The sequence below is a fragment of the Pituophis catenifer genome, unplaced genomic scaffold (genome assembly GCF_029215685.1).
Source record: "Pituophis catenifer annectens isolate HBS135680 unplaced genomic scaffold, rPitCat1.0.hap2 SCAF_2, whole genome shotgun sequence".
Classification (NCBI taxonomy): Eukaryota; Metazoa; Chordata; class Lepidosauria; order Squamata; family Colubridae; genus Pituophis; species Pituophis catenifer.
The window spans coordinates 244,866,790-245,010,968 of NW_027256882.1; the positions used below are offsets into that span (position 1 = coordinate 244,866,790).

Below are 144,179 nucleotides of genomic sequence, written 5' to 3' on the forward strand. Positions count from 1 at the left end.
CTTCACTGCTTCTTATATTCTCTCTGGTTAGATTCATTGAACCATTTTGGAGAAATGATCAATTTGGAATCACAAATTTTACACTGGAATTTGGAAAGCGATTTTAGAGATTTGGATCCAAAGGAATGTCATGATGACAATAGAAATTTATTATAAGGAGCAGAATAAAGTATATACTGCAGAAGTTACAAGTTAGAAATTAATAGCTTTCAGATCCCATCTTTCCTTTTTGGTAGGAACTACAATCACTATTTGAGAAGTGAAGCAGAAATATTAAAATAAATGCAGTTCACAGATCTGCAGCTGACAGCAGCACTTGGAAATACTTGGCATATGGTTATTTATTTATTCAGCATTTCTGGTTCTGTATACTAAATAATGAAGGCTAAAAACAGCAGGATAAGAAAACTCAAAAAGTTGCTGTTGCTGTTTCCATATATTTCACAAAGAGTAAGGCCTTATACTGTGATTAAGATCAATTTCTGGCTCTAAGAGAAGATATGTCAGTTGAACAATTTCAGACAATAATTTCATAGTTAAGTTCTGATCCATTTAATTTAGCTCTGCAATTCCACTTATTATGGTAAAATGCCCTCTAGGGCTATGAAATCATAATAGTGATGTGATTGGTCATATATTTTAAATTCAGTTGCCCGTTTATCTCCAATAAGGCAGAAGAAATATAGCTAAGAATCCTATATTCTTAGAATCCTATAGTCTAGTAAAATTGCTAAAATAGGCCAAGGTTCCATAGTAAAGAAAGAAACTTCTCCTGTGATCTCTTGTGACACTAGTTGGGAATTTGAGGCAGTACAGGAAAAACATTGCCATCATACATAGATTGTTGTGAAGATGCAACAGGTCGTGGCATTCTACTATTTAACAACCCATCATGTACATGAAGAAAACTTTCCTACTCTGTTTCAGACAACTTTTCCTCAAAACTTAATATATAATAACCTTCATTGTTTTGGATGATACTGTAATTTTTTAATATTATTTATCTGAAGTTTTGTTGTTGCTGTTATTTGCCCCGGATAAAGTGGATTATCTAGTCTGGTAGTCTGGATATAGGACTCGGTTAGTGTTTATAAATGGCCTATGGTGGGTATGGGTAGAGGTATGGATAGAAGGAAATGGGACTGTTCTGCTAACCCTCTTAGCAGCTTACTGTACCATCCATCATAGCATCCTTTGGATTGTATCAAGGATTAGAATTGGAGATTGTGCATTGTGCACTGTGTGCTGTGGTGGGGTTTCTCCTTTCTGAGAGGCAGATTAAGCCTTTCGATGCTTCCACGTAATTTGTTCAAGCGCACAGCATTGTCCCCATTTGCATGAAACTATGGGGAAAGTCATCCATCAGCATAGGGTGCGATACAGTCAGTATACTGATAAAACTGAACTTTATATGTCCAGTTTTGGCCAGACAAGAGTGGGAACTCTTGTGCTGGGAGTCTATTAAAACTGAGCAGCAGAAAATTGGCAATCCAGTTTCAGGACATTTCGTGAGAATAGATAGGTAGTTAAAGGGAAATACAGAACTGCTTTTGTTTTGCAGAAGTTTCTCATTCCCATTTATACCCTTGTTATTTTGCTGCTGTTTTTCAGTGGTACAACAACAACAGTGCTGATGGATAGCATATAGTCCTTGGCTTGCATTAACTGACTAAAATTAAACCAAGCCTAGTCCCATCATATCAATCTTAGTAAGCTAGTAAACTATTTTTTTTTAAGAGGATAGAGTTAGGTCATATGATTCTGTAAAGTCATGGACATCAATGGAACACAATAATTATAGCTGAACATGAATGCCCACTCTGAAATAAAGCAATACATTTTTAGGATGAATGAAGATGCAATCCAAAATATTAACTTGCATATCTCTAGATAATATACAAATTACTTTCTAGATTAACTGGAGCATCAGTTTTTTAAGAATTGTGAGAGTATTGAACAACAGTGCTGTTTTTCTTTCTGATTCTGGCCTTTATTCTGTTTCCACTGTATGTTTGTATAGGCAAGGTATATCCAGTGATTATATGTGCTATATATACATATACATACATAAAACATACATACATATGCAATAAATGATAATAAAATAAAGAAATTAGCATTGAATTATGTTAAGAATCTTCTACTACCATTTTCATTGAATGCAGCATTGTTTACTGTTCTCACTGTTGCTATGAATTGCTCCTAAAGATACCAGTTGATCCTTAGGGAAAATATTGTGCTAGGCTGAATTTTGCTTTATTTAGAAAATGTACCTTTTTAATATGGAAGCAGCATAAGGGACACATTAGCTATTCTATTTTCAGGAAAAAAATAATTCAAGTTCTTCACAAAGTGGAGTCTAAAAACAGCCTGGGATTTACTAGTAGTGCAATATGTTTATAGCTGCATAAATGTGCCTTCAGTAATTATAAAAATATTCCAGCTTCTAATATTTAATTACTTTAACTCAGAAACTAAACCTTAGCGGTGCCTGCATGGTTAATAGATATTCAGAAGAAATTGTCAAAACTGGAACAGATGTCATATTTTCAAGAATAGAGATAGCACTCCAAATAATCATTATAGGAATATGACACAGCATTAAAAGCTATAGCATCGTTTCTATAATATCAAATTGCTTATTGCTGACAGCTACCTAACAAATAAAACCAAGGTCACTAAGGTTTTAGGACTATTGATTTTACTACAGAGAAGGACCTGATTCTGGCTTTAGAGAAAGGACCTTTTCTGCTTCTCACTATAACGCCAATGAATCATCAACGCTAATGGAGAAATGGTATCAGTGACATGGACTAGCTATTTTAAAATAAAATAATACGCAGGCTTTTTTAATCTATCTGAATTTCTCTTGTTGCAATGTTGATCGGATAAGTTGTTCCACAATATTTTACTGTCTTAAATTTCAGTTTAAGATGTTTTTGTTAACAGCCATAGACCTATTATCCTTTAAATTCGCTTAACAATAGTTTGGATGTGTAGGATGAGGGTGGAGATTCGTTCTCCGAGCTTGTGAGTGGGTTTCCGAATGTTTCATTACCAGGTTAGGTAACATCTTCAGCAGAATTTAAGGGATGTCAGTGTCAGTGTTCTTACACTGAGACTTATATACCGCTCCATAGTACTTTACAGCACTCTCTGAACAGTTTACACCAGAGGTCTTCAAACTTGGCAGCTTTTAAGACTTGTGAACTTCAACTCCAAGAATTTTCCAGCCGGCATAGCCAGCATATCATAGCTGGCTGGAGAATTCTGGCAGCTGAAGTCCACAAGTCTTAAGCCTTCATGGGTCTTCGTAGAGGGGCGGCATATAAATTGAATAAATAATAAATAAATAAATAAATAATAAAAAATAAATAAATAAATAAATAAATAAATAAATAAATAAATAATAATAAATAAATAAATAAATAAGAAAGACCTCTGATTTACAGAGTCAGCATATTGCTCCCAACAATCTGGGTCCTCATTTTACTAACCTCGAAAGGATGGAAGGCTGTCAACTCCAGACATACTTTGTGTTAAGTCATAAACCATGTTTTACAAACCTCATTGATTAAATTTATGTAGCATGCTAAATAAACACTGTAAACCAAACAGGCAATGCCAGCATTTAGATATGAAGAAAAATTATGGATTATTCAGATGCCAAAACATTATCTAAAGGAACATTCGTTTTAAAGAAAATGCATGTTCATATTCAGCAAAAGTATGAAACCAGCTCTGTAAACGCTACTAGTAAGATCCAGTTTTCAAATAAAGCGGTAATGTTTTTTATCAAGAAATTAGAAACAACAATGATGAACACTGTCATTATCTAAACTCACTGGCAATATTTAAACAAATCAGGCCTGAATTATGCCAAGAAGCCATTACAAGTAGCCCTCAGTTTACAATCATTCATTTAGTGACCGTTCGAAGTTACAGCGGTACTGAAAAAAGTGACATGACCATTTTTCAAACTTAGAATCGCTGCGGTATCCCCATGATCATGAGTCCAAAATTTGGATGCTTGGCAGCTGGTTCATATTTATTGAGCCAGTTGCAATTTCTCAGGGTCATGTGATCAGTTCTTGTAACCTTATGACCAATGGGGAAGCCAGAGTCACTTAACCGTGTTACTAATTTAATGACTGCAGTGATTCACTGTGGCAAGAAAGGTTGTAAAATGGAGCAAAACTCACTTAACAACTTTCTTGTTTAGCAACAGAAATTTTGGGCTCAGTTGTGGTCGTAAATCGAAGACTATAAATGTTGTGGATCTGGTTAGCCTTTTGGAATCTACTATATACCATTCTATCTCATCATGCAAAGGAACATCCTGGAAGTCATCCCTGCATCTGTCTAAATATTCATTTTGCAAAGATTATTACTGAAATGCAAATTTATCCAGAAGGATATGGTTGTTTATGATCTATCTCCAAAAGCTGGTTATTTTTTTAACAATCTCCCTTGCCAACCTATCTAATGAAATTATTTATAGAAGAAAATGACCTGTGTTTTAAAATGTTAAATCTAGAATAGCTTAGACTACAGCAAATGATACTCTCTCAAAGCATTAGAACTTGACTATATCCAGGGAAATTGTTCGGGAATGGATTTAGAACAAATAAGTTCTTTTTTCATGAAAAATTTAAATTACCATGCACACTCTACAGTACTGTTATGGATAATAACAGTAAAAGAAGATAACCTAGCAATTGATAGTAATTGTGATAAAAAGTGAATATTTATTTATTTATTTATTTTTACACCTCTTATGAACATACATCCACATTTTGTTCATTTCAAGAGGAAGATATAGATTAGAACCTTCAATTCATGTTTATTTATTCACAAATATTTTATGCATGTTTGTTTTAGCCTTTTGATTTATGCTAAGTGTCCAAAAACAACAGGTGTGGGTGTGTACACACATATATTGGAAACTACTAAAAGAAGGTTCATCCCGATAGTTAAAAAAATAGAAAATGCCATCCTAAACATACATGCTTAGGCAAAAATAAATCCCAAGGGGGCTATTATAAGATAATATGCTTTTAGGACTGCTATCTTTCCCCAAAAGTCTATGTATATTGATTCAGAAATAAGGTTTATTTAAAACACTACATGTTTTGTAAATAAATGTGTATAAGATTGTAATGCATATTTATTAAAAGGCTTAAATGTGTATACACAGTTGTACAACCTATCAGCACATATTTGCAAAGTAATTATTTAATAACACTTGAAAATTACTGTTTGACCTTAGCTGAGTTTTCTGCCAGGTGCTTTGCATGGGAGAACAATTAATTGAAAACAAGTTTTGTCATAGGTTCAACTAAGATGAGGATTTTTTTTTCAAAAAAAACTTTTTTTCCTTAAAAATAAAAATGTGTAAATGTCAATAAAAGACTTGCTCAGCATCTTCAAAATTTAATGTTACTTTTTTGTCTGTCTGAAACATCTGTTAGTTCTCTGTGCATTTATATTATGTCTGTCACTAGTTTTTTTATTATTTAAGCATTTAAAATAATATTAAAAATGAGAGAGTCACAATGATGGACTTGTAATAGAAGCATCAAATTGTCTTGATTTTCAAAACACAATATATTTAAACAATGCAGTAAAAGACCAAATAGCTCATCCAAAGCCTTCAGCACTTATCCGATTTTATAGCGCTGGCTTTTAGAATAATAACAAAATGTCTTGTTAATCGTTTTGTGGAAAACACTTGTGCTTATAGGAACTGGAAATTTCCACCAAAACTATTTCCAAAAGAATTCATAGGAAAGATCTAGTATATTTATATATGTGTATTCTATATATGCATATTCTAATGTCACCGAACTCAGAAAAGTAACCAATCAATTGCTGACTAAGTTGGTTTAGGATTCATAGACTGGAACTATGTCAGCTATGGATTTGTGAAAATAATAGAATAGAGACATATGGAGAATCGAAGTAGATTCTTGCAGCCTTCTATGGACCACTGATTTTATTTCCAAATTCATAATTTTAAACCAAAGTATTAGCAATAGCAGTAGCCAAGTGCTTTACAGCACTCTCAAAGCAGTTTATGGAGTCAGCATATTGTCCCCAACAATTTGGGTCCTCATTTTACCAACCTCAAAAGGATGGAAGGCTGAGTCAACCTTGAGCCAGTCAGGATCAAACTCCTGGCAATGTGCAGAGTTAGCCTGCAATACTACATTCTAACCACTGCACTACCAAAATAAAATATATATTTTAGAAAGGGCTATTTTATATATATATATGCTGTGCAAAATGTCTATCAAGCCCTGGGAATACAGGGGAGGAAACAAGGGCATTGTAAAAGATAGATCTCATCCCAGGAGAGAGAAAAGCAGAGAAAGAGACTCTGCTAGGTATAAATTGAGCTGGGAAATTGGTTTGAGACGCTTTCAGCTAGCAATAGCAATCTCTTCAAAAGTTCTTGTTTCTTTGCGTTTGTCTGTCTTAAAGGGATTGCTTCACACACACATGTTTTAAGCATGAATACTAGTAAAAGGAAAGGCAGAGGTACATATAAATATTGAAAGTAAATAAGGTTGACATAATAACAATAGAGGTGGTCTTTGTTTAATGACTACTTTTGGGACCGGAGACTTAGTTGATAAGCAAAGTGGTCACTAAGTGAAACTTTGACTGGGAAGTGATCTGACCTCAGCTTTCCTTTGCATGAAGGTCATAATTGTGAGGATTGGTCACAAAGTTACTGTTTCATCACTGCAAATCAGTGGTGGGTTCCTCTCGGTTCAGCCCGGTTCTGCCGAGCTGGTAGCGGTGACGATATGATGTCACCGAACTGGTTCCAGGCCCCTGCCCCGCCCCCCACGTTATTCTTACCTTTTATTTGGCCCCACCCCCAATCTATTGCCTCCTGAGTCCCTTCTAGCTGATCGGCTAGAAGGAAAAAACTGTTTAAAGTATTGCTGCGGGGCTTCAAAGGGCCACCCTACAGCTGATCAGTGTTAAAAGGCAGTGTGGTGGTAGATCGGTGCTTCCAAAAACAAATGAGTAGACCTGTGCCTGCAAAAATGAATGGGTAGTCCAGTGCCTCCAAAAACAAATGAGTAGACCGGTGCCTGCAAAAATAAATGGATAGACCAGTGCCTCCAAAAACAAATGAGTAGACCGGTGCCTGCAAAAATAAATGAGTAGACCGGTACAGCTCTGCAAGCAATTAAAAGCCTGGTAGACCAGTATCCCTACTAAATCCTAAAGAATTGTCACATGACCATCAAGCCACACCCACAAAATAAGCTACGCCCACAGAATCGGTAGTAAAAAATTTTAGAACCCACCTCTGCTGCAAATGGTTGTAAAAGAAGGCCGTCACTTAAATGGAAATTATATGTAGTACAAATTGCATAATGTTTGAAACAGTTTAACTTAAATGGTTCCATTTAAATTAAGGTTCCAAATAAATTAAGCAATGATGATGACGATGACAATTTCTATACAAGGTATGTTTGCCATGTTTATCTAGGAGAAGGAAGTTTCTGCAAGGGGAAAAAAGGTAGTTTGCACCACATACCAATATTTTTTCCCCCAGTGCAACAGGACATTGGAAATATATTAGAATTCTCTGGAAATTGAACAGAATGGAATCAAATTTGATATGACAAAAGAAAACAGCTAAAAAAAGGCTGAGCCATTTTAAGGGTATGGAAAAATCTAGATCTGCTCTGCATCATTTTCCTAACTTGTTATTTTTTACCAACCCAACTAAATGCTTGGAATAACGTACATAAAGGAGTTTAGGATTTTGTCTGACCATCTATCTGTAAGCAGGATAACTCTCCAAAATCAAAATGGTATGGGATCAGGTTTGGTGTAGGAAGAGAAGCCAGGAAAAACAAAAGATCAAGTCAGAAAATGGGACTAAAATTGAAGGCTGCTCAGAAAATACTGTAATTCCCTCAATGCATTGCTATGGTTCTTGGTCAACGATTTGGAATGCTTCCAACAATTCCACTGTTAACCCCTCATCCCCCCCTTATAATTTGTCTCAGAGTCAAACTGCTATTAACGGATTCAAAAGAATTCTAGAAATCATGTTCTGCCTGCTTGCTCTACTTTATTTTTTAAGACTTAAAAGATTAAATTCTACCTTCAAATTCTCCTAGCCATATAGTTATATAGCTCATGGAATGACAGAATCAACATAAAATCTCTCTCTGGAGATTCCTTATATTCCCTGTTAATAGGAATTAATATTCATTAATAGATTAATCTTGTGGGTGAAAATGTTTATAATTAAAACATAGACTTGATCATTTTTCTTGGATAAACATCCTTTTTCCAATTTGATTCCCAGAAGAGCATTATAATTGTCCAAAGACAAACATTATTTTAAAAAATAATGCTACCCTAAAATGTGTTTGCAAGGTCACCCCAAAAAGGTTTATAGTAGTGTGACATTTCATATTTGCTTTTATTTCTTCTTAAATGAACTTTTTATTTCTTAAAAATAAATTTATTATTTCTTAGGACATAAAGAATTCAAATAAATAAAATGGACCCTGTGCCTATAGCAAGGATAGATGGACATTATTAGAACAATTGTCACTCATTCTATAGAACAGTGGTTCTCAACCTTCCTAATGCCGCGACCCTTTAATACAGTTCCTCATGTTGTGGTGACCCCCAACCAAGGGTGGGTTCTAAATTTTTTTACTACCGGTTCTGTGGGCGTGGCTTATTTTGTGGGTGTGGCTTGGAGGTCATGTGACTGGGTGGGCGTGGCTAGCTGGTCATGTGACCAGGTGGCCATGGCTATATGTATAGGGACTACTCGGAGGGCTGCAAAAAGTCATTTCTGACAGGTCCTCGCACTTTTGACTGGTCCTCACACTTATGACCATCCTCACATTTATGCCTGTGCAGCATTCTTAACAACCATGTCACTTGTTTCACAACTGCTTCTCTTCAACATGGTATAAGATAGGGCAAAAAACGTAAAATGTGAGGACAGTCGTAAATTCGAAGACTGGTCAAAAGTGCGAGGACCAGTCAAAAATAACTTTTTCAGCCCTCTGAGTAGTCCATATGCATAAAAGGATACAGCAATAGAGAGGGATGAAGGAAGGGAAGGGAAATTAGAGTAGGAGGGGAGAGTAAGAGAGGGAGGAAGAGAGGAGGAGAAAGAGAAAGAAAGAGGAAGTAGGGAGAAGAAGAAGAGGGGGGGAAGAGAAAGAAAGAAAGAAAGAAAAGACAGAGGTGGTAGGTTTGAGGAGAAAGATTGCTGTACAATAAAAAAGATGAAAGGGAAGAAAGCCAACCCCAAACAAATATTAAGATATTAAAATAAAGAATGAATTATTAAACTTTAAAGAATAAAAGAGAACAAATAGCAATAAATAACAATAATTAGAAACACACATACAAACATACAGCGTATTTTCTTTGAACAGAGTATTTGGCCGGTTCACAAATTTAAACAGTTGTAGGAAGTTAGCACCCACCCCTTTCCTAGAAGAATGAAATATTTTGGGAAATATTAAAAAGGCAGAATATTATATTTCCCTACCTGGATGAGAAATGGAGAAGCATATTTTACAGACAAAGCAGCTCCCACCTTCCTGCCCCCCATCCTTTGTTAATGGGCCAGAGGCAGAAAGTCAATCCTTTGTCAAAGGACATTTGCAACACAATAGCAACAGAAACTAACACAATGGGTCCCATCAAGCCATGTGATCCTGTCCACCATTAAACCATCTTTCCAAGCAGTCTCTATGTTTCCAGTGTCTTTTTCCCCACTTGGAGCAGAACCCAGAAGGGTATTTCTTCCAACACAGTATTTAGTCATTTCAATTAAATTTACAATTTCTATATTTGCTTTTTACCATATTTATTCCTCATCTATTTTTTTAAAAAAGCAATATTACCCTTCATCCTCATCTCTAATTCAATTTTTCCCTTCTATTCTATATTATACCCCTTCGCATTGTCATCTATTTTTATATCCATCCTCACATTGGTTAATTATGTAATGCAGTTGTTTAATACAAATTCAACATTTTAATATAAATCAATTAGTTATATAACTATCTTTTTTGTATATTAATCAATATGAACATGAATATTCCAATTATTTCCATGCAATCCAATTTCTTACAAATCAATTAATTATATTTACCAATAATAATAAACCAAATAATTTCCCCCATATATTCCTCCAAACCACAACTTAACCGTTTCTGCTTTCAACACAATATACAATTAATAGTATCTCAATTATTACAATTCCCTAGTTAAATAGAGCTTTTTTTCTTTTGTGTTTTAAAATCTTGAACCTCCTCTTTTGCCCTAAATTTCCCACTGTTTGTAGTTTGCAGTTTTGTACCTACCTTTTTTGGTGAGGAAAAAGAAAAAGAAATCTCTCTGCCTCATTTTGTCACGTTGCAGCTAAGACCCTGCTTTCGCTTCCTCTTTCCAGCATAGCTAGGGGGAAAAAAACTTGCTCCAGGAATTTACCTCTTTGCAGCTAGCTCCGCGGCAAGAATTTAAAGTTTTTTTTCCCTCTAGCCATCAGCTGGGACTCCGGAGGCAGCAATAGATTGGGAGTGGGCGGGGTAAGCAAACGGCGACTGGGCGATCCAACAGAGGCAGAGGGTGAGGGTGAGTGAAGGCGTGGGGGGGGCGAGAGAGGGCTTTGGCGACCCCTGTGAAATGGCCGTTCGATCCCCAAAGGGGTCACGACCCCCAGGTTGAGAACCGCTGCTATAGAGTCTATAGCCGTGATGGGGGACCCTCCCCAGGGTCCTAGAAAGGCTCTGGCCTGGGGAGAGCGAAAAACGGGCCTACCAGGCCCACCGTGCCACTGCATGCCAAAAGTGGGGGGAGCACGGCGGGACCACACACACATGTATTTATTTATTTATTATTTATTTATTTATTATATTTCTATACCGCCTTTCTCCTGTAGGACTCAAGGCGGTGTACAGTCAAGAAAAATATAGACACACAAACATCATAAAATTGCTAATTAAAATTATTACTTAGTTTGGTCAATCAAATAAAACCCAGAATTAGATAACATTTAAAAAATCATCACATGTTCATATGTTTAGCCCCGCCTGTTGGAACATCAGGGTCTTGAGGGCACGGCGGAAAGCATGGAGATCAGGGATATTCCGTATCTCCGGGGGCAATTCATTCCAAAGGGTTGGAGCCCCCACAGAGAAGGCCCTCCCCCTGGGAGTCGCCAGTCGACATAATTTGACTGACAGTACCCTGAGTAGTCCCTCCCTGTGAGAACGAACTGGTCGGTGGGAGGCTATTGGTGGCAAAAGACGGTCTCGTAGGTACCCAGGTCCTAAGCCATGGAGTGCTTTAAAGGTGATAACTAACACCTTGAATCGCACCCGGAAGACCACCGGGAGCCAGTGCAGCTCGCGTAGGAGAGGTGTTACATGGGCGTAACGAGCTGCGCCCATAATCACCCGCGCGGCTACGTTCTGGACCAGTTGGAGCCTCCGGGTGCTTTTCAAGGGGAGCCCCATGTAGAGAGCATTACAGTAGTCCATACGGGAGGTAACTAGGGCATGAGTGACCGTGCGCAAGGCATCCCGATCCAGACAGGGACGCAACTGGCGGATCAGGCGAACCTGATAAAAGGCACCCCTGGCCACGGCCGTCAAATGATCTTCTAAAGATAACCGTGAATCCAGGAGGACACCCAAGTTGCGGGCCCTCTCTGTGGGGAGCAAGATCTCATCCCCTATTGTCAATGATGGTACTAGCTGACTATACCGGGACGCCGGAAGCCATAGCCACTCGGTCTTGGAGGGATTGAGTCTGAGCTTGTTTCTCCCCATCCAGATCCGCACGGCCTCCAGGCAACGGGACATCACAGCAAGGGCATCATTGGGGTGGTCTGGGGTGGAGATGTATAGCTGTGTGTCATCAGCATACTGATGAACACTCACCCCAAAACCACGGATGATCTCGCCTAGCGGTTTTACATAAATGTTGAACAGAAGGGATGAGAGGACTGACCCTTGCGGCACCCCACAAATAAGGTGCCTCGAGGTTGACTTCTGCCCCCCTGCCAACACAAACTGCGAAAGGTCAGAGAGGAAGGAGGAGAACCACCGAAGCATGGTGCCCCCTATTCCTAACCCCTCCAGCCGGTGCAGTAAGATACCATGGTCGATGGTATCAAAAGCCGCTGAGAGATCTAATAGGACCAGGATAGAGGAGCAACCTCTGTCCCGAACCCTCCAGAGATCATCCACCAATGCAACCAATGCTGTTTCCGTGCTGTATCGTGACCTGAAGCCCGACTGGAACGGATCCAGATAGACAACTTCATCCAGGTATCGGGGTAGTTGTCGCGCCACCACACTCTCAACAACCTTCGCAACAAAGCGAAGATTGGAGACTGGACGATAATTTGATAATATAGCCGGGTCCAGGGAAGGCTTCTTGTGCACAGGCAGGCCACATTGAATTAGGTGTGGGCACGTGCGTGACCCCCCGTGCTCCCCCCGATTTTGGCACGCAACGGCAAAAAGGTTAGCCATCACTAGTCTATAGAGTCCATCTATCCTTGCTATACTTCTATGATTATGAACACTTTTATTATCTATTATTCTAAAACTATTATTTTTGTACAGGAGTGAAATAGTTTGGTAAATGAGTGAAAGCATACGGTACATGAACGGCAGTGAGAAATCAAGCATAATCTAACTTCAGTGGGGCGAAATTACCACTGGCAGTATTTTTCAGATACTTAAATAAACAGTGTAAAATCTATTTTGGATTGCAGCCAGATTCGAAGGTCTGTTCCTTCTTAGAATGTCTGAAGAGGGATTTGGAGGGTACTATTTATGCAACTGCCAACTAATGTATACTATATATATATATATATATATATATATATATATATATATATATATATATATATGCCAACTAATATATACTATATACCGTGTGTGTGTGTGTGTGTGTGTGTGTGTGTGTGTGTGTGTGTGTGTGTAAACATATAGTAAAGATGTCTTTCTACTCACATTGATAGACATCTTTCTTCTCCAACCTGAAACTTCTAGACATGACTTTAATCAATTTGGGACATTAGCTTGGGAAAGTTGAAAATGCATGCTGATATAATATCAAAACTGAAAACTTGCTTATGAGTTAGTCCTGATTTACATAGAGTTACAAATTTGAGCTGCAGAAATCAAGACCATTTCTAGTTGGCAGCAAAGAAAATCCAGAAGGCTATAGCTTCCTGCTGCCATCTTGTGGTTATCTGGATTTTTGCAGCTCAGATTTTGCAGTCTTAAGTATAAAGAAATTTTATTTTAATTACATGCAAAGAATAGGTGACTCTTGTATATACTTACATTGTTTAAATTCAGTACTTATGCAGCTGCTTCCCACTGATGTGAACATAAATGACTCTAGAAATGTAATTCCCTTTGACATGTCTTTTACATGTGTTCCTAGATTAGTAATTTTAAAATTATGTATACAGTTAAATACAAGCAATTAAAGTAATATAATTTCATTTGCATAATTTAAGATTCTTCATAGCATATTGAGTAATACTCAACTCTCTTTCTTGACTACATTAGGTGTTTTAATTTAAAAGCATATAAGATGAACCACAGAATTAATCACTGTTTATAACTGGACAAATTAGCCAGTATTGGCTGTGAAATTTCATTTTGAAATGAAGCAGAACTTATTAATGCATGTTTTGACATGAAAAAAGTATGAATATTAGATAGAATTTCAAAAGGACACACTGGCAATTTATTTATTAAATTATTGTGCTGTTCAATTCACTGTTGAAGTGACTTGGCAACTTACAAATTGATAAAAAAGGAACATAAAACAATTAAAATTAATATAGATATGATAGAAAATAAAAACCAAGAGAATTGGCAGCATGGGGTAGGATCTTGTTTCTACCCTGTTAATTATCCCTGGCATAGAGCAACTGTCTTAGTTACGAATCTTTCATTTCCTTTACATAAATCAAAATTTGAAATTTTGTAAAATAATGAGCACGGAACAGAATAGAATTAAAAACCCTCCTATACTGATTTATCCTATGGGTTCCGCATTCCCATGAACCTCTCTATTGGAATCACTTTACATATGAGAATTTGTGTAACAAAGTTCTTATTTTTTTTAATTAAGCAAATTATTTCAAAGTAATACATTACATAATTCAATAACTAGATCTAACTTGGCTTTTGAAACTAACTACAGGAGCTAACCCTCAGTGGGCTATCGATTTCTTATGGCTAGTAAAACACCCATGGGGGTTAGAAAACGTTCAGCTTTTAGGAGCAAAGAAGATGCCATTGCTGCTCTGTGTTAATGGCTTATTGACCGACCACTCTTTTTCTTTTAAAATGAATATATGTAACATTTTATTGTGTAGAACCAAAAGGCAGGAGAAGCTCCCCTTTATTACTCAGTGGTTTTGGCAACTTTAATATATGAGGACCTCAACCCCCAGAATTCCCCTGCCAGTATGGGTTACCACAGAGCCATGGTGGCACAGTGCTTAGAATGCAGGCTAATTCTGCTGACTGCCAACTGCCAGCAATTTGGCGTCTCGAGTCTCACCGGCTCAAGGTTGACTCAGCCCTCCATCTTTCCTAGGTCGGTAAAATGAGGACCCAGACAGTTGGGGGCAATATCCTGACTCTGTAAACTGCTTAGAGAGGGCTCTCAAGCACTGTGAAGTGGTATATAAGTCTTAAGATATTGCTATTGCTACGAATGCTAGTAAAAGTTACCAATGTTAAAGTTATTGATGTTGACCGGTTTATAGTGTCTAAGTACCAGTTGATCTTAAAGGCTTTCATTATTTTGTTTGTCTTTCACAGGGTGAAGTGAAGGATTAGTTTCCCAGTTGAACTACTATGAGGTCAGAAGCCTTGCTGCTATATTTCACACTGCTACACTTTGCTGGGGCCGATTTCCCAGAAGATCCTGAGCCAATCAGTATTTCGCATGGCAACTGTAAGTATGAAAGGCGAGAATATTTTTTTTCTCCGTCCATTCCCAATATCGGGTCATAGATTATCGCCAAGCAAGATTAAGGACTGCAAGCTTTAGTAGGGCAAAAACATCCTTTCCTTTGCACCCTCTCCGGGCATCTACAGTAGATTTTTTTCATATTTACTATCACTATTTGTTGATGCAAAACAGTTCACAAAACCACTGTGTTCTGGGCCAATCTATGAATGCAGAAGAACTCTTAGTTATCATTTCTTTCTCTAAATCTTATTCTTCTCCAGACTCATGTGATTCTCATGTTAAACTTTCCAGTCACATCTTTTTCTGGAAAAAATATTAAGCAATATTTCTTTCATGACCAAAATGAGATGGCCAAAACAAAAGCAGTTCATTCCCTGAAACATAAAGAATAAAGCTTTGCTATTGATCCAAACCAGCACAATTCTGAACGTAATGTTCAGAACTAAAAGATTATACATTTAACTAACTTGCTATCTAGCTATTTACTTATTCACACATATGTAGCAATAAATGTACCACTTCTTTAGCCTTTGCAATTCTAATGTAAAACAGAACTAAAGAAAGCAAAATAGTTTCCATTTGAGCCAATATAAAAGTGGCAACTTGCCTGGAAGAAGACAGTTAGCATCTTACTCTATTCTCCATTGGGATGCAAATGCATCAGAGAGAGAGCATTTGCAATGTTTAGCTTTAAAAAGGTAGGTTATAAAAGGCTTAAATGTAGAACTTCACTGTCACAAGTGCTACAAATTGAGAGCCTACTCCTTAAATATTATAAATTAAGTATGAGAACCCCACTGGAATGCACTGAAGAGTTTCTAACTATTTCATAGTTCATAGTATTTAATGGGGATGTTCTGTAGTTAAACAAAATAATAAATGAAGGATCCAAAATGTTTTTTTTTACTTAGATAAATATACAGGAGAAGTTGCAGTTAGGCAGCAGAGATCTCCCAAGATTCTGTTTCATCATGGTTACCCACTTATAAATCTCTTTTTGAAGAAACAATTTTAATCGACCTTTAAACACACAGTAGACCAAATGTGTCTGGCCGACAGGCAGCAAATGACTCTGAACAGCCAGTAATGTGGCCCCACAAGATCATAATCTTTTAACATTATTATGTGATTTATATAGATTGCAGTAACTATATTATATATTTTCTATGCAGCTCAAGACAATACCTCTTCACCCAGTGTGGCCAAGGCAAACCAAAAGGTTGAGCACCTATGCAGTAGACCAACTAAAATAAATATAAATTGACATTATCCTGGGCTTTCTTGAGTTTAAAGATTGAAGGGTTCCCCATAAGAATGTATTTGGTGCAAGCTTTAAAAGTGACCACTGAATTTGATTTGAGAGCAGGGTGCAAACTCAACTCATTTGACATAGACAATCCACATGGAAGTCTTTATTATTATTATTATTATTATTATTATTATTATTATTATTATTATTATTTTATCTGTTTGCATTTTGGATTATTAACAGTCATTCAAATGTTTTTCTTTTGTTTGTTTTGGTTTGTTTAGTAGCCAAAAAGGCTCTATTTTTGTCATACTGTACTTAAGCTTTAAGAAGTATGTGAACACAAACCTATTGAATTGGACAGTGTATCTATTGCTTCTAAAAGTTTACAAGGTTTGCCTCCATTTGAGGGCACTTGAGACATTTTGTAATTTAATAAAGTAAAACAGAATTTAATTTACTTCCAATGAAATCCTTACAAGACAGTCTGCAGAGGAAATAAAAATAAATTCTCTTCACTAGTACAAAACTGAAATTATTGAAAAGTTCGTTGTCTGTCTCATCCTTCCCAGAAATATGATTAGTGTGTTGCCCTTGTAAGCAGCCTGTAGTCCTGTCCATTTCTTCTAATCACAAGACAGTGTGGCTATTGGACAAATTGATAGGTTCCAGGAGAGCATTTTATCCTGACAGATCAACTTCACAAAGCTAAATTCTAACTGTTTGTTGCAAAGATTGACAAGAAAGCTACTTCAAAGTGTTAAATATTGAAATCCCCAAAGGAAATTGTCTTAACATAGGCAGTCTAGATATGTTAAACTACAAATATTACCACCCCTATGAACGATAGGTAATTGTCAAGGATGATGGGAGATGTATGTAGCATTTCTGAAGGGCATCATGTTCTGAAGAAAGGAGCAGCACAGTGGCCTAGAGGAGAAGACACTCGCCTCCTACTTGGAAAGTTAAAAGTTCAATCCTAGGCAGCGGCAGATGTTTCTCTGTCAGGGTGCAAAGAGAAAATATCTGCTGCAAACTCCGCATAGGCGTCAGGAAGGCATCTGGCCAGTAAATGCTCAGTTCCATTCAAGTGCCCCCCAACTCCACCCTAAATAAAAGGATTAAAGGGTCATTAAAAAAATCATGTTCTGAAGGAAAAAAATGATGATGATGATGATTGATGATAACGATGAATATAACAGCATATTTTCTTACAAATCAGAGGATTGTGATCAATTAGATTGTTGTGTGCAATTTAACTACAATCAGAACCATGTTAATTATAGCAACTAGGGATCTGTCTCTCACTGTCCTTATTTTTTTATTCTTTCAATCTTAATTGCTTTTCATAGATACAAAACAGTATCCAGTGTTCGTGGGTCACAAACCGGGACACAACACTCCACAAAGGCACAGACTTGACATTCAGTTGCTCATGATAATGGACAGAACCCTCTACGTTGCTGCTAGGTTAGTATTGTTCAATAAGTGCCTTGGTTTTAGCATATATACCCTGTTTCCCCAAAAATAAGACATCCCCTGATAATAAGCCCAATCGGACTTTTGAATGCATGGCAATAAGGCCAAGCGCTTATTTCAGGGTTCAAAAAAACCCTGGGTCTTATTTTTGGGGAAACACGGTACAAGCAGAATTGTGGGGATTGGCTTCATTAATGTTTTCTTTGTGTGATATCTGGCATCTTAGCAAAATTTGGATGAAGTTTTATGTTTATTTCTTCCTCAAGCTGCTCACATGCTCTCAAGTGGCATAGTTGCCTGTTCAATTTCTCCAAATTTCTATCCTAAATTCTCTTCAACTGTCCAATAAAAGAATACAAAAATGGCAGATCAGTTGGTGTCTCACTCTTGGTCTTCCTTTCCTTTATTGCATTTGCTTTTCACATGGAAGGTGGGATGGCAGTTGGTTTCTTTAGGAAGCAAGAAGATGCAAGTTCTGGCCACTGAAAGAAACACTGCAAAAATGGCTCCGCTCCGCTTCCCAAACTGTGCACAAGCCCCATGGCATTGTGCAGGCAACACTTACATAAGTTCAATATTCACCTATGGGGCAACATTGTTTTCATAAACTTAAGAATTCTGTGGTGTATAGTTTGAGAACATGGTGGCCTTAGGAGGGAAAGAAAATTGCACCAGTCCATTCTGTCAATGGTGGAATTGTGTTACACAATGTTCAATTAGATTTATTTCTAATTCAAAACAAGAATAGTACACATTACAGACATTATAAAGTGCCCTGTGAATTTGGGACCATCACTTAATCACTATCATAAATCAACCTCATACTGTATTTTCAAGCTCACCTCCAGATTCAAACCTGATCTATGTATTAGCTGACATTGCCACTATTTTTTTTGTTGTCTGTTAGTTTTGATATAATATATCAAGTTCTTCACATTGATATTCTTCAAAAGAAGTTATTGGGATTTGTAGTTTAAGAAGTACTCTGCATATTACAATGGAAAATGGGGCCCCTATCTCTTCATAGTAGCATAATAGTGCATCATGCCCATTCACTACAGGGCACATAAATTTACATGCTGGAAAATTATTCCTACAGAGCTAAACCATTGATTTATGATAATCTTCCCTAACCTGACATTTTCCAGATGGTTTAGATTACATCTTCCATCATTTTCAGCTGGGGATGGGATGGGAATTGCAGTCCAGCACATCTGGAGAACTCAGGTGGGCTGATCAAAATAGAAACAACTTATTTCTAGGACTAATTGGTAGGATCAAGATAACTAGTGAATGCTTCCTGGACCATATTGGAAGAGTTTTGTTTTGAAAGTGGGGCCAGGTTGCTTTAAGTAGCTGAAAGAAGGCCATTGAAAGCTTAACTCATCAATTTATTCCTTTGAATGGAAGATTGCATTACAGTTATTTAGCAGATTGCTTCTATAGCTTAGTCTTGGGTCTTTCATGGGCTATGAAAAGGATGTTTCAGGTTGCCCATTCCTATTTTTATCTGTATCTGAAGTGAACAGATCTGACTCTGGCTAGAAATCTTAGAAAAAATAGCAATAATTTTATGATCGCAGAGGCCTTCCAGATGTTTTTAATGAAAGTTTTTACAGTTCCTTCACATTAGCGATGCTGGCTGAGATTGATGGAAACTGAGGTCCCAAAAAATCTGCAGACTACCAGGTTGCTTAATCCTGCACAAGAAGAACGTTCCCTCAGAATTGAAAAATAGGAACAATTGGCAGTTGTTCTATAGACTGTGAAAAATCAAGCTCTCCCCATCAACTTACACATTTGGTATGCTAGTCAGAATACATTTATATGCCTTCACTTGCATTGCCTTAGTAATACTGCTGATCAGAAGGCACTAGCTGATAGCTTCAGCTGTTACCAAACCAATTTACATATTTATCTAGTATATAAGAACTTAAAAAGAGTCTCACTGGGCCAATCTAGGCCAGTATTCTGTATTGGACAATGGCCAATTATAGGAATTCAGGAAGCATAGCAACTTGAGCATGAAGCAATAGCCCTCTGTCACAGTTGCTCCCTTGCAGCTGGTATGTACCATGTGGTAGAGCAGTAAATAGGCATAGTAGTTACTCATTCATTTGGAATATTGGCATCATTCTCCTGTGTTTATAAAAACAACTAACTGCCTGTTTTGGAAAATAAGCAACAATGTTGTACATTCCGCAAAGTTATAAAATTAAATTTTAACGATGGTAGTTCAACCATTTATTTTTTAAATTATAGCAAAGAAAGAGCCAGACAGAAAAGAATGGAAAAATATGTGTATTTTTATATTTGGCACATTTGAAATTTATCTGTATCACAATGTGCAAATTATAAGCAAACTTTTTTTGTTTTATATTCAAAATCTCATACTGTGTGGGGTTACATCTTGGCCAGTCTCTAGCAAATAACTTTCAGGGATTTTATAAAAAAAAAACAAAAAACAAGTCACAATTAGGAGCAAATCTTTTTCAGTAATGTGAAATAAAATATGGACTGTGAAAAGGATGGATGTCTCCTAAAACCAGTGGCATATCTAACACATTTGATATCCAGAGGGGACCATTTTTAAAATATCCACACCAGTTCAGTACTAAGAGACTGTTTTGCTATAATGGTTAAGGCAAAGGTCTTCAAACAAGCATAGCTGGCTGGAGAATTCTGGAAGTTGAAGTCCACAAGTCTTAAAGCTGCCAGGTTTGAAGACCTCTGGGTTAAGGCCTCAGACTAGAAACAGGAAGTTCACACTTCTTGTTCCACTGTAGTGATCCATGGGAAACTAATATGCAGTAAACATCTCACTGCACATTTTGTTACTCACCTGGGGTGATTTCAGCTTGCATGCAAATAGTTCGTCTCTAGTGATGCCTTCCTGTGACCAGTTATTGTGGATAAGTAGGGGAATTATTGCAAAAGGATTTCTAGTAGCAACCTCTTTCAGAACTGAATGTGAGCATATGTTAATCTGTATTCTATTGCAGAAGATTTAACTTGGTTTTCCATTAAAAATTAGGCCAACTTAAGATAGTTATATGAAATGGCAACTGAAAATGGAATTAGTAAAAATTATTACAAAACAGTATTATTCAAAACCAGAGGCATTAAATTAAATAAACTGCTTAAAAGATGGTCTCAATAACTTGAACATGTGAAGATGTTAGTTGGTGGTTTGAAAGTTATCCTGAGTTCTTGCCGTCTGCTGGACTTGGGCATCCTTCAGCAGAATAAGTTTCTTTTAAAGAAACCTAACGAATATTTTCAAACGCTAATAAACCAATCATGCATCAAGTATTTAATTAAGCTGAAAATGCAAACATCATATTAACTGAAAAATCGGCATTGGACCATGTCTAAATTGTGTCTAGGCTAAATGTATTTTTATAGAATTGGAAAGGTCCTTTTAGGTCAAAACTCCAACAGCTGCTCAGAGGACATTCTTGACAGATGGCTGTCTAACCCTTGCTTTTATGGTTAATTTTTTTTTTTCTGGCACTACGTTTGGAATCTGTCTTATTGTGACTTAGATTCCATGTCTTGCACTCTAAAATGACAGAGAACAATTTTTGACCTTTTGTCTTACAGGAAAGGCAACTTTGACCAAACTGATCATTTCCTAAAGAGGTCCACTAATGATCAATGGAGGGCCCTGTTCTTGCTCTTCTTTGCTATTACTGCTTCTTTCTGTTCTCTTTCTGAATATAAGAACGCTACTCCACTAGCTTTGGAAGAGCCTTCTGCACATCGTCACTTCTATTCCTCTGAGCACTTCTGAGGCTTGAGTCAGTTCAGGATTATCAAAATTATCACCTGTAAAGATGCCAAAGTGAAGGTTTTTAGACCATTCGACATTCATCAGTACAAAAACACATTTTTTTCTGCACTGAAATTACACAAAAATGTCTCTATTCCAAAAATTATTCTTGAACAAGGATAAAATGGAGCAAAAGTCCCTTTCATCTTTAGGTAATAAACTTTAAAAAGTGAATCACATTTTGATAACTATTAAGAATGAAAATTAATAACTGCTTCTGCTTTGGCAGTGTGACAAATAGGAATTCCAACGAAGTAATTTAATAAGCAACTTTGTATGTATTGCATTTTTTTTACCCAAAATAAACAGTATATTTTAATCTACATATATAAAAGCGAAAACAACTCACTCCGTAATCACGAAATCTCCAGAACAATAAAGCCTACAAACTTGAAATTTGCCACGTATGTTGTTCTTGGCTTCTAGGTGCTCACTAAAAAGGATTTTTTGAAATGACCATCAGAGCATTAGTATTTCCTATATTATTATTAACACACTCTGATGCTAAGGAGTTCTACTCCCCCTCCCCATCTGAAAAGAAATCTGTTCTAAATGCAAAACACTCTACCTCTCCTTCTTGCTCACACATCAAATACTGTTTCACTTTCCAAATAGCCCTCTGATGCTAAGTAGTTCTACTCCCCTCCCCACCTCAAAAGAAATCTGTTCCAAATGCAAAACACAGAGGAGAGGAGTTTCACTTTCAGTTTTACTTTCACAGCAGCAAGCAGCTTTACTACAGAACAGTTGAGCTAAGCCACGCCCAGCCTCTTTACTGTCTCTTTCTTGCTCACACAGCAAATACAGTTTGAGTTTCCAAACACCCCTCAACTCTCTCACACACTGACAGGATGCTAGCTAGATGAATACCGATGGATACTGCGGACTGGGACATTCTACTCCCCCTCCCCCTCTGTTCCAACTGCCAGTTGCATTATATTAACACACTCTGATGCTACAGAGTTACACATTCTACATTATGTTTCAGGCTGTGACAATTTATCAAGCCCAAGCACATAGTTTCATAGCGAAGCATGGGCATCCAGCTAGTATTACATAGTTATAGCATGAAAAGTTACCTCCATTCCAAGTTTGCATGGCTACTTGTTAGGTGTCTACCCATCATCCTGCCATTATTTAAAGAGGTAGTTAATAGCCACATATCTTATTTCTCATCCTTTATTGTCTGTTCCAGAAAAGTTTTTTTCACTTTTTCTTTTTGGCAGAAATTGTACTAGGTGCTGTGCCTGATGGTGTCAGCATTTCAGTTAATGCACAAGCCCTAAGAAAAGCCAAATGTGCTCCAGATTATTTGAATGTTTTGAGAATCTATTTTGTTTTCTGATAGCAAAAGGAGGCGTTTTAAAATAGGGATTCGTAGAGTGATAAATATATACCCATTTATTGGACTAGTGATTCAGATGCTTTCCTCTACTGCACTGCTCCCATTGCAAGAAAGGATTTCTTCTTGCTGGAAAGGATTAATGTACCGTATTTACATGAAAATGCAGGCTTTGTGTCTCCACATGTATTTGAATATTGTGTAGAACATAACTGCCTGGGCATTTTGCAGGTATATTTTGCATAAAACCTAATGACAAACACACTGAGCCCTGATTACAATGTGTTAACTTAAGAGTTTAAACATTCCCTGCTAGACCAAGGAAGAAGTAATCTAATACAGTAGGTTTTGTTTGTTTGCATTTCATAACAAATTCTGAGGCTGCTTAACTGCTTATTGGGAGTTGCAGAATGGAAGGATCATCTACTGAGGATAAATATGTTAAATATTATTTTTTACCATGTGCACTTATGGAAAGTTATGTACTCATTGTTAATTAGCACTCTACTCCAACTTGAGGTGAAAGGCATAAGGGATCAGCCAATTTCATGAATGAACTTAATTTCCTTCTTAAAATAAATGACAAAATTGGCAGCAGTGTGCGGGAGCAGATGGATGATAATCAAGACTACATAATATGGAAAGTGTTTCTTGGACAAAATATATGAAAGTCATTGTTTCATCCTATACTAGATCAGGAATGGGAACCCCCATTGCTGACCTGTTGATACCAATAACTATTGATGTAAGTTGCAATTCAACAGCATCAGAATAGTCGCTGATTCACCATCAAGACATAAGGTGCTTTGCATAACTCAATTATTGTCCATAAAAGAGCCGAGGTGGTGCAGTGGTTAGAGTGCAGTATTGCATGGTACTCCTTCTGACTGCCACTTGCCTGTAATTTCGCAGTTCAAATCTCACCAGGCTCAAGGTTGACTCGGCCTTACATCTTTCCAAGGTTGGTAAAATGAGGGTCCAGATTGTTGGGAGCAATATGCTGACTCTGTATACCACTTAGAGAGGGCTGTAAAGCTCTTTGAAGCAGTATATAAATCTAAGTGCTATTGCTATTGCTACAAAAGCTCTATTCACTGATTGTAGCTATTCCCGTAATCTTACACAAATTTTCCCTTCTCCGTTTTTTAATTTGACAGAGAAGCTGATGAGTTTTCATCTTATCTGGATAACCAAGCATCCCCAAAGTTCCAGTTTTCCCTTGTCAGTCCTTTGCTAATGTATACCCAATTTGTTTTGAACAAAGATAAACATCACTGTATTTCCTTGTTCATTATTTTTGAAGGCAATGCATTATTTCTCAGCTTTGGGGTTTGCAACAGAACCCTACCTATATCCCAGACACAATTACCCCCTACAGTCCTTTCAACTAGGATGCTTGATAGGGTTGCAATCTGTCTTAAAGCAAGAACACAGTTAATTCTGTAAGTATAACATTTGGAGAAACTCTAACTAGCTTAAAGAAATTCCAATAAACATGTCTTTCTCCAAGCTGGTAACATATACTAATAGTTCCCACATGAAATCCTCTAAAGTGGTAGTGAATCCTTGGAGCACTTATGTCATTAAGTATAAACTGCAAAGGCCCCTGGATGGTTAGCTTTACTAAAGTATTGCAATCTGAACTCTTAAGGGCCAGGAAGCAATCTCTTTATATTCTTTAGATTCTTATTGCCAAAAAAAATTGTCATAAGAAGGTTAGATCATTTTGCTGGTATGAGGCAAGTGTTGAAGAGAATAGTACATGAAAGACAAGCAGAATTTGAATAATTAAATAATGTTTCCTATAATAGCTACATGAGAAGACTGATTTTTCTTCTTGCCATCTTCACAAAATCACTTAATTTTTCAGGTGTTCATTTTGCCTTTCTCTCTCCCACTACATCTTTTGGTAATTTATCATACCTCCCTGGTGCACACCAGAATCATAACATGCATTTAATGCCCATAGCTGTGGCCACAGGTCAGAAAGAGGCATTATTTACATTTTCTTCCTTGCACAAGTGTGGCATCATATCGTCTGCGGCACTGTTAACTGGAGGTGGGAAAAACAGAAGTGCTAGAATTGGTTTATTTGTGTAAAAAACCGAATTAGCAAGATCAGGATACGGAGAACATCAACATAAAACAAAACAGCACAGATTTATATCTTTAGTTTAGCAGACTCTTTTAGTACTTGGCAGGTCTTGTATGGAAGCAACTGTGGCAGGTCTTGTATGGAAGCAACTGTGGATCAAATATTTGGATCAAATATTTTTTGTTTTTACTTATCTGGAAATCAGAGTTCATATAGGTCCATAATTCTGGCTTTTCCTTTTTCTGACAATTGACTGACAAATTTGTCATAAGTCCTTATAGTGTTCCTCGGTTAGAAGGAAGTTAAATACAATGCTGTGCTGAATCTTAATAGGTTTTTTTCTGGCATTCAGTATATACAAAACTTCTATCTGAGGGTAAATAGAACATATTTTTAGATATTGCCAGGGATAATCACTTATTAATTTGCCATTCTAATGCATGTTTTTGTTTTTAACTTACTGATCTATTTTGCCAGAGCTTTACTACAGTGAAAATCTGCAGAAAGAGGACATACTGTTTTCATCTGTAAAATAAAAACCAAACAAAAGAGTAGCTCTGTATTAACTTTGAATCAAAGTTCTGCCAATGGAGTCAAGAAAATAATAAGCATTAAACTTGTCATAAAAGTAAATGGTAGTTTGCCCAGAAGATTAAGCAATATAAAAATAAATACAGACACACCTTTCTCAGCGTGGCATCTTATAAAGAAAGCTGCTTTCAAAGGGGAGGAAATTCATGAAAAACTTATGAAAAGCTGGTGTTGTTAATAAACAAACACTTTTCTGTATGTGGGGAAAATGTTGCTTATATTTTTGCTTGCTGCAAATGTTTTGAATCTGCTAATCTTGCTTCCTCCAAATATATTTTTAAAAGCTAGTATCAATAGAAGTGATTTTCTTATATACACTGCACTATTTTAAAATAGCACATACTTCCTTACAGGTCGTAGGCAGAGAGTTAATGTTATTTGAAAGAACAGTGAGTAATTGAAAGTTCTTTATTATCAGTTTTTTATCAGTGTCATCCACCTATTCTTTGCTCTGAATTCAGTCAATCCTACAAGATTTTATTATACTGATGCTGTTTCCCGTTTTATAAAATGATATTTCCTTTATATTTCACATTGTTTAAGAGCATGTAGGAGCATATCTATATTCTTTGACCTTAATTTGTCTCTAAGGAGAAAGTAGCAGCTAATTTTAATTATTTATTAATTTATAAACTCTCAAAAAAAGAAAGAAAAAGGGAACACAAACAGCTTACATTAAAAGAAGTCTTACCTTCCCAGGATAAATTTTCAAACATAATTCATTTGACAAAACAAGAAATAAAACAAGAAAGATGTTGTGAGCTTTTATCCCTGTTTATATTATAAATCAAACAACACTTCTATTGAATTTGGAGAAAGAACTTTTAAAAACAAAGCCACGTTATCATTGCATACACTGTTGGGCACCTCAAACTCACTGAATGCCACCCAAAAGTCCTGAGAATAGATCTTCAAGCATTTGAAGAAAAATAAATACCTATGAGACCTATGTGATTTATTGGGACAGGAGGTAGCAATAGCACTTAAGAGTTATATATGGCTTCTCAGTGCTTTACAGCCTTCTCTAAGCGGTTTACAGTGTCAGCATATTGCCCCCAACAATTAGGGTTCTAATTTTACTTCAGAGTTCTACATTATCAGAATGTTTCAGTATATGTTTTTTGCTTGTGAAAAAAGAAAAGATGTCCTTCAACACATGCCATTTATAGTGTTAACTATCTTCTCTTTCTCCCATATGTTTCTTCTGGTACTGATCAATTTCTGCTGTTGGTGGCTATCTTGTTACTCTATTGTTGCCCTGCAATTGGGAATGGTTCTTTGGAGAACAGGGCATGTATCTTCTTGGCCTCTGTTTCTATAGTGCGTCTCCTTATCCTGTTAGCCAGGACTGTGAGCCTTTGTTTAGAAGTCTCTAGGGCAGTGTGTCTCAACCTTCCTAATGCCGCGACCCTTTAATATAGTTCATGTTGTGGTGACCCCCAACTATAAAATTATTCCTAAAACCATTCAAAATATGTGTTTTCCAATGGTCTTAGGCAACCCCTGTGAAAGGTTTGTTCGACCCCCAAAGGGGTCCCAACCCACAGGTTGAGAACCACTGGTCTAGGGCTTCAGATGGAGGCAGGCCCTTACTTTTTTTTTTTCAGTAGCCAGCTCTTTTTCTTAATCTCCACACACCCTTTTGTGGTTCCACAACTAACTAACTTCTTTCCAAGTTGTCTTGATCTTAGTTCCCAATCTCATTACCTGGGACCGGGCTGGGGGGTGGGCAGGGAAAGGACTGGTATGTACTGCTCTTCTTTTTTATCATATAACAAAGCATCTCTAGAATTATAGCTGCTATAGCATATACAAATTGAATGGTTGTATTATGGTGGATTGTTGGGAAGGCTCTATTGGTATCTTTTAGCATACTGTCTGATGGTACTTCTCCAAAGAGTCTTGATAATTGGTTTCAAGGGTCAACTGCAGTTTCATTATCCATGATCTTATTTATTTTATTACTTTCAATTTTAGCTGATATATCCAGAATTCAATATTCTTCTTCCATCCAAATTCTAACCAGTCCTGAACTTGCTTGCTTGCATCTGCCACCTGCTAAAATCTTACTAGACTATAATATAAAATAATAGGTCAAGGAATGGAGTATCCAAGTTAAAGAACATAATGTCCATAATGTTCAGTCCAGGTATGTGTTTTCATATTAGGAGCCATAATTTGTAATAGGAATATCTATCCCAGGTTTTTTTTTAAATAATGATAAGATTGTTGAAGGATTTTAGGAGTCAAATATTTTGCCAAATTATGCAAACTTTACAGATATCTTGCAATATATCCCAATCTTGCACTATATCCTATTCGCAGAACAAGGCTGACTTGTTCTATACTTGCATAATCATAATCTGCACCAAAATGATTTTAGGGCACCTCTGTCTTCTCAGTTAATTTCTTTTTAAACCTTTTGTTCATTCATAGCTCATAGAATGACAGTATTGTTCATGCTGAATTTGTATTGACCGTTTATCTTCTGTTACACAAAGAAAGCATAAGATATGTTGCCTGGTATTCTTTGATATTATCCTTAGTAAGGGACAATGACTAAGGGACAATGATTTATTTGAACATAAAGCACTCTTCCTGTAAAATATGAACCATCTGAGTTTATCTTGGCATTCTTTTTTCCCCTTTGTTTACAGGGACCATATTTATACTGTTGATATGGATTCATCACACACAGAAGAAATTTATTTTAGCAAAGTAAGTAGTTTCTGCTATTCACAAGTCAAGGACAGTAAAAATAAAAAAAGTAGAAAATAAATAAGAAAAAATACCCTATTCCTCAGGTTTTCCAGACCTGCTTTTAAAATTGCAGTGATTATACAAGCAAAGTGCATACATTTGCCATTTTCATTATGTACTTTGGATAAATAATTTAACTGGGATTATAAGCAAGATTTTTACATTACAATAGAGGCACATGTTCATTCCAACATTTTTACTTGTCATGCAGCTTTGATTGACTTCTGAGATTTTATAGTAAATATAAGTTACTCAACAAACTCTACTTAAATAGTTTAATTATCATACTTTTATAAGGAATTAAATAAATATACTATATTTACAATACAATATATAAATAATCAGCAGTATATGAAATGTTCAGACATATAGATACTAAACGCACTGGCTGCTCCAGAGGAGCTGAGATATCTTATTATTTTTATAATTCTTCATCAAGACTACAAATACTCAATATTAAAGATAATTTTGGGATTAAATATCCCAAAATTAATAAGATATGTGTATGTGCCATAGTTAAGGAAGGGTTAAAAAAAACCCCACTCGTTTCAGCACTTGAGCACTTTTAGTATCCTAGATGTCATCTATTACATCATATTCAAGACAGATGATACAGCTAAAGGGTAAGATGACACAACTGAGGGGAAAGAAGGATAATGCAATTTCACCAAAAATATTAAATTGCAAAAATGCTTAACTACTGAATTATAGATATGGGTGGAAATACCATCCAGAATCTTAATATAACTGTTAGCTTTAATGGCATTTTAGATATCATTTGTTTGTAGCATTACATCAAGCTTGTATATTCATAAATATTGCAAATATTTATTTTCAATATTTCTCATTTAAGAGCAAGTATCTTAAAACTGTTGTGCTCATGAAGGTAAAATCAAGCAGAACAATAAATAAGTTGGGCTGAAATTTATTTTCAGATAGAATGGTATACAAAATCTAAGTGATTTTGTAAGCAAAATGAAAAAAAAAAAGTTTTCCAATGGATTCTGAATGAAAAATGCATGAGTAAAACAGTGACAAATTCTTCTAATGTTGCTCTGCTTGCTTGACTAGGAATGCATGTCTTTGTGAGAAGCTAAATCTGCATAAAATAGTGTATCTCCTATTTCTGTTCCCCATTTTTGTGAGAACTGGGGCCAAGAACCATGTAAAATAAATATTCAGTTTTATTGTAAATGTTTGATGGCCCTTTGCCTTGAAATGTACAATTTCTGAAAATCAGAGCAGTATATGAAATGTTCAGTTTAACTGAGATTCAGATACTCCTTTGTTTTTTTTCAATGACAATTGGCAAGGGTATACATGTCTTCACTAAGATGGCAAAACACCATCGGTCGATAAATTTAAATACAATTCTTCATTGTTTTTTCTCATTCAGGATCCATTGACAAACAGTCTGTTGCAATTTTGCCTAGGTACATCAATTTTTGACTCATTGTTAGAGTTTCACGAAAGTCTTTTTATAGGTGAAATCTACTGAAAGTGCCTTAGACAGGTAAAATCATTGGCCTTCTATATGGGATCATTTATAATGATTAGCAATGGCTCTATGGTCTTTCCAACACTGTCTGCGAATGTAGATTTTTTTTTTTACATGCAAACTTGTTTTCTGGCATTCATATCAGAAGCTGTCAGACTGCGTTCCAGCTTTGAATTAAGAGATAACTCTGGTCATATTTCTTTGTTCCTCCAGAATGAGCTCAAATATCATGCTCTGCACAACTTTGAATCAGTGGAGAGCATTTCTAACTCAGTTTATTTCCCTAAACATTTTATTTGACTAAACACTACTTCCAAACAACAATAGGGAATATTTTATCTACTGTATATGAGTGTGTTTTAATTTTTGTTAAAACAGAACAATATTATATGTGGGGTCCTTGGTGCTTTCTGAGCTTGGTTACGATTTATATTGATATTTTTTCCTGATTGCTTATTTGTACCCTATGACTATCATTAAGTGTTGTACCTTATGATTCTTGATGAACATATCTTTTCTTTTATGTACACTGAGAGCATATGCACCAAGACAAATTCCTTGTGTGTCCAATCATAGTTGGCCAATAAAGAATTCTATTCTATTCTATTCCTACTCTTATAGTTATTCCACTACCAAACCAGGTAACATCAGTGCTAGAAAAACTAGATAATCTCCACAGACCTTTTAATACTGATTACGTTACCTAGTTTAGTAAAGAAATGTCTGCAAGACAACAACAAAACTTAGAGAGCACCATAGAGCCCACAGTTCAATACTAAGCTATACATTTTCTCTTGCTCTTATGTTGGTACAAAATTATATGCCTCTATTTGTATGTACGCATATTTATATACTGTATATGTATGTGTGTACATTATGCTGTACACACACATGCATTTGTGCAAAAATATTTATATCAACAATCACATTTATACATATATATAATTTGTTTTCGTAAATTTTCACGGGTAGAGGTATGCAAGTTTTGGTGTATTCGGGTCTTTTCCCATGTAGATACCATGATTGATGGTATCTTGGCAACGTTTCGATGAGGTCCCACTGCACCCCTCCGATCCCCACACAAAGCAAACTGACACACGCCATGAATACATGGCAAGACCTCAAACTCGGAGCCAAATCAAAGCCCGGGATGTGGCATCACAGCCATCTGCTCAGGACATTACATCAAATAATTCAGGATATCACAACACTAGAACTCAGGATGTTAACACACAGCCCATTACCCAGGTCGTTAAAACACAAAAGACTAATGGGCACACATCAAGGACCTCACCCACACAGGATGTTACAAAACAGCTGACTAATCTGCAAACATCAACTCCATCAACCAATCAAGATGTAACAACACAGGCAACCAACCCGCTCACAGCAACAAAGCCAGCACCCCACACCTCCCCACCAGTATTTATAGAGATTCAGCAGCTCCAATCATGCTTTCCTCGCACAAGCACGAAGCCGAAGACACCAGCCTGAATATGATGAGTGGGACCTCGTCAAAATGTTGCCAAGATACCATCAATCTTATACACCAAAACATATAGAGAGAGAGAAAGAGAGAGAGAGACTATATATATAGACTATATATATATAGTCTATTCCAAGAGATAAAAACAAAGAGTGTGTGTTGTAATATTTGTTTGTTAACAAGCACCCTCGGAAGTAGAGAAAATATTACATAATTATAGTATTATATATTATATAAATAGCAGTCAATTCTAACTAAATTTTCTACATCCATAAGGCTTCTGTGCTAGAGTAAGTCAAGCATAGAATAAGTATGTAATGTTTTCGATAATTATATATTCAGTAGCTAGTTTTCCTTTTGAAATTAAATACAGACACCCCAGGCTCTAATTGATTTCTTTCTTGATCCCTGAAGAAATTGACATGGAAATCCAGACAGCTTGATGTAGACACATGCAGAATGAAGGGAAAACATAAGGTAGGCAAATTTCATTTGTCTGGCAGATGCCACATTGCTCAGCTCCTTGACTGTTATCATATACTGCTCTCTGTGTTGCAGATTGGGTCATGCCATTTATTTCTTAGCTAGTCATTATTTTTTCCCAACAGTTTATTGAAGGTTTTAATTTTCAAAAAAAATGGTTTACTTGTAATGTAATGAAACATTATAACCAAAATTGTCAAATATTGTGAAATGAAGAGGCATTAAGAAGCTTACTACCACTGCTAACTTTCTACTAGGAACTGATACAGGGGAGGATTATACTTACCTTTACTACCAGTTCACAACGGGAGCACCCACGCTTCTGCGCATGCGCAGATCGTCATTTATGATGTCTGGGTGGGTGGGTGGAGCCTCCCACTGCTTTTACTACTGGTTCTAAAGAACCGGGAGCAACCCACCACTGAACTGATATAATTCCGAGTCTTTATAGGTGATAAACAAATCATCTTAGGAAAATGTTTTAGCAATTTAAAGTTTGATTCACTATGAATGACTTTAGATCATACGTATTTTGTGGGTTTTATTTTTTTCCTACTCTACCCAGACATTGTTTGGTAAGGCATGAGACAAGATGTACAAGAATCATCAGTCATGCTCCTGATTAGATTACTGTATTTAAGCCTACATTGGTCTGTCCACAAAACTTCACATGGTGCAGAATGCAGCCACCTGCATGTTTATAGTCTAATCCCAGTACAGGTAGTCCTTGATTAATGACCATAATTGAATCCGAAATTATCGTCGTTAAGTAATTGCTGTCATTAAGCAGGTCACCACGTGACCACATGCCTTTTTTGTGACCAAATGATCACTGACTTTACTAGTTTTTTATATCAGTCATTAATCAAATGCTGCACTAATTAAGTAAATCCATTTTATCCAATGGATATTTTTTGCCAAAAACTGGAAGTAAATATCAGAAATCAGCAAAAAAAAAAAAAAAGTCAAAAATCGTGTTTATGTGCTCACGGGATGCTGCAAACGGCTATAAATGTGAACCAGTTGCTAGGTGCTCAAAATGTGATCACATGACCTCAGGTCTGTGCGTGTCCATCAAAAATTCTACATTAGGTCATAAGTACTTTTATCAGGTTCACCTGATCCACCAGTTGCGTCCCTTTCTGAACTGGGACGCCTTGCGCACGGTCACTCACACCCTCATCACTTCCCGTCTGGACTACTGTAATGCTCTCTACATGGGGCTCCCCTTGAAGAGCACCCGGAGGCTCCAGCTGGTCCAGAATGCGGCTGCGCAGGTGATTATAGGGGAGACTCGATGCTGTCATGTAACACCGTTCCTGTGTGAGCTGCACTGGCTCCCGGTGGTCTTCCGGGTGCAATTCAAGGTGTTGGTCGCCACCTTTAAAGCGCTCCATGGCATAGGACCTAGATACTTACGAGACTGCCTTCTGCTTCCAATAGCCTCCCATCGACCAGTATGCTCCCACAGAGAGGGTCTCCTCAGGGTGCCATCGGTTAGACAGTGTTGACTGGATAACCGACGGCAGTGTCGACAGTGTTGACTCCCCCAGGGGGAGAGCCTTCTCTGTGGAGGCACCTGCCCTCTGGAATGAGCTGCCCCCGGAGATTCGTCAGATTCCCGACCTTTGTACCTTTCGCTGCGCCCTTAAAACACTATTATTCCATCAAGCAGGGCTGGCCTAAAATATTATTTTTAATGAGTTATTTTATTTTTTATTTTAGATTATTGGCCAAACTATCTAATAATTTTAAATTGTTTTTAACTTTTATATTGTTGGTTTTTATCTTGGCTGTATACCTCCCTGAGTCCTTCGGGAGAAGTGCAATATAAAAATTTAATAAAACTAAACTAAACTAAACTAAACTACTTTTTAGGGAGTCCTTTGTAACTTTGAATGGTTGCTAAGCAACAGGTCATTAAATGAGGATTACCTGTATTGCAGTGTCTTGCACCTGCTGCAATAGTTGCATTTTCTGTTGCATTTTGCTCATCTGGATCAGCCTCTTCTCTTACTTTTAATGACTGAATGTAATATGTTAGTTATTATTATTGTTTTTATATCTATAAATGGCATATTTAGGACGCACCAGTGTATAAATTCCATAATTATATAGAGACATACTAAGATCCTATTCTTGATTCATGATTGTCATTAAAGTATATTTTCTCCAATAAACAGCAGCACAAAAAGACAAGTATAATCCTTAAATCCCTGACAGCCATGTTACTCTAATGCCAGTCAGGAAATCCATTGTTGCCTTGTTTTCCAAATGGCAGGAAAATTTGCTGAAACAAACAAATTGGTATATTTTATTTAATTGTATCAAACATTTATGATGTTAATTGTTGTTCGGTTCTTTCCCTTTTTTTAATCCTTTTGGCAGGATGAATGTCATAACTTTATTAAGGTTCTTCTAAAACGAGATGATGATACATTATTTATTTGTGGGACAAATGCGTTCAGTCCTTCCTGCAGGAATTATAAGGTAAGATCATATTTGTAAAACAGCATAAATAACTGGAGAGATTTTGCCATTAGTTTTTATAATGGTACGAGAGCCAAAAAGTACAAAACCGTGTTCAGTGAAATTCCTTCTTCCTCAGAAAGTGGTTCTTCAACTACAGAAAGTAACACAAGACCTCTTGTAAAGTCGCTGTAGCGTAACCACCCCCATTCTGAGGCAGAGCTTTGAGCTTTGGCAGGGTTCATGAAGTCTCGTCTCACAGAAAGGACCTTCCAATATAGAAATGAAGCAGGAATAGTATATTTGCATGGAACTTAATATTAAAAAAATGCTTGATTCTGAACCAAAAAGAAAGTTGCTGCTGAAGGAATTGAATTTTTTTTTTCACAATTCGTTTGGGATCTGTATTTAATGCAGAATAACCCAGATCATATTTGGTTGTCTCATAAAACATGATACTGCAATTTGGTACACTCACGGTATCCCTTTGGTTGCTGCTAATTAAAATGCAGAGACTTGAAAGTAGATGCCTGGAGCGAAGAATCGGCAGTTAACCCAAACATATGGAAGTAGGAGGCTAATTGTGGCTTTGTGCCCAGCCCAGCAGTCTTGCACACAGCCAACAGAGAGGACAGTGCAACAGGAAATTGGCTCGTCCAAAAGTGAAGAAGTCAGTACTCATCAGCCTTACTGGTCAGTTATCCAAATTTGTTCATAATAATAAAGCCAGCCACTTTCCTCTTCAGAGAATGGTACTTTCTCAGAATACCAATAAAATTCTCTTCTATTGCTGCCATTTATTATTTAATGTCGGCTTTTCAAATTTTGAATTAATTCTTCTTTCGCTTATAACAAGTGATTCATCGAGACGGTTTCCAGGATCAGCTTCTCAGAGATCAGCCAGTTCAGCATTTGAGAAATAAGAAACAAACAAACCAACCACTGTTTAAAACATTTCAGATTCTAAAGAAAAGGCTACAGCCTTTCTCCAGTTTGAATATCATAATAGGGAACTCAGATGGTGAATATGAAAGGAATTATAATCAGAATGGGGTAATAATAGGACCCCATGGCTTGCAAAAAAAAATGTTCTAAAAGAATCTTAGGGGGTAACCCTCCCAAGTTCATCTACTAAGGAATGTGCACACTGAGCACTCAGTGGCCACATAATGCTGATTGTCATGGGGGAAGTAGAAGTTAAGCACAGTGATAAAAGACAGCATAGTTTGTTCATATGGCATAACATATTTCTTGATTCTTGTTTACTATTTCCCTTAATCATTGGTTTTGTGTTTTCTAAAATCACATAAATGCTTATACAATTAATGCTAGCCTAAAATTCTTAAAAGTATGAACTAAAATCCTGGGGAGGGCGGAGCTGCAGTGTATTCCTAGAAGTGATTTACCATTTTCCCCTGTGTCCTCTCAAAAATACATCTTGGGTAAACTTGGAATTAGAATCTAAGATGATTGTTAAAGCAACTGAATACTCTAATAATTGGGCACTACACATTCACCTCAAAGGGAAAAAAGCAGGCTTCATCGAGCTTATTGTGGAGCCATAAAAATTATTCCTTCTGTTTTCTTTTAGCAAATGGTTGCTCTTAAGGTTATATATTGAAGTCTCTTTCTTCTATGTGAGAGTGTGTGGGCGCTTACGGTGTTCTGTTTTGTTTTTACTTTTAGTAACTTAAAGAGAATGGATAGGGAAGTACTTGGATCCTAACTCAAAACATGATGTTTGAACATATTGAATTGGCTGTATTCCAATAATACAAAGTTTGAAGTATTTTTACTATTTGCCCACAGAAAACACTAGATTTTTATTTATTTTTTTGTCCAAAGGCTAGAAATATAGGTGGGTGGTAGTCTATTCTGAATGCTACTTACATTCTCTAGAAAAATGGATGAAAAGATTATTTTTTAAAAAATGATGTAGTCAAGTTGGCCAATTTTATTTTTATTTCCACTTTTTGCTATGTAAAAATATAGATGCAAATACAGATATAGATACATCTTCCTACCATTCCTCCTTTGGTCATTTTTTTTGAAGTTAGGAAAAAATAATAGTATTCAATATGTAATACTGTTCTATTTTTTGTCAGGTTCTGAATAGTCAATCACTGAATGTTTCAAGTTCAGAATATTTTGCACATATAGTTCAGGAAACCATTTTAGTACTTTCTGAAATAAATTTGCCAGACAAATTTCAGGCAGCTCCCACTGGAAAAACTGTTATTTTCTACCTACGTCTTTTAAGATGGAGATGAAAAGATAATGTGAGGGATATTAATAGACTTTTCATTATTTTTGCAAATATAAATAGAACCATGCTGAATTTTTCACCGACTGCTGTGCTGTCAGAGAGTTTTTGCCCAGTAATACATTGAGATTTTAGAAGGCCAATGAAATACCTAAGCTAATATATTAGAACGTTTGATCTGTAAGCCTTGGCACTACCATCATGTCTCAAAAGCCTATGTAAATATACAGATGGGCCTGGAATGTTCTGCGCTATACAAAGCGCCTTCCCTTCTATCTTTCCTTTAAATATGTTTCCATTCTAAAGAAGACACAAATGATTCCATTTAGAAAGTCTAGAGAGAGATGGTATAACAGGTTGGAGAAAAAGAAAGGAATATAAAAATAGGGACACAAAAGAGAGGTTGAAACTTATAGACAAGAATTGGGTACCAATTAAGAAAGATAGTTAATTTAATATGGAGTTTATGATATTGTCTTATACGTAAATATACTGTATAGATATATAGATAAGAATATAAATACAGTCTACCAATGTGACAAATTGGAAAAAGAAGTTGTAAGACTTGATTCATGTTTATTTGTTTTGTATGTTGTATTATTGTATCTATGTTTGTTTGTTATTTTTAACCAATAAAAAATTAAAAAAAGAAAAAAGAGTCTAGAGAGAGAAGTTGCATGACAGGAAACAAATGATGACAAATCATCCAATGCTTGAAAGAGGTCTCTCAACCCATGGGATTGACAATTGATTGGATGAGACTAATAATGCTTAGATGCCTTATTATCCACACTAGTTTTTTTCAAATTTCTTATCCTCCTTTATTCTGTTGAAGTAAATTGAATATGCTAGGTAGATTTGAACTGATATAAAGCTAAAGTCACCACTGAGTAATCATAACACACTTGAATCTTAAAGCCCGTAGGCTTTGCACTTTTCCCTGTGGTTTCCACTGTAAACCTGCTTTGCGTTGAGCTGCTTATTTGTATAATTATTGCTTCTCGGTAGAATATTATTTTCCCAGGGGTTGCACTTAAAGCTGAGATTTTAAGTACTTCACAGATTAATTATTGACAGAAGAAGAATGATTTACACATGATACTAGTTCAAATCAATTCTGTAGAAGCTTTTCTGAAAGAGAATTTTTTATAAAACTTGTAAATTATATGGGGAAATATATTGGATCTTCAGTGATTGAGAACCATAAAAAATGGTTCTCCTATACCATCCTATGAGAACTTGATCATTTGTCATAATCACATTTGATCAGCCTTACATATAATTAAGTAGCAAGATTAATTTGAAAAATGTTCATAGGAGAATGTTCACCCAACTTCTTTACTCCTTGTAGCTTTACTCCTACAAGCTAGCTCAAGGAAGATGCTAAAGCGGTGCTGATCAGTCTTCCTAAATTCAGGACATCACAGAATATTTCCAGACATGTGCGAGATTGAAATGAAAAGTAGATAGAAACGGAGGCAACATGATGCCTGAGTTTTTCTCTCCTTCATTAATTTCAGTATATCTGATGGGATAGATTATCTGAGCCTTGTTAGTTTATTCTGTTTCACATCTGTGAGCCTTGCATAGTTTTTAATCACTCTTAGATTTGAGGAACCACCTTCCACAAACACATTGCTGACAGAAACCCGAATTCTGAAAGTTAAAGGGATGCTACACAGCACTATTTTTCAATCAGGCATCTATAGTACTACTGGTAGTACGAAGTAGCAATTCAGATGAGATACACCTCCCCTTTCCAAATTAGAAAAGTGCATATGAGAGAAAGAAGAGCAGAGGATGACAAAACGGCCAATATCCACCTGACTAGACAGAGGTAAAACAAACTGATCTTCTCAGTATTATGTTTACTGAAATCCAAACAGCCTTTGAAATGATTGAGCCTCGATGGAAAAATAAACCCCATAGCCTAGCAAAAGATACAAGTAGGTACCTCTAATTATTTGGATATATTTTTGGTCTTGGGCTTAGGAGAAGATTGTGCTCAGAGTGGCAAATGTTGCTTTAGCACCAATTATCTTGGTAGGACCTAGGGTATTTGACCAAGAAATTGAGGCTATAACTTCTAATCTATGAACATTTTCTCAATGTTTGTACAGTTTATTGCTGTAGCTTTAAAATGGTCTTACATAGCATAGATAAAGAGCAAGTCTCCTTCATGCTGATTTAATTGTTTATAACTTCATGGATACATCCATGTAATTTTCTTGGCCACCTTTTTTCAACTTCCCAATCTAGCCGACAGGCTTGAAATTGCTCCCTGATCTCACATCCAAGTAATAACTAAGTGTAACCCTGCTTAGTTTCTTGAAATAGCCAAGGTCAGTTAGACACAGCCATTTAGGTGGCTTCTCTGATACAAAGAACTCCAAAAAAAAAAAAAACAATTCTCATGCAAGATCCCTGTCAATCCTATTAGTTTGTAAAGAAATATGCTGTTTTGTTTTTCAGATGGATACTTTGGAATTTCTGGGAGATGAATTCAGTGGAATGGCTAGATGTCCTTATGATGCAAAGCATGCCAATGTCGCACTGTTTGCAGGTAACATAAAAGGATAAAAATATACTCTCTTATAATGAGGTGCTTAGAGAGTACAATTATCGCTCTTTCCTGAGATATGTTTATGGGCAGTAGGGGGTAGAATTATCCATTTATTGGGTATCACATGGCTTAAACTAATTAGCTAATAGTCAAACAAATAAACATGGGATTCTCACTTTGGAAAATAAATTCATTTTCTGTTGTATACTTACAGTGGTAAAGTATATTAACGTAACTTTGAATTAGAGTAGGCAGAAAATTATTTCATAAGATACAATACTTTATCTCAGCTGTTAGGATAACAAGCTACTATATGTGGCTTCTACTCTTTCCTGGATAAAATAGAAAGGAGAAGAAAGGAGAAACCTGGTGAGATTAAGCTTCTTGATGTTTTGTTGCCAGCTGAGGCAAAGGAGGAGACTGAAGTGGCAACTGTGGATTTAATCATGATGTATTATGCATGCAAAGAAATGCAATTAAGTCTTAATTCTTTTTGCAGTGGTTTAAAAATATGAGTATGTGTTAGCCGGGTTAATTTGAGCCATTGATTATAGAATGATATTTTAGAATTTTGTTCTTTATAGATTTTAGATTAAATTGTTTCATTACTGAAATTCTGTTAGCATCAACCCTTAGAATCCTATGTCAAAATAGGCATAAAATATTCAATAATATTATGGAAATTACTTTGAATAACTATTCAGACTATTATTATTATTTTTACAAAGCCTTGCTTTATTGTAGTGTAACAGAATGTGGGAAAGACCTTGGGAGATGGAATGAAGACATACAGCCTGGGGAGCAGTCAGACAAAGAGAGAGAATAGCCTGCAGTTGAAGAGTGGGCGGAGCAAGAAGTTCAGAAGCGACCCCCCCCCTAGTTTATTGAGCTGTAAAAGAGATGGAGGAGAATTGTACTTTCAGTCTTCCAATATTGATGTCAGCTTTACCAGTAGAGCAGATAGGAAAGAAATAAACAAATTCTACTTTATTATAAAGCTCCATTAATAGAACCTTGTAAATCTAAATGTGTAAATCTCCCACTATCTCTTTTACAGCCTGAGAACTTAGAGACAATTTCTCCATCGATTAAAGCAGCTGTGGACTACCCCATCTCTTATTTGACTGTTACCTAAGCAGAATCTCTTCCTTCTGTTTCCCAAGGTCTTTCCCACATACCAATACAGATAGCCAGTGCTGCTGCACTTGAATTATAAAAAATATATTAAGCCACAAAAAATTTAATGTGGAAAGAATCTATTTCCATTGTACTCCTAATCTTGATATTGTTAATTTACTTACTGCTCATATAGCCTTCTTCAATCTGGCACAGATGTATTGGACCACCTATTGCAGCAATGATCATCCTGGTTGGGATGATGAGATTTTTGGTTCAACATCCCTGGAGGTCACCAAATTAGAAAAAGCAGAAACAGCATTGCTGGCTATATAATAGAGTGGAGGAGAGAAAGATGACTTTCTGTGGGGCAGATAGAAATGGTCTCTGGAACAGAAGTTTAAGTATTCGAGCTTTTAGAGCACAGTAAAGCAAATTATTCATCTTCCACTTATAAGTGGTAGGTTCAGATCCTGAAAATAAGTTTTGGTTTTAAAAGTTCCTCAGTAAAATAGCTGAATTAGCAAAAAGAATGTATTGATTTTTGGGCTGGGGGGAGACCACCATTCCTTCCCACTTTCCTGCTCCCACCCTTCTGATATTTCTTAAGGATTTGAAGTCATCGCTCTGCCAGTTGATTTGGAGCCCCAACAGGGGGGTGTATCACGCTGGAGGTGGTTGACAGATTAAGGGAAGACCCCAGTCCCCTCCACTATGGGCATTCTGTTTTCTTCTTCCTCATCTTTTTAATTGTAATTTTTACTGTTATTAGAAATATTTACTTTTTGTGGTTTTATTGGCTTTTAATGTTGTGAGCTGCCCATAGTTACCTCGAGGCAAGATGGGCAGCAAACAAAACTAATAAAATAAATTTAGGCAGACCTGAATAAATAACCAGAGAACTATAGGTGATAGAGAAGCAGCAAACATCTCTGGCATATGTATATGCTGGGATCCTACAGGCTTCATAACTCACCAATGGAGCATTTCTTCTTCTTAATTAAAAATAATGATTGAGATAAGAACATAGTTACGCAGAGATTCATGAATGTATCATATTCCTTTTCCTTTCAAATGCATAGTTTTTCCTGTCAGAATTATTAACATGAGTTGCTTTCTCTATATTTGAATTAAGACGTAGATGTGAAGGGGAAGGATACAAGAGTGTTAGCTCTTTTAAAATTATCTAGTTGCACTACTAGGAACATATATTGATATATTCTACTGTTACGATTAGATCAGGCGTGTGATAGGTGCAGTCTGCAAGTGGGATGTAGTCCAAGGAGGGTCCAGGGAGATGCTTCCTCAGCTCTGCCTCCTTTTTGAGTGCTGAGAGGGAGAAGGACTTTTTATCCAAATGGGTCACTTACCCTACTCCAACAGTTTTCATGTCTTAAGACTCCTTTGATGGGATGTTTGCATGATTACCTAGCAGATACAATTATGCTGTTCTTTTTTTCTTCTTCCCTATCCCTGATTTCCAATTCCTCCCCAAAAGAGGGAAAGCTGTATTCTGCCACTGTGACAGACTTCCTTGCAATAGATGCTGTCATTTACCGGAGCCTTGGAGACAGCCCAACGCTGCGGACAGTCAAACATGATTCAAAATGGTTGAAAGGTAAATAAAGAGCTACAGGAAGAAGGGGGACATTTTGGATTACACTGTTGGATTCTCTGTAGACTTTGTTGTCTTATTTTACTTACTTCTGCTGTGCTTCTTCAAAATCTTGACCTTTAGTGATTGTTCAAAGAACAGGTGTTTAAAGCACAAAGAAACTGTACTTTATTTCAGCAATGCATTCTGTCAGGTAGAGGTACTGAATTGCCTTTTTTTTTACAGTACACTTGTTCCACTGATTTTTTTTTTAAGTTGCTAGGTATTCATACAAAATCACAAGAGCCACCAAAATAGATAGCATCCAATTAATTTTTAAAGACTAGATATTTCATCAAAGATTGAGGACAAGGAATGGGTAAAGAGTTACTTTAGAATAGTGATGACACTATCATCTCTTCCCTCTGATGGGGCACTAGGCAATCTAGGCTTTGTGAAGTGTGGAGGATTTGTTCTGCAGTGTTGAGATGCACCAATAAAAAATAGAATATCAGAGCCTCCATTTTATTGTCAAGAAATAATGAATGAGTGCTGCTGAATTAGGCAATTTGTATGTTCTTAATAGCCTCATTGTTAAAAAAAAAAGTTGCCATTCATTCTTTTCCAATGGCATTATGAATGAATGCCACGCAGCATTATGTTGTTGTGGGAAAGGGGGTTTTTGTTTATAGACACAAAAATGCAAAAGAGAGAGGCAGGAAGGGAGGGAGGGGGAGAGAGACAGAGAGGGACGGAGGGAGGGAGAGAAAGAACAGTTTGTAAATGATGTTTTTTCCAGTTCTTTTTTTGAAAACATTGCATTTTTATAAGCATTTTTAATTACTTCAATTTGTAACTATGTTGTTAATTCTCTTTGATAAGAATAATCCTGTGTCTGCAAATTTATGGGCCTACATAATTTATTTTGCCCTCTGAGTTAAGCATTATTTTTCTCACAATTTGGTAAAGGGTAAAATATATATAATTGGAGGACAGGTCAAGAATAAAGAAAAGATTCCATTGGAAATGCAAAACAAATATTTGATCCCCAGATATACATTATGAATGTGGTTTTCCAGCTTATTTTAGGGATATTAAACATTGTTCACATATTTCTAATCTCTTTAAATGTGTAAAAGTTGAAGATATGTATAGCCTTGTGAGTCCTTTTCAAAATTCCCATCAAAATCCCAGTTTCTATCTCTGTGAGTCTCCATACACTACTAGACCTCAAAACTTTTCATATTATATTTTAATCATATTTATGTTAATAATTTGTTGAGACAGTGTACCTTAGAGTCTTTTGTAGTCTTCATTCTAGGGACATGAAGTTACCCTGCAGGTTATACAATAAGTGTCCTCTCTTTCCTCCAGTATAGAGATTTACTTGCTTTACCCCCACCCCCAGAAAAGACTCTATTGAACTAAATGCTTGCCCATGAGTGTGTTCATCTTATCAGTAGAACTCCTTGTAGTTGTTTCTTTTAACTTGAAAGAGGTTGTGCATGAGTTGTTGATCTCAGATCATATAAGCATTTCAGCACCATGTACATCTGTGTGTGCGTGTGTCTGTGTGTGTCTGTGTGAGCGCGCATCCATATAGGTGAGTAATTCTATCTAAATGAATGGTCAAATAGGATATTTAATAGCCTAGCCTTCATTTGGTCACCCATCCACTGCCAAAATTAGAATTATATTTGAATACAATACCCATTGCTTCATTACAGACAGCATAGTTCTAAGCAATTGTAGCATTTTGAAGTTTTTGAATCTGTATACAACTAAAACTCTTGTGTCTGTTTGATTGTTTGCAACCTTCAATTGGGTGAAACAGTGCACTATTGGGCAACTATTTTAAAAACAATGTTCCTAAAATGGGTTAATTTACAGAAGGCGTCCAAAATTTGAGATCCATGGCATTGAAATTTGGCAAAGTTGTGGCTGCTTCAGTGCTGCATCACCACTTCACTGCTGCTGTCACCCAACATGTCATTGTCATTTTCAGTGCTCCCTGCTAGCTTCCTACAAGGAAAGTCAGCTGAGAAGTTGGCAGGAAGTCAGAAGTCAATCCCGCTTTTACTGCTGGGTGTGTTTGTGTGTGTGTGTTGGTGTCCTATGGTCACTCTGTTTCTCTCTGTGGATAAGAATTATGTCTGAAATGATGACCAAGAGATTGTCATGGATGAAGCTAATTTACTTGTTTCATATATATGATCTTTTCAATGGCTTTCAGAGATCTGGCTGACTAGCCTCCTACCTAGATCCTGTTGATTTATAATCAAACTGTATGGTAAAATAAATACATCCTACAAAAGCAGATGAAAAATATTCAACCCAGATTAGATTGATTTTACTGTTTGATGGAAATGTTTATATTTATCATCAGTGCATGTTTTCTTTCTTTCAGAACCATATTTTGTTCATGCGGTAGATTATGGTAACTATATCTACTTCTTCTTTCGCGAAATTGCAGTGGAATATCACAGTATGGGGAAGGTAAGGAGAATAACCTTGAAATGAGAGCTATAAATCACAATAACAAGGTCACTGTTGTGAGAAATATTCTGCTGCTCATGCCAAATTTTGGTAGGAATGAAGCATGGTGTTATCTTGATATAAAACACCTTTCATATGATGGTTTAGGGATAGTGGTTGTTCTACAAATCTGAAGGGCACCAGATTAGGGAAAATCTAATATAAAATAGATTGGCTTGGAATGATGACAAGGTTTTTTGTTTTTTTTTTTTTTAAAAAGGACCGTCATTAAACTGGACAACATATGGCAAATTGATTTAATTCAAAGCTCCAAATAATCCACAGCAAGACTGACTTTAAAGCAAGGGAGCAGCTGCATTTGAAAGACCTTCCTTGAACAGCAGAAGTAAATGAGGAAAAATTTCAGTCTTGCCATGTAATAAAGCACAATGAAAGCCTTTACTGAAAAGACCTTTTAAGGAATATTTCCACAATAAAAGGCTTACAAGGTTAAAAAGGAGAAAGCATGAATAAAAGCTTGATGAGTCTTCCATATTTTTTTAAATAAAATATGCTGGGGATATGGGACTCCGGCTGCCAGTATGGACCACGTGGATTGCAAATACAGAATGTCCTTTTGTTTGTAGGAAGAGAAAGCTGAGTGGCCTGCATAGAAATGAGTTTTACATGGGCTGAGAATGAATCTCCTGAAGGATTTATGGCTGGATGTGAAATGTCAGAAGCTTATCTTTCATAGCACACAGTTCCAAAGCTGAATTTTGTTCTGTTTGTTATTTGTCACAGATTATAGGAAATTGGAGATCTAATTAAGCATCCAGTTCTGCCAATTCTGCTTTTTTTAAAGAAGGAAAAGGCAGAATTCCAATAAAAATATATTACAGATTTTTTATTCCCCTTTCCGCATTGCAGGTGGTTTTCCCCAGAGTAGCTCGAGTTTGCAAGAATGACATGGGTGGATCTCAACGAGTGCTAGAAAAGCAGTGGACTTCCTTCCTGAAGGCACGATTGAACTGTTCAGTACCTGGTGATTCGCATTTCTATTTCAACATACTGCAGGCAGTTACCGATGTTACCCAAGTTAATGGCCGGGACATTGTTTTAGCAACTTTTTCTACTCCTTATAACAGGTACTAGTTTTAATAGAGAATGACTGTTTTCAACCCACTTGATAATATTGCTTTAAATAAAGAGAAACAGGTTATTAAATACTAACTTGCATAAAATATCAGTAAAAGCATCTTTAACTTGATATTGCAATCAAGAATTTTGTGATCTTTCAGCTTTTTTATGATCTTTCAGCTTACACTAATTAGTTGAGAAGAATACACAAAATAGAAGTCTTTCAATACATTACACTTTTTTGTTTCCCTCCCATTTTTCCTTGTAGCCATTAGGAAAATCATCTTATTATTACTAACTTGCACAGCTCATTTTCTTCTTATTGTTGAGAATGGGTTTTTTTCTGCCTGTTCTCCTAAAATTTCAGAAAGATCCAAAAAGCCAGGAAAAAGTATTGGCAATGCAGTTTTGGAGTGAGTTTTTTTTTGTTGTTGTTTTTAGTTAAAATATTTTGAAAGTACTTGTCAAAATCTTCTACTGCATTGCTTACATGCATGTTTGTCTAATTGTCAATGGGGAATCTGTAGCTAAAACTCAGGGTGCATAAATTTTGAACTCACTTATTCCCTGTTTCATGTATGGTGTTTGCACACCATAAAAGGCAACTGATAATATCTGATTTGAAATAATCACAAGCCATCTCACATGACATTCAGGCTCTAGGAACTATGGTTTGCCAAGCTTTGATTAGAATAGATAATAATCACAGATTACTGTTTGCTTGAAGTTATTTTCACTATTTAAAATTTAAAGAAACAACACTTTTTCAAATTAAATTGTCATGGGAAGCCTTTAGTGTTGATCTACTAGTGCATAAAACAAAAGACAGGTGAAAAGGTGAAAATTCATTCATATACTGGAGGGCTGCATAACATTGTCACTATGACACATGTTCAGTTTGTGGAGCTTGCCAATGGCTGCATGGGGCCTTTGACAAGGGTATAAAGTGAAAAGTGTATGTGTCCAGAATAAAAACAACATGCTTTCTAAAAAAAAACATGATTCAATTTTTTAATAAGATGATATCTTTTCTACCACTCAGACCTCTCTTTGTAAAATCATCTTTTAATTCACTACAGTTAATTTTGGTCCACTTCCTGAACATTGGCAGAAGCTGAAAAGGGGATGGGCAAATGTCATGAGAAACCAGTTTCCTTTGAGGATCTCATTTCAAACTTTTTCTGTCTTTCAATCTTTCTGAACCTATTTCCACAATAACAATTTCTTCCAAAATATAAATGATTTTATTTATCCTTTATAGTGTTTCCAGTTTGTTGCATTACCACATAAAGTATTGTGAGATGCTTATGGACAAAACTGAACAATTATTGTATTACAATGAGCTGACTATGTACTATAACAATATCAGCCGGCTATTTTGGAGATGGCAGGCTTTTGGGAGCTGGAAAAAAAAAAGACCTTTCTTTCAACCTTTGAACAACTCAAGGAATTTAATCATGATATTGCTGGAAAAAGGCTGGAGTTTTAAAAAGCCAAATAATGGTGAAAAACTGCAGCTGTCCTAGTGCACACAGTTTTGTTCTTCGTGAAAGAAATATATCAAAAATTGTACCATTAAAACCTAGTATTTCATTACCCATTTCAGGAGCATCTTCATTACATGGGATCAATAATATAATACATTCATTATAGTTTGGTTCATAATTAGTAATAGTGGCAAGATCATATATGTGGGCAATTATGTATTTTTTTTCCTTTCTTAAATATGAGAGGGTATTTTTGTGAACTTTCCTTGTGCAAATTGTATCTACATTTGGAGTTCATGTATCATACACAAAAGAAGATGTGCTAATTTGTGGTGTGTAAGAATTAAATGGCTTGAGTCACAGAAGCTTCAGCTCTAACCATTTTGTAGTGTGTGAAACAATTCTCAAGTATGTCTGGCACAACTCATTGCAAGCATCCTCTGCTCAGGCACTATTAAAAACAAATGGAGTTTGTAGGCAGAACAATGCATTCCTACACAAGCTCTAGCAGATTGTACTCGTTGTGAATCACAGGGAAATAGAGCATGCCAAGGAAAATCATTCTCCTTCCTCATGGACATGAGTTTCCTTCCTTCTAATGGATATCCCTTTCTTGTACAATGCCCAGCACAACAGATGGCTTGAATGTGGCTATGTCCTTTGCTTTCTATTATGTAGAACAACAAAAAAAAAAAGACGAAATAATAGGAGTAATTCTGATATCAGGTATTAAAAGGCATTAAAAGCATTCCCTTATCCCTTAATTTGTGTAAGCACTAGTAACCCATCTTAGACTTCTTCATTTATAGAAAAATACTAAAATATCTTGTTCTTATTCTGTGGAAAACTTTAGCTAATTAAAGTAAATTTAGCACTGCGATAAAACCTATTTCCTTCCCATGTCGTCTTTTATGCAAGATATTTGAAGGAAAGAGGAAGGTAGTTAGTATACTCAAACATCATTGCATGTTTTGGTGTATTCATATACCACTGCATTTTGGCTACCTGAAGTCAGAGGATGATCTCAGCAAAGTTAATAAATCTCTTGTCATTTTGCATTGGGATGAAATGCAGGCAACATGGCATAATAGGACCTATTGAGAATCAAATTAAAGCAGCTGCTTTGGGAATGTTTAAGGCATGAATTGAAAATACTATTCAGCCAAACACAAGGAATAGACATATTTTGTTTGGAAGGCAATCATTGTTCAAAATTACTGGTAAATGTATTTAGCCAAAAGAGGGCAGAAGGAAAAGAAGAAGGATTTGGTAGAATTTGGTCTAACTTTGTTTAAATGTTTCCTTGTTGCATCTTTAACCAATCTTCAGATTTATTGTTCCTGCAGAATTAATTTAATTAGTAAAGAACTTGGCTTTCCATCTGGAGCTGTTGTCACCTATTACTGAAGTAGACTGCTCTCCACTATTACATTTGTAAACTTCTTGATTCTAGCATTTTGTCACATTTTATAAAGTACAAGTCATAATTATGGAGATGTTTGGATATTTGATCATATCATCTTTGTAAATAAAAATTATTTAACATATAGTCAGATAGTACTTATTATCTGATCAGAAGCATGTAGCTTAAGTCAGACACATAAGTAATGTAGCAGACTGGGTAAGCAATAAAAACAGACCAATAAATAATTCATACATGAAAACCATCAACAAAAAATCTTTTCCAGAAGTGTTTGTGTAAGACTGTAATTATATTTGATGATTACTATTATTGTGTTACATGCAAATAATCTAAATTTAAATTGGATTGGGAGTAAGATGAAACTGCATTTGCTTCTTTACAGTTGACTGAATTAAGCAAATCCCTGTTCATAGGAATTCAACCAGAAACATCCAGGAAAATGGAATGACACAACTTCAACAGCCAAATAGGTTGTGACTGAGCAATGTGCATCTCTGCAAAATATACGTGCTCCAACACATGAACGTTTTCTAGAATTCAACTATATAACCACCAAGGGCTCAGACAGTATCACACTGAGCATGTGTTCAATTTTCAACATCAGTTTCTTCCAGAAAGAGGTTATAACTTGATAATACAGTAATTTCTTAGTTCAAGTTACAGGAATATATCTCAACATCTTGGGAGTCATCAGAATTATTACTGTGCTATTACATTTTTAAAATCTTTTGAAGATGAAAACTGATAGAAATTGGCTGCCCGCTGAATGTTTCAATAGAAATGTCTTCATAAGGCAACCTTTTACTGTCATTGCCAAGAGGTTGCAAGATTCAGAAATGAATGACCTATGACAGGAAGGCTTCTGTGCTGTTATGTTCCTCAGACCAAAAAGAAAAAAAGAGAGAAAAATGCATAATTTCAGAATGAGTAACTATTTCTGGAAATGTCACATTGCAGCATCCCTGGCTCTGCGGTCTGCGCTTATGATATTCTCGACATTGCCAGTGTTTTTACTGGAAGATTCAAAGAACAAAAGTCTCCAGATTCAATATGGACACCAGTTCCTGATGAAAGAGTGCCGAAACCCAGGTATATTTCTTTGTTACATGCACAGTAATGCCAGGGCTGGAAGCCCTTTGGTTTTCATTTCATGGAAGACTTAAGATATAGTGTAAATGCAAGAGTTGAGAACTGGAGGCAGAAGTAACCAGTGTGGTTCATACAAAGGCAAAATCTAGGACCTCTCATCCTTGATAAAGGATTTGGTCAGGCAAATGAGGAAAACTGGGGTAAGCAAGCAACCAATCTGTATAATTTATTTTTAGAATAGGAAAACTCAATGCTTTCCCTAACAAAAATATCAAGGTAAAAATTTGGCATACAATGACAATGGCTCAGTGTAGATAATTCTCAGTCATCCTCATTAATAGGCAGAAATAATAGGTTAATTGCACCAGCAATAGAAATGATTATCTGCAAACATGATACATTTATTGTCAGGTAAGATAAGGTACATTCTTTTTTAATTCTAATTTTTAATCATGTATGTATGTATGTATGTATGTATGTATGTATGTATGTATGTATGTATTTCTCCTCAGTCGGGTATTTTCCTATGTAAACCAAGGAGAAATACACATAAAGGGCCTACGATAAGAGAAGAAAATAAATACTTGACCTCTACGGGGAGGAAACATATGATGAGGGTGTGGCTAACTGATGAGGACTAATTACTCCAAAATAGGTCTATATTAGTCTCCCAATAGGCAGAAAAATGCTTGTTTGCTTTCTGAAAAAGCTAGAACTAGTGGATGGGATTTCACTGAGATATGGCTGCCTTTTGAAAATCTTGGTTTATATGTGTGTGTGTGTGTGTGTGTGTGTGTGTGTGTGTGTGTGTGTACACACACATACATTGATATAATTTTCATTATTAAAAAAGGAAAGCAAGCAATACTACAATACAAATGGAAGTGAATGTATTGATTTATTGCTTTTGGTCTTAACCTACAGAGAGAAATTGCTCATTTTTGTTTCAACTTCTTTCTTTGTAATTTTTTTTTTTAATTTAGTCACTTCTGTTTTGCCCTTCACTGATTCTAATGACAGCCTCTGCAGTTTTCTCATGTACGCATTGTTTGTGTAATGGTAGAGATCTTTCATAATCCAATACTGTTAGCTTTGTAAATTGTAACTGCATATATCACACTTATAATTTATAAAGAATATAGAGTTTTTATATTTAATTCAAATGTACTTGTAGTTATTCAGCTTATATTGATTTGCAGGAGTTTACCTAACCCAGTGTTTCTCAACCTGGGCCGCTGGATGATGTGTGGACTTCAACTCCCAGAATTCCCCAGCCAGAGCTGGCTGGGGAAATCTGGGAGGTTTTTTTTTTTTTTTTTTTTTTAATTTGATTTATATGCCGCCCTTCTCCGAAAACTCAGGGCGGCTTACAATGTGCTCAGCAATAGCCTTCATCCTTTTGTATATTTATACAAAGTCAGCTTATTGCCCCCACAAACTGTGTCCTCATTTCACCTACCTTAGAAAGGATGGAAGGCTGAGTCAACCTTGAGCCTTGGCGAGATTCGAACCCTGCAGTAATTGCAGGCAGCTGGTCTTAATAAGCTTAATAACAGGGTGCCTTAAACCCCTGTACTACCAAGGCTCTTGCAAGTTGAAGTCCACACATCGTCCAGCGGCCCAGCTTGAGAAACACTGCCCTAACCCCTCAGTTCAAAGTCTGGACAATCAGCATTACTGCAAACAAGAAAAAAACTACAGTAAAAGGAGCCAAGAGTAGGGCATAGTCAGCAAAAGAAAAGAGCCCAATTGCCATAAAATATGGGGAGATTCCAGGAATAAACTGAGCATATTTGTACTGTAATCCAAAATGGATGATACTGTGTCTTATTATTAAAAGGCCCTACATATTAATGCTTTAATGGCTTAAGTTTTCATGCTGTCAAAAATAAAATATTCTTGGGAAGCATAGAAAAGAGAATGCTTGCTCTTTGTGCTGACTACATTTACCCTCCAAGCTGTGTATTTAAAGCAGCTTGATATTAGGCTTTTGGGGGGTGGGGGGGATGTAAAAACTTTCTTCTGTATTCAGCATAGTTATCTTAATTCTAAGAGACTTAAATTTGAAATATGCCTTAAAAATAAACAGAACATTGCCAGGCTGTGTGTTTGTTGGCGTACCATGTGGGTAGATGAACTGTGAGCACATCTTTACAAAAACTTACAAATTTAATATTCTGTTAAATATGCTTATATTTACTAATAGTCCTAAATATAGTATTCACGGAAGTGACTGCCAAATGCTGAGCTAGGATCATGGAAAGACTATAGACCAAAGACAAAATATAAGATAGGATCAGTTGGAAGCTTTACGTATTGGTTGGGTTTCTTCTACAAAGCCTCTGGCATATTCTCAGCTAATAACAGATGCTTATGAAAACAGCTTGTCCAGAATATTTGCACCAAGAAGCAACATAATCATATTTCCTTCCAACCTGTTTTTGATTTAGGCCAGGTTCCTGTGCAGGCTCCAGTTCACTTGAAAAATACACATCCTCCAATGAATTTCCAGATGACACCCTAAATTTCATCAAGACACATTCTCTCATGGATGAAGCAGTACCATCAGTTGTCAACAAGCCATGGTTTCTCCGCACTATGGTTAGGTAAATAACTTTTCTTCCTATTTCTTTCACTAGGGGTTCTGTTCTACCCCCAAATTTGAAATTGCATTGTAATTTAGAACTCACGCATATCTGTCCTGGTTCTCAATAACCTTGGATTTTAATTATCACTGATAATTGATGATTAAGCAAAAATGAGAATTAAAGATACCGTAATTAAGCAAACAGGACAGTCCTGGGTTCCTAAAATCAGCACTGGGAACAATATTACTTATTTATTTATTTTTTTATTTTATTTTGAATTTGTATACCGCCCTTCTCCCTGAGGACTCAGGGCGGTGAACAGCCAAGTAAAAACATCAAGTACAAATATTAAAATACAGTTAAAATATACATATATAAATTTGGCCCCATTAATTAAAAACAATAAACAAAACACTTAAAAACACTTAAAAAATTAGGCCAGCCCGGCTTGCTGAAAAAGGAAGGTTTTAAGGGCACGGCGGAAGGCACCGAGGTCTTGGATTCTCCTTATCTCTGGAGGCAATTGATTCCAGAGGGTAGGTGCCCCCACAGAGAAGGCCCTCCCCCTGGGGGTCACCAGCCTGCACTGTTTGGCTGATGGCACCCCGAGGAGGCCCTCTCTGTGGGAGCGCACGGGTCGATGGGAGATTGTCAGTGGCAGCAGGCGGTCTCGAAGATAGCTAGGCCCTATGCCATGGAGCGCTTTAAAGGTGATAACCAACACCTTGAAGCGCACCCGGAAGACCACCGGGAGCCAGTGCAGCTCGCGCAGGAGCGGTGTTACATGGGAGCGCCAGGCTGCTCCCGTCACTACCCGCGCTGCTGCATTCTGGACCAGTTGGAGCCTCCGGGTGCTCCTCAAGGGGAGCCCCATGTAGAGAGCGTTGCAGTAGTCAAGGCTACTGCCTTAAAATATTGTTGTAAAATAATCTGAAGTCAGGGTATTAAAGGAAGTAAGTATACAGAATGATCAAATTATTTAAAAGCCTTTGAGGAGATTTAATAGAATCTCTCTAAAATGAACTGACTATATTGTAAAATCTAATTCTGTAATAGACAGACTATTAAAGTAGCCAATTATGACATGTTTTAAGTTTTTATGAGCAAGAATAGGCATGAGGTAATTGTCATAGTGCCGTTCGATAAATAGTAGTGACTAGAAAAATGTTACTAATTTTTAGCAGGTTTCCCTCAAACCATATTTCAAAGGAAATACTAACTTCTGTGTTTACATTTGAGTCATAATTTTAAATGACTCCAATAGAAAATTCTGAATAAAATAACCGGGTAGCTGAAGGAAACATTGGCCGGATGTAAAATTTGTATGGGATGTTTTCAGGATGTACTGAGGTCTGTCAGGATATGTTAAGGAAGGTTCAATATTTATACAAATGTTCAGAGGGTAATGTTGACATCCAAATACTCATGTGTCAGCATAAGAAAAGAAATAATACTTTCCTCCTTCAAGATTGTATAAACCAACAGCGTTCAGAATCTGTAAATTGGAATTTCTGGAAAATATACCAGCTGATATGTAAACTTCATTTTACAAGTAGATTTACACCTTGCTGTATTCATACATATTCACAAGTATGCAAATGTTTACTTATTTTAAGATATGTCTGGGTGGGGAAAGGGTTTATACAGTTGGAAGAAACTGGTTTTCTGATTAAGAATCCAACAACAGTAAAATATGCTGATCATTATTTTCACGTTGCAAAACACAAGCTTTGCACATATGCGTGCCCTACATTCTGTATTACCACAGCTGTGCAGTATTTTGATTCAAACCAGATAAAGGTATTGCATATTGCTCCTTCAAGAAACTGCTTTGAGAATAAAAGTGCCTGATCCAAAACAACTTTTGTCAGAGAGAGAGAAAGTTATAATCTGTCAACTGTTCAGATGTGTTGTAAAGCACTGAACAAATACATAAATTTGAAAACCAGCTAAACCTGGTTTTATGCCGAGAAAAGAATATCTGTGAAAGGGCAGAATTGTGCTTATATCTGAATAGATTTTAAAAAGAGACTATTGTAGTGATTATAATGTTGTCATTCCAGATACCGCTTGACGAAAATTGCTGTAGATAATGCTGCTGGCCCAAATCAAAACCATACTGTGGTTTTTCTTGGATCAGAAAAAGGAATTATTTTGAAGTTCTTGGTCAGGACAGGAAACAGTGGTTTTCTAAATGACAGCCTTTTCCTGGAGGAGATGAACATTTACAACTCTGAAAAGTGTGTATATTTCTTTTATTACATTATTTAGCAACAAGTTAGTTCTGAATTCCTATCTATTGCTTTTTTTCTGAGTGGAGAGAATGCATAGGGCAGAGATGGCTAACCTTTATGCCATCACGTGCCAAAAGTGGGGGGGGGTTGTCATGTGCCCGTGTGCCCACACCCATAATTCTATGCACCCTTCCCCCCTGCGCATGTGCACACGATGCCCTTGCACTCCCCCCGCTTTTGGCATGCGATGGCATGGTGGGCCTGGTAGGCCCGTTTTTTCGCCCTCCCCAGGCTCCAGAGGCTTTCTTGGAATCTGGGGAGGGCAAAAACAGCCTTCCCCACTCCCACCCCCGGAAGCCTCTGGAAGCTGGAAATGCCCCATTTGCTGACTTCCAATGGGCCCAGAAGGCCCGAAAATCAGCTAGCTGGTGCGCATATGCTGAGCTCCCGTACCCACTGATATGGCTCCAGGTGCCACCTGTGGCACGCGTGCCATAGGTTCGCCATCACGGGCCTAGGGCAATTATTTTTAGTTATTTATTTTTAAATATAGTATTCTCTTTTATATTGCTATAGATTTATGAAAAAAAAAGATTAAAATCAATACTTCTCAGCAAATAATTATACTACAGACAGGATTATAGACAGATATGTAGATAAAATGCAAATAGTAGAATGTGAGGCATTCAAAGAGACTCTTTCTCATCCGTGAGAAAATTATTTGGGATTTTGTTTGAACTTCACTCCAGTTGTAACTGTGCATCAATATTATCTTTCAACAATCACTTCCTGTCTACACTTCCATTTTTTAAAAATAATTAAATACTTCTATTTTTTATTTTTAATATATCAAATATTCTAGTTGAATATCTCATATGAAAGGCAGCATGTGTTTGTTTGTGTGTAAGGTGTGGATGTGCACCCACTTAGACTGAGGGTGAAGGAGCGAACTAGATATTTTGGCCAAGCCTAAAACTCCATATATTTTTCCATGTGGAAAATAAAAAGCAATGCTATTTCCTTTCTTGGTTTATGATAGCTGTAAGTTAGGATATTCTCCAAAATATGATTCAATCATATGATGGTTCTAGAGAAAAAGGTGAGGAATAGATCCTTTCCTCCAGAGGTGAAATCCAGTAGGTTCAGACAGGTTCTGGAAAACTGGTAGTGGAAATTTTGAATAGTTCAGAGAACTGGTAGTGGAAATTTTAAATAGTTCGGAAAACTAGCAAATGCCACCTCTGGCTGGCCCCAGAGTGGGGTGGGAATGGAGATTTTTCAGTATCCTTCCCCTGGAGTGGGGTGGGAATGGAGATTTTGCAGTATCCTTCCCCTGCCATTCCCACCAAGCCACGCCCACAGAACCAGTAGTAAAAAAAATTTGAATTTCACCTCTGCTTTCCTCCCACCCATTCTCCAGCACCTTCTTCCATTGGTTGCCTCAGACCATACCAGAAAGGAAACAAATCATAACTGTGGCTCTCCAGCAACTTACATTGCCTCCCATCTCTTTGGCACACTCCATCAAATCAAACATTCGGTTCATATAATAAAGGATTTAAATTAGGTTATCCAAAAATATTAGCTAAATGAAATATGTGTATGTGCCTGATTTTATTCTATTTTATATTTGTTTTATAATCAAAGTTTTCAAGACTAATGGAAATGACTATTCAACCCATTCATCCAAATTAGGTGCAGCTATGATGGCGTGGAGGACAAGAGAATTATGGGTATGCAACTGGACAAGCAAAGCCGTGCTCTCTATGTAGCATTTTCAAACTGTTTGATAAGAGTGCCTCTGGGAAGATGTGAGCGTCATGGCAAATGCAAAAAGTATGTATTCCTCAGTATCACTTCCTTTACAGTACATACACTGACATGTTGATACTGACACAGAAGTAATAATAACAAGGGATCTACAGAATGATTTGTACATGTTTCCTCTATTAAGGGCCTGCATAGCTTCTAGGGACCCATACTGTGGATGGATGAAAGAAAGTGGAGCATGCATGCAGCTTCTACCTGGAGCAACGTAAGTTTGAGTTGGCCATGGGAGAATGTATTTATGTCAATTATAATACTGAGCAATATTCTTTTGAACCTTTGTTAGAAGCTTCACTGAAAACCTACAGACATGCATGCTTCTTATTGTCCCTGCTTCCAGAGTGGTATTTCAGGCGGACTTCTTATTAGGGCTGTGCAATAGTTTGGATTCAATAAGTTCTGTTTCCTTTAATCAAATACAAAAAACAAGCCACATTCTAAATTGAGATGAGAATTGTAAAGGTTCTATTACTATACATCTTCATCATTACAAAATTGTTATAAAGAAACTAATGCTGTGTTAGCCCAACACAGGATTGACCTAGGTCTGACGGTGCTTAGTTTTTTCATCTAGCTCAAAAGATCTTCTCAAGACAGATCAGATTGTTCTCATTTTTTTCCAGCTCAAGACTAACACTGACCTGCTAGTCTTGAACATTTTCTGTCTTCTCTTTTGGAGCATGACTCTTGGATGCCCTCTGATTTTAGAAAATAAGTGCTGCTGTGTTCAAGTTTGCCAAGTTTTTAGCAAGCTTGCCAAGTAATTATAACAGCATAAAGTCTAACCTTAACCCTAACTCTGTCATGCTTGTTATTTGTATGCTATTTGGAGAGGTTTATATGGGGAGCGATAAAAAATATTACTGGTGTTATTCCTGATGTGTGAATTGTTTTACCAGTAATCTATCTGCCCCAATTTTCACCAGTTGTTTTCAAAGATCACTTCAGAGTGTCCTGCAATAATTTAATTGATTGGTGACCAAACCATGAGTGGTACATATGGAGTTGCAACAGGTGCATCAGCTAAAGCATGGTAAATGTCTTCCTGGCCAGAGCTTCTATCTGTTGTTTGAGAAGGACTTGAAAGTCCATCAGGGCTCTTAAGTTACAATTCATGTCTCTTTTTTTTTTGAGGGCATAAACCCTTTCAGACAAACTGCTAGAGTCAATGTTATCAAATCATTTACATGTTTACTGACAGCAGCTCCATCTTGTTAGGATTTGAGTTTGTTTTGCCCCATCCAGATTCTTATAGCCTATCAAATATCACCTGCAAATAGCAGTTGAGAAGTATCTGGATGGTTTCTTACTTATTTTGGATATCAAAGGACAGCTATATATCTTAACATTCATCTACCCCATATCTCTATCTCTCCCCAAACACCCACACATGCATTCCATTTAAAAAATAGCTTCAGTAATTCTTCCTCAGTCTGAAGACTCTTGTATCTCTGCTCATCTTTGAGTTTGGAAAAGTTTGAGACATACTGGGAATGAGTTGCATGGAGAAGTATTACCCTGTTTCCCCAAAAATAAGACCTCCCGGGATAATAAGCCCAATCGGGCTTTTGAGCGCATGTGCTAAAATAAGCCCCTCCTGAAAATAAGCCCTCCCCAAAAATACCCACCCCCCCCCCCCGAAAATATTAAAACGCATGCAAAGCCGTCCCCACCATTGCCTCTGGTTAGGATTAGGGAGACAGAATCTGGAAATCAGGTAAGACGGCAAGAGGACCCCCATCTTGCTCTACGTGCCACAAAATAATAAAACCTCCCCAAAAATAAGGCCAAGCGCTTATTTCGGGATTCAAAAAACATATGACTGGGTCTTATTTTCGGGGAAACATGGTACTGATGAATATTTCATCCTCCTTTCCTTCATATGTGTGTGAAGTCATATAGTCAAGGTGGCAGGAAAAAGCTTTTAATACAATCTTATATTTTTAAAGAAAAATATTCATATAGACATGTTCTCCTAAAGAAATAACTGAAAAGTCAAGCAAAATGAATTATTTTGTGCTTTCATTGTGCAACTACTAAAAATATAAATTCTTCTCTTATTTGTTTTGTTATCTGTATGAATTCTGTGTGGTGGGACACATGTGTATTCATGCTACTCTCTGCTTCTTTCTGTTGTTTAGATTGGCCTTTGAGCAGGACATAGAGCATGGCAATACTGATGGCTTGGGTGACTGCCAAAGTAAGCAAAAGCATTTTACTCCTTTATTTTAATTTTACATGAGAGAAACTGTATAAACGTCTCAGTGCTGTTAATTCAGAATCAGCGATGGCAGAAATTATAAGAAAAAAAATCATAGCAATAATGGAAACAGTGCAAGGCAATTGACTTTGTTTTAAAAAAGGAAACATTTTAAGGAAATGGGGTTTACAAAAATACCATATGTTCAAAGGGCAATCATTTTGGAATTAAAATCTAGCTCTGAAGAAAAATTAGAAATTTCCCTTAAGATGTGTGTCAAACATGAATTAATGATGGTGATTGTTTTTGAAGTTTGAACAAGAAAGTAGAGTTGTGAAGCCATCAGGAAGGAAAGCACATATTTAACAAAAAAGATCCAGTTCTTTCATCTTTATGTTTTACGTGTGAGTAAAATCAGAATCCCTGACTTTCATATTATGACACAGGAGTGAGTTCTTTCAAAACTTGATTAAGATATACCTCAATACTACTTAATTTGAACCACGGTTATCTTTTTGGCAACAGTAATACAATCACAAAATTCAGATTTAGCTTAAACAGTGGAACAGCAATATAGGCATCCATGATGACCCTGAATTTCATCTACCAACCTTCAGATTTTGATGAGGATGATTACAACAACAACAATGACAATCAAATATATAAAAATCTTTATGTTCTTATCTGGAGTCTCATGATATTTTTGCCACTTTTAAAATTATTATTTGGGGATGGGGGTTATGACATTATGCAAAATGATGTGTAAAAACTTGTAGTGCAAAGGTTTTCTGTCTTAAGTCAAAGACTTCACCAGACAAATGTATTGCACTTATTGGAGCCTAAGAAGATGGGAGAAGATTCTGGCATTTGCTGTTGATCCCATATTACTGTTGTTACCACTGTTGTTGTTCTAATTATTACCATAATGATCATCGCCATTCTCTTCGGCCCACCATTTTGTCTTCTCTAGAATTCTTTAGAATTGATATTAAATCATTCTCAACTACTGTGGGTGAAACAGAACACCATCCTATATTTTTGCAGGATAAAGCAGTCAAGCTTGAAGTTTGGCAAATATTAGCTTCCCTACCCCAAGCGTTTCAGATTATTGGAGAAAAATCAAAGGACATCTATATGTCTTTCAATCTTGATACATCAAAAGAAGAAAACTAATTTAAAAATAGTTTTTATTTCCATCATCATCATCATCATCATCATCATTATTATTATTATTATTATTATTATTATTATTATTATTATTATTATTATTCCTAAAATAGGAAATAGTGGAAGGGTTGGCACTTTGTCCCTGGGTCTCATAGACTCAAATCTCTTTGGCTAAATACAATAAATTTTCATGCAGAAGAACAGCTGGCTCTGATTGGAGCGACAATCTTCTGCAGAACAAAAAACTTGAAATGTCTGGGGGGGGAGGAGGTTTTTTTGGATCTTCTAAAAACTCCCCTTTCCTGCCAGAATTGTTCACTTCTAATCATCAGCCCTGTGAAGGTGAAATAAACATATATTCATAGTTGAATTCCAGCTACAGATGTTTAATGCAAATGTACATTTGTTTAATGCTACTTTAAACAAATAAGTGATTTATTTTGACTTGGATTATATTTGTTTTTGGAAACTTTTAGTTTGCCGTTTTCCTTATGCTACAGTTTTACATTAGCTCTATTTATCTTATATTGTCATTTTAATATTTTGAGATTTCAATGCTTTTTCTGTGTTTGTGGTTACATTTATTTTTGCATTCACAGCAACAGAAAAATAGCATACCAGTTAGGCTTCGTGAATGGGAAAAATGAGTTGGAGGGTGAGCCAAGGTTTATTTTAAGTGAATAGGGTTAAATATGGGTAAAAAGAAAATGGGCACAAAAATAGCAACTATATTAAATAAATCTGTTGACTGCTTAAGATAACATTAATGGTAGAACAGTGATCTTCATCTGAAAGAATACATTTAGAGTACAAAGGATGGAAATCTGAGAATTCGGTTCCAAAGTGAGTTCAATTTATGTGATTCATTTCTCTTAAGAACATCTTTGAAACAGTTGAAAGTTCAATATTTAGAAATTTACAAAGCATTTTAAATGCAGCCCTTCTAAATAAGATAGTCAAACTTTACTAGAAGTGTTACAGCGCTGTTTCAATTTTAAGGAACATATACCAACCTCTATATAAGCCAAAGTTATTTGTTTCTTGTTTGCTTGCTTGCTTGCTTGCTTTTACCTTAAAATGGGATGAAAACAATTCAAGGTCAGACAATTCCAGTCAGACTGGCAGAGTATGAGATTGCTTCTTATTAGATCAGAACAGCTGCCTTGAGTTGAAGTATGAAATTTAGTCTAATACACATATAGGTAGACATTATAGCAAGATTAGAGCATATATAGTTGATGTTTTCCAGTGTGCATGTCTGAGAAGGTCAGATGTCTTATTTATAAAAAATGAAATTAAACTATTGCAAAAAAAAAAAAGCACAACTGTAACTAATCATAAGCATTCTCTGAGAGTAATTAAATGCTTTTAAAAAATCATACACTTCTCCACCTTAGCGTTTTCCATAGAAGGAATTCAAGAAATCCCAACCAGAAATCCAACTCAGTATGATCAATGTTATACTAGTTATAGTTGAAACCATCTGGATAGCACTACAAAGTTAAAAAGTCTGTTGAATGTTAAGAGTTAAACTGAGATTTGCAGTTGGCAGTTTCCCTTTCTGCCTTTTCACTATTCCAGTTTTACAGGATTCTAAATATTATTTTTTTCCTTTATTCTGCTATCTTTAATCTAAAAGATCACAGTAATCTTGTTGCAGAATAAGAAAATGCAGATAACATAAACTAATTATAAAATATCCTTGAGATTTTTTTAAAAAAGAAGAGTAACATTTAACATTCAAAACTCATAAACTCATTAACTCCTTAAAATTGGCCTATTGGCATTAACCTCAAAAGAAACATTTAGAGGTGTATATGCCAAAAGTCTTTTAAATTATAACTTCTGTGCCAAGACTTCTCACAAACCAGCCAATTCTTAATTCCTTTGACAACAATTAAGGATAACTCAAGGTACATTGTGATAACATTTTAAATATTTTTCTTCATAACATTAATTATTTTAATTAATTAAAATGGAAAGAAAGTTATACAATGTGTGATTTTACAAAGAAACAAAATGATTCATTATATATTTGACATATATCTAGTCTGACCTAAACAAGCATCCAATATATGAAGATTTTGAGAAATTTACATAGAGACTCAAACCTTTCATTCAAATCCTAAGCATATTAATCCACAAATAGACTAAATTGATTCTGAAATCCATGAGAGGTCTTTAAATATGGCTTGAGTTCCATAATGTCTTCAGGTTGCATCAAAAATATCAAAATAATAGCCACATCTGTGCAAACCTCATCGCTTTTTTATTTACATCACAAAACACATAAAAAGGATCGTACCATGGTTACAGCTGCCATCTTGATTTTCTCACTATCATCACTGCTCGGGTTTGTCATCTTTAAATATATTTTCACTACTTGATTTGTTCAAGTAGTAAAATAATTCCTATTCAAATAATCACACGGAGGCTCGAAAATTATTATATGAACTATAATACATATTGTCAGGATTTATGTATGTTTATAAAAGCCGTTTGTATAATTTCATAAATAAAACTTAGATGCTTAATAGACAGTGACTCACAGCCAATGTCACTTTTTAGATATGGTAACACTAGCACTCATATTTTATATAGTATCTTATAAATAATTATTACAATTTGATTTTAAAGAGTGAGCCTATCTCTCTTCTCACCTATCTCCAGGACAAGGAATCTGGAAGCTATTTCGCATTTTGCAAAATAATGATTTATGAATACTAAATAAGGTTCTTTACACTAGGATAGTCCCATTAGATAGCTGTAATTGGACTGTTCTTGTATAAGATAGTCCTCAACTTTAGACCACTGTTGAGACTGGAATAAAGCAGTTGTTAAGCAAAACATTAAAGCACTCTTTCCAAGGCCAGCATTAATGTGAATTGTCATTAAGCAAAAGGGTGTAAATCAAGAACTATCTGTATAATCCTAGTCTTTCTACCCCTATGTAAAGTTTATCTAGTACTTTAAAATGAAAACTGATTAATTTTCTTGGATTCAGTGTTGCTTATAATGGAATTGGAAACAAAGATTTTTCATTACATACCTGTCCTTTCTTTCTTTGCATAGAAGCTTAAATGGATTTTAAATTCCAAACCTACATTCTGTCAAAATAAATATGATTGTTTGAAGTGCTTGATATTTAGCCATATACAATAAGGAACATAGCTAATCTGAAGAGATATATTTTCCTGTAACACTATAAACTCCTATTTTTTAATGTTCCTTGGAAGAAGTTAGCCTTTTACAAATATTAGGATACTTAACACAGCTTACTCAATGGAAAATGCTGCTTGTGGTTCAGAATTAGTTCTGGTTTTCAAGGCCTTAATACACTTAAAGCTTTTTAAGCTCAGAACATTAATACATTGAAGAAGAAAGATCACTACAGCATATATTATTTTTCTATCCTGCCTATCTTTTATTTTTTCCAATTTCTCCTTTATTGGAACTCAGTCGGGTGTGTATTTCTACCTTGATTGGAGAGTGTATGTTCTTAGAACATCAGCACTTCGAAAGTTCACAAGACAAAAGGAGTATCTCAGAACAGAATTCTTTTTGCTGGGGATGAGGGATATCTCAGTTTTAGATACTAGAGCCATGATGGCGAACCTATGGCATGCGTGCCCAAAGTGGCACGTGGAGCCATGTTGCCTGGCACGTGCGGCATCGCCCATTCCTCTTCCAGATTTCTGGCGCTCATGCACATGCGATAATAAGCTGGCCTTTGTCAGATGATCATTGGCAGTACTGGAAACCTGAAGAGTTGGTCTTCCGTTTTCTGGCGTGAGCATGCATGGCGGCCAGCTGATCAGCGTGTGCGCATGCATGGCAGTAACCAGAAGACTTGCTGACCTGCGCGCATGCATGTGCCGGAAACAGGGACTACCTTATCAGGTGCGCGCATGCCCCATGGGTAGCTCCTCTTCCTGGTTGCAGACCTGACGAGCACGCATGCACGCGCGATGTGCTCCCATTTCGGCACTTGGTGCTGAAAAGGTTTGCCATCACTGTACTAGAGAATTACACTGTATGATTTACAGTAGTTAGGACTACTGTAGTTATGAGATGCATGTGTTTGTTTGGAAGGCCTAAATGACCCACCCAATGTTACCCAAGATGCCTGTACAAGCATTCCTTTATATTTAGATGATCTGCTACATCTCAGGTGCTGTTTCTCTTAAATTGAACTTTGATCATGCCAAGATAATGTTGTGGTTACAGCAATTGTGGTAAAATGAGTCAGATTGATAATTTCAATATTTTAATATGAAATAAATAGTTTAACACAGAAATGTGTAGTGTTAAGAGTGACAATCCTCAGCTCAGAATCCCATTGAAGCTAACATTTTAATGGTCTCTGTATAAAATAAGAAGATACATTATGGAAGAAAGCTTTTAGGTTTCTTCTGATCCAAGAAGATGTGTATAACATATATAAGGCACTGATTCTAGTCTTCCTAAAGAGTTTCTATCTGAGATTACGTGGTACTGATTTTCCCACTGCCTGGAGTCAAACAGAAGGTCCCCCTCAAATGCAGGATTCATTGCTTAATTCAAGATCCTTACATTTTTCTTTAAAAACAATCTCCCCTCCAGCTTTTTTTTAAGTTCAGTAAAAATATTCCAAAATGTTATGAGAAAATCCATTCTGATAGGCTGATCTCAAGACTCAATGTTGTCAAAATATCATCAAACAGTAGCAACGATGTATGTAAATTAGTACCTGTGAAAGAGAATTTAATGATATTAGAAATAATTCTTTCCCTTTCCCTCCTTTTCCTTCTCCTTCCTCTCCTTTTTCTTTTTTCAGATTCGTTCGTAGCACTGAATGGTAAGGAAATTCCCTAATAATTTTGTATGAATACCTGTCTGTGCAGATCAGTTTCAAATGAATCAATGTTTACAAACTTGTCAAATATTTCCATATTTTCATTGTTTTTAATATTGTGCAATTTTTTTCATAGACATTTCAGCTCCATCATCAGATCATGAAATGTCTTACACTACAGTGTATGGTCAGTTTATGGATTTTTCAAATAATCTTTGTTCCATGTCATTATGTTAGTTTCAATCCTACAGCTGATAGTGTCATTTCCATTTTGTGGCCTAGTTCACCTAAACTGATACAAAATTCCATTAAACCCCGAATTATTAAAATTATTTCAGTCATTTCCCTATGGGAAATCTTCCACTAAACTTACTGTAAATTCAAGTCATGTAGCTTAGAAATGTTTGGACCCCACAAAAAAATTTTTTAATAAAATCTCTAAGAGAGTGGCAGCTTTATTCTCCAGAGCAAGATCTAAGGGCTATAAATACAGTATATTTCAGTGTTCAAAGTGTATCAAAATTCATAATTTGATACATTACAATTAACAGCACTACAATTTATGGGACCAAATAAAAACATTTTGTGATGTTGGTCCAGAATCCTTTGTACATGATTGAAAAGGGGATAGAAAGAGGGATTTGTATATATGGGAGGGGTATTAAAATACATGACATATATTTATTTATTTATTTTATTTATTAATCAAATTACTAGAGCTGCTTATTTCAGCGAGGGGCATCTTGGGGTGGTAAATAAAAACAATAAGAACAATATATAAAACAAAAAAAATTTAAAAAACTTTATTAATAAATATCAGAAAAGTGAAAATATAGGAAAAATAGGAGAGGGAAAGTTTAAAAAAAAGCCACCTCAACAATGGAGCCATCTGAGCAGATGCACAATCACATGGAATCCCCAGGTCTGACAATACAGCCAAGACTTGAGGAATTTTGAGATATAATTATTCTTCGGTATTATTATTATTTTTTTATTTTTTTTTATTTATTGAATTTGTATACCGCCCTACTCCCGAAGGACTCAGGGCGGTGAACAGCCAAATAAAATACATATAATACAAATGTTAAAAAACTATTAAAATACAATTAAATAATTGGCCTGGAAAATGAAATTTAAAACACCCCAAATTCATAAGAAAAATTTAAAATTTTACAATTTTTAAAATTTTTTAAAAAGTTTAAAAGAGAGGTTAGGCCAGGCCGGCCTGCTGGAAAAGAAATGTTTTGATGGCACGGCGGAAAGTACGCAGGTCCAGGATCCTCCGTATCTCCGGGGGGAGCTTGTTCCAGATGGCGGGTGCCCCCACAGAGAAGGCTCTCCCCCTGGGGCCGCCAGTCGACATTGTTTGGCCGACGGCACCCTGAGGAGCCCCTCTCTATGGGAGCGTACTGGTCGGTGAGAGGCTACTGGTGGCAGAAGGCGGTCTCATAGATACCCTGGTCCTAAGCCATGGAGCGCTCTAAAGGTGGTAACCAAAACCTTGAAGCGCACCCAGAAGACCACCGGAAGCCAGTGCAGCTTGCGCAGGAGGGGGGTCAAATGAGTATTGGTTGGTCAATGTATTATTAAGAAGATATTTTTCTACATTGTATGCTCAATGAACAGCAGCATTATGATAAAACTGAATGTTGAAAAGAAGAACAGTTTGACTTTGTGAGTCTGGTATAGTTTGGATAAATAGCAGTTCAGCTATACCATTTTGCTTTTAAACTGCTTGTACCCAAAAAGTTTATAATGTTCTTGTAAATAAACTTGTCATCGATACACAAATAAGGTAGCTATTTATGAAAGCTGTTTGTTTGAGTAGTACTAGGTCTACAATGACAGCCAGTTTGGTGTAGTAGTTGAGGCACCAGGCTAGAAACCAGGAGACTTGAGTTTTAGTCCTGCCTTAGGAACAAAGCCATCTGGGTAACCTTGGGCTATTCACTTTCTCTCAACTCTGGGAAGAAGGCAATGGCAAACTATTCCAAAAATGTTGGCAAGAAAATTGCAGGATCTGGTCCATGTGGTCACCAGGAGTCAACACTGACTCAAAGTCACCCAAAAGTGGAGAGACATGCTACAACATCCAGGTTGTAAACATCTGGGTGACCCACCTACAAGCAGCAAAAATGATAGAACTAGGTGGATGGAACCAAATTAAGTTCCATGTAACTCAAATAAAAGGATTATTTGGAGGATATAGACAACACAACATGCAATTACATTATTCATTTTTTTTCAACAGAATTAATTAGCACTCCCAGCTTTGGAACGGAACAATCTACAAAAAATCAGTATTCATCCAGTACGGTCTAGTATTCTCCTAGACCGTAAAAACAGATGTTTAGGACAAAAATATGGGAAATGAAGGGGAGAGAAATAAGGGTAATTCTTATCTGAGTAGCATTTGCTTGCTCACTCTGGATTCTAATCATCATAGTCTTTTAATCTGCAACTTTCCCTTAAGAAGTGTACTTCCTAGATAACATATTATGCATGATAATTGATATTTTAGTAAACATTTAAATATTTCTTCCCAAATAACAAATTCATATCACTTGGACTTGCTGTCCGTAGTTTATTAGCACAAAATTCATAGTATGTATACAGTTGAATCCAACATCTTCTTCTATACTGTGTGGGATTTTTTAAACAGATTTCTACTAAAAAAAGTATTTTGTCAATTTTTTTCTAAATTCTGAAACAATACATAACTTAAGCAATTAATTTTAAGGAGAAGCAGGCAACAGAGCTATTCTCACATGGCATTGCAACTTCCCCAAGGCTAACTGAATAGATATGGTATCAAATAATTCTTAGCGGATGATTGCATAAAAGCAAAAATGTAAGTATGTTTCCAAAACAAGAGAGAAGCACCTCAATCAAGAAAGACATTGTGGTTTTTAAATTTTGGCCATTGAACTGTTGGCAGAAGATGAAATTTCAACCGCCGCTTTGATCACTTGCCAAATTTAAAATGATTACAGTTGTACACATTTCAAAACCAATTTGGAAAAATTGCTTTGTCACTTAAGATCAGCACCTTTAATCAAAGCAGCTGGATTTTTTTTCCAGTTTCAATATAAACCTGAAAAAAGGTATGGATGCTTTAATGAGTTGAATTGATCTCAACCCTTAAAACAACTTTTTTCCACCTCTTATATAGCATTCGTTCAGAATTATTTTAAAGTAAAAATAAAATATTTTTTTATTTTTCAAGCTCTTTTCTTGTATAATATTAAAGCTAAATATCACAGTAGTGGCAGTCATCCTATAGTGTAATCCTACAGCTAGAAGAAGTAAATATCACTAAATTCAACTAGTTTATTTCCCATCAGTTGGTATAACCCTTCATAAGATAAATCTATTTATGACATCTAACAAGTTGTTTTATTTGTAAATACTTTTTTCTATTTCAACCATGTAAAAGTAGAAAATTATTTAAATAATTAAGAAATTATGTCTGTTTGAGTAAACATTCAAGTAGGTCTTTTGGCTTATATCCTGGGGAACCAAGTACAGTGATAGAAGGACATGCCATAGCATATTTCCAAATGCCAGGCATAGATGTTTTTACTGACTGTAGTCACTTCCCTAGTTATTTAGTCTCATTTTTGGCCTCTCCACTGGAAGATCAAACTCCAGTAGTTGTTTTTTTTTTATAAAACTCTGCTACAAGTACAAAAGGCTGTACATTTGACTTTTTCTGCATGGTGATTTCCCACCTCCAAACTAACCATGCTAGCTGAGCAACCTGTTCGGTCAAGAAGCCAACTGCATGTGCATATGAACTGAAGGATGGATACAACAGGCTATCTTCCTGTAAGACTTTGTTCTTATCTTCATCAGTTTTAGTGAACCAAGCCTTCATAGTACATTTGCATCCTCCCTCTCTCTGCACTGATAATTTAACTTTCTTAGTTCCTTTAGTTGCTGTAGTCACTTAACAAAATAATGCATTGGGCATTTGAATACCTGCCATCTTGCAACATATAACTAACTACTTTATGATAAATTTTCCAAATCCTTACCTTTCAGTGCTCTAACAAAATCTAATTTCTCTTTTCTGTACTACTCTATTACTGAACTATATAAATTGTATTGTTGCTATAAAATATATGATGCAAACCTCTAAATCAGGTTGATGAAAAGCCCATAAAGAGTGTATTTTTAAAAATTGACAGAACAGTCATGTTTCAAAAATAATATTGATACTCATTACTAACAATTCATATATATATATGTCTGTCTGTCTGTCTGTCTGTATGTATGTATGTATGTATGTACCATGTTTCCCCAAAAATAAGATCCTGTCTTATATTTTTTTGAACCCTGAAATAAGCGCTTGGCCTTATTGCCATGCACTCAAAAGCCCGATTGGGCTTATTATCAGGGGATGTCTTATTTGGGGGGAAACAGGGTGTATGTATGTATGTATGTATGTATGTATGTATGTATGAATAAATGAATGTATGTATGTATGTATGTATGTATATGTATGTATGTAGGAAAATTGCATTTAAATCCATATAAGATTCAAATTGAGGAAAGTTTCAGCTGCTTAATACAAATATGGATTGTGTGTGCATTTCAATTGCTGTATTCCACGAATAACTAACAAACAATAAAAAGGACTCCTTAGACACCTTTAAAGCTATAATCTTGAAAGTTGCAAGTAATAATTCAATACTATAGAAGGATTACAGTGCAGTGGTGGGTTGCTACCGGTTCGCACTGATTCGCAAGAACTGGTAGTAAAAATTTGTAGTTGTTCGGAGAACTGGTAATAACATTGCTGGCCACGCCCCCGAACCGGTCCCCGGCCCGGTCGCTGCTCACTTACCCTGCCCACCTCATCAGAGGCTTTTTTTTTTAACTTTTAAAAGCATTTTTTCTACAACCTCTTCGGCTGAAAAAATGCTTTTATAAATTAAAAAAAGGCTCTGATGATCACACAGCTCAGCTGGGATCGCCAGAGGCTTTTAAAAGCATTTTTTTTTCTACAACCTTTTCGGCCGAAGAGGTTGTAGAGAAAAAAAAATGCCTTTAAAAGCCTCTGGCGATTCCAGCTGAGTTGCCTGATCGTCAGAGGCTCCTAAAAGCCTTTTTTTCTGCAACCTCTTAAGGTTGTAGAAAAAATGCTTTTAAAAGTAAAAACAAAAAAAGTTGACCATGCCCATCCAGTCACATTACCCCCCACAAGCCACAACCACAAAATAAGCCACGCCCACAAAACCGGTAGTAAAAATTTTAGAACCCACCCCTGATTACAGATGGTCCTCGACATACAGCAGTTCATTTAGTGACCAAAGTTACAACGGCAGTGAAAAGAATGACTTATGACCATTTTTCACACTTATGACCATTGAAATATCCCCAAGGTCACGTGATCAAAATTCAGACGATTGACAATTGGTTCATATTTATGACAGTTGCAGGTATACTGGGGTCATGTGAATGTCTTTTTTAACCTTCTGACAAGCAGTCAATGGGAAAGCCAGATTCAATTAACAACCGTGTTGCTAACTTAATAACTGCAATGATTCATTTAACAACTGTGGCAAGAAAAGTTGTAAAGTGGGGCAAAACTCACTTAACAAATGTCTCGCTTAGCACAGGAATTTTGGGTTCAATTGTGGTCATAAGTCGAGAACTACCGGTATATTTTATAGTCCGAAATGTATGCAATGTAACTGCATCATAAAATATGTAAAAGTATAAATCACTAGCCAAACATCTGTTAAACCATTAAGAAGAACTCAGGCAGCACTTTTAGCCAATAACTTTGTTTAAAATCCTAAAAAGCTGTTTATGTTATCAGCATTTTGCTCAATGAACTGTGATCTGACTTGGCAATAAGTAATTTCTTATGTGCTGCATAGAAATGCATATAAATAATGAATATCACAGTTTTGTGTTAACCCAATATTCCAAGGATGAGCCAAAAGAACTAGCTTGCTAATGCAAAGCCAGATCAAAAGTGGCCAGTTAGAAAACTGCCAAAGGGGAGTTTTGGATTCACTCCTTATGTTGATCAATAAATCTAGGCCATATAGAAATATATTGCATTTTCAGAAATAGATGTTCATATTCTGGGTCCATTGCTTAAAATCAGAGAGCATATGTAAAATTGAAAATGTATCACTACACTCATTAGAACCAACATTCTTCATGAAATGACAAATTCCACATTTTAAAAATATTGTTCAGCATCACATAAAGATCCTTGACTATAATTTGCAGTCCCAAACTTGTACTGACGTATGCAGTATTTGAAACCAAAATAAGGCTGTTCTTGAACAAGATCTGATCATATGTTAAAGTACCTTCAAATTTATTACATATAAAATGAACATTTACAAAATCTAATGTCCATACCTTTTCAAATATTCTTTGAGGTCCTCCAGTAAATACGAAATATTTCCTGATAAATTACTTTTATTTTTAAATCATAAGAAGGGTATCTCATATTTTTTTCACACCTGCACCCAAAGCAGGATATTTCAATTTTTCATTCCACAACTGAGATATATAACTAATATTAACTTTCATTTTACTTTTTTAATTCTTTATAAAATTAAATTATTAATTACCATTCAAGCTGCTTGTCTTAAGCATCCTAAAACTTCAGGTAGCTTGAAGTCTCTTAAACCATCCAGGCCATACTAGTTAATCAAAATGTTTACAATTTGCATCTATGGCAAATAGAATAGAATAGAATAGAATAGAATAGAATAGAATAGAATAGAATAGAATAGAATAGAATAGAATAGAATGTATACTAATTGGCATACATGAAAATGAAATTTCGTTGTATAAACTCTCAAAGGGTCTCCACCTCTAATATACACTACATAAACATGACTAAATAAATAAATACAAAATTATGCATATACCCACATATATTATATGACAAGAGAATATTATAGGTAAGTCATATTCAACATGCAGTCTCTCAAAGTTTAAAGCAACCATTAGAAATCAACTGATCTAAAGTGTTGATCCTTTATCTAGCCCAAGCATTCCAGTAAAACATTCCACACTATCTCCAATATTATTTCACACTGTCTGTTTCTTGTGTAATTCAGGATCAAACTGTAATCACATACCTATTAATAACCAAATCTTCCTGGCAGCTTCTCAGATTGGAAATAAAGATCCTTGTTTAGTGTACTTCGACCCTAGCATTTGCCAAAATTTCTGAGGTTTTACACACTTACTTTCCAAATAGGCCCTAATGTATTAGTAACAGAGAGAAAAGCCTGAATTTCCACATTTGTGTAAAGCTCTTTCTAGTTCTGCTACCACCTGGTACCCATTAATTTTTTTTTATATAGCTATAGCTTTCCATTATCACTGAGTTCTGCATATAGCTGAAGCATATGGTTTGTCCCTTGGGTAAATATTTCCTCTAGATTATCACATTAAGAAGAAAGGTTTTACTGATATGAACAGATTAAACATAAAATCACCTATAGAACTCAGCTAAGATGTCTGTATTGGATGTGGAGCAAAATGCATTTCAAATCCAGATATAAAATATAAGTGCTGTTTGTCAATAGCCACATACACTTCTAATTCTTTTGGAAACAATTGCTTTCTTGTGCTGAGAGCCACATCCCATTTAAAGATAAATAAGATGTAAATGTTAGGACTGTACAGAATTACTTGAGAGAAGGCTGGGTGAAAAACTCACGAAACATTTTTTTTCTGGTAATTGTGTTCTTAAAACTATGGGTAAAGATGAACATGAAACATGGTATTCAGCATAAGGATGATTCCTTATCAGTATGATATCAAAACAACATTTCTTCTGTATTTGCATGCAACCTATATTCCCCCCACTCCCCAAGGATCTCTGTGAGATTCAATTTTAAGGATATTAGTTGCAGTAATCCCACTTACATAGAAGTCACGTTTTCCATTTTTTTAAAATAGTAACTAAGGCCTGAAGCCAAGATTCAGTTCCTGCTTTGCAATCATCTTTGAATTATGTTTCCAAATAACTTGTAGATAAATAACAGGAAGTTTATTTTCTTTAGCTCCCCATTTTTATATTTAAGGAATTACAATTTTGATAGTAATATAATAGTTTAATATTATAATATTCTGTAAAGTCTGATTATTAGTTCTGAGTCTTCAGTGTTAATGGGACCTGATGAAATTAGATTTATGATAAAAAAAAAATAATATAGTTTAGTGCTCACACTGACAAGTGCTCTTGTCAGTGTGAGTTCCAGGCTTAAGAACAATCCATTATATCAGGGATTAGGTTTTGTTCCTGATAGTTCCAGCCAAAATGAAACTCTTTGAATCTGACTTGATTTCCTGTATCTAGTTAATATGCCAGGAGTGGCAAGAGTTCCTTAATTGTAGAAAAAAAATCCTATATAAATTGTATGAGAAGCATTAGTATTAATTCCCTAAATTCTGATGCTGAGCAGAGATAAGCAATCTGGGCAGATGTTTTGGGCTTCAGTTAGTACAAGCTTTAGCCTGAAGATTTTTGAAAACAATAAAGACCCCAGGAAACCTGACTGATGCTTTACAAATCCTGCTGGTTTGTCTCACATCCTTCCCCTTTGCCCTTTAGCTACCTATAGCTTTCGTCCTTCTCTCTACTCTGTATTATTTAGTCCACTGGATTTTCCAAAACTGATGTAGGGCCTGATCATCCAAAAGAAAGCCACATCACTTTGTGTTAGTGAGGTTAATGTTATCTTTTGAAGCAAGACCAAAAATGCACATTAGGTAAATGAAAGGTTTTGCACTGGATGTCTGATCTGCAAAATAAAAGCTCATTGTCTACCTTCCATTGTAACTTTTTATTCCAGTTAATGTAATCCTCTCACGATAATAGGCTAACTTTGAAATTTTTGTTTTGTATCGATTTTGATACCTGCTGCAGCATTTGGCTTCCAGTGGCTGGAGGATAGGTAGCAAAAGGAGATAGGTGTCCCCCATGCATAAGACCTTGTGGTGGCTACTTGTTGTTTTCTGAGGATAAGTCATTTTTAAGTAGAGTTGACCAACATTGATTGGATCTTTATTCTCAACTTGTATTTCATGAGATTCTTTGGCTTAATTCTCTTCCACATTTCATTTGAAAGCATTTTTTATGATGGGCTGCAACAGCTCTAGTACCCACTTTTTAGAAAGAACCATATAAGGCCTCTTTTGTTTTAAGGATACAGCTCACACTATTATTATTTTTTTACTTAAATCTGTGCAACAGAACACAACAGAACATGGCTCCTCCCTTGGCTGCTCTCCCAGTGACTAGTGAGACACTGTTGGATTTATTGTCTGCTACATATAGTTTCCTTGCAGGTGGCCTGCATTCTTTATTTTATTTTTACTGATTTTAAAATGGTAAGCCATCCAGAATTGTTTGGACTCAGTCACTTTCTTCATCGTACTATTTATATATTTATAAATAATTCTACTTCGTATAATAACCCCAAAAATATGCAATCATCTGATAGCGTGGAAAGACGGGATATAAACAATAAGGAACAATGGAACAAAAAGGGCTAATTCTTTGTAGCCCTTTGCTTAAGTTGAAAAACCGTCTGCAAAAGATGATGGCCCAGATTATAGTCAGGTATGGCTTGGGATATGAGATTGCAGAAAGACAAAGAAGAGTTGGAGAGGGAACAAGTTTGCTTCACATTTTGGTTTCTGGCCCCACCCATTGGTGTGGGCCTGTAGCTTTGGGAAAAAATGTTTTTTTCCTTAGACTCCTAAATCAGTCTTTAATTATATTAAAGTCTATAAGAGTCCATGTTATTTTGTTTTGTTTGATTCTGCTCATATCCATGAGCTCTCCTCACATTTCAGAATGTTCTACTGGTTTCAGCCACCATTTTGTTTTGCATAGTTGTAGGATTATTACACAAATAATTAGGAGTTACACATACTCATTTTATTTGTACATAAATCAACTTACGGGTAATTCATGTAACTCACAGATTATCCTATCTTTCTGTCCAATGTTGTCCTGTGTGTTCCAGATGTCAGCAGAGTTTTGATTTACAAGAGTTCAGATTCCTTCCTTGATCTAGACATAGAAACACCTTTGGAAATGTTACTTGCTACTAAACTGCTTGTTCTTACTGTCCTTAACTGTATTTATGGTGCAAACAGGACACTCCAGTTCGCTACTTCCCAGCATGTCTACTTCAGACTCTCCAGGCCAACAGGGTTATGATGCCGGAGGGCACATATTAAATTGGAAGGATCACATTGGCTCATCTGAGAATATCAATCCATATGTGGCTGTCTCGTCCCATAATCACCAAGAGAAAAAGGGTAAGGCCTTGGAAATCATTCTTCCTGTGGGGGCAAGGGCGGGGGACTGACTTTAGTGTAACTGCTTCCAGCTACTGCATGGTACCATGAAGTAAAAGTCCTTATTCTGCTATTAAAAGTGTATCACACACATACATAAACACACCAAAATGAAGCATTTAAAAAAATAAATAAATAAAATTTTATTCTAGCCATTCAGTGGCAATGAAAAACCACACACAACAAATGCAAGACTATATGTTTGAGCATGTTTTGATACAAGATTGGAAGGTTTAATTCAGCTCAGATGATAATTGCGATGATAACAATGATGATACTAAAATATAAGACTTGGCTTTACATTAATCCCTACTTGCACTTCCAGTGGAGTAGAGTGCATAAAAGTACTTTTTGTTTTTAATTAATTTAAGCAGCAAGTTCAACCATGAATTAACATTAAAAAAATAATCATTTGATATTAAAGGTATACTCTACAAGAGATTCTACAATTCAAATTCAACTGAAACGATATTCAGCTTGAAGTGGCTCCATTCATTTTGAAAGAAATTTTCTGAGCAGATTATGCTTGAAGGAATTAAAAACAGAGTTGCTGATGAATGGCCACAGTAAAATGCCACTTTGGTTGGGCTTTTCTTTATCTCTGGTTAAAAAAGAAATAATTTAGTGGAGGGGGTTCATTTCTCTGTTGGCTTTTTAAATTTCAGTTTCAGAGTTATATTAAGTTTTTAAGCTCTTTAAATTCTCCATTAAGAGAATTATCAGCTAAATTAGCATATTCCTTTTCAGGTAGGTAATCTAAAGCAGCAGTATATCTTTATATGTGATTAATATTTTTCATTAAAAGTTAGAATGGGCTACTACCAAGCCATGAAAGAGCACATATTTAATATATAGAGAAAAGGGGCTTTGAGATGCATCAATTACTGCTAACTCCAACCTTACTCTTATGGAAAAGAATCTGCTAATTTTCAAATGGAATGATTGTGATCATAAATGCTCAGATCATGAAAATATCAGTCCAGCCTCACCAGTTCAGTAATGCTTCTCAACAGGTAGCTTTAACCAATCTCTAACCAACCAGTCTCTACATTTAAAAGATGAGAATTACAAAATTGATAAAGGTATTTTGTTTTATGTGGTTTTTTAAAAAATATTTTATGGCAGTTGTCTTAATGGACGGGCTATCTACTTTTTCACTTCAAATTTCAAATCTTTGGTGAATTTATCATAAGTGGAAAGCTGATTGGATCATAATTATTTTGACTTGAAATTCTCTGAATGAAATTACCAGAGGGAATTTGTCAGAACTTAACTAGCTTATTTAAATATCATGGAACCTTTGGGGTCTAATTAGGAATATTAACAAAGCTGGAAGCAGTCTGTACACGTTAAAGCAAGCAAACAATGGTGGCAGAGGTGTCTGCATGGTTGTTTACCATTATCACATATCTTTGTGCTCTTCTTCCTTCCTTTGCCCACCTCAGTTCCACTTGCAGCAAAACAAACCAACAATATGTTGCACAGCCCAAACCTACTTGCAGCTTATTCCTTGTTCAAGGGCAAAGGAAAGAGACATTAAACACTTTCTAAAGAGAGTGTTATGCTTAATCTTCTGTGTGTTCAGTTTGGTTGTGGATTTATTTTCTTGCAAATATCTTTTTTTGTGCCTTGAATTTTTGTTTTGCAAAATGCTTTTGGTGATTTGTTTTGTTTTGTTATTCTTGTGAAAGGTGCTTTTCTTTACTTTGTTTCACACACTTCAAAAATGACTTGCCTTTAATTGTACTAATTCTTCAGTCACTTGCTGCTTTGTTTCCAATGCCACTGATGCCTTGATGATGTCACATCCATATGTTCAGCTTTTCAATTCTACGCAAATATCTCATGGGAATATCTTGAGAAGGAGGGGCTAATTAAATGGGTTTTACTCATGGGAATGTGACATTTGTGCACACTGCAGCTTTAGTCGCTAAATATACTCCAGAAGTGCTGTTGGGAGAAGGCCTCACAATTCTTGGCAAGATGAAAAACAAAGAGTGCGATATGTACCATATAAACTCTGTGTTGCCTTTCTTCTTTCTGGTTTGAATTTTGACCACTGAAAAATCTCTCCCATTATGCAACAATGCTGCTCATTTGAATTGGCAAAAATTTACAACTTCTGCTATCACATACTTTTCCGGAGTATGCTTTTTGTTCGTTGTTTTGATTCGGTTTTCTTTTGCTTTTTACGTTAATTGCAGTGTTCTTTTATTTCTGTCTGTCCTCATTTTTATTAAAGCTTGTATTTCTCACATAGCACTCTACTAACCTTCCCTCCTGCTACCATTGTACATAGTCTTTCCCCCTGCCTGCTTCCATAACAGAAAATCCTTCCTGTGGAATTTCCAAGGCTCAACTCTATTTAGAATGAAGTAGTATTTAACTGCTGTGTTTAAATATCCTACTAACTGGAAGAATGTAAAAGAAGAAAGTAGAATAATATTCTCTAGCAATAACAAGTCATTACTGTTTTGTTGCCTACTGTCACTTGTCTGTTACTCCTTTTTCTTCATTAGAAATCCCTGATATATATTGTGTTCTCCGGTTGTTGTTTGTGATGTAGATTTCTCAAGCTTTTCTTTTAAAGCCAGAAACTCAAGCATAGATACAGGTCCAACTTTGTTATATATTTTTTCTAAAGTTGTACTGATCCCATCATGCAAACAATGGAACAATTTGGGCTTTTCTACAGGCTTTTGAAAAAATCAATTCTGAAATTGATTAAAGGAAAGTTATCTTTGGTCAAAGTAATCCTGACAATTTCTTTCAAAGCATGAGGTTAAACAGTCTAATCACAGTGTGAGAAACATTTGGCTCTGTTAGCTCATTTTTACAATTTACTCTTCAAATAAGAGATTTAGACTCAAGAGTGGAATTATTTTGGGGCTCCAGTCACATTTGACCTAAAAGAAGCAATCAATTAAAATAAATCCATTATTTTACAAAAGGTAAATTTGAAGTAAATTCATAGCTAAGTCAAAATTATTTACAGTCATTTTGAAGTCCCATGGACATTTAAAGTCTGAGAAATTGAGTATAAACATAACAGTAATACATATTATGAAGTTTGTGTCACATTCAAAAAGCTTGTTCAAACTTTTCCCCATTTTTTTCAATATTAATGTTAGTAATTTAAAATATAAAATGAATAAAAAAATTAATAAAAAAAATTATATATTTGTTTATATCCTGCCTTTATTATTTTTACAAATAATTCAAAGTGGTGAACATATCCAACACACTTTTCCCCTCTTATTTTTCCCTCAACAACAACCCTGCGAGGGGAGGTGGGCTGAGAGAGAGTGACTGGCCAAGGTCACCCAGCTGGCTTTCAAAGCTAAAGTGGAACTAGAACTCACAGTCTCCTACTTTATAGCCCAGTGCCTTAATCACTAGACCTAACTGATTCTCATAATAATGGCAAAGTACACATAAAAAGCAGCTTAAAATCAAATTCCTGTAATTTACAAGAGGAAACGCAATCTCCTCAATGTGTGCGTTTTGTGTGTATGATGAGAACAGGACAACTTTAAAAAAAAATTATGAGGTGTTCAAACTTATATTTGCACACAGAGTACCATATTCTGTGGTACTCTACTTCCTCTCTTAAAGCTGCATGGAAAATGTAATAGTGCCAAGGAAGCTGAACTAATAAAGTGAAAGTGTTTTTAACGAAGGATCAGAAAAAGATGATAGCCAAATCTTCCAAGCAGCTGTATATCTGAAAAGAGGAAAAAGGTATTTCTTACTCCTTTTCTTGGGTTTCTTGTGCTTGGGTTTTTGTGCTAGTAAATTTCACTTTCATTACTGTATTTAAGGATATTAAAAATGTCTGCATATTATCTGTTAATGACTGCTAACCAAGTCATGTTTTAATATCTTTATTTTTATGGTTTTAAAGTCACTTATAGATTTCAGTTAAAAGGGTGTTGGAAATTACATTTCCAAGGTCATCTGAATACTTTGCAGGCCATTTAGGATATGTAAAATTGATAAAAGAACCAAATAAAATCTGTCAGGCCAAATGGCAACTTTATAATCAATTCCATTTTTGAAGGCCAAGGAACCAGGACTAATTTTTAAGATGCATGTGGCTGGAGTCATTCTTATTTTTAGTAAACCATTTTGACAACCAACATCAAAAGCAAACCCTTGAGTATGTGACATTAAAGAAGGCAAATTTTCTTCTTTGTTGTGTGGATTTTACAGCAGTGAGTTTCTCACGCTTGAGGTGGTGGGGTTTCCAAGTAGCCTAACAGAGCAGAATTAGTCTGTCTGACTCTATTTCCACCGTTTCTTCAACATCTGGCAGGAATCTGTAATTAGAATCCAAGTAATAACTTATACGTATTTGCTTTTTATTGAATTGCATGAACTGCGTTACATTTTAACGTATTACATCCTCTTTCAGATCAAGACATAAATGTCTTTACTGTTTATAGTGAAGCAGAAGTTTGTTTAAATTAAATAACACCCTATAGTATCCTTTTTCCTCGGTATATCCTTTGATTAATAACTGTACAATTCTTGTAAACATCTTTCATGTATGTCATAAAAGTTTATTTTTAAGTAGGAGATTTAAGCCAAAGTGGAAAAATATATTTAAAGCAAAACATTTATATGAGACAATAGAAAAGCAGCTATATTTGACAATATGGAAAACTGACATAAATCTTGCCTAAAAGCAGTGTTCTACAACTGTATATATAGTATGGTTTTACTGTGAGAACAGAAATACACCTATACCAATTTATTATGAAGATGAAAATCTATACAAAGACTACAAGATAACACTATCACAGGCTACACAATTACAGAGCATTCCATCAACCAGCAGTCCATATTCAAATTGGACAAACGAATGTATATGTCATCTTATTTAGGATTAGTAGATAAACATAAGATACATATGCATGCATACATTATATGTATGTATGTATGTATGTATGTATGTATGTATGTATGTATGTATGTATTCCATCAGTAAGAGGGTGACTCCCAAATTGATCCAACTAGGAGTTTGGTTGAAATCTAAAATTTGGATCTCCTCAGATCTGACCCAACACATAAGAGTCTACAAAGCAGAAGAAAACAAGTGATAAAATGTGTGCCAACTCCATCTATTAGGTATTTGCTTGTGTCATTGCAATTTAATATGAAAGACCATCATGATATCATAATGCATATTTTGTCACTTAGTATCATCGTGATAAAGAATGGCTGCCCGTTATACATCTTAAAGGCTAAATTATATTATATCCCTATATATTTATTCTTACTTAGTTATCAGACTTACATTGACATCTGGATTCAGAACTATAGTAAGCAAAAAAACAGGTCTCACATATATAGATTAGTTTCACATAGTCTTTTGAAGCTTCCATTCATTTTTAGAAGGCATATCACAGTAGTCTAGCAAAACTCAAATACTCGCCGCTGGCAATTGCAGATCATTTTGACAGCCGAATAGTATAGAATAATATTGTTCCAAATCTAAAGTAGTTCTTCTTCATAAGAATATAGGCAGAGATATAAACTCTGGTATCCTGAGTCCCACTCTATAGATATATCTATTATTTGAGATAAAATGAGCTATAAACTTTTCTAATTTAAGATTGTGAGTCACTATACAGAACTGCTTCTTTTATTATTCCCTATTTATTATTCCTGTGTGTGTGTGTGTGTGTGTGTGTGTGTGTGTGTGTGTGTGTGTGTGTGACTGAGTGTGTCAGTGTCATACAGATCTCCAGCAACTTACAAACATGTAAAATCCATTAAAAAAACCCTAAGGCAATCTCATTTCAACAAAACAAAATAAACCCTTGTACCAAAGCAAGTCTACCCTCATCAACATTCAAATGATCTAAAGAAGCCCTCAAAAAAATCTAGAATATGCCCTTTAGATATCCAGAGTCAAGGTTTTCCACAAGAGAATGCACCATCTACAGCCTTTAGATGCTTAAAATTGTTAAGGAATCATAAGATGTGATCTTGTTTCCAAATATTTATGCCTCCAGCAACACTGGAAAAATTATTTTGAACAAAACCGTAAGTCATGAAAATTCTTTAGAAAAGTAATGGCAAAGTTGAGTTGAGGAAGAAAAAGTAGTTTAACTATCTTTTATTCCATTCCTCCAAAAGCAACAATTATGTCTGCTGCACACATAATAACAGTTTTTATACTTGCCTCTCCCCCACTTCCCAACTCCCCACTACACAGTAACAGCTTCAACCAGGCAATTTATATCTCAGAAAAAATATAGAAATAAAAGGCAAACATGTCCTGCCAGAGCAACTTTCTACTCTCCAAAGCATTGCATGTGATTTCCAATTAATAAAAAAGCAAATGATTTAGTTCCACTTAGGAAAAGGAGCTGAAAGTGCATAAATAAAAGAGTTCTAAATATGCTTAATGTTAACTGAATTACATGCTGGCTATAGTCACACAAACAATAATACATCTATTTCTTAGGCTATTAGGACTATCCAGTTTTTTCTTCTGAATCATAGCTCCCAGATTTATTTTGAAAAAGGATTTAAATTGCTTATTTCCAGATCCAATTCATATTTATGAAGATATTTAAATCTGTTTTTATTTTTATATTATCGTTTTTGCAGTTTGTGTTTCTCAGTGATTAAGATGGGTTTATAATGTTATGATTAATTTGATTAATTAAAATCATATTTATTGCATAGTCTAAAGGGGATGTAATAATTGGTAATTATTATCAAAGGACTTAAAATTCCCAAAATTTATCTGGTTAAGATTATATTCAAGAGTATTTCTTCTATTATTATTATTTTTAAAAAATTATTCATAAAGAGAAAATAAATCCCAAATCCTATTTGTTGAATATCCTTATTTACTTAAAAAAGAGATTGTTTCCCCAGATTATGAATGAATGTGAGCAAGGCATGTATTACATATGTGAAAATAACAGAAGTTGCTGTTAATTTTTTTTTTTTAATGGGAACATTGGAGAATGGATGGAATCTGTAGGAATCTTCTTGGGGGGGAAGACCTGGCAGAATTACCAACTCCCTCAAAGAATCACCACCACATGTATCCATCCATATGTTGTCTCCTGAGAGGCGTTGACAGCCAAGAGAGACATTTTCCTTTATGGATCTAAAATACAGATGACCATTCCTGACGACACTGCCCATTTTATCAGTACTAGCAGATTGAAACCCTTTTGGGGCAATCAAGGAGGACCATGTCCCAGTTAACTCCATCTGTGCAAAGATGTTGCTTCTCATCTCCTTTACAGCAATTATAAAATTTACCTATTTTTATATGGTTACAGCGTAACTTCTCTTCTTTCTATAATCTATCCTACAAACCATAAATCATAAGTTCATTTCTTGTGTATTATACAAAAAGTCAATAAAAGGTTTCCAGGCAGCAATGAATGTAGATACTATCCCTTCTCTGATCAAAGAAATCAAGTTAGCCATCTCAGCAAGTTTCAGCATCTTCACCAACCATTCTTCCATTGTGGGTAATGCCAAATCTCTCCACATTTCTAATGTGCCAACAGGGACATAGATTCCTGATTATATTTCTATTGTTCTCACAACAGGATAAATTGTGCTTGGTGTTGCTTTGTTACTTGTATGTAGGAAACACATACAAGTCAATGGAATCTCCAGCTTTCATCTATGTTCAAGACTGGGGCAGAATGAAATCATTCCTTCCCTTCAATAACTGGGAGAAAGCCTTGGGCTTGTCTCAGGAAAGCTTGCCTAACCTCTTTCCATGACAAGGAGGTGCATGCCACTGAACCAGAGGTGGGCTTCAACAGGTTCTGACCAGTTCTGGAGAACAGATAGTGGAAATTTTGAGTAGTTCAGAAAACCAGTAATAAACATTCTGACTGGCTCCTCCCCCATCTATTCTCTGCCTCCTGAGTCCCAACTGATCCAGAGGAAATGAGGATTTTGCAGTAATCTTCCCCTGGAGTGGGGAGGGAATGGAGATTTTACAGTAACCTTCCCCTGCCATGCCCACAAAGCCACACCAACAAAGCCATGCCATGCCCACAAAGCCACACCCACAGAACCGGTAGTAAAAAAATTTGAAACCCCACCCCTGCATTGAACCCTTATACCTAGGGCAGGGAAGTATTTTAACTAGATTTTGGTAGCAAGCAGATACTACATAAAATTCAATTTTATCAATGAATAGGTTATATATGGTCAGAGATTGAAAAGCTTCTAAATATTCAGAATCCACATGCATAGACATCTAGTTATGCTTATTGATGATAGAATGCCTTACAATGTAAGATCTGGATGATTGAGGAATTGGGGGATAGGAGTTGAGCCTTTAGTCTCATCTTGCCTTTACATATTCAGCACATATGCAGTCTTACTCTGTAAACAACGATAATGGTGTTCATCATAAAAAGGGATCCAGAACCTAATGCACTAGTGAATTTCTGACTTATGTTTTTCTCTGAGCTATTTAAAACTCAACGTCTGGAATAGTTTCCAGGATTCCAGTATCATTTGTTTATTTTTTTTTCTTTGAACACAGGAGAGTGCTTTCAAAAAGAGAGAGAGAAAAGGAATAAATACCTAAAATAAAATAGCTTAAAGTATCAATGTCATTAGCTAATCCAAAAACACAGTGATAACAAAAGCCTTGGCAAATGTTGTTCTTCCAGCCCTACTCCAACTCATTTATACCAACCAATAGGCCTTTGTTCAAAAGATGGCTTCCGTTCAAACTATTTGCCAAACACAAACAACTCTCTAAGCAAGTCAACAGCCCAGTTATTGACTGACACTAGATGCAAGAAAGGCATTTGAGGCATCTGCTAGCAAAGCAGCAGAAATTTAATTTCTGGCTTTATCTTGTAGATACAACTCCACAGTTTTCTGGCTTTCTTTCAGAGAAGCGTGAAACAGTTCCGTCCTCTTCCAGGTTTTTAAACTTTAACTCTTCTCAGATGTACTAATCTGAGTTCAGAATAGTTAGACAACGTGTTGCCTTTGAGTAGCCTCATATCTGTGGAGACTAACTACCTTAGTACCAGGGGTGAAATGCTCCCAGTTCGGACCGGATCGCCCAATCCGGTAGCGATGGCAGCGGGTGGTTCAGAGAACCGGTAGCAAAAATCCCTGCGCCCCCCCCCCCCACCATGCCCAGCTGAGCCGCAGGATCCTCAGAGGCTTTTTTTTTTTTTTACTTTTAAAAGCATTTTTTCTACAACCTCTTCCAATGAAAAAATGCTTTTAAAAGTAAAAAAAAAAAAAAAAGCCTCTGAGGATCACGCAGATCAGCTGGGATCGTCAGAGGCTTTTCAAAGCATTTTTTTCTGCAACCTCTTGGCCAAAGAGGTAGTAAAAAAAATGCTTTGAAAAGTCTCTGACGATCCCAGCTGAGTGGCCTGATTGGCAGAGGCTTTTCAAAGCACTAGAAAAAATGCTTTGAAAAGTTAAAAAAAAATTGGCCACGCCCACCCAGTCACATTACCCCCCACACCGAGCCACGCCTACAGAACTGGTAGTAACAAATTTTACATTTCTCCCCTGTTTAGTACCTTCCAGGCTTCCAGCCCACCTTATCTCATTTTTAAAGGTTCTTTAAAAAAGAGATATATGCTGATCTTCAACTTGTATGGTTCAATATTATCTAGCTTCAATATGTTTATGTCCACATGCCTTGAATTAACATGCCTTGAACTAACATCCCAAATTAGAAGCCAGACTGGCAATGTCAATGTCTCCTGAGGATATTAGGTTAGGGAAGATTGGTCTACAGTTATAATAATAGTTGGCCAGAGTTCCAATACCTTAGTTAAAGAGAATGGATCTGGACAATGAACTTAGGACTTTTGTATGCAAAGCATATGCTTTTCATTGATTGCCAGAGACACAGAGTAGCAATTTTAGCTAAGAGCCAGCCCCTTTGCATCTGTTTGTATTTGATCAGCATGTTGATTCTGTGGTTGTCTGTTGTGTACAAGACTTAGTATCTCAGGATAAATGCTTAAGCCCTGCATATTGCTATTGCTTCTACACTTCAAAAGCCATGACTCAGAGACTGACGGACGGAAGGGTAGATGGAGATGATAGATAGATAGATAGATAGATAGATAGATAGATAGATAGATGGATGGATGGATGGATGGATGGATGGATGGATGGATGGATGGATGGATGGATGGATGGATGGATGATAGTTTCATATCCCAACAAAAAGAGTCGAGTGAAATCTCTCTCTAAAGCCTCAGAGAACCACTACCAGTTAGTGTTAATAGTACACAAGCTATTTCTTTAGAAAACAGCTTCTTACATTTTTAATTATCATTTCAGTGTGTATTGTTCTCAGCTTAAATTATTGTAAATTCGATCAATGCAAGTCATGATAATGTTTTAGAGAACAATAAAGAAAAAAAATCAAATGATAGTCCTTTAATATTCTTCTGCACAGTAATGCAAACTTTTGGATTTATTTCTGACTTTCCCACAGATTTACTTGCATATCCAATAAAAAAAGCTTGTCTTTTTATCCTAATGATGCCTGAAAAGTAGATTAATCTCTCAGCAACCCTGCTTACTATCTGTATGCAAATACCCAACAGATATCTTCAATAGCATGTTTTATGCATTTGGTCTGTCACTCTTAGACAGCATAAATCACTCATTATTGATGATGAATCACATATTTTGAAACAGAGAGTTAATTCCACCAGTAAGGATCTATCCTTCAGTTTTTTTTCTTGAGAATATATTGCTATTTTTCTAAAAATAACAAGTGTCCAGATTGATTAAATAATTATCAGATATTTAATCAAAGTTAGATATCTAGTTCAATATAATCTCATTCTATATGGCTCAGTATGATAATGATGACAAGATAAAGATATTTTGAAGGTATCTATGGTAGGATTTTTTTTTTGGTGGCCATATTTGGCAATGGATAACATGGATTCATCTTCCTATGGTTATGTGTCACCTGGTAAACAAGAACCACAGAAATAAAATACTGTTTAGAGACACGCTTCATTGTAATAATGTATTATGTTAGTATTAAATGTATGAATTTGTCAGTGCTATTTTATCACATTAGCCCTTAGATTTTTGTTGTTATTAGTTGTGAAGTCGTGTCTGACCCATCGCATCCCCATGGACAACTTTCCTCCAGGCCTTCCTGTCCTTTACTATCCCCCGGAGACCATTTAAGCTCACACCGACTACTTCAGTGACTTCATCCAGCCACCTCAGTCTCTGCTGTCCCTTTCTTCTTTTGCCCTCAGTAACAGTAACAGAGTTGGAAGGGACCTTGGAGGTCATCTAGTCCAACCCCCTGTTCACACAGGAGACCTATACTAGGGATTCGAACCGCTTCTAGTCCAACCCCCGGTTCATGAAATCCTATATCATTTCAGACAAATGGCTGTCCAGTCTCTGCTTAAAAATCTGCAGTGATGAAGCAACCATAACCTCTGGAGGCAAGGAGTTCCACTGGTTAATTATTCTCACTGTCAGGAAATTTCTCCTTAGTTCTAGGTTGCTTCGCTGCTTGATTAATTTCCATCCATTGCTTCTTGTCCTGCCCTCAGGTGCTTTGGAGAATAACTTGACCCCCTCTTCTTTGTGGCAGCCCCTGAGATATTGGAAGATGCTATAATGTCTCCCCCCAATCCTTCTTTTCATTAAACTAGACATACCCAATTCTAGCAATTGCTCTTTATATGTTATAGCCTCCAGCCCCCTAATCATCTTGGTCTTGGAAGCATTCAATTTGTTTAGATTACATTAAATTATCCCCACTGCCTCGGATTTCTTGGTTATCTAAAGCGATTGTGTGTGAATCTTTCCTCAGTCGTTCCCAGCATTAGGCTCTTCTCCAGTGAGTCCTTCCTTCTCATTAAGTGTCCAAAGTATTTCAGTTTCATCTTCAGGATCTGGCCTTCTAAACAGCAGCCAAGGTTGATCTCCTCTAGGACTGACTGGTTTAATCACCTTGCAGTCCAAGGGACTTACAGGAGTCTTCTCCGGCACCATAGTTCAAAGGCCCTATAGATAGACTAAGTTATATAATACCTTACTATCATCCCATTCCTATTGTGCATCCTGGAAGTTATTAAGCACAACAGGAGTATTCCTGTTTGGCAGGAAATGTTTTTTTTCAGCTATAATTCAACCCATTGCAAGGAAAAATGGAAGATATTTTTCTATGCAACCCCCACTATTAGTTGCTTCTTCTGGACTTCTAAGAGTAGTAACTATGTGGGTGGTATTTCCTTTAAATAAAATGCTCAATATAAGCATTCTTTTAAAAAGTTAAGTGTGTTCCTGAAGCACACTTTGTAAACAATGTATTTTTCAAATGTATTATTTGTTCCTAAAAGTGGCAGTTCTAAGCATGTGTTTTGTTCATAACATTGCTTAACCATTACGTTGTTTTGCTTTGGAAAGCTTTCTCAGGAGTGCCTGTTTGTCTCTTAATCTTGTGCATATTTGCAATTTATTTGTTGATCAAATTTATATGCCACTATCTCACTATATGTGTGACTCTGGGCATCTTATAAATAAAAAGACTATAAAAATCATTAAATAGGGAGAAGGAGAGGGCAGGGAGGGAGGGAGGAGTATATATAGATATACAATATAGATATACACAAGTTAAAAAGTCAGAGAAAGCATCCACAAACCACCAAGCACCCCCCCCCAGGACTGCTTACCACTACTGGATCCCTGTATTAGTTGACAAAGCCAGATCTTGATGCACTTTTGGAAAGCTAGATGTATGGGAGTCAACCTCCCCTCTGGAGGCAAACTCTTCCCTAGGCAGGAGCCAATAGCAGTAAAGGCTCTTTCAGAATCAACACTGCTTGAGGGCTTGAAACTTCAGGTGGCAATTTTACCACTGCTCTGGTTGCATGCCAATGTGGCAAAGAGAGTGAGAAGAAAGATGGAGCTGGTTGGGTCAAAGTAGCAGGCAGTTCTTCCATCTTCTGTTTGGCTGACGGGGAATTGCTGGCCTCAGTCCAGTACTGCTTAGGTGTATAGTGAAAAATTAGCAAGCATTTTGCAGAATTGCAATGAACTGGCTAGTACCATCCCAATGCATACTACCTCAACCTTCTTTTCTATCTTTTTTCATACCTGGGACAAGGAAAAAGAAGAAATTATCACCTGCCTATTCAACCTGGTGCCTCTTAAAATGAAATTAATAGCTTCTACGACAATTTTTTTTATAATTTTTCTAATACTATGAAATAATATTCACCCTTCGGGAATTTTCTGAATGTTTGCATTTCTTGACACTGAACATTATCAGAAATCTATGGGTCTTTCTGATCTATCCAGGGAGTCTGAGTGGACAAATAACACTGGTCATACAACACATTCTGAGCCCATGTGAAAAAGTTATTCTTCATCTCAATTCAAACAATTCATTTAAATGGAAAACAAGGCCAGTTGTGTCACCACATCATTCAGTACAGCTGATTTGAGTGAGACTTGTTTTACATAATTCTCACAAACTTTAGCTCCTGTCATAACAAATAAATTCTCACCTTTACAGATTTCTTGAGGTGTTTCATGCACTGCTCCAAAGAAAATAAAAGAGAGAATATTTGGGCAATGTGAACCTTCTCAAGAGCAGCTGTGCTAAAAAAGAATTATAATAAAAAGACCAGAACTCAGTACAAAATCATCCAGGAAATAATAAAAGAGTCCAGAAGAACTTCCAGAATCTGTAGCACTTCCTTACTTTGGCTAAAGTCTGTGTACATGAGAGAGTAAAAATAGAAGCTAAGCAGATCTATTCTCCCAAAGAACACTGGTGTTCATCTTAAAGTTTGTCAGAAAAGCACCAGGATGACACTCCAGATTTTTAATGAGCATTCTAGGATAGACCAAAGATTTTTTTCCAGCCACATGACTGTCATAATGTTTAATGAAAAACAGACACTGTATTGTAAGGTTCTCATACCAGCTGTCAAACATGGAAGTGGCATGACATGACTTGAGGTTGCTTTGCTGCCTCAGGACTTGAATGACCTGAAACCATTGAAAGAAGCATGAATTCTGTTTTGTATCAGAGAATTGTACAGGGAAATATCACTTGACCTGAAGCTGAAGCAAAAATGGATCATATAGCAAGAAAAAAGATCTCAACCCATACAAACACATCTATAAGAGAATAAGGACAAATACAGGTTTTTGGAATGGTCAAGTCAACATTCAGATCTAAAGCCCAACTAAGGTTGTGGCAGGACCTGAAACAAGTGGATCATACTAGAAAGCCTCAAACATTACTGAGCACTTCAAAATGGAGGAAAAGATGAGTATTCCTATGCAGTTACATGAGAGACTAATCACAGTTGTGGAGAAATCTTGCTTATAGTGGTTGCTCTTACAAGTTAACTAAATCTAAAAAAATAAATCTTTTTTTTTTCACTTAGGCATATCCTGTGTTGGATTTGTTTACATTGTTTACAAAGTACAGGAAATGATAACAGGACCTTTACCCTTAGTATTATCTGTTCACTCAGATTTCCTTTATAATTAGTAGGGCCCACAGAAAGTAATTCTTAAGATATGCAAAAAAACTCAGGCAAAGTGAAAGAGGGTAAATAATTTTTCCTAGAACTGTATGCAGAAATCCAGCATTCAGAAACTATATTTTTTATATTTGCTAAAGCTACCAGAACTGAATGGCATGTGGATCACTAGATGACAAAGAAATTTACAAAAATATTTTGTTTTCTAGAGGTTGTTTTTAGCCATATCTTAAAGCACTGAGATTTGCACAGAAAAGTTACAAGGGCACTGTCTTACTTTTATACCCTTGGAGGAATGCTATACTCTGAAAAGAACTAATGAAACTGGGATGAACTACAATTATCTAGTAATCTGCAATGAACCATATTCGCATATTCAAATCTAAATCTAATAAATACCAGCTGCTTTGAGATCTCCCAAAATAAACAGATGCCTTCAGCTCTCCCAAAAGAAACAGCTGACCATGTTTTATTTCATCTCAGCCATATCATATTACATATTTTTCAGTTTAACTAAAATCCTCAATTTCGTTTCCTGTTTGTCCATAAGATTTAAATATATTTTAAATTTACAGTATAGAAAACCCTGGATAGGGAATGGAAGTGTGAAAAATTCCCTATTAATATGCCATTTCCCTGACACAAAATAATTGCAGGCAAACAGTGTGATCGGAGTGTTATCAGTGGAACGCTAAAACCTTCATTGAGTGTATTTCAGAAATGAAATTACAGTGCCTACAGGGATATGTTTCTAACACAATAAAGCTGTCACTTTATGAATGGATTTTATTTTCTCCATTATAAACAAAAGGAGCGATGTATACAGTCACTCTGCTGCAGAATTGACCAACAGCCTAAGAGATTCTCTGCCAGGTTTGGAGCTGTAAGGGAAGTGGATGAGAGACACTTCCCAACCAACCACAGCAGGCATCATTCCAAACTGGGAAACTAAAAATAGCTGCCATGCTCTTTTCATGTAGAGTTTATGGTCAGCATCTTCACCACAGAACTTGTAATCACTGAAATGTTATATATTTCATTGGTGGCTTTCTCATCAGTCCTTCCAAAAATCCTATTGTATTTCACTTACCAAACCGTGCTCCCATTTCTAAGGGTGCCAGCATTTGGAAAGATTAGAAGAAAGATAACTGTCTTGTGATCTTCTCCATATTAAATTTAACCACAAGGAGAAGATGACAGATCCCTGCTTGTGGAAAACCAGACTTTGGCCACTGGATAAAGTGGCCAAAGTATGGGTTTCCACAAGCAGAGATCTGTCATCCCTGTGTGGTTGTTGTTGGATTGATGCAACTGTAAAGACAAAAGGCTACGCTTGGTAAATGATGTGATCACCAAAAAAAAATAGGCAGGGCTGGTACCATTTTGTTGACATGTATGTAACAGTGAATATAAGGTAATAAAAATATTTTGTATAGACTAAAGCAAAGAGAATCAAGCATTACTGATAGTAACAGTTGTTTATGCTGTAGGTGTGCCCATTTTATATTTTTCTCTCACTAAGCCATAGCAAGAGACATAATTTGTTGTAGTGCTTAAGGCATCAAGCTAGAAACCAGGAGACTTAAGAACAAAGCCAGCTGCATAACCTTGAGCCAGTCACTCTATCTTAGCCATAGGATGCTGGCAAGAGAAAACCACTTCCAAAATCTTGCTAAGAAAACTGCAGGGAATAGTCCACATAGTCACTAAGACTCAACAGTTGACTTGAAGGGGCCAAAAGAAAAAAGACCAGAAAACTCTTTGGCAAAACACTAACCCAGGTTTGTAGAGATAAGTAGAGTTTCACCATCATGATGCAAATGGCAATTTTTTCTAATCCGATGCCTTTACCCAGATGTGTTTTGGTTGCCTCGGTTGGGAATTATAGGAGTTTAAGTTGGATACATTTGGAGGGCAGTTAGCACCACAAAAATGGCACTGCAAGAATGACCCCATTTATATTGGTCAGCTGTCCAATAATATGACAATGACAAGCTTGTTTGTATTTTCATTCACCAGTGCCTGACCCTAAATTGGCCTGCCATTTGGCTTGGCTTTTCTACTATCATCTACCCTTCTCTAAAATCTGTTTTTAGAAAACCTAGACATCAAGGGTTTTATTGGCATCTTGCCATTTCTATTTGTGATTTCAGAAACAAGTCTAATGAATTTGAACAGCGCTTGCCTCTGATTGCTGTCTGCTTTTTTTAAGATCCTTTTCTGTAAACCCTGTAGACATTGTAAAGCTCTTTTTGCTTTGACTACTTTAATAACTTAATAACTTCACCAGTGAGAAATGTCAAGCACCATGACATATTTCATATTTTTGAACACAGCGAAGCTAGTGATATTTTACAAAGTGAACAAAATCATGCTATAAAATTCAGTTAGATCATATAGTTGATTTGTACATGATGCCAGTTGTTTCCTTGGGATCATTACTTCAAGATTACTTGGGTGACTTTTCATCAGCTATGCAGCCCTTCAGAATTGCCTGGTTGAATTGGATCTTGGCGCATTATTTTTTTCATTGGATCCAGCCTTCCTTATTGGGTCATATTTAGAAAGTGATTCTGGGATACAGCTGTTTTACCTATGAGATTTATCTAAGGTATGGGGGGGGGGGAGATTTCCAATTTAAAACTGTAGATTTTGCAGGCCACCAATTCAAACTCCTTGTCCAGTCCTGAAATCCAAATTAAGATATTGCAGACATATGTTTGTATAGCATTGACTTGAGAACGCAACCAATGCAGTTGTGGACATTTAAAAAATTGGAAGGGACAGGGAACAGAATGGAGCACATAGAATTCTGCGCCCCATTTTCTTTCAGATTCACTTGTAATGATAGTCTTAGAGTCTCTGGCCCTGGCCCTACTTGGTAAAAATGAATAAACAGATCATTAATAATGAGTTCACCATGTTTTATAGTTGTAAAAGTAATACACTAAAGAGAATCCCATTGTATTAAAAGTCTAAAACAATATTGCAGAACTGCCTCCTTGGATCCCTCAATACAATATTGTAACTTTAGGTGGTGGTGGTGGTTATATTAAAATATGTTAATTTGTGCATTGGAAGCTGATAGAAATATTTTTCCCGACCACGAAGAAACAAGACAAAGATCTTTTTTCACCACATGCATGCTTATGATGAGACTTATTGCAGTATATGAGATTGGTGATGAATTTAAATGAGGATTAAACCCATTCATAAAAACAGGGGTGTCTGTTATTTCCCCATAAGAGCTGGTTTGTCTCTGACAAAGCTTTCTGGTAGGTATGACTCACAGGCTTGGAAGAACTCTCCTCAAGGAGACATCTTTGGTCCCATTGGCCTCATATTTAGGAAAATGGCAAAAACATATTTCTTTCACTAAACTTTTGACTTAATTATTGCACTGATACTGATTCTGAATTAGATTTTAAATGTATTCATTTTACTGTTGTGTTTTACATTTTGTGTATTTGTTGGTTTTGTTTTTAACTTTGTTGAGTAAAAATACAGGACATACATTTAAGAAAAAGAACATGGGCACTCAACGATGATACCTGATTGTGAGAAAGTTAGAGAAGTTTATTCTTAACTGATTACTCCTTATATGAAATAGCAAATTTCTAATTGCAGCATAATAATTTCCACAGAGAGCTAATTTTAAAATTGATCTTTTTTAAAAAAAAAAAAACATTTCAGCTTCTAAAATCATAAAATTTACAATCTATGTAGATATACCATGCATCTTTCATGACACTAGTATAAAGGAACAGCAGTTCAATTGCATAGTGAATAATGAGACACCAGCTTCATTAAAATATTATTCTAATTAATTATGCAAAAATGTAGGCTTTCTGTAAAGCCTTGTCATCCAAGATAATCAGCTTCATTGTTGCCCTGCTGCATTTTTTTTTTACTTTTAATTATAGCAGTGTAGATTATTACTACATATAGTCAAATGATCTGCAAAATATGATGACATTTTAAGCAAATGTTCATCATGATATAGGTGTAGTATCACAGAGATGAAATTGACCTCACAGAACATCTAGTCTTAACTCTCTGTTCAGTACAATCTACTAAAACATTTTAGATACATGACTTTCCATCATATCCAGAAGAGCTCATGGTTGGTTTCTGGCCAATTGGTAGAAAGTAGAGGAGCAACACCCTACTGGCAAAATCCAGAGTCACTACAGACATCAAAGCACCATTTGAGGAATTTTCTACCAAACGTGATATAGCCCAAATCAATTATTTTGTCAGAGCACCAGCGAAGCATCTAGTGTATGTTGTTAAAATGAAACATTTTATGTGAGCATGTACTTTTCTGCTTACCATTTTGTGATATTTGTTGCAGGAGTGATCCGTGAGAGTTATCTCAAGGGGCATGATCAGTTGGTGCCTGTCACCCTCCTGGCTATAGCAGTCATTCTTGCCTTTGTCATGGGAGCCGTCTTCTCGGGGATCATAGTGTACTGCATCTGTGACCATCGGCGTCGAGATGCGACCATTGTGCAGAGGAAAGAGAAGGAGCTGGTCCAATCTCGTCGAGGTTCAATGAACAGTGTCACTAAGCTCAGTGGTCTCTTTGGAGACAGTCAGTCCAAAGAGCCAAAGCCTGAAGCCATTCTCACCCCTCTCATGCACAACGGTAAGCTTGCTACTCCAGGAAGCACAGCCAAGATGCTCATCAAAGCTGACCAACATCATCTGGACTTGGCTGCTCTACCTACTCCAGAGTCCACCCCGACACTTCAGCAGAAGAGGAAGCCAAGCCGTGGTAGCAGAGACTGGGAGAGAAACCAGAATCTCATCAATGCCTGTACAAAAGATATTCCCCCCATGGCGTCACCTGTGATTCCCACAGACCTTCCTCTCAGGGCTTCTCCCAGTCATATCCCAAGTGTTGTAGTCCTGCCTATTTCTCAGCAAAGCTATCAGCATGAATATGTTGATCAGCCTAAAATGAGTGATGTGGCACAGATGGCCATGGAGGACCAAAATGCTACTCTTGAGTACAAAACCATAAAAGAGCATCTCAGTGGCAAAAGTCCAAATCATGGGGTGAATCTCGTGGAAAACCTGGATAGCATGCCACCAAAAGTCCCCCAGAGGGAAGCTTCTCTTGGTCCCCCTGGGTCCTCTCTTGCTCAGAGCAGTCTAGGGAAGCGATTGGAGATGCATTCTTCTGCTTATAACGTGGACTACAAGAGAAACTACCCTACGAACTCGCTTACGAGAAATCACCAAACATCAACACTCAAAAGAAATAACACTAATTCTTCTAATTCCTCCCACCTTTCAAGAAATCAGAGTTTTGGCAGGGGAGACAATCCTCCTCCTGCCCCACAAAGAGTGGACTCCATACAAGTCCATGCTGCTCAGGGTCAGACTGTGACTGTTTCTAGGCAGCCCAGTCTCACCACATACAACTCGCTGACAAGATCAGGGTTGAAACGCACACCATCGTTAAAACCAGATGTACCCCCCAAGCCCTCTTTTTCCCCTCTTTCAGCATCCATGAAGCCTAATGATGCATGTACATAATCACCGTGGGGTGGGGGTGGGGACAGCTGTGAATCATGGAATATCCTTAAAAACCAGGATTCAGCAACGGCAATGCTAGTTTCAACTGACCAAGAAACTGCAAAGCTGAAGGACATTCTGCTCTGGGGAAAAGTGGGATATTTTTAAGGAATTGGGCCATACAGTCTATGGTTTGCAACTGTAGGACCCACCCCCACAATACAACAGCTCTTCACTCAAAAGACTAACTGCAAACATTGAGCCAAAAGCACACACACGAAAGATGACTGTGATCCTTCACTTTTAACTGCACAGAATATCCTAGAACTGGGAAATGAGTGCTTTGAAAGCAAAAATGCCCTGAGAAAGGAACAACTCACAAAAAGACAAAAGGAACCTATTGTTTAAGCTAACTCTTACTGAACCGTGACAGACTCTTACTATATGCAGGTACTGTGAAAGCCCATCAGTGTTACAGCCTTTTGATTATAGCAGATTTGCCATGTTGGGCAAGAACAACTCTGTCATAGGTTATTGCTACTCTTCTCTCTTAATGAATAACATGTGACTGTTAACGCAAGTAACTATGATTATTTATTGTTCATCTTTTTTGTCTTTTTTAAAATCCTAAGGAAATTACTTATGCCTACCATCATATGAGCAACTCTTTCCAGAAGGAAAAACAAAATACATTGAAAATTATGCCTATTTAACGTGAAACCCCATTAACTAGAGTAATTAAAACTCTTTTTATTTTTCCAATAAATTCACTGAGTTAAATAAGTTGGAGATGGAATTCCGAACTTTTGTGTTTGAACTCTCTGATCTCTTTCTGGAAGACAAACTAGAGGGAAATGCTTACTTCAGTGTCGGTCCATTCTGCAGGCTGGCTTCCAGCTTTTAAGGTCAGGTTGCAAACCAAGGAAGAAACCTCTCACTACACCATTTTTCCCTAAAGTTCCTTTCTTCCTAAAGTACTAATGTCTTACAAAATAAATTCTATGAACACTCTACTTCCATGCCCCATTGCCATGAACACAGTTTTTGTCAATAGTTGATCCTTTCGATGAAGGCACCCACTCGATTTCTGCCATCTCATTTCATCCTTGCATGTGAGATGACAAACCGACAAACAAAAATGCACAGTGCAAATTCATCCGCACACTGGTTTCTCCCAGCATAGTTTTCAATTTTACCACACAGAGTTTGTTTTGATGAGAATACATCTGATTTTTTTCCCACATGTAAATTTGTGCCTTACACCCTCAGTTGTGTATATTTGTAAGCTGTAGTATGTACAATCGTTCCCCTTTCCTTAGAATAAATCAGATATTTATTTATCTCTCCCCTTTCTTATTCACCTAGAATAGGGATCTCCAAACTTGGAAACTTTAAGACTTGGACTTCAACTCCCAGAATTCCTTAGCTAGCCATGCTGGGAGTTGAAGTCCATAAGTCTTAAAGTTGCCAAGAATGGAGAGCCCTGCCCTAAAGAACTGGAAGATGCACAGTTTTATGTTTCAGTTTGTAGAATTAACAGCCCTCTGATCACAAGATTGCAAGGGGCAGCAATATATGTTGCTTGGGTGTGAATCCTAATCATGCTTATTTTGGCTTTCGCATTACTTTTGTGCTATCCTGGCAGTTTAGATACTGTTTGGTGACAGCATATCCATCTTCCTGGATATTTTGGTATCACTTCAGTGTGGAAATGTGTCCTTTCTCATTGCCAGCAGTGTGATGTATCATCAAAGTCAAGCACTATGTACTGTTGACATTCTGGTGCAAAACAATCCAGGCCTAAGGCTGTATAGCCTATGGAATAAAATGGAAATAAATGTAAAGCAGGCTGGTTCCTGCTGGTTCTCAGTGGGAAAGCAAACCCAGATAATTCTTACAACCTACTTTTTGTTATAAGAGAGAAATCCAGCTTTCATTTGTATGGGTGGGTGGGGGAAACGGGCAGAGCGTGTGCAGGAACGTATAGTTTGACAGAGTCTCGGTAGCTTGTGTTTAGATTTTCCTTTAAACTGTCATTACACCTATGTCAGCCTACTATGGCAAAAAGAAAGACAGAAATGGATGTGCATGTTTCATATTGTCTGGACAGAACATTTGAGAAGGAGGAACAAGGTTTTGGAAGAGAAGATGTCTCTATACTCCAGTGGAGCTGGTCTCGTTGCCTCTGAAGAAAGAGCATTCACAAATGGTTTCCCTGGAGAGGAAAATCTTCAGGCTGGGAGCAACATATAGATGGTCATTAGGAAAATCAGGATGATTGTAACCAAAGGGGCCTGCCTCTGCTCTCCTTTTGTCCCTGCCTCCTTGTTCACTCTTGTTGGGCTGGTTAAAGTCAAAGCAAGCTTCTTTCTGGGGTTTTGTTTTGTTTCCCCCTTAATCACCATGCCTAGTCTTTTTTTAAGCTATGAGGGTTCATATGAAAAGTTAAGCAGACTTTTTGTTTTTCCTCCTTGAAGCTCAGCCCCTAAACTCTGAAGGGCATGGTACCCCCTGCTACATCTTAGCCAAGCAGTCTATCATAATGGAGAAATGAAGAATTATTGCAGTCTTGTTCAGGGATCTGCCTTTTTAATATACATCACACCAGTGATGGGGTTCACCTTGAGATGCCCATTTTTTTACTCTATGTTTTGTTTTCTGTTTAGACTCTTCTATGTCTTTCCTCCTGCTCCTTGTCTCATTTTTACCCCTTTGTGTGTAAAGGTTCTTGGACCTACGTGTGCCTTTTCTTTCCACCTTTCGTATACCCCAGTAGATGCAGCCAAGTCAGACACTCTCTTTTGTTGTAAACTTGTAAAAAAAAATACTGTGTTGTCACCAGTTTCCCTACATCTCCACAAATTCCTAACATCATCAGATTCACAGTTTAATGTATGTTGTAAACAAAATGAAGAAGAAAAAGAAGAAAGTGGGGGGGGGGAAGAGTTAAAGTGTTTTACAAAAGAATTAAAATGGCAAGGGAAGGGAGAAAATGACTCTTGATGACAAAATAATAAAACCAGACTGTTCTACTTTATGTTTGGTCTCCTGGCTCTTATTTACTTATTTAAAAAAGACATAAATTAACGTACCCTGCAGAATTAAAAAAAATAAAATCAGGCTGAAATAATAATACTGATAAAAATACTTTTTAAAGCAAAGAAAGCTTACAGTGGAAGTCTTAGTCAAAAGGACATAAAATTCCAATCCTCCTATTTTAAGTGCTTACAATTTGCCCTGGTGGGGGGCAGCAGTGCCCTAGGGAGGCTTAGCAGGGATAACGAATGATGTCACTGAATCAGTGTTTCTTAACCTTAGCAACTTTAAGATTTGTGGACTTCATCTCCCAGAATTCCCTAGCTAGCATGCTGGGATAATGTTTACTGTAGTGCAATATATAAAATACAAGGCTTCCCAGCCTAACATCAAAACAGAAAGTTCACTGCATGGATTCACATAGAACGAAGGCACAACTTGGTTTGTTGGTTTTGGCCTAATGTGTCAGATGTGCATTCCGAGCCATGATTTGCTGATTCGCATTATGTGTCAACCCAGCAAATAGTGATTTATTCAATAAATTGTGCATAAGCAAACCCTAATCGGGGCAAAATGTGCATTGGGCCACCATATCACAAAAGGATGAAAATATTTCTGGAAGAATTTGTAACCACCACAGGCCATGGTTCTCAAATAGTCACCAGAAAAAAAATTGTCAGAGAAGGGACACTGCAAAAGAAAGCTCCATAGGAACAAACATCAGATGTTGCTTAATTACCACATTCACCATTCAGCACAAAGGCTCTATACAGGAAGAGGAACTACTACACTTCCTAAGTTGGTAATTCTATCTGGTTTATTATCTGTTGCTTTATTTGTTTTGTCTTGTACAACATGCTAAATTATCTCCTAGTTCTGTTGAGATAAAATCTGCTCAATTGATTTGTCCATTCCCCCTCCCCAAATAAGGAAGCTGTATCTCTCAGAAAAGTTTATTTTAACAGCTGTACTTCCAAACATTTGGAAACCAACAATTATTTCCTTGTCAACAAATAGAAGCTCTGTGAGGTTTCTCTAAGGCCCACCTTGCATCCTTACCCCTTTAACACTCAGACAAGAGGGTTAGACAGTCCTCTTTCTTGTTACCCTAGTTCTTCCTGTAGATGCTTAGTCATATGACTTGAAGAAAAATACCTGAAAGTTTAAATGTTTGCACAGTCCACAGCATCAATGTAATATTTAACGAGACCTACAAAGCCTCCACATATTTGCTCACTGACAATGTTGCTAAACATAAATGCTCTTCATGGAATAGGTTTTAAAATTCAACTAAATGAATGTGTTTCACGATAGCACAATGTACAAATACAAAATAGTGCAATGTACAAATACAAAATTAATTGATTAGCCCTATTAATGTTGTTGTCTCCAGACATCACTTCCTCAGTGATGTGTATAGGTGAGCATGCTCACCTATGCATGTCATTGAGAAAATATCTCTAGAAGCATCAACATTATTCCTTGATAAATCCTTATCTAATAAGAGGGAGAACTGAAAATGAGAGGATATAGATTTCTATTTTCAAGGGCAAAATCACAAAGTACCCATCTCAGTTTTTTTCCCCACAGTTGTATATGAAAGTTTTCCTCTTGATGCCTCATATATTCAAGTTCATAATGCATGAATAATGCATGAATGAAGTACATAAGGTGCAGCTACTTACGGTCACCTTGATTTAGAGCTACAAACTTATTTCATTGGCTAGATTGGTGACATGCAAAATTACCTACAGACTAATTGATTGATAACTGTCAATGAAATGAACAGTAGCTTCACATATAAAATTATCATACTGTGATCTATGGTACAACTTTTTGAAGCACTGAACACCAAACCAACAAAGACCAAAATGATATCTCTACCTAGGTATGGGATATTTTTTTTCAAAATACTTCTTTTGCTGAAATCCCACATAAACACCAATTTACACTTCCAGTGTTTCGAATTATTCAACCATAGAAAAAAGAGAGTATGCTTATCTATTTCCATTGGGAATTTGGTTAAGTTAGAAAAATAAGCGTATTTCATAACAGTCTAAATACCACATTGATATCTGTATATAGAAATTATTCTTAAATCTTCAAAATTTTTACAATATCAGGTAGAAAGAGCATGAGCAGGCACATGCACAGGAAATAGTATCTGTGATTTATTTACATGACACCTCTCATGTGTCATAATATTTTTAATTTGCTTGTTTTAGAAGACATTGTCCAGCAATCTGTGAGTATATCATTTACAGGAAAACAATAGACTCATAAATGCTCAGCTGGAAAGTTCTTCAATGATCTCTTTAAGAACTCCATGTAATGGTGATGGAAGCCAGTATCAACACAAGGGGAAACTATAATTGTGATCCTGCTTAAGGTAAGAGTATCTGACATAGTTTTTTTTACAGACTGTCCTTTTAAGAGCAAACTCAACACCACAATCTTTGTATACTTCTGTGTATTGGGTTATCGTTTGCATTTCTCCAAGAAACTCCAAATGTAGTACATCATAAAATCATCTTTCCTTTATTATCCTAACAGTTATTTTAAGGTAGGTTTTTTTTAATATTTGGTTTGCTCATGGGAAACCAATGAACTGCATTGCATACCTGAGTGGTTTTGTTTTTCTCTGTTCATTATTCAGTATTCTAATTATCACTTTATCCATTTCATGTTGGCTGCTTTATCCTGACTAAACACACTTAATTCAACATCTGTTGTCAATTTAAAAACTTGGAATTTATACTATTTTAGAACTAGCACAAATTTCAAATCATATGTGTTTACCAAACATTTTGTCCCCTCTAGATTAGATGAAAAAGTTAGCCAAATATTTGCTATCACAACACATTTCTGGGCTCTTTGAGTGTGGAGGCGATAACTTTTGCTTGGAAACAAATGACAAAGTTACTGTGGAAATGATCAAGGGAGGGAGGGAGAAAGGAAGGAAGGAAGTTTTCCCTCATTGTTCAGGATATTATGAAAAATTAATATTGATAGTAACAAAATCCATCAATGTATTAGCAGAATAATGATACTAAGAACTGTTTCACAACAATGTCATGTTACACATCAAGCATAGAGTTCACATATAAACAAAAAATGCAATTGCCTTACACTGTATTGTGGACACCTATTGAATACTTGAAATAAATATAGCACCTAAAATATGTGAGTTGAGACATTAAAGAAGGCTTTCCTATTTCCTGACCTGTTGGTAGGGGCAAAGTTCTAGAAGTACAGATGGAGGCAATTCAAAAAGCTAACCAATGTGAGGAAATGATTTTATCTCAACGTTATGCCAATAGATGATGACACAAATTAATTTCTGGTTTTGTTTGTATCATTGCCCTCACCCCCAAGGCTTTTTCTATCCAAGTTTCTCAAAAGTATTTGGTGCAGAAATAGGTAAACCAACAAAGTTCCCTGTGTCATAATTTCAAGCTCCTCTGAATACAGATTCAATAAGTGGCACCATAGATCAAACACTGTGGTTCCATTGAAATGCCACCAGCTGAGTCTTGCCCTGGGTCTTTCTTATCAAGTATTTGGATCTTTTTCTTGTATGTTTGTCACTGTCTCTTCCTTGACAAACAGTATGAAAGAAGAATTAGCAGCTGCTAACTAAACTTGAGGACTTATTCTGGTGGGAGGTCATTCCAAGTGTTCCCCATTAAAGACCTATTTGTTCAAGACACACATGGGTAGGAGATAACCTTGGGAGTAGAAATAAAAATAGGTGATGTACACATTTGAAAGTCAAGTTTAAGCTGTATGCTAAGAGAAAAATCCAGCTTCCTCATCATAATCAGCCTTTCATTCTGATTGGACACCAGAAAACATTACCACTTCCTTAGTAACTTCATTTAACCTGCAAATTATTACAAGATTACCCAGTTAAGTCTGAAAATCAATGAGAACCAAGAAAACATAATAAAATATGATCCATTTTCTTTATTGAAAGCTAAAGGGACATCACAGCAAAGAATGAATTATTCAACAGTTCTAAATTGGATCAATTTATCAGGTGGGGCAAAGCAGATAGGATAAAAGCAGTAGGATTATCGGCTTTTTAATCAATGCAACAGCAAAATATTTACTGTATTAATGGCCATCATTAAGACAGTCACATTTAGAATACCATTGTAAAATATGGATGCTCATTGCAAACCTGTGTATATCTTCATAATAGCATTAAGACACTAAAGCTACTATTAAGTAATCACAGTTCAGTGGGTTTTATTCACTTCTGTGCATCTGCCAGAGGAAGGGGCATCTTATGTGAAACCGTTTATTTCTCCTGTCCACTCTGCCAAAAATTTGGCCCATAAAATTGGGACAGAAGCTGAGACAGATTGAAAGGGAATGCAGAGGTTTACAAGGAAGAGATTTTGAGCAGAAGTAGAAAGACTCCTTTTGCAGTGCTAGATGGGTTCTTATTTAGAGAATAACAGCAGCAACATCAACATATGCAAGGATCAACAAGTTATTTTTTATATATAACTTTAAATATGAAGTCAAACCAAGGTTTCATTTTTTTTTCAGTTTCGAGCAAAAAGTGCAGAAACAGTTTCCATAGAGAAACAAAAATATTCTCTTTAATTAAAACAATTTTACCATCTCCATCAACTCCATCACCTTCACCACCTACTCTTCCATTGTGGGAATTAGTGTGTCTTTCTGTCTTTGTGCATATAAGATTCTCGCCGCTGTCAACATATATAATTACAAAATTCCAAATATTCTTTCAAGTTCTTTGTCCATCAAACCTAAAGGGAAAACCTCTGTTTCAAATTTATGTTTATTTTGTAAAGAAACTTCTGAATTAAAGTAAAAACCTGGTCCCAGTATGTCTTTGCTTCCTCACCAAAGATGATAAAAAGTATCCATTTGCAGTTGAATTTCCATCATAGATCAAGTAGTTATTTCTGATGACCTCGCTGTTCTTGAAGACAGCACACAAGAAGAGCATTAAAACAATAGAAAATAGAAAAAGTAGCTTTTTCTCAAAGGAAATCCATATTGAAGCTATCAGAGTTTATTGCAAAAAACAAATCCAGAAGCACACACAGATAAGCTGATGCAGCAGGATTAATTAATTTATTTATATACACAATAATACATGAAGTAAGTTTACAATACCAATAACAGATTCACAGTTTCATTTCAGATCAGATCAGCAGACAAGTTCACACACACACTGGTTTCAGTTTCTCTTTACAGATTCAGAAGCTGCAGACTAAGACACGCCCTGGCTCCAACCTGTCTCAGCTCCCAATTGGCTGACTTAGTTGCTATGCCTATTCATTGGCTGACCTTGTTACCATGTCTTCCCAGTCATGAAGATTCTGACAGAAGCTATTGCAGTAAAACAACAGAGCAACTTAAGGCTTTCTTTCAACTCACACGGCCATTTCAACAGAAGCATCAAACTACATTATATCTCAGCAACATACTATTTGAAGAACTTCAAAGAGAAATTCTAGAATTAAAATATTGTCAGCAAGAGATATTATCAACATGAGATTTTATTCTCTTTTTTTAATTATTAGGATGAAATTCCTGCAAGATAAATCTAAGAAGAATATTACAAATGTATGACTTAACATAATTAACTTCTCATATATATATTATTTGGATCTCATTACCCACAATGTTCTCTGTATGCATCAACCAACAGAGAATACCATGTTACATCAATATAGTGGGCTGTAATTCATGAAAGTCCATGTGCTGCAAATATACTTGTTCGTATCAAAATTTCACAAAATGATTACTTTGATTAATTTAAAGACAAGACACCATACATGCATAGAATCCAGCTGAAACATGTTCATCACAGCATGGAGGAGAGCTCAATACAAATAGTTCTAGATTGCTTCTCTCCTTGCTTATTTCTATCCATTGCTTCTTGCCCTGCCTTCAGGTGCTATCATATCACCCCTAGTCCTTCTTTTCATTAAAAGAAAAAAAAGACTTATGGATTTCAACTCCCAGAATACGCCATAGCTCGCTGGGGTATTCTAGGAATTGAAGTCCACAAGTCTTGAAATTTCCTGGTGGACTGTTGGACAGTCCTGGTGAAGATTTTTACCTGACTAAAACAGTACAGTTGCTATAAATATGGGTCCCCACAATTCTGAGTTATGCAAAAATGTGTATTTATGATTACAACATCCCAGCATTTCCAGCAGATCAAAAGAGCTCTGTAGGAGGGTGAATGCCAAACCTTATGCTACTGGGTTTAGCTGCTGAGTTTTGTTAATCTCTTTCTTTTAGATTTTAAAAATGAATTTATGCTCTTTCCAGAAAGATATTGAAGCAACAATCACACATTTTGCAAAGAAGAAGAATGTGTTAGACTTCTTTATGAATAGAAACAGGTGCATCGTCATGTACCTTCTGACTTCATAATTTATACAGTGTAAGTCTGCAGGGAAGGGCTATAATTGGAGTGGAGTAAGTGAGGTGAAAATTGCTAGGTAGCACAACCATCTGCATCTTTCTTAATTAGGCAAGTTCATCACTGATATGCAAACTTTGAGTTAGTCATCTCTAGCATATTTTATCCATCAGACTAAGAAGTTCATCTTATAGGAAGGTATCTGTAACTAGGGATCTACTGTTGATAGTATATCTTTTTTTTTTTTACAACCCTGTAATCTCTTTTATCGGGATGGAATTGGGGGCGACTGAATGGAGATGAGCTTTTACTGGCCAGATGCCCTTCCTGAAGTTTGCAGCAGATATTTTCTTTTTGCATCCTGATAAAGAAACATCTGTTGCTGCCTAGGATTCAGGGGTGAAATCCAGCAGGTTCTGACAGGTTCTGGAGAACCGATAGCAGAAATTTTGAGTAGTTCGGAGAACCGGCAAATACCACCTCTGGCTGGCCCCAGAGTGGGGTGGGAATGGAGATTTTGCAATATCCTTTCCCCAAGAGTGGGAAGGAAATGGGGATTTTGCAGTATCCTTCCCCTGCCACACCCACCAAACCAAACCACACCATACCCACCAAGCCATGCCCACAGAATCGGTAGTAAAAAAAAGTGGATTTCATCATTGCTAGGATTGAACTCTCAGCCTTCCAAGAGAGAGGTGAGCATCTTCACCTCTAGACCACTGAACCGCTAAAATTTATGTTGCCTAATGAAACATTTGTTAAGTGAGTTTGCCCCATTGTATGACTTTTCTTGACACATTTGTTAAGTGAATCACTGGAGTTGTTAAATTAGTAACACTCTTATTAAAAAGAATCTTGTTTCCCCATTGACTCTGCTTGTCAGAAGGTCCCAAAAGGTGATCATATGACCCCGGGACACTGCAACCTTTGTAAATGTGAATCAGTTATCAAGCATCTGAATGTAAATCACCTGACCATGAGGATGCTGCAACAGTCATAAGTGTGAAAAATGGTCATAAGTCACTTTTTTCAGGGCTGTTGTAATTTCAAATGGTCACTAAGTGAACTGTTGTAAGTCGAGGGCTATCTGTATACAGTATAGACTTGATGGATTCATTGAGCATTTTTTACCAGCAGGTAACATTGGGAAATCAAGATAAAAATCATTCATATCTTCAATTCCATTTAGTTTTGTCTTGCTAGATTTATTGTCACAGGTGAGAAGTTACATGGATAACTAAAATATTTGTAAAACGTTGAATAAAATTCAATGCTCTACTCACTTGCTCCATTTGATTTTGATAAACAGGAAGAACTAAACAGGAATTCATTTTTCTGGTATTAAAAATATTGTAAAGTCCTTTACAAGAAATTTAGGGAGAAAGAGAAGCACAGGTTTTATGTTGCTGGGAATCAGCTTAGAAGCCAGGTTCTATAAGATGGGATGGTTCAAACAATTTTGCAAAGAGCAGGAGACAAAGAATTCATTTTACATTAAACTGGTTCCCTTGGCAACAGAAAAAAGAAGAAGAAAACAAGATGTTTTAGAAAGAGTTCAAGGATCTCTCTAGCTGTCTTGTGATATAGCATATTTCTGTCTAATTGCCTATTTGGAGCACATAAGGACAAAACAAATTTTGTAATACAACATTACAGATATCATTGTCAATTTTATTTTTAGACACATACAAAGATACAAGCATCCATTTCAGTAAATTATATTTTTGGTAATAATTTTCAAATGTCAAAGAAAAATGTTTCATACTTCAAAATAGGATAAAAAAAGACTTCAATAACTATCTAATTTAATCCTTTCTGTCATTTACTTAAGTGGAATCAACCAGAAGTATTTTGTCCTTGACCTTCCCTTCATTTCCAAATTCTAGCTACCAAAAGGAAATATCATTTACTCTGTTGTTGTTGCTGCTGCTGCTGTTGTTTTCCTTTTCCTCGAGGAACATATAAACCATCAGTCTCAGCCTGCTAAGTGAATTGCAGGATTCTCCTCTACAATCAACATCCTGGATAGTTCTTGTCTTAACCTTTCATTTCAAATATGAAAGGCCACTTCATTAAGTAATGGAATGATACGTTTGTCTCTGGCAACTAGATAAAGTTTCCAAGATGAATCAAAATGCCACAAATAGACATTACCATTTCTGAAATTCATATATTCTAATGTATTTCTTTTTATCCCAGCTTTATTACTTTTGTAAATAACTCAAAGCAGTGGACGTACATAATTGCTAATTCATTGTGCTATGCACGCGTGGGTTTGAATCCCATCCTCGTCGCCAGTGCTCTATACGTAGAACAAAGGCATGGGCTAGAGGGTGTTAGAACGATCCTTTATTAAGTAACAACCAACTCGTAACAACAGGAAAACAGAACAGCGCAATTTGGCTGACAGCAGCTTAAATAGCCGGCTGTCAAAACAGAGCGACCAATCGGAGGTCGCGCAGCTTCCCGCTCAGTAACCCCGGAAGCTTCAACCAATCAGGAACGGGTAGCAACATGCGAAACCATACGTCAACTTGCTGAGGACTTAACACTCCTTTTTCCTCCTATTTTTCTCACAACAATAACCATGTGAGTAAGTTGGACTGAGAGAAAGTGACTGGCCCAAAGCCACCCAGTTGGCTTTCAAGGTTAAGAGGAGACTGTAGGCTTGGTATAATATACACCAGACAGAGGTTGTTAGTGATGGAGAGCCTCAGAAAAAGTACTTTTCAACCTGTATTTGCACTTATGGCCATTGTACCACCCCAGCAGTCACATAATCACAATTTGGATGCTTGGCAATTGAATCATTTATGACTGGTTGTAGCATACTGCAGTCTTGCAATCATGATTTGCAACCTTTTCTTTTTTTTTTGCCAGTTTATGACCCCAAAAAAGCCCATTGGGGAAGCTGTATTCATTTAACAATTACATGATGTGCTTAACATGATTTACTTAACAATCACAGTGATTCTCTTTAAACCATAGTAAAAATAGTTGTAGACTCATGTCTGTTTGAACCTTGCAGATTTATCATAGAAATCCCAGTCCCAATTGTGCTAGTAAATCAAGGACTACCTATAACTGAAATCAATCCATCATTAAGAGTCACCAAATGGAGGCTTTCTCAGTATGTGCATTTCATGGTGTTCTCTGAGCTTGGTTGCTTATCTTTGGTATTGGAGAAGATTCTTGGGAATATCATGGATTGCTAAGAGAACAAATAAAACAATTCAGTGCAGGTTTTTGACTCAAGACAAAAATTACGATGGCTCAAATTATGATAATCTATAATCTGAGCATAAGTGAAAAGAAAGGAAAAAGAAGACGTCAACATCAGGATGAATAGACTCAATTATAGCAGTGCATCATTGGAAGATCTGAAGGACCAGTTTAATCGTTTGAAGAAAATCTATCATGTGATCACTAATAGTTAAAATTGACTTGATGGCACATAATTATCATCAATCATCAATGTTATATGCATTAGGAAATATGGTCCTGAACTGGTAACTAGGTTCTCGTGAAAGATTGCTAAATGATTTCTCCAACATTTTTATAAAGTGTCAGTAAAAATAAGTGATGAACTGGGTGTTGACTCCAAAGAAAATCTGCCAAGATAATTAATGAAATTATTTTTATGGCCTAAAGCAGCATGCAATGTGCAATATTGGAATCTTGCTGTTAATTCCCCTGATCAATAAGCTCTAGATATGTAAAATAAACCCCATTCAGCCTGGTTCATTTGTGACTTGTGACTAATCCTTTTACAAAATATTCAGTAGTAACTGGGTTTCCAACAAGGTATTTAAAAGGAGATTGAGCAGCAGAATAAAATAGGTTCCACCTATCTGGAAGAAGTTCAAGAAGAACAGCAAAGATGTGAGGGACTAGAAACTATGCAGATATTTGAAACTGAAGGGAGATGTCATGCCACTCTTGAAATACCTGGAAAGATATCAAAATAGAAGAAGCTCTAGGCTAATGATGGCTAACCTTTTTGCCGTTGCGTGCCAAAAGCGGGGGGAACGCGGGGGTGTCATGTGCATGCGTGCCCATACCCATAATTCAGTGCATGACACACACACCCCTTGCTTTTGACACATAATGGCCCAGTGGGCCCGGTAGGCCCGTTTTTCACCCTCCCCAGGCTCCAGAGGCTTTCTTGGAGCCTGGGGAGGATGAAAATGGCCTCCCCCCACCTGAGGCCCTTCGGAGGCCAGAAATGGCCTGTTTCCAACTTCCGGTGGGCCTGTAAGGCCCAAAAGTCAGTTGGCCAGCATGCGCATGCACACTGGAGCTGAGCTAGGGCAACACTCGCATGTCCACAGATATGGCTCCGTGTGCCACCCGTGGCACGTATGCCATAGGTTTGCCATCATGGCTCTAGGCCTATTCTCTCTCATTTCAGAGCTATAGAATAAAGAATTTGAATTAGAGAATGGAAGACTCCAAAATGATTATTAGTAGAAAGTTCTTAACATAATAGTTTGATAGTAGGACCAGTTCCCCAGAGAAGACAGATCCCCTTTCCGCTAAATATGTTAGAGCAAAGGCTAGAGAAACATTTATATGGAATGCTTACATCTGGATTCCTGCACAGGGCAGAGGTCTGGACTTGATTACCTAAATGTCCCCTTCCAGCACTATTATGATTACTGGATTTTTTGATCTGATTTTCTTTTATGTCATTCCAACATGTGAATTGTTTAAAGGCTCACATTAGTTAATGAACAAGAAATGTAACAATTTAAGATAGCTTCATTTAGGGTTGTGCTACAGTTAAGTGCCAAGTTTGTCTCCCACCCTGAATAGCAGGATCCAGAGTTGGGTGGAGGTTCCTAAACTGCCCCGTCTCTCTTAGTCAAAAATCCTCTCTCAAGATCAATCTTTTGTATTTATTTTGTGAACTCAGGGTGTTGAAAAGGGTGGTGCTAGATGCTGAAGGAGAAGGAGGAAAAGAAGGGTGTTTAAAGTAGCAACCGTACTTTTGATGGATTGTTTGCAAATATCTTTGCGGGAGGAGAAGCAGAAAGAAGAAAGAATAATACTCAGACTTCAGCAGGTCTGTCTTCTTGCTCACTGAAGTGCAGTCAGGATAAACCGCTGGAAACAGCTCACTGTTCTCACAGACATCCCACCTGAAATCCACTGAAGCACGTTAGAAACAGACTAAACGTGAGTTTCTTTCCCTCTGTGCACCTTTTCATCAGGAGGGATGCCCTGATAGCTGTTAATCTTTTGCCCTTTTTTTTGTCATTGGAAAACTGATTTTCCACTGCAGCCTCATCTGCCGGTAAACAGATTACAAAGAGTGGCAGAGACAATCAGCAGTCTGGCTTTACTCTCCACTGGGGAAAGCATGTGCTCCCAAAAGGATTGCAATATGGAAGGTTTCAGAGATGTCTATATATTCACTGTCATTACAATCCCAGCTCATTGTTATTGGCTTTCTGATTTGATGGCATTCTTTCTGCTGAAAGGCAAACAATCTGTCTTAACTTTTTTCAATTCATTATTCCCATTCTCAGGTACCTTCTTTGAGTTAGTTTATGTTACATTTTAATTCTCTGATCCATTTTTCCCATTCTTTCTTCCGTTCCTTCCTCTCTTGCTTTCATTATACAATCTAATGTTCTATTTTTGTTTGTAAAGGCCATCATTTCTCAGCCTTCCTTCCTTGCTCAATTATTCATTGTATTGATACAGTATGTTAGATTTATTTTTAATTCACTGATTAATAATTGTAAATATAAAGGTACTGGGGTGGGCTCCAAAAACTTTTACTACCAGTTCTGAGGGTGTGGCATGACAGTCATGTGACAGTGGGTGTGGCTTGATGGTCATGTAACTGGGCGGGGTTTCGTGGTCATGTGGCTTTGTGAGATTGTTTCTGTGGTGAGTGTGAATCACCACACAAATATACAGAATCTCACAAAGCTGCACTAAGCTGAATATGCTAGCTATTGAGCCACATAAAATGCAACCATGTTCCACGTGACTCAATAGCTTGCTTTTATATGTGCAGCTTATTTGTGAGATTTTGTGTTTCTGTGGTGAGTGTGAATCACCACACAAACACACAGAATCTCACAAAGCTTGCACAAATCTGAACATATAAAAGCAGCTAAAAATTCCTAAATTTTATGTGATTCTATTTCCTCAAAAAAAATACATTTCCTAAAAACAATAACATTTCCCCCAAAAAAATACATTTCCTAAAAACAATAACATTTCCTAAAAATAATTTTTTTAAAGCATAAAGAAAAAAAACCCAGCCATTTACCCAATTGAAGGTACAAAGGAGGCAGGCAAATTCAGTTGCTTGTCAATGAGATGGATGCCTTCCACTTCAAGCCAGGCAGGTCTACCTGCCAGCCACTTGGGATTCGGTTCCTGAGGGCTGGAGGCTGTACAAGGCAGGCAGGTAAGGCAGGCTGGAGGGATGGTGGAAACATTAGACCACCTGGGATGGACCCGAGGCGGTAGTGAAGCCTACTGGAGGCCAGGGATCTGACCTGCTGGACTCCAAGCAAGCTCTGGCTGGTTAATAAAGGCTGGGGATTCAGCCTGCTGGCCAGAAGGATTCCAAGAAAGCTCCAGCTGGCTAATAGGGGCTGGGGATTCGGCCTGCAGGTTAGCAGGGCTCCAGAAGAGTTCCAGCTGGCTAATAGAGGCCGGGGATTGGGCCTCCCGGCCAGCAGGGCTCCAAGAGAGCTCTGTCTGGCTATGGAAATCCGGGGATTGGACCAGCTAGTGCTTACCTGTAGGCAGAAGGAGGCAGCTCTGTTGGGGTGCAAGCAAATTCAGCAGAGCAGAATGCAGAGGTGCAAGCAAGTCCTGCCGGGGAAGTCACCACTGAGTCACGAGGTGAGTAGTGGGCCACATGGTGAAGAAGCTTATATATAGGACTCAGATGGGCGGGATGAGCTTCAAGTGAATGAGTGAGCATTGAGCGTGCGCCGTGTGAGCATCAGGCAGGCAGGCAGAACAAGTGAGTGGCAACCGGTTCGGGGGCATGGCCAGCCAGCTGTCACTAACGGTTCGGTGACCAAGGCCAAATTATTGCTACCGGTTTTCCCGAACCGGTGATAACCAGGAAAAACCCACCACTGTAAATATACTATTTTGGGTGTCCTCATCATCCTACATCTGCCCAATTAATAAGTCTTTATCAATATATTAAGCAGAACTGCACCCTCAATCCATTTCACCCCCTTGCTCCAATTTACTTACCTCATCTTTTGTAACTACTTGCTGTCACTCACAAAGTTTGGTGTATCTAAGGGGAAAAGAAGCAGAGACAGAAATATTATTGGCAGAATCGTGTTTCATGAGTTATGCTTCTCAGAATACTGCACGGATTCTGCACAACGTGGACCTTAAAGATCATAGATTATTTTGGTTTGGGTTTTGATTAAAAATGAGTAAGTATTCAAAATATTTTAGCACAAAAATATTTTTAAAAGAAAAATATTACATGAATATACTTAAGTAAAGATCAGTGAAATGCTGCTTTCTGTGTACAGCCAGTTTGATTGGTAGTTAAGACACCAGGCTGGAAAACCAAAGACTGTGAGTTCTAGTTCCACTGTAGGCAGGAAAGCTGAGTGGGCGACTTCGAACCAATCATTTTCTCTCAGCTCAACTCAACTCATAGGACTGTTGTTGTGGGGAAAATAGGAGGAGGAAGGAGTATTGTATGTATTTGTCGTCTTGACCTATTTAGAAAAAAAATAAGGCAAGATATAAATTAAATAAAAATAAATAAATAACATATTTTAAATTTTAAAAAGAGGTATCGATACATATAAATTATGGGTGCTTGAAATCAGCAGTAGGCTGGATGAAAGTGAAGAAGTAAAACTTCATCCCAAAAACATAGTCATTGGTGGTGAAGAAAACTGCCTGTTCATACTTTTCCACAAAAGATCAGGTATCCTGGGATCAGCACTATTGCTTGATTTTTAGATTTGGCTGTTACATTCAGTTTCTTTTTTCAGCTGATTTACCGGTACTTTTCTTCTTTAAAAAAAAAAAAAAGAATGATCTTCATAGCTTGCATATATCAGCCAACTTACTTTAGTATTGCCTACATTTGTAGGGAGTTGCCATAAAAAGGCAAAATGGGTACTTCAATTTATTCTGATCTGGCAGTTAAAACACCAAGAATTTCCATACTAGCAATTTATAACATTTCCTGGCCATTGCTGCCGCAGTATGAAGCCTGGCAGCATCAGGGATATATCACTACAGCAGTGGCTGGATGAGGTTATAAATCATGAATATGGAAATCTTCATTGAGCCTTGCAGCTGGAAGTACATCATGCTCGCCTCAAAAGATTGGTCAGTTTCCAGGCTAAGTTAGGGTAGATTTGTTAGCTGAGAAAGAACCATATCTGCTGTTCAATTAATAATTAGAGCTAATCATTGTAATCAATAATCACTGATGTATTTCATGTATGGTATTTTAATCCTTCGGTTTCTCAAGACCATCAGAAACTAAGATTACCTTAAATTAAACCATAAAAGTCTAATAAAATTGCCCATTTAAGTAGCTATATTAGCATGCAATCAATCATAGCTGTACAGTTAAGAAATTTATCACATTTTGTCACAAGCTTCCATGTCTTCTATACCATTCAACACAGCTATAAAATATTGTCCTGAGCTTTATGAATTCAGATGTACTGGGCCTTTGAAGATCCTTTGAATTCACTTCTTTATCTTAACTATTACTTTCTGTTCATTTTTATCTTGTTTCAAATCTTGTTGTTTTTAAATCTAATTTGTTTAAAAATCTAATAAACGTATTACCAAAAAATACCTTTGGATTTATTGTGTAAATCATAATCAAACAAGTAGCTATTCACAAAACAGTTCCTGGTGACAAAAGAGTCATTTTTGGGATTAATGAGATGATTAATACATATAATAAGTATACATAAAGATGATGATGCCTTAGTTTAGAATCATAATGATAAATTAATTGGTCTATTATAATCATTGATTTCTGGTAAATTCTGGAACCCAAGTCTAAAATAGCATCATAAAACAATCCAGAAAAAAAATCCAGGATTTTATTTTATTAAGAAAAAGATTTCTTGACCTTGGTCTTGAAGAATATCAAAGATTAGAGCAGCGTTCCAGGGGATGGCAAGTCACAAGTGGTTACAACTGCAGGCTGTTTTTCTTTCACTCACAGTTGTCGAGTATTGACAAATTCTTCTCTTTCGCATCAAAAATTCCAATACTCTTGTGAAAGCTTTTTCTTCCCCATGAACTGAACATTTTTTGTATGGGCACATAAATGAGTTAAAGAGGCTCAGATTGGCCATGATGAACCAAGGTCACAAACAAGGGCAGCATTAAGAAAGAAGGCTTTGAAGTGGTGGGGAGGAGGACAGTCTCCCTCAAAGAATTTCAGTTATTCTATAGAAATATTGGCCAAAGTGGAAAATCCTTCCCTAAACAGAGGGAACCTGTTCCCCATTTTTATGCTGCTCTTTCATCCGTCCCCCCAGAAGATTAAGACCATTTCACAGGTTCACCAGGGAGGCCACACTTAATTGACACACCTTGGGTAAAGATTTAGGTGTTGAAACATTTACATCCCAATGATTCTCCTCTTACTCACCCAGCAACCAAATCCTATCAAGATTAGATGAGAAATAAAACCTCTCTGGAGGATATATATGGCGTTCTCCTAAGAAACTTGCTCAGACTGAAGAAACTATGTGAATAAGCAGTGAAATGTTTCAAACCAACAAGAAGTCCAGTTGCTATGATTCAAACTCCAAACTGACCTTAGACTTATATCAGCTTCACAGTGCTTTACAGCCTTCTCTAAGTGGTTTACAGAGTCAGCATATTTTCCCCAACAATCTGGGTCCTCATTTTACCGACCTCAGAAGGACGGAAGGATGAGTCAACCTTGAGCCAGTCAGGATCAAACTGCTGGCAGTCGGCAGAATTAGCCTGCAATACTGCATTCTAACCACTGTTAGATACAGCCAAATGTCATTATAAAAGTTATAAATTCACATTCACATGACAGAAAAAGACGACATTCACTTGGCCCAATAGTGAAATCCAAATTTTTTTACTACCGGTTCTGTGGACATGGCTTGGTGGGCGTGGTGTGGCTTGGTGGGCATGGCTTGGTAGACATGGCAGGGGAAGGATACTGCAAAATCCCCATTCCCTCCCCACTCCTGAGGGAAGGATATTGCAAAATCTCCTTTCGCACCCCACTCTGGGGCCAGACAGAGGTGGCATTTGCCGGTTCTCTGAACTACTCAAAATTTCCACTACCGGTTCTCCGAACTGCTCAAAATTTCCACTACACGTTCTCCAGAATCTGTCAGAACCTGCTGGATTTCACCGCTGACTCAGCCCATTTGTTTAGTAAGAAAACCCCACACACCTATACATATGAGCATTTCTTCCTCTAGTTGTTGGCCATGTCAACTATATATATGTTGCTAGACTACAACATATATATCTTCCATCATACCTCATTGGACTACATGTTTTAAAACATGTTAGTCTGAAGAGAATGACTAAGGAAGGTCAATAAAATCTAAGAAAGTGGTCATGATGCTATGGAAGCCCTTGTTTATGCAACACACAAATGATGCTTATAAAAAGAGATGCAGCTTGCACATCATCATAACTGACTTTTTTTATTATTCTTTCTCCCTCTGTAAACACCATTGCCTTTTATTGGAAGGCTTACACCATCAAACCACAGGAGATAATATTACCAGAGATAATATTTAGAGTAGATATACATGGCCAGAATGCTTTCTCAGGCACTCAGACTGAGATGACCAAGCTGTCTCTTAGCTGAATGTTTCTCACGATCCTATTGTGATTATAAAAGTGGTTTGTATTACTGTAAAATCTCGCCTCTGGAGGAACCTGAGGGAAAAAATACTCAAGAAGAAGGTCACATGCATAAAGAACCTTTTGTTTTGTATTATTTCACACTGTTACATAAACTGAAGCCAAAATGAAAATGTTACATCATTCCGTGAGCTGTTTCTGCCAGCACTTGAGCTAATTAATGTTCTTCTCCTATATTGCTATCATGTACAGCACTCAGCTTAAATGCACTGTCAGCCCCATGTCTCCTTGTGCCAAGGACAATGAAGTCTGCAGATTGAAGGTAAGTGTGTTTCTCTCACTGGTCAAGGTTGAGACCTGACCATAGTATGGAGACCAAAAAAATGAACTTTTGTTCATTTATATCTGCCAAGCCTGCAGCTTGGCATAAATCATTCTGTATTAAATTGCAATTTAGCACAATTTAAGCTTGTACAATTTATTGGTGATGCTTGATTCTTGCTTATTTTGTAATGTGCTGGTCAATTACCATCCAACATGCAGAGAAATTTTGAGGATATTCTGAAAAGAAAATGGAAAGTACTTTATTCCCAAGTGTCCTCTGCTTGCCCTCAGTTAGCCAGTTCAAAAGGATCTTCATCTATCTGGGAATTAGCAAACTAAATGTTCTAGAAATGTAAGGAGTTGTAATGATGCAAGATTGCCCAACAGGCAATGCTTTGTACTTTTTGATTTTAAGTAACACCAGAATAAAATAGTACTTTTAAAAAAAAGTCCAAATGGAAAAGACTCTGTATAAAAAATCCATTTCAACATCTATATTTAAACACTATTTTTAACAAGACTTTGATAATATTCAGGATCAGACTTCTGATGTCCTCCAGGCCAACTCGCTTGGGAATTTTGAGAACTGCAGTCTAACACATGTGAAGGGAAACAGATTAGCAAAAGCTGTTCTGGAAAGAGACAGAATACAAATAATTGTTTATCAAGTGATCTTTCTTTTATATAATTATACAAGTCATATGGAGATCAGTTCATATTTGAAACTTGCCCCACATGGGAGAAAACTTTCATAACACATCTGCAGTCAATCATAAATCCAGAGGAAAAAAAACCCCTTATTATTTTCCCTTGGGACCATTACAGAAGAGGAGACAATTGTCTATGTTACCAAAGTAAATAAGCTAATTATAGAGAAATAATAATCTAACAGTCCAATCAAACAACTGATTAAATTTTCTTGACCTTGAATGTCTATCACTTCATCAAAAAGTGAATAAGCAGCAGCATCTGTAACAAATTGCAGTGGTGCCAAATCAAAACATTTGTGTGATGACATAATGTGCAAACGCTGTGATTATGTTCCTGTGTCAGGAGGCCTGATGCAAAGTACATATTTTGTGACCGTTATATGATTGTGTCATTAGGCAGACTGCATTTGCTGCTGCTAGAGAACTCCACAAAAGCATGGATTACAAATGATAAGAATAATTTGTATCTGCAGGGACCTAGCTTCTTCCATGGTTGAAACGGTTAGTTGAAATGTATTTCTTTCTTCAATGAAAAAAAGATCTCATTACTGGCATATTATCAGTCTGACTATGAAAGGCACAACTGTACTAGGCAAAACTGGACAAAGCCCCTCTTGACCATGGCTTCCACTGGCTAATCCACCAGGAGCCAAAAGTCCAAGACGACTCCCAAATTGCAGGCCTGTTCCTTCAGGTTAGTGCTTTCCCATGAAGAGTTACAATTTATCAAGTACCTCTTAACAAACAGTAACTCTATCTGCTAGGGTTCCGTTTGGGCCTATTCTTTCCCATCCAGAACCTCACTGCCTTTAGATACTCAGACAGGAACTCAAATGTGTCACCAGAGTAAAGGGATAAAGTGGGATATCATCAGCATATTCATAACACTGGCCCCTAGGTAAGAAATTATCTCATCCAGCAATTTCACATGAAACAGTCACGGCAGAAGACTGATCCCATGCACTCCACTAGGGAGCAGCTACTGAGGCAACCTAACTTCTCTTACCACTATCATGCCCACCGGGAAAGAAATAGAACCACGATAAAACACTGCTTGCAATAACTCAACACAAAAATTGGTCCAGAAGGATACCATAGTCAATGGATATTGAAAGCTGCTAAGAGATCTAAAAATATCAGAAGAGACAAACTACAATCACGCAAACCCAAACAAAAGTAATTCATTTGTGCAATCAAGGCTATTTCTGTCTATATTCAGATCTGAATCCTGACTGACAAGGATCTAGATATTCCATTTTATCCAGAACATTCTGTAGTTTGTCATTTACTACCATTCAATAACCTTTGTTAAAATGGGAAATTTGGAGCGATTGTGATTAAACATGTTTGGATTTAGGCAAGGCCTCTTGAGGAATAGGTGCACCTGAGTCTTGTTTAAGCTCCTGCTCCAAAAAAGAATTGATAATGTCCTGCAGCAAATACAAAGAAGCCATATGGGGAAAGGTTACAGACCACAAATGGCAGAGGCTAAGAAACTGTGTTGGCACCATTCAAGATCCAGCCCAAGTAGAGTCAAAACTACTGGTAGAATTCAAAAATTTACTACCTGTTCTGTGGGTGTGGCTTGGTGGGCATGGTGTGGCTTGGTGGGCGTGGCGGGGAAAAGATACTGCAAAATCTCCATTCCCACCCCACTCCAAGGGAAGGATACTGCAAAATCTCCATTCCCACCCCACTCTGGGGCCAGCCAGAAGTGGTATTTGCTGGTTCTCCAAACTACTCAAAATTTCTGCTACCAGTTCTCCAGAACCTGCTGAATGTCACCCCTGGTCAAAATCTTAACAACTTGCTATGCCAAGTTACCAGGGAAAGCTCTCAAAATTAGCTGCTTCCCAAAAATGAATTGGCAACCCTGAAAATGTCTGCTGCATGACAGCCTACTGAGGTCATATGAGAGAAGAAGCCCAAATTTAGGCATAACCCATGCTCAGTAATTTTTACTTTTCATTCATTCATTCATTCATTCATTCATTCATTCATTCATTCATTCAATCAATTAATCAATCAATCAATCAATCAATTTGTATAGCCACCCATCTCACCAAGTGGGCAGCAATTTTTGAACTTTTAAAAATAATCTCTATCATAAATACAAAAATTAAAATACATAGGAACCAAGAAAAAGCACAAAAATCATTAACATAGTCAGAAGATGGGTTCTTTCACACATTCAGGGGCCCAGGCACAGAATCAAAACACCAGCAAGGTGGCAGCCAATCTTTTCTCCAGATGGATATGTTCCATAAGGACATTTTTGTTGTGTCAGGAAATTTTTGCTTTCCTCTCCCTTTATTATTGGCATTATGCCTACTACTTCATCTCCTGGAGACCCTTGGGAAAGCAGAGAGCTGCCTAGAATTGAGGTATAGTTAGAGGCTGGTCAGGAATGGTTTCTTCAAGGGCTGAAGTCACTCCTTGCTAGTGGCAAGTCAGGTCCTAGCAAATTCACCCATCACATTGTCAGAAAAATCCTAAAGACTCTGACAATCCTTGGTACTGGGACAGATCATTTGAATAAGCTCAATCCTATTGAGGTCACAGACAGCAATCAATTAAAACTGAGCCAGGAAATTATCTGACTTTGAAATAATAATGGATATGTAGCTCAGCAAGTAGCATTGTTGACAATGTTTATTAGTAGGGTAATGAACATCTGCATCCCCAAAACTCAATGCTAAAAGAATTCTAACAATGCAACTAGGTTCTTTGATTTTTGTTTGTTTACTTTTCAAATGGGGTTCTATTTCAGGCCTTGTGTTTCTGGTTTTGTGGGCCTCCATCTTTAAGATTAACGTATTAACCTTACTTTTAGACTAGGCTAACAATTCATTAGAATTCCCAGTTGTTAAGCCTGGAGTCAGAAGGTCATTTTTATCCTCAGTATCCTCATTTCACAGTGTACTTCAGTTCCTCTCTATGGGAATTATTTATTGTCAAGATATTAGATCGTTGATCCATGAGAACAAATTCTTTGGCTAGATTTTCTTGTTCCAATCAGCTTCATTATAATATACAGTAGGGCCCTAAAGATCAGTTGTGGGATGATTTTATAAGGCTTTCATTTGGGGCAATTGAGTCATTTTCAAAAGGTGAGTTAGGTGGCAGATTTATTGGAAAAAAAGTAATGTGATTTTGGCTTGGCTTCTTCCTTCTTTATATTCTTCTGCTACTCCAGATTTTGGTTCTAATCCAAGTTAATGATAGTCACTGCTTCTGAAGACCATCGTCAAGATTTAAATAATAACAGCCCTCCTTCTCAATCATACTTCCATCTTCTTGCAGTAAGTGCTCTCAACTTTACTAACTGGCTGCCTATTTTATGATTGGGAAACTAAAATAGATTTTTGTGAAATAAGATGTCTGGAGATTCACCTTAAGTTTACATAGTATTCTTTGTTATTGGTATATCATACTTCCACAAGTATGATACTTGTGGAAGTCTGGTTTTTCTCAGTCAAACCAGAGTTGATGCTGAATGTTTTAATTTAAAACTCCTACTTAATATTTATAACATAAAATTTAAAAGTATCACACACATACAACTTCTTGTATCAATACCTTAACTGAAGTCCAAATTTTGCTTTGTGTTTAAAAAAAAATATTTCAAAGCAGGTAATGGACAAAGCAGATAATGGACAAAGTGAGACTTTGTACAACAGACATTTTCTCTGAAGACAATCAAGGACATGCTTTCTGTGAACCTTACTTACATCCCTTTTTCTTGTACCTAGAAAATAAAGCCCAGAGGCATGTATTTCAGTCTACATGCATATAATGGACTGTACCTATTAAAATTACCATGCTTCATCTTTAAACAGAAGCATAAAAAGAATGGAAAAGAGTTGTTTACAAAATAGATAGCAGTTAAATAGAACATTAAAAAAGGTCATTACAATTTCCTATAAGACAACTAAATTAGCAAGTTTTTTTTTAAGTTTGCAGAATTAGAAAGCTAAATATCTATATTTATATGGTTGAGTATCTATTTACTCAAATCACTAATAGCAATTTTAAATCAAAATATTGGACTTTGGACAACCCATAATAACCTGCTGATATGCTCTTGATTTTAAAAGGAACTGTGTTTTAAAGATCCCAAGTTGAATAAAACTCAGTTACTGTGCTTACAGAGAAATGCCAGAGGAAAAAAATATTAGGCTTAAAGACACAAAGACCAAATAAAAGTTCCGAAAGAGTTTTCCATTTGTCTCAGTTATACTTGGACTTGCTCTCCAGATCTTTGGAAATTTCACCAGTTAATTCTGAGGATGCTGAGAAGCTGGTATGAATCCCATATTTCTTTTCAGAGCTGGCTTTTGACTTCTGCTGTTGTTGGTTTTTTTTAAAATGTATATTTCCTCTAACAAAAAAAAAAGAAGGGATTGTGCTACCTCCCTGAATGTGATCTCTAGCCCTGCTTCAGTCATCTTAAATGCATATTGAGACTCACACTCTGGTGTTCATCAGTGAATGAGGGGGCTGAAGAAGCAGACTTATCTCCAGGCTATTGCAAGTGCTAGAAAAGACTCCTGCATGAAATTCTGTGTGGCTGCTTCCCATCAACTGCTGAGGTAAATAGTTGACAAGGCATAAGGTTGTTTCCTACATGTCTATGTTTTTTTTTTCCTGTTCAATCATGTCTGACTCTCAGGGACTGCCTAGACAAGTTCCTGTAGTTTTCTTGGCAAGGTATTTCAGAAATGGTGTGCCATTGTTATCTTCCTAATACTGAGAGAAAGTGACTGGCCCAAGGCTACCCAGCTGGCTTTATACCTAAGGCAAGACTAGAACTCACAGTCACCCATTTCTGTGAGACTAGAACTCACAGTCTCCCATTTCTATCCTGATGCCTTCACCACCACACCATCTACCTTTCTCATTCCTATATAATCATGCAATAAACCTCCAGCTAAGTATATATAAAAATGATACTTCTTTGAAAAACAAAAAGACAGACAAAATCCTGAATGGCATTTTCAACTTTGATATTGTAGGTCTAAAAAAGAATGGTTATTTGTTAGTGGGATTTTTCAAACTGCTACAAGATGAAGGGCTGGTTATGAACTTCGTTGAGATGAAAAGATCTATCACAGAATGATGAGAATAAATGCAACTTATTACCTTTGAAGCGCAAAGCACAAGGTGATTTAAGAATTCACAGCCATTGTTTATCAGGTACTTTTTCATGATTATTTGTGACTATTAGGTAGGAAGAGTTCATACTAATATGTCAAACTGATTCAAATATATGCAGATCTGACTAGGAAATATATTAATTCATTGATATAGAACTCTAGCCAAAGATGGCATGATAGGTATGGCACTTTATGATCTGAAGCTCTACAAAGCCAGAGACTCTTCAAACAGTATTTAATCCCCATCATGAGGCATATATGGCAATTATAAACACAGGCGTTTGTTAGCGACAGCTTAGGTGGATATGTGACAGGGATTCTGCATTAAATCAGCTATGATTTTCCATTGTAGTTTACAAACTTTTTAAACAGCCAGTCTTTAGGAGGATACTTGGATGTTCACAGTACAAAAGAAATAGCCAGAAAAGGATGGTTTTATCATTGGAGCAGTTCAAGCAAAACTTCCGTTGAATGCTAAACCTGGATTTATGAATAGTATATATTTAAAAATAGAAAGAATTAGGAACAATGTTAAAAAAAACAAAAAACTACTGCTCCTTCTTCTCCCTCCAAATATACTTGCAGTGAACTTCATCTATTTCTACGTTTTTAGAAATAGTGTTGCATTTATCTGTAAAGTGGGTAGAAATTTGTATATCGATATTGTATTCTGTTATACTTCACCAGAAGGAAGCTGGAAGGCAGCATTAATAGTACAACAAAATCTTTAAAAAATTAAGATTCACAGATTTAAATTCCCAGCAAGTTGCTATTATATTTATATGTTTTGTTTAAATATTAATACAGGCAGTCCCCAGTTAAGAAAGTCCATCTTACGGACAGTTCATGCTTATAAATGAGCTGCCTATTACTGAAAATGGTGGATAGTGTTCTTCTTATTTGAGCCAATGAACTCTGAAGCCGTGCAATTTTTTCATGAACCGCTGAAGCTGCACGGTTTTAATATACAGCCTGTTTTCAGCAGTTTATAAAAACTGTGCAGCTTCAGTGGTTCATTGAAAAAGCACACCATCCACCATTTTAGTAATCAACATTCTGTTTGTAAGTATGAGTTCTGACTTACATACAAATTGAATTAAAGACAGATTTAGGAATGGAATGCATTCTTAATCCAGAAACTGCCTGTACACTTTTTAATGTACAGATTGGTATCCTATCAGGACAATGAGAAACTTTGCTTCAATCTCTACTGTAATTACTGTGTCAAATCCAGACAAGAAAATTGTCATGCGGGGCAGCCTTTAACTTCCATGACTGTAAAATGTCGCAATCCTACTGCTAGTAGGGACAAAGTGCTCAGGTCATAATACATCAATTCTGTATCTGCTGTATTGGCTCTGTTCTCTTCCAAGCTCAGTTCAAACTGTTGGTGCTGATGTGGGCATAGGAATGCTCATATAAGCTTGTCTTGGTGTTGATATTAACTACAAAACTTGCTTCAGTAGGAATTATTGAAAAAGAAGACAAGAGACAGTAATAGCTTAGACTATATCTATGGAACTTCTTGTTGATCAGGAGTAAGCAATACTTTAGAGACCAGGAGCTGCTGTTAAGATTTGGCATAAGGTGGGAAGGGTTAATGTGGCAAAAAAAGGTCAAACCTCATTATGTATATGGGCTACTTGAGGTTTACATTTTCCCTTTGGTGCAATAAAGGTTTTCTTCATTTTCAAAAATGTGTTAAGTCTAATTTTATGTCTTGCATCATCATTTTAAGTGTCTCCTGGTTCAAAATTTTGAAACCAAAGAAATACGGATGGATCTAAGGAGCAACTCTTCCCAACCTAGCAGTTCAAAAGCATGAGAATGCAAATAGATAAATAGGTACCACTTTGGGGGGGGGAAGTAACAGCGCTCTGTGATGTCATGACAGCCACATAACCGCAGAAATGTCTTCAAACAATGCTGGCTCAATGTCCTTAAAATGGAAATCAGCACCTCCCCTAGAGTCAGCAACAACTAGTGGAGTAAAATCGACAGGGACTCTTTTTTACTCCCAGAATGAACTATGACAGTGGCTGGAGTTTCTGAATGGATCCAAATAAGACTCCTGGGGGGGGACCTATTGTAATCACTGATGTCATTACATATCGTGCGCAATCCCACAAAGCAAATTAGCTCACACAAGCATTTCTCTCTTTCATAATTCCTGCTACATTTTGAATGACTGGTTCTTTAGCAAGGGAGACTGCAAAAACAAATACAAAATGCTTAGGGGGTGTGTAACAAAATGTAGGTAATAGTACTACTGCAACTGGTTTACTTGTATGCTCTTATTGTTGCTTAATATAGCGAATTTTGCCTTTATCGCTTTTCTCTGCACTCTTCCCATCCTACTCAGGATAGGAAGCTGTCATGGCTTTTGAAGTGCTGGAGAATTTGTAACATTATTTCCTACTGCCATTTTACTTAAATATAAGTAAATGTAGTATCACATAAGAAAACAAAATTAATTCCTATTTTCTTTAAATATCCAGTAGAAGAAACAAAGCAGGGAAACAGACTGAGATACATATAATTTCACATACTTCATGAAGATTGAGGTTGCTATTTGTCGTAAACATTAGGACAATATATTATGCTACTGGACAAATATACTGTTCCAGAGTGCTTTCAACTTATCCTTCTTTCCATAGAACATTATAATTACACTTTTCTGAAATGGACAAAGCCTCAGAGCTTCTAAGACAGCACAAAGATTGACGCCAAATCCAGGTCAGAACAACTACTTTAGATGATTAAATGAAATGAAATCTGCTCTAAGAAAAGCTTTCACATTCAGCAAAGAAAGATTTTTTTTACTTTGTTTGATTTGTTTCAGAATGAGAAACAAAAAAACAGATAACCTGGATCAAAGACAACATAAAAGAAACTCAACATATAATGAAGGCTATGTCCCAATGCTATTGTCTTCGAATTCACTTTTAGAACATCAGTCTATCAGAGGAAAATCCTGGGTGTTAATGAACATTCCTTATGCCTGAGGGATGGTTTTAATATAGCATTGGGAAGACACTCACTGTGTTGGCAGAACTGAGAAGGATGTTTCTGACTGCTGCAGTTGTGCTTGCAAGAATTCAAGCAAAAAGGGGTATGGTATCTCTAGTTTCAGTCAACAACTAAGCCAGAACACTTTGAAATAGCAATGTATTCAAGTTCCAAAAAAAATTAAGATATTTCCTTCTTTACAGTCAAATAACCAGGACTCCCATCACCCATCTCTAAAGGAATCTAAGTTGATAAGTAGTAGAGACATCATCATCATCATCATCATCATCACCAACAGACATTATCTGGATAATTCCTAAATGGCTAGAGTTGGAATTTCCAAAGAACACCTGTCAAAGAAGTTATTCTTGTTGGGTTTTTATACTGTGTCCTTCCTTCCTTTCCTCCCTCCCTCTCTCCCTATCATCATCATCATCGATTAGGTCACTGAAATGGATTTTTTAAGGAGCTTATTCATTTTCTTAATGAACATAAAGGTGCTCAGCCTGATATAAAAACTTTGTTTTTTTTCATAATTCCTTCTCTTCCGTGCCACAAGAAACAAACAACTGAAGATTAGATTTAACAAAAAACTAAAAAAATACATAAATAGACTTTCTGTTCTTATTAATTATTTTTCCTAGTGTTTTGTTAACATAAAATAAAATAAAATATGGTCTTCCAAAGAAAACAAATGTTAAGTAACAGGCTTTCCTGGTCAAAGGGAAGATCAGGAGATCACAGGTTTAAAAAAAAGCAACAAGATTATTCAGAGTTAAAGGATGGATCCAACAACTTGAACATTTATCTTTTCTCAACTCAACCACAAATGTTCTACAGCCATTAGCTAAGTGATCTATTCTTTCTCCATTTTTATAAACAAAGCATATGGAGTGCTTAGAGTCTCCAACAAAGATGCACATTTAAGCCAAAAAGATGGATCTTCAACTCTGTATTTTCCAGTTCTTCTTCCTTGCAGCCTGGGTTTCAGAATAAATATATTTGGCATGCAATCAAATAAAGAAAATTAAAATGGTGCACTTATGAGTCATGATTCACAGGCTGGCCAAAGTCCAGAAGAACCTGAGGGCTCCAATTTCTTCCTTTCAGAAAGGAGAAATTCTAGTAATTTAGGATTACCCACCTCAGCAAGGGGTTCTTTATAAGGATTTACAACATTTGTTTATATGCTTCATTGACTCCTTTATCATTGGATAATACAGCTCCTTTCTTTACTTTCTCCTCTCTCTCTCCAGATTTCTCATTCCTCTGGATACTTTTGCCAAGATGCAGCTGTTACTAGAGAAGAAGAAAAAATAGTAGAAAGCCCAAACATGCAAATGCAAATGCAAATACAAATACAAATACAAATACAAATACAAATACAAATACAAATACAAATACAAATACAAATACAAATACAAATACAAATACAAAAGAAGTTGGCAACTCCTCCAAATACCATCTTGGTTGTGAGCCAAAAAATGATCCCTCTTACTCAAAAGCCCTGTATGTGCTGTCAACTCACCATATCATTGTTCAACTTAATTTTTATTTTTTTGTTCACCTTTTCAAATGTGTTCTATTCAAGCTTTGGCTAATTCTGGAAACTTGCCATTGAAGAGAATAATCAATATTGGGCTACATGGACAAATGATTTGCCCTGGTATAAGGCAACCTACTGTGCTCCCATAATAAAAGTCTCTGAATAAAAAAATCCACAGTAGTAGGGATTCTTGGGTAGCTGCTTAGGCTTAGATATCTCTATGACAATTCTGGAAACATCTGGCGTGTGTTATTTCTCTTCATTGTTGGTGGTGCTTGTTGACCTATTCTCTTGACCATCAGTTAGTGAAGCAAATGGGGCAAAATCCCTGGTGTGGTAAAGAAAGACAGACTGACTAGAAACAATAAGAGAGTTCAAATTCAAGAAGAAGGCTAAGCTTATTTTGGGAGCAGAAGGAACAATGATAATCTAAAGTTAGCAGTACCCTTGCTACAAAAACCAGAGAGCTCATTTGATAATACATAGAGGAATTCATGCTTGTTCTTATTTCATGTACCATCTCTCCAGTGAATGAACTACTTTAGGTATCAGATAAAAGATGATGACAGTAAACATGTTTGCTGAAATCTGGATCTGACCATTTTTAGAACAAAACTAGTGCATATGAATGTCTTTTATGGATTTTTAGGTCTTAGTCAGCTTAATTTCTGATGATGGAGTTTAACGAAGAAAAGAATATGTGGAGAATACATGGTGGAACACATTTTTGTGCAGTCCAGATACACCAAATAAATCTTACTTTACTTACTTTAAATAGTGGATTTTTGTCTTCATGTCATGCATGAACAGGATGGATTTGAATTTAAAACAAGTATGTTTTCAACCTTTATCTTTTATTGGCTTTAAAGGGTTCCAAAATGTCTTAGGAAAACAATAAGACAACATTTCCTAGAAAAAACAATAGGACAATGATTACAATTCCACAGGCTAGATCAGGGACAGGAGTGAAAATCATACTTGGGTGTTAAATTATTTCAGTCTACAAGGATTAATACTACGATGGCAATAGTAGGAGCAGGAACAAAATATATCTCCTATTTGGTAAGCAGGAGTTGAAAGTTTAACGCACATACTCACCCAATGTATAAAGTTGTCATATTTTATTATCCATTATATCATCCAATTATTTGCACCTAAAATGTGTGGTGGGAGGGGAGATCACACCATCGATAGAGGGGCTGTTCTTGGGCTCAACCTTGGAATTTCAGATTTCCCACCCTAAACTAATCTAATTTTTGGGAACAAACAAAATGAACTCGCATCAGTGTTTATAGTATAAGTAGACTAAATTCTTGTGAAGAGCAGCTATCCAGAGCAAGTAGATAGGCAATTCTTGGTCTCTCCTTTTCAATTTTTACCATGGTATAGAAATGCTTGCAACAATGTCTACTCCATAAAATTTCAACTGGAAGTCTCCTTACCTAGAAGGTACAGGAATTATATTTATTACTAACAGGTTAACCATTCTGGTATAGGAAGAGACTGTATTGATCTATATCAGTGGTTCTTAACATTTGGTTTACGGATCTCTGGGGGGCCCACGATGTCATCACAAGGAATCAACGAAGGCTTGAAGAAATGTTATGATTTAAATCTTGAGTTAAGTCTTGATGACTTAACTTTACTTTGACATCTTAAGGTTAAGAATTGCCCAGAAATTTATTACCAGCCATGTAAGACAAGACAGGAATTAATAACCATTACACCTATGAGACATATTTGACCACAATATGTCTACGGAGATTCTCAGTTATCCAGGTCATGGTGGTTCCAATGTGCAGAAGCAACTGAACTTTCTGATTTTTCTTTGAAGGTGTTTGCTTCTCATCCAAGAAGCTGAAGCACCTTGGGATTTGACACAATACATTGTGTCAAACTCATTGGCCCAGTTGTCTTAGGTTCCTACCTTGTTTCATTTCCAAAGTGATCATAATTCATTCTTTATGGATTCTCTATTTTTCAGCAATGATTATGTTGAATGTAATAGTGAAGATGATGGAAAAGAAAGAGAAACCTGATTCACTGGCACTGCATTAATTTGCAAAATTGCATCTACAGTAAAACTGGATGCTTTAGTCCATGCTAAATTTGAGTTCTAGATCCAGTTTAGCTGAGGGTGCTATTTTTTGTTTTAATGCTTTAATAAAATTAGCAAAACATCTCCTAACCTATTAGAAATGCACAAGCATGAAAGCAAAGATTGGAGGCATTTTAGGCACAATAGAAACCAACAAAGCTTTAGGTTATATGCACAGAGGACATTGTATAAAGGACACTTATAAGGATGTAAAGGTTAAAGTGAAGAACAAAAATTCAAAGAAAATTTGATTTCTTGGAGATAATTTGGATGTATTTGTAATAAACAAATAGGAAAAATATATTAACCACTATATAATACATATGACAATTCAACCTCCAAAAAATGTTTCCAATTCAAGATAATCCTGTACAAACTCAAAAAAAAGTCCTGGTTCAGAAAAGAAGTATGTGATGTGATAGCATTTAAGGGTGACTTATGCTTGTCATAGTAGCTTGTAGTAAGGTGAGAACTTTTATAAGATGTGGCTGACATAGCCACAAAAGTGGATTAATGAATTCAGAACATTTCCCAGGACCTTTCTTTGCAATAAGATTTTTTAATTTATTTATTACTTGCATTTCTACCATCTTTTCTAATGGCAGTAACATTTTTTGCTTCAGCTGGGCTTTAAGAGCAGGAATCTAAACATACAAAGGGGATTTTGGTTTGAATTTTTCTTGATCGTTATGACTGGCTCTCAGCTCTTATGGCAGAGTGAGTTAGAATGAATAACTAAAATAATGAATTACCACCCTTTTTACTATTTATCTAAACATTTGGCACCACATCAGAAAAGATTGAAAGTAACTTCTTGCAGGAAATCCTGTGCTTCATTATCTTTATTTATAAAGAAGATATATAAATATTCTTTTGAGTCCATGAGTTCCATGATACAGGACAAACTTAGAGTTTTGTTAAAACTGCAATCATCTGATACATTTCCCAGGACAAGTTCCCAAGCTTTTTGGGCCAATGGGCACATTCAGAAGTTTGCACGCAGATGATGGGCTCTCACAAATGGTTACCATGGTAAATGTGGCCAATCACAAAATATCCACACAACATAAGGCAAACAAAGCACTGTACTACACTTCCTTCACCATATAAGAATGTCTCTGAAATAGCTATTGGACCCCAGTGACATTGCTGGAAAGCTAGATTAGGTGGGAGAGGAATGTTTTAATTGCAACATTCTAACTTCCCTTTTATTTATTTTTTAATTAAAAGAATCTGAAAAAAAATGTTTTAGAGCAGAGGTCTTCAAACTTGGCAGCTTTAAGACTTGTGGACTTCAACTCCCAGCATAGCTGGCTGGAGAATTCTGGGAATTGAAGTCCACAAGTCTTAAAGCTGAAGACCTCTGTTTTAGAGGTTTGCATATTACACTAATTCACAGATGTGGTTTGTTAGGTTTTGGCTGAATGTGTGTAAATTCAGCCACTGTGGATTTGGTTAAAAAAGTATGGCTAAGTAAATTGTATGAAGAACATATTCCAAGGCATTTAAAGAGATTAAACCCCATATCTAGAAGTATTAGTATATGTTATACTTGATGAAATTTGCAGCAACTTTGAGCAATCATTCAAGCCTTAGTCTCTTTCAGATAAACTTCCAATAATCTGATTGGTACAGAATTATCAATTTGTATTTTATAATTATAAAATCCCCAGAGTACCCAGAGACAATTTCCTTGGTATATTGAAGTCTTCTCAAGTTTCACTGATAATTTTTAAAATATTAAGAATGAGGGGAAGCAATAGAAGAAAACAAAATGGCAATATCACCTTTCCCCCCCCCCCATAAAAACATATCTGGCTTCCAAATGTGTCCTGCCAAGTATGACAGGTGAATGGGATACAATGATTTGCTGTTGTTGTTTGAAAATGTGCATAACTGCCTTGAACAAAACCTAAAGTAATCAAAGGAATAATTCTGCAGAGAGGGATTACACTGAATTAGACTGAGATACCATTATGGACAATTGCTTATCATCACAGAAAGCATACTGCTAAAATTCACACTAATTTCCTCAGATACTCTATATTCAGCTGGAAAGTTAGCAATTGGTTAATGAGCTTTTAGCATCCCCCCCCCCCATGTGTATAAGAAAAAAATCATGGATACTCATTAAAGAGAATTTGTGGCTTAAGACTGATCTCACAAATTATTTAGTTCTATATAGGAACTCAATCAGCTATCAAGTTATCAAGGACAAAATATCAGACCTGGGCTGCAAAAACAATGACTAGATGCCAGAAAGTCCGAGATCTGCAGCTTTAGTCAAAGTTGTGTAATGCTCAGAAATTGAAAGTGAAGCATTCTGAGAACTTGCTATTTATAACATGGTTGCTGCTGACTTTAAAAGCAGCTGCGGTATATCTTGTCCTAAAAAGATGGCTATAATTCTTTTTCGTTACATATATATGGAGTGTGTATCCTATAACTTCAAAATATATCAAAATGTAATCATGTCATCTGAAAGCCATTATGATATTAAGATCTAACCTATGATGAATTTACTGTGCTTCTGCAGGATACTTGTCCTCAACGACGGCACAACAATAACTTCAAACCACCCAGGGACATGGCAAAATGAAGTTGTCTCTGAAAATAAAGGGATGACATTATGGCTGAAATCAGCAGCCAGATACAGTATTCAGACCCATGAAATTTCTCAGGAAAAAGGATTATGAGACACTCTCTGGACAGCTGCCCCTCATGAGTAAACTGCAGGAGCAAAATTTTTGCAGTCGACTAATGAGTTGAGCAGCTGGAAATCAAGGAATTACAGGTAGTCCTCGACTTATGACCACAATTGAGCCCCAAATTTCAATTGTTAAGGTAGATATTTGTTAAGTGAGTTTTGTCCCATTTTACAACCTTTCTTGCCATAGTTGTTAAGTGAACCACTTCAATTGATAAATTAATAAACTGGTTGTTAAGTGAATTTGGCTTCCCCATTGATTTTGCTTGTCAAAAGGTCTCAAAAGATGATCACGTGACCTGGGACATAGCAACGGTCATAAGTATAAACCAATTGCCAAGCATCTGAATTTTGATCACATGATTATAAGGATACTGCAAAGGTTGTAAGTGTGAAAAATGGTTCTAAGTTCCTTTTTTCAGTGCCGTTGTAACTTTGGACGGTCACTAAATGAATTGTTTTGTAAGTCAAGGACTACCTTAAATTATTATTATTATTATTATTTATTCAATTTATATACCGCCCTTCTCCTATTTGGACTCAGGGGGGTGTACAGCCAAGGATAAAAAACATACCAATACAAAATTTAAAATCAATTAAAAGAATTATACATATAATCTAAGTTCATAGCCACAGTGTAGCCTTTAAGGCAGGGGTGTCAAACTTGGGCCTGCAGGCCGGAGCGTCATGCGCAGGCCACACCCACCCGAGCTCCGCAAATGTAAAAAATGTCATGAAATGTCATGTGACGGCAATGTGACATGGCGAGTTTGACACCGTGCTTTAAGGACTCAATGTCTGTGGAGATTCTCAGTCATCCAGGTCATAATCCAGCCAATGACTACTAGTCTAGTTACAAAAGAGAAATTTACTTTGTCTTTATAAATTGTTCCTACCACTAAGTATCACATATGTTCCTTCAGCAATTTGCATAAGCTCTATTTTTTTCATAATTGTAATTCCACTTATTTATTTATTTATTTATTGGTTCGATTTCTATGCCGCCCTTCTCCGGAGACTCAGGGCGGCTTACAATGTGTTAAGCAATAGCCTTCATACTTTTGTATATACCTGCTTAGTAGGGCTTTTGGCCCCCCTAAGCGGTGTTCTTTTTTATACAAAGTCAGCTTATTGCCCCCACAAACTGGGTCCTCATTTTACCTACCTCGAAAGGATGGAAGGCTGAGTCACCCTTGAGCCTGGTGAGATTTGAACTTGCAGTAATTGCAGGCAGCTGGTGTTACTTAACAGCACTTTAGTCTGCTGCGCCACCAAGGCTCTTATCAGGACCTCTGTATCATTATCCATTCAGCTAATCCACTTGATCTGTACAAAACCTGAAATCAGATTGTAAATTCTTATCTAAATTCTGGCTTCCATCTTTTTCCTGTAACTGTCGGACCAAGAGATGGGATCTAGAATCCTGATTGTGCTTAGGAATGCTGGGTGGAGCTGTGTTGTATTGGGTCATGGGTGTCAAACCTGTGGCATCATGTTGCTGTCACGTTGCTGTCATGTTTTGTGGTGTTTTTTCCCCCTTCTCAGAGCTGGGCGAACATGGCCTGTGCGTGACGCATCTGACCTGCGGGCTGCCAGTTTGACATCCCGATACTAGGTTATATGTGAATAGAAATGAGCTGAGGACAAACTATTGCACAGCATTTTCTAGAACATTTGAAATCACCACTTAATCATATCCTTTGGATTCAGTTAGTGCTTTTTAATGGTCTGCTTATTTCTTTTCAGGTCAGGAATAAAGTATAATAATGGCACATGCTGAATAAGCTGCTATTTGAGCTTGCAAAAGATTCATTAGAACTGGTAGAAACAGTTGCTTTAAGAATGAAAGTGGTTCTTAAGAAATTTTGTTTGCCGCCCATGCTACAGCAATAGCAATAGCAATAGCACTTAGACTTATATACCACCTTATAGTGCTTTACAGCACTCTCTAAACAATTTACAGAATCAGCATCCTGTCCCCAACAATCTGGGTCCTCATTTTACTGACCTCCAAAAGATGGAAAGCTGAGTCAACCTTGAGCCAGTCAGGGTCAAACTCCAGGCTTTGGGCAGAGTTAGCCTGCAGTACTGCATTCTAACCACTGCACCATCAGGGCTCCTCTATGCAAGACTATCAGTGGTGCTTCTGGAGAGCTCATTTCTATTCACATATAACCTAGTATCGGGGTGTCAAACTGGCAGCCTGCAGGTCAGATGTGTCACGCACAGGCCATGTTCGCCCAACTCTGAGAAGGGGAAAAAAACATCACAAAACGTGACAGCAACGTGACAACATCATGATGCCACAGGTTTGACACCCATGACCCAATACAACACAGCTCCACCCAGCATTCCTAAGCACAATCAGGATTCTAGATCCCATCTCTTGGTCCGACAGTTACAGGAAAAAGATGGAAGCCAGAATTTAGATAAGAATTTACAATCTGATTTCAGGTTTTGTACAGATCAAGTGGATTAGCTGAATGGGTAATGATACAGAGGTCCTGATAAGAGCCTGGGTGGCACAGCAGACTAAAGTGCTGTTAAGTAACACAAGCTGCCTGCAATTACTGCCAATTCAAATCTCACCAGGCTCAAGGTTGACTCAGCCTTCCATCCTTTCGAGGTAGGTAAAATGAGGACCCGGATTGTGAGGGCAATAAGCTGACTTTGTATAAAAAGAACACCACTTGGGGGTGGGGGGCAAAAGCCCTACTAAGCAGGTATATACAAAAGTATGAAGGCTATTGCTTAACGCATTGTAAGCCGCCCTGAGTCTCTGGAGAAGGGCGGCATATAAATCGAACCAATAAATAAATAAATAAATAAATAAATAAATAAATAAATAAATAAATAAATAAGTGGAATTGCAATTATGAAAAAAATAGAGCTTATGCAAATTGCTGAAGGAACATATGTGATACTTAGTGGTAGGAACAATTTATAAAGACAAAGTAAGTTTCTCTTTTGTAACTAGACTAGTAGTCATTGGCTGGATTGCCTTAAGAAACTGGATGTTGTAAATCCTACATAGGAAACATAGATCAGATAAGTAGATTCATGGAAGATACTTCTTAGTTATCTTTTCTTCTGGTGACTGAGTGGCTGATTCAATGAATTTGGATCATTGCTAATTTGAATGCTAATTTATCACATTGAATGAGTGATCTAGTGCTAATTTATTCAAATTCCAGCTGAAAAGCTTTCTGGTCCGCTAGTGATTCCTGGTTTAGGATAATGTCTTGAGCTGAAGAAAATCCCTGTGGCATAATACAACAGCTGCAGCATGGCACAAGTCTCACTGGTCTTATATCTCTTATATGCATACATACATAATAGCAGACAGGGGGCAGAAAGATGACAAAATTGTTTACTGAAGAGGAACACCGCAATCACCCAGTTTTTATTTCATTGTTTACTAATTTCCAATTAGTAACATATTTAAAGCAGGCTCCTGCCTAAAGCTTTGCATTCTCTAAGGTTTCCTCATGAGGCTGAGAGCAGGAAGGAAGAAGGAGAGAGAGAATAGGGTCGAGTGATGTTCTTCTTGCTTCTATTTCCCAATTCAATTAAATTACCTTGACTCCCTGCACAAAAGCTAATGCAATGTCAGGAGCTAACTGTGATCAAGAATGACACAAACTGCAGTGGCGTCACTAGGCCATAAATACGCTGGCAATGAATTAGGAGAAGTTGAACATTTATTCCCTTCAGCACACAGGCAACAGCAAGTTCTGAAAGTGCAACTGTTAGGAAAATGAAGCTTTTGAAGGAGACAGAGAATTGTGGCTTAGAGTCTTCTTTTTTACAGAGAAAACAGCAACATGAAAGGCCAGGAGGCCCTGTGGCTGGGGAAGGAAGGTGAAAAGGGGATTAATGAGGAAATGTCAAGCCCGACCCAGCCATTAGACAGACTGAGGCGACTGCCTCAGGCCATTGACTTTGGGTGTCATGAAAAGGCAGCAAATTGTTGATTATGAATTTATTATAGTTAAAGTAGGCCAACTTTGGTGGCAATTTACATAAGCCCTGCTACTTAGCCAGTCCAACCAACTGAACCTTTTCTGCTGGAAGGTGAGAAGAGGTGCTTATGAGAATTTATGCCTCAGGTACCAAAATACATCAGTTGGTGTCTGTCCTATGTACTAATGTGGGCAGAGAAGGACAGGACAAGAAGAATGCCATTTACTGGTCTGCTTCATGCAGTAAATTGTCCTGAGATGGCCCCTGGGAAAACATGTGAAATTGTAATGGATGATGCAATTGATTGGCAGTCTATTACTTGCTTTAATTGTTTTTCTGGAAAGAAATTATTTTTGTAGAAAAGAGTAGTATAAAATGTAACAGATTTATTTTCAGATGTTTCATTTTTCATCTGTATAAATAGGAGAAGGAACCTGAAAAAGTGAAGTTTGAGCAGATCAACCTTTTTGGTCAGTTTGGACCAATAATTTTTAAAACAGAAGCTGAGCGTTTACACCCACACAGAGGGACAGATGCAGTGAGGTACTTCAGGATTATATCCTGGGCCCAATACTCTTGAACATCTTCATAATTGACTAAGAGGAGGGAATAGAAGATAGAAGTATTCTTGAAGAATACTTGCCTGATTTCTATCAGACCTTTGTCACAAGATGAAAAGGGCATATAGACTATCTGGGGTAAACATAATAGAGCCAATCCAATGCAAATATGGAAGTCATTGAACTGAGGCAACTTGAATGATTCCTGATACAACCCACTGACCAGCAATATAATCAAGAACCCATGGGGAAGGCAAAGGGGATGGCCTAGAAACTGGAAAGGTATCAGCCGAGGGGACTTTTAAATTAGGAGCAAACCTGGCAGAAGTAACCAGAGGATGTTCCACAGCAAGCTCTATATAACCCAATTACCAAGGAGAAGCATTCTAAAATAAGACAATTAAAATTCAAATACAATATATGCATCAGGTCTCAAAAACCCTCCAGAAAAGTTGTTGTCAATTTCTTCCAGAAGTAGACAATATTAAAGATAGACAAACTTCCAATGGGAAGCCATTCTAGAGGACTGACCCCATTGTCAAAAAAATCAAAAACCTTCTGGGTTTTGACCTTCCAAATTTCCCAGCAATTGGGAAAACCAGTTGCTTACCCTGGCATGACTGAAGTAGTTGGGTTATCTCCAGTAGTGAGATGTAGTCTTCAAGTAACTTGACACCAGCCCATAAAAATTTATCGGCTACTTTGCTCTTACTATTTTGACATTTTTCTTAGCATTCAACTGGAATCTGCCTTCCTCCAACTTAAATTCATTATTTCATGTCCTGCTTGACCTTCTTCAAGTGTTACATCCTTTTAATGTTTTAAGAGTGTTATTATATTATCACATCGTCTCTGTCTTCTCAAAGCTAAATATTCCCAACTATTTCGGTTTCTCTTCATAGGACTTTTTCTTTTCCTTTGATCATATTGCTGCCCTGCTCTGAACTTTTCACAATTTGTCTGAATCCTTTATAAAGTGTGGTGCCCAGAGAAGCATTGATTTCACAAGGTGGGATAAGGCCACATAATTATTTCCTATAATTTGGAAACTAGAATTCAATGGAAAGTGTTTTGATATGAACAGATATAGAAATCAGATACATTTGTCAAAATTAATGGGTAACCCAGTGCAAGACCACATTCTATAGCCTCCTGTTAATACAGCATTTATCCCTGGCAGAGATTAATGGTTCTTGGAATAGTACATCTCTTGGTGTTAAATGTTTCAGACAGTTCAACAATGTGCTCGATAAAAAGCAAAAGTAAAAACACCTTGACCCCTTTTTAAAAGAATTGTGTTTTCCTGCATGATGGCAGCAAAAGTTCGCAATTTCAGCAGAGAGATTTAAGAAAAACTGCAGGGAAGTGTTTTTCCAAATTGAAAATGAGCATTTATAATTTAAGACCAAAAAAAAGTAGTTTAAAAGGTTGAGCTAAACAAAGAAGATTATCAGGGTGGATCATACATTCTCAATTAAAGCCAATATAATTTACTGAAGGAAATAACAGAGAGTCTGGTATAGGTTTTCACAACTGGTATCTGTTGGGCTGCATTGACAACCAATTTTTTGATGTGTTGTTAACCATCCTGGCTGGCATCTTTAGAGGTAAGAGGGTCTGCTATATGGGCAACAAGCAACTGAGCGGGATACCTGGGCTCCTGTCTTTATAGGCAGATAAATGGTCTGATTACTGATTGGTCTTAAACTGAGTTGATTTACAATTGGTATAGGAACCAGCCATCACCAACCTGTACCCATCAGAAAGCAGGCTACTTGGCCTCTGAAGATGCCAGGAAATCTGAAAGTTTGAAGTCCAACATTGCCCAATAGGGAGTCTTGTTGCCTTTTAAAAGGGCATACAGAACTAAATCAAGAGTGCAGACCAGATTAAATCCCTTCATTTCTCCCGGTGGGCCAGATGAAAGGAAGTAGAATGTAGCCAAAGTAGAGTAACATAAATTTTGATCTTTTTGAATCAGAAGGATTATAGCACATTTGTTTAAAAGACAGGCAAACTGCTTCATGTTTCTTTTTTGCAGGAATGTATCACAAGCATTTGTCAATGTTAGATGTAATCAAATCACAACTAGGCAACCAGAGACCCAAGAAGAAAGAGTTGATAAGGCATTTTTGCAAAGATTTACACAGAATAAAGTATATGTAATTTGATTGTAGATATACAGGATTAAAGTTGAAGGAATTACTCACTCATGATACAGTGCCTATTGACTTCCTGTACAATCATGTCCACCAGTTGTCAATTGTACGTATTTTATAATATACAAGAATCAAACAATTGCATCAATCTATGCTTTTTCTTGGACCAAAAATCAAGTATTGACAGTGATTTGGACAGTTTTCAGTGTAAAAGCTTTATATTACACCAGACTTTTAAATATATTTTAAATTTATGTGGAATGGTTGAAGAAAGTCTGTCAGAACATTTGTATACTGACTGATTTGTGTATTTCATTACATTTTGGAAAGTTATAATACAGTATAAAATGCTATACATTCTATTATTATACAGTTACACAATACAATACAGCCCTGCATTATTTGTTTGTTTGTTCAATTTCCATTGGCCACCCATCTTAGTCATGACTTGCATTATGGGATGCAAGTGGGATATCAGAAAAGTGTTTTTTTAAATCAGTGATTGTATTTAATGATGATACAGAATATTAATGTGCTACTACCAATGTCTAAAATTCCTAAATGTGGCTTTATGGTATCAAACCCATCTAAGAGGTTGGGTTTGCCCTGCAGAATCTGTTACAGAATAAACTGAAAGGGCATATTAAGAAAATAGCCCTCTCTATTCTAAGAAGATCTGCCATCTGTTTCTTCTTCTCTGTCTTATTCATATTCCTATTTATGAAGTTATATATATTTTGCAGTTCACTTAGTAAAGGTTAATCCAACATTGGAATCAATTATCTTCCATATGATCCCAAATGAATATTCAGGAGCCTCCCTTTCTTCCGTCACTAACTTTTATATAGCTGTTTTCATCTGCCTTCTGAGATCCATATATTATATTATTGAGGAAGAATCATTATTTATGCATACTATTTACATTTAGTACCTTCCATGATGGAATTACAGCTTCATTTTTATCCTTATACTCCTTCATAACAACTTAAGGGAAATAACATTTTCTAACTGCTGGTATTCTCAAATGTAATATGCTTGCGAGCACAATACTTTCTGTGCCATTACTGGGCTAAAAATTAAGAAATCCAACTCAGAATTACTTATTTTCGGTATGCTCACATTAATGGTACTTATTTCTTTCAAACAATAACTGGAGGACATGGACATAATTAGGCGTATGTGCACATCAAGAAAGTAGAGCGCATATGTTCATCATATTCTTAAGGGATATTTACAGGAGAACAGATATGCAGTAGGTGAAAAGCAGCACAAATTTAATTTCAGACACAGATTAAAACCACTAAAACACAGATTAATGAATATAATGGAATATTATGGAGCTCAAACTTGATCAGATTTTAATTATGCTCTTTTTAAGTGTACACTGCTTTGAATGTCCTCTGGGCAGAACAATATGATATGAATGAATGAATATATGAATGGTACTTATATGATTTTATAATATAAAGATGTGGTATGATTATCCCTCATTTTTCCACATTGATTTAGGTTTCATTGTAAACATCTGAAATAACCAAATGGAAATAGCAGCCCTCTCTAAAGCATACAATACTTTGGCTCTTAGAAACACGTGTCCAAATGCAAGGGCCATATTTTTGTTATTGCTGTTTATTTGTGATTCTATTTTTTCTATAATAGCTTCAGGAGTAATTTGCCCTTAGTCTCCCTGCCCTCCCCCTCCAGCTTCTACGAAAAGCTTGAGAAGCATAGACAGTATCAGCCAATTGCCTGCATGAAGCTAATAGCTTTTCCTTGTAAACTCTTGAAAAATGAGTGTTCCTCATCTAATTATAAGCATAGAGGCGGCAGGAGGAGTAGGCAATTCTATAGCAACAAAATTAATTACAGCTAATGGAGGCATGTTGAGGCAGATCATATGTCCTTCATTCCATAGTATAATCCACAGTGTCCCACACACTAAGGTAGTTAGACCCTGCATAACAGCTGCTTATTTTTTTAAAACTGGGTTGTTTTGCTAAGCTTTATATAGCCCTTATATCTCTAAGCTCCACATATCCCTTATTTTGTCTTCTATTGAATAGTAGAAAGATAACCATCATTGGTTTTTAACAGAGCCCTTTTCAAAGATCTTCCATACCTCTTTTTTTAATTAATTTCTCTAAGAAGAAATAATAATTTTCATAGCAAATAGAGGGGACCAAAAACCCTTAGTGCAGACTTTTCTAGAACCTGCAGTGTCAAAGCAACAATTTTGCTTCATTGCTTTTGAAGTCTGGTTCTTGGCATGTGGAATTTAATTTAAAATGAATCTCTCTCCTGCTGTGTGGATCGGCAGCTTGAAGTTTGGAATGAAGAGATATCATGCTGCTCTGTGGTCATAAGTGGTAAATTTACCTCAATTTCTATTTCTGGATGAAGAACAGAGCATTGAGGATCTTAACCCAATGAACCATTATAAAGTCTGACTTTTCTGTTTCTGTTTAAACAGTTAATTATATCAAAATACAGACACATACTGTATGCAAAAAGATTAAGCACTAATTAAGCAAGATAAATATTGTGTCTGATTATTTTTGTTGCCTTTGACGTTGATAGAGCTAAAGTGTTAATTTAAAGCTACATGACTGAGTATTTTCCCTATATATTTCCTTATTCCAAAGGAAATAGTCCTTGAGTTTATTCCCAATTGTTCCTCATGATTATTTCATAGATTAAAATAAAATAAAACTTCAGTTTCAATTATAAGACCTAATGTGCAGAAACCAACATTTGCTAGGGAAGGAATAGAATTTTGTACCTTTTGTACCCTCTTCTGATGGATGCATGCTGGAAATCCCAATTAATGCTAAATTGTTAGTTTTACTATAATTGACTCTATGGTATTGATGTCAGCTGAATGCAGACAGATTTAGAAATTAAACATTTCTTTGTATGTTCAACTAATATATATTCAGGTATTTGTTTTCAGTTTCAAATTTTTAGATGGTTGCATGAGGTCAGACAATCTCTATCCAACTGAAGGTATCAATACAATATTTGAGGGAGAAGCAAGTTAAATTAATTTACTGTAATAGCAAGCAAACTCACATTGGGCTTAAAGGTTAATTTATGATATTATCTGATATAGATCAGTATGATATAGATCTCCTGTACCAAAAATGAGAGTATAATCTATGTATACTCTCAAATAAATATGAAAGTTTTCTTCAGAATGAATAATTTCTTTGTCTCTCTCTTTGAATTCATGAAGTTTCTACATAATTAGGTTATAATTTTTATTTTCTATTAAAGGATATAAACACTACAAACATGCACAAGCATTCACAAATTTAAAATAAAGATGTCTTGGCATTATTGTTACAACAGCAGCACCCTAGAAATGCTGTAGAACTGTAATTATGAGAATTTCTAACCAATGTATTCAAAGATCATCTGGAAGGCAGCAGACTAAGGAGGTCTCAAGTATGTTATGAGTTTTTAAATCCTCCAACAAGTTTCCTACAAATATTCAGTAAAGCTCTAAAAACAGTTAAAAGCTAATGCTCATACTGGGTTAATTATTGTCTACTCTCTGTTGCGTACAATCACACTATCTCTGTGAATGGCCAGTAAGTCAATGGCATCACTGTGTCATGAAAAGACAGAGGACTAGACAGAGGACTAGAAAAGAAAAGGACTGCTCACATGCTAAGTCTTACAAGTAAGGATATCATCTGAACAGAGTCCTTATTAAGAAGCAGATTTATATCCAAATGCTAATCTCTTCCCTTCTCTTACATACTGTACAAATTCATTTAGAATTCTGTCCCAGGTAATCTTCAGAGTTTGAAAGAGCAGCTATTATAAGGGGTGGGGGAGTATGTATAAAATAATTTTTACTGGATGTCAGGAATTAAAGTACATCTCTGCTCTGAGAAAACAAGAGATAGCACCTCCTTATATAACAGCCTCCTTGTTTTTTTCTTCAGTCAGAACTGCTGCTGTTACTGACTTTGATTTTTAAATAGACTGGTACTCTTACTAAACACAAATAATTAAGGACATAACACTGAATGTTCTTCCTTTTCTTTATCACCAGTTATTTAATAGGTTATTGAAGCAGCATATACTGAGGCTTAAAATGGTACCGTTTAGATCAACATTAAACCTCCAGAATCTTAAATGTGACTGAAAGATATTAGCACAGAAATTCTGGCAACACAGGATATGGCTGTGCTCCCTCTGAAAATGATCTCAAATATGTTTTTGAGAGCTGATGTGCAAGAAAACACAGGACCTCTCTGTTGTTCGTTAAAACAGTCTGACTTTTCAAGGTCCATGTGTGCCTGGGGGGAAAAGGTCCTTCTGCTTTTTTTAAAAAATTGATATATATTCTTTCTTTCTTTTTTTTAATTTAAAAGAGCTTTCAGTTCCAAGGCTTAGAAAAAACATGAAGATTGGTTTAGACTGGGCCTTACTGATGCAGTGAAATATATAATTATATTTAGGGCTGATACAAGCTCTCAATGGATATCATTCTTCTAAAATGTTGTTATTTTTTTAATCTGGTTAAAGCTTTTGTGTCTTAATAATTTTATTAAACTTATCAAGCTATAAAATAGGTGTGTAAATTGGAAAGAGAAAGGGCGGGAAAAGAAATTTAGAGTAAAGAGGAAAAAAGAAAGAAAAGCATTAACTTCTGATTCCTTTTAGCACAATAGAATAAAATCATTACATTGATTTTTAGTTTTACATACTTAATTTGTACTAGCCATTTCTATAATGACAAACTTATCTTATCAGAAAAATTGAATGCCAAAGTTTCATTTTTTCCCCATCTCAAGCAGCAAAAGCAAGACTTCTTTCCAAGTAGAAACAACATTGGATGTATTCTTTTCTCTGCCGCCTCTGCTAGTTTGATCAGTTTTTCTAGCATTCAGTCATTAGATGAATTAGAGTATCTTTGTATTTTTGTACATAAAGAATTCATGCTATTGTCAACAACAGCAAAGTTTCACCTTTTTCTCTAAGTTATTTATCCATTAAGCCTGGTTTAATTGTTATATTCACTTTAAGAATCTTCTAAAATGTTGATATTTTTTATTTATAATATTAGAAGGTCACAAGCAAGCCTGATATTAAAAGGGAAGTATATCAACAAAAATCTGGAGTACTTCAAATTGTCATCCTGATGGCAGGCTTTTACTGTAAAAAGAATGAACTGTTTAAGCCTAAATAGATTCACCTTTCAGAACAGAATAGGGGAATAAGGTTCTCCTGTTTGATGTTGGTACAGATTCTGCAGTGAAAAACCAGAATAAATCTCTTTAGCAATAGAACAGCAGATAGCGAGTTTCTAGACTGCATAAGAAGAAGATGAATTTGCCATTCTCCAAAATGCAATGCCAGCAGCTATGCCAACAGTATACCAGCAGATGGATTGGAAAGATGCTACTCGTTGCCTTTTAATTGGATCCAGACTTTTTAGTAATACCATTGTTTAACTGTAATCAGTAAAAATGTTATTGGTTTTAACTTCATTATCATTCAGGTTCTCTACCTGATCCATTTTATAAACTATGCCATTGACAAACAAGATACAAGTCAGCAAGAAACCAATATCTGACATCCAACTAACCAAAACAAATTCAGCACCTCTTACAGACTGTGTCACATTCAACATCTTTTTTTCTTTCTGACTTTTTAAAAATAAATTTCTAAAGTATCCTTATATTATCTTAAGCATTTTCCCAATCTGATCTCTCTTCAATTCATATAATTTTTTGCCTTTGCTATTGGACTTTTCTATTTTTTTTTTTAATATTAAACACAGAAAATAAATGATGTAATTAATCTTGAAGAGGTATAATCCTTTTCTTTCTCCACAGGGCCTTGAGAGGTCACCAGCATAAATCAGCCATTTTGCTTAATTACAAAGGAATGTTCTGCCAGAAGCTAAAGGCACCTGCAGCTTTGGTAGCTGTTAAGTCTGCATTATAGTCTTAGAGAAATATTTTAAATGGAGAAATATTATTGTAAAACAGTGTTTGATATTAAGGTTAAAGCCTTCTTCCTCTGGATTTAAAATTATTTGTATAAACAAATCTAACCATTCTCTTCCTGTCACTTAACAGCCATTACTAGCTAGATATACTCAGGCCATCTGACCTCATTACACAAAGATTGTGAGCTACAACTGGAAGCTTATCTTGGGTCTGTGATATCATTTGAATCCCAAATGGTCACCATTTTGTATTTTAAAAAACTGGATTTTGAAGTTTATAGCATTTGTTTGTCTGTCTGTCTGTCTGTTTGTTTGTTTGTTTTAGAACATTTATATAGCCGCTCATCTTATATAAAACTCTGGGTGGCTCCCAATCAACAAATAAAACAACTTCAATAATAAAAGAAAATGATATATATTTATTAAAACCATACACATTAAAAACCTGGCACCAACATGCAGTCCTTTGTTAAATTATCTCATCCACTTCACTCTATCATCTGTCTATCTGAGGAAAAGCCAGCTTATTTTAGAAGGCTAGGAGGGTAGATCTGCCAAAATTCAAGGGGAAAGGAGTTGCATAGGACTGCAGCTGCCAAAGGAAAAACCAGACTTCCTAGATTCCACAAGATGGCGAATCTTAAGGGAAAGGACTAGGAGCATGCCCACCTTATCTGGTCTGGTAAAACAGATAGCTGTCCTTAGGGAGAAGCAGGCCCATAGATAACTTGGTCCTGTGCCGTATTTTAAGCCCCAAAACCCTAGAAAAAAAAGTATAAATTCATAGTCAACCAGTTTATTCCTGCAGTTTATTCAAGTCCTGTTTCACACCCACATCCAGGTTTGGCTGCATTTGATAAAGTCATCCCCAAAAGCTGCACAAACCCTCGTAAGAAACATATTATACATTGACCTTTAAAAGGCCGCAAAAGCATTTATGGCTCCAAATGACACCTCTTTTTTCA

At 36.5% G+C, this 144,179-nt stretch overlaps 1 protein-coding gene across 1 annotated transcript; it reads left to right on the forward strand.

Moving 5' to 3' along the window:
• The first annotated feature begins 14,870 nt into the window (after positions 1 to 14,870).
• SEMA6A (semaphorin 6A) lies at positions 14,871 to 95,432 on the forward strand. Its single transcript, XM_070938718.1, has 17 exons — positions 14,871 to 15,009; positions 17,629 to 17,746; positions 28,273 to 28,333; positions 31,774 to 31,836; positions 34,231 to 34,332; positions 39,047 to 39,137; positions 41,752 to 41,871; positions 44,255 to 44,343; positions 45,253 to 45,470; positions 49,330 to 49,461; positions 51,912 to 52,067; positions 54,113 to 54,289; positions 55,979 to 56,119; positions 56,238 to 56,318; positions 58,252 to 58,310; positions 74,464 to 74,628; positions 93,550 to 95,432. The coding sequence occupies exons 1-17, from the start codon at positions 14,910 to 14,912 to the stop codon at positions 94,737 to 94,739; spliced, it is 3,063 nt and encodes a 1,020-aa protein (XP_070794819.1). The 5' UTR covers positions 14,871 to 14,909; the 3' UTR covers positions 94,740 to 95,432.
• The last annotated feature ends 48,747 nt before the right edge of the window (positions 95,433 to 144,179 follow it).

Excerpts from the sequence above, each read along its gene's own strand:
- SEMA6A (XM_070938718.1), top strand. The coding sequence starts at position 14,910 with ATGAGGTCAGAAGCCTTGCTGCTATATTTCACACTGCTACACTTTGCT. Across the intron at positions 56,319-58,251 it reads CAGCTTCTACCTGGAGCAAC|ATTGGCCTTTGAGCAGGACA; the intron begins GTAAGTTTGAGT and ends TCTGTTGTTTAG. Across the intron at positions 58,311-74,463 it reads TGGCTTGGGTGACTGCCAAA|GACACTCCAGTTCGCTACTT; the intron begins GTAAGCAAAAGC and ends TGGTGCAAACAG.